The sequence below is a fragment of the Caretta caretta genome, chromosome 15, assembly GCF_965140235.1.
Source record: "Caretta caretta isolate rCarCar2 chromosome 15, rCarCar1.hap1, whole genome shotgun sequence".
Taxonomy (NCBI): domain Eukaryota; kingdom Metazoa; phylum Chordata; order Testudines; family Cheloniidae; genus Caretta; species Caretta caretta.
The window spans coordinates 29,776,225-29,913,553 of NC_134220.1; the positions used below are offsets into that span (position 1 = coordinate 29,776,225).

The 137,329-nt window shown below is 45.6% G+C and overlaps 5 protein-coding genes across 9 annotated transcripts; 3 read left to right on the forward strand and 2 right to left on the reverse strand.

The window, feature by feature from the left end:
* Window positions 1-590: 590 nt before the first annotated feature.
* Window positions 591-43,578, forward strand: MYO1H (myosin IH). The gene is made up of 31 exons (XM_048821503.2): window positions 591-746; window positions 2,408-2,523; window positions 3,813-4,011; window positions 5,082-5,162; window positions 5,684-5,863; window positions 8,463-8,561; window positions 10,766-10,879; window positions 12,430-12,501; window positions 13,601-13,720; window positions 14,961-15,028; window positions 16,022-16,127; window positions 17,313-17,393; window positions 21,775-21,866; window positions 23,506-23,600; window positions 25,991-26,037; window positions 26,273-26,353; window positions 26,835-26,940; window positions 29,785-29,902; window positions 30,399-30,512; window positions 30,622-30,698; window positions 32,104-32,172; window positions 32,962-33,046; window positions 33,752-33,911; window positions 35,010-35,093; window positions 35,667-35,760; window positions 36,436-36,491; window positions 37,347-37,482; window positions 38,755-38,822; window positions 39,164-39,261; window positions 40,586-40,685; window positions 42,363-43,578. Exons 1-31 carry the CDS (start codon window positions 621-623, stop codon window positions 42,384-42,386), a joined length of 3,066 nt encoding a protein of 1,021 aa, XP_048677460.2. The 5' UTR covers window positions 591-620; the 3' UTR covers window positions 42,387-43,578.
* Window positions 43,579-44,447: 869 nt separating this feature from the next.
* KCTD10 (potassium channel tetramerization domain containing 10) lies at window positions 44,448-61,734 on the reverse strand. Of its 2 annotated transcripts, none has more exons than XM_048821509.2 (7): window positions 61,627-61,734; window positions 58,523-58,736; window positions 52,518-52,687; window positions 51,215-51,301; window positions 50,323-50,375; window positions 49,353-49,548; window positions 44,448-48,730 (listed from the first exon to the last, which is right to left on the reverse strand). In XM_048821509.2, the coding sequence occupies exons 1-7, from the start codon at window positions 61,627-61,629 to the stop codon at window positions 48,512-48,514; spliced, it is 942 nt and encodes a 313-aa protein (XP_048677466.1). In that variant the 5' UTR covers window positions 61,630-61,734; the 3' UTR covers window positions 44,448-48,511. The 2 variants fall into 2 exon arrangements, with proteins under 2 accessions (XP_048677466.1, XP_048677465.1); XM_048821508.2 differs by having other exon boundaries at window positions 51,215-51,304.
* A 251-nt stretch (window positions 61,735-61,985) lies between these two features.
* UBE3B (ubiquitin protein ligase E3B) lies at window positions 61,986-96,914 on the forward strand. Of its 4 annotated transcripts, none has more exons than XM_048821497.2 (29): window positions 61,986-62,077; window positions 63,888-64,001; window positions 64,087-64,180; window positions 65,228-65,397; window positions 65,509-65,629; window positions 66,815-66,874; window positions 67,237-67,341; window positions 67,443-67,539; window positions 68,137-68,222; window positions 70,008-70,090; window positions 71,170-71,275; window positions 72,939-73,059; window positions 75,711-75,888; window positions 76,139-76,308; window positions 77,125-77,292; window positions 78,920-79,091; window positions 79,817-79,935; window positions 80,776-80,890; window positions 81,296-81,395; window positions 82,045-82,164; window positions 84,457-84,633; window positions 84,753-84,863; window positions 86,638-86,775; window positions 87,579-87,644; window positions 90,106-90,164; window positions 91,972-92,154; window positions 92,613-92,724; window positions 93,389-93,481; window positions 94,040-96,914. In XM_048821497.2, exons 4-29 carry the CDS (start codon window positions 65,237-65,239, stop codon window positions 94,229-94,231), a joined length of 3,213 nt encoding a protein of 1,070 aa, XP_048677454.1. In that variant the 5' UTR covers window positions 61,986-62,077; window positions 63,888-64,001; window positions 64,087-64,180; window positions 65,228-65,236; the 3' UTR covers window positions 94,232-96,914. The 4 variants fall into 4 exon arrangements, with proteins under 4 accessions (XP_048677454.1, XP_048677456.1, XP_048677455.1 ...); XM_048821499.2 differs by having other exon boundaries at window positions 61,995-62,012; XM_048821498.2 differs by lacking the exon at window positions 61,986-62,077 and adding an exon at window positions 62,083-62,098.
* A 7,917-nt stretch (window positions 96,915-104,831) lies between these two features.
* Window positions 104,832-112,493, reverse strand: MMAB (metabolism of cobalamin associated B). Its single transcript, XM_048821511.2, is given in 11 exon segments — window positions 104,832-105,419; window positions 105,773-105,832; window positions 106,633-106,697; window positions 107,086-107,183; window positions 107,436-107,508; window positions 108,122-108,179; window positions 108,918-109,011; window positions 109,784-109,845; window positions 112,153-112,304; window positions 112,307-112,379; window positions 112,381-112,493. Coding segments are annotated over 11 exon segments (921 nt in total). The 5' UTR covers window positions 112,479-112,493; the 3' UTR covers window positions 104,832-105,331.
* MVK (mevalonate kinase) lies at window positions 112,489-133,303 on the forward strand. Its single transcript, XM_048821507.2, has 11 exons — window positions 112,489-112,571; window positions 112,861-112,952; window positions 113,087-113,234; window positions 114,106-114,253; window positions 115,271-115,426; window positions 119,381-119,484; window positions 120,982-121,027; window positions 122,516-122,606; window positions 123,692-123,808; window positions 129,347-129,500; window positions 130,691-133,303. Exons 2-11 carry the CDS (start codon window positions 112,875-112,877, stop codon window positions 130,840-130,842), a joined length of 1,194 nt encoding a protein of 397 aa, XP_048677464.2. The 5' UTR covers window positions 112,489-112,571; window positions 112,861-112,874; the 3' UTR covers window positions 130,843-133,303.
* Window positions 133,304-137,329: the final 4,026 nt, after the last annotated feature.

Sequence of the window (137,329 nt, forward strand, 5' to 3'; positions counted from 1 at the left end):
ACGTTTTAAAGGATTGTCACCATTCTTTTCTTGCTAATTACCAAAGCTGTGTTTGAGCTGAAATTTAAGGTTGCTTCCTTGTGCTTCACTGTAGGATCGGTTAATGGTGAATTGGCAGCATTAATGCTATCTGTATTTAGCTTGGGTACTTACAGCTCCCATTACACTAGCCCACCTGGGCACCTCAGTCTTTAGTGAATTTCTCCTCACAATAATGCTGAGGCAGGGCAGTGCTGTTGTCTCCATTGTGCAGATTGAGAACTGAGGCACACCTAGTGGGAGATTTGCCCAATGTCACATTGGGAGATTTGAACTCGGGTCTCTTGCATCCCAGGTTAATGCCTTAGCCACTGGGCCATGACCACAAAGTGGAATGTTAAAACACAGGATTCTGATGGCACCAAACAAGCTATTAGGCTGGGAAGGAGGGAACCCTTTATTAAGCCATTAATTGCTGAAATAACGAAAAGGTCCAGAGCTTTTAATAGAAATGGATTTTTTTAGTTTACTCCAGTGTGAAAGCTCCCCCTTCAGAAAACAAAGGATCAAACACACATAACTGAGCTACTTTCTTTGCATTGTAGAAAGAAGAGGTGAGTGATAACCACAACCAGCTGAACATGGAAGGGGCTCTGATCGCCCGGGACAGAGTTGGGGTACAGGACTTCGTTCTTTTGGATTCCCACACCAGTGAGGCTGCTTTCTTGGACAACCTTCGCAAACGATACAGAGAGAACCTAATCTACGTAAATCTGCATGCTTTTATGACTTCCTCTTTCATGGCAATACTGGTACTTGTGTCTAGAAGATACTGTGAACTAACATGTAATTGTGGGAGGATGACATGCCTCAGACTACAACCTGCTTACAAGTCAGATCAAAGAGTAAGGCCAAATGGTGCTTCTCTGTGGAACCATTGTATTGGGATGATCAGAGTTCCTGGTGGACTTGATTTCTCTTGTCGCTGCAGTGTTGGCTTGTCAGTACAGAGTGAATATCTCCCCAAGATTATGGCTTTCTAATGCTTTGCTGTTATGTCTGCTGTATGGGGAAGGGTTGAAGGATGTTTACAGAATCTCTCAGGCTGACTGCCCTGTTTGCCCTTTAGATACACTTTTTATATCTATATCTTCTGTGGATGGTATGGTTTATGTCCAGGTGTCCGAGTGGTGTGCAAGAAATAACAAAAGAACACGAAAAGCCAAGCCAGCACAGAGAATGCACTGAACCGCAGGATGAAAATTTGCTAGTTCTTAATGGCCCTATTTTTTTCAAAGGTTCTGAGCACCCACAGTGCAACGTTTGTTGCTGTGCAGATCTTAAATGGCAGAGAATCTTACCAAACCTCTCTTCTGTTAGGTGAATCTCAATATTTTGATGAGGCAAGTGGGAACAAAGGAAAGGGCTTGGTGGAATATGGCGTGTCAGTTGTTACTAGGTTCTAAAGTGTTGTGTAAGGTTGGCTCACTGAAATAGTCTGAAATTAAGGCAATTAGACTTACACCTTGAAACCTGAGATTTGTTCATCTGCAGGGCTCAGGAAGGAATTATTTCTTTCCATATATAGTCTTAAGAAAGAGTTGGACCAACTTCTGCTGGGGAAAGGTACAAGCTTTTGAGCTACACAGAGCTCTTCAAGTCTGGGTAAGGAAGCAGAGCAGAAAGAAGAGCTCTGTGTAGCCTGAAAGTTTGTACCTTCCACCAACAGAAGTTTGGTCCAACAAAAGAGATTACCTCACTCATCTTGTCTCCTTCCTATCCTGGGACCAACACAGCTACTACACTGCAGACATGCACAGGTTTAAGTAACCACCAAATGGCTTATGACTTTAGCTTTCCTATGACGCATCAGCATCACATCTGGAGAATAGCAGACTTTCAATGAATTAACAGAACAGTAAAAAGAAAAGGAGTACTTGTGGCACCTTAGAGACTAACCAATTTATTTGAGCATGAGCTTTCGTGAGCTACAGCTCACTTCATCATGCTCAAATAAATTGGTTAGTCTCTAAGGTGCCACAAGTACTCCTTTTCATTTTGCGAATACAGACTAACACGGCTGTTCCTCTGAAACCTAACAGAACAGTGTTCGTTATGGGCAAATACGTTCCTATGTTAACTGGGATATGAATCAAATCCCAGAAGCATCAAGGGACAGAGGTATCAAGTCTCTATTAGGGCAATTAAAGGACTAAACCAGTGTAATTACTTTGCCAGCCAACCTTTTAAATAAGGGTTTAAGTGTATGGGGAGTTAGAAATGGAGCACAGAAATACTGAAGTCTTTAAAACTTTTGTTACAGAAAAGTTCCACATGTTCTATTTTTGTCAGGTTTTCACATGGTATGCTTGAGGTTGCCCTTCAGGAGAAGTCATTCTGTTTGTCTACGCTCTGTTCTTCCTTGTAGACATATATTGGTACCCTTCTAGTATCTGTGAATCCCTACAAAGAGTTGGATTTCTACTCCGTTAAACAGATGGAGATCTATCAAGGGGTCAACTTTTTTGAACTGCCACCACATATGTAAGTAGCACTAAATTCCCCTGCTTTCAGTTCACATAAACACTTTGACTTTCACACGGTCAGGTCTAGCACTGTTGTGTTTTTTATATTACAAACACTTTCAGAAGTAATTGGTGGGAGTGGGGGAACTTTTCTTAATAGCAATCTTAACAGGAACTTGCTACTCTTTGCTGGGTTATTTATCAAATAACTTCAATTAGACCATATAATAGAATCATAGGACTGGATGGGACCTTGAGAGGTCATCTAGTCCAGTCCCCTGCCTCAAGGCAGGACTAAATATTATCTAGTCTAGTATATGTCTGCAAGGTTGGCATTTGGATGTCAGAACTTGGAAGGAGGGTAATGTCAACTTAATATTAACACAGCTTTGAAAATTCAAATGTTTTGTGAATGTTAATTACTCTTCACAACTTTCCTGTGAGGGCATGTAAGTATTTATCTCCATTTTACAGAGGGTGAAATTGAGAGGCCAATTTGTCAAAAGCCACAGGGAAGAATCTGTGTCAGTCAGGGCTAGAATTAAGGAATTTTTCTAGCAAGTCAGAGCTCAGTGGATACCTTCCTCACTTACCTGATGATGGGATGTCAGACCATCAGGGCTCCGCCATGATGTGCCCTGGCATAATTCCAGTACTGAGTATATCTCTCGTTAGTTTGTCTGAAACATTCCCTTTCACAGTCTCTGCCCTTCCTCCTGGCTCCGTGGGCTCCATCTATTCTCAGTGCTCATAACTCTGCCTCCAGCTGGTTCTGGGAGCAGGAGTGGGTTGAGGTAAAATTTCAAAGCTGGATGTAGATTTTTGCATTTTCTTCCCAAATAACGGGGGTGGGGGGGGCGGTAAGAGTGGTTGCACTAACTGTTACCTTTTAAAATATCTTCATGGGCAGAAGTTGGCACTGACCAGCTGGCTGCGTTGAAAATGAAAATTTGAGGTTGGTTGGTCTCTGCCTTTGGGTCACAGGCCTGCAGCATGCTAACCTAGGTCCACAGCAGTGTGCATAGCCCAAATGGGTTCTGTTGATAAAGCTCTTTTCCTTCGTCATGTGCCTACCTCTCAATTTGAATTAATGTTTCTACTTTGAAGTTGTGAATCAGCAAATTTTCTGCTGGGAACATTGCTTGCCTGTCCAGTTCAAGGTCTGTAAATTTTAGCTGTCTCCAGTGTTAAGGATCCTATGGAACATTTACTCCTGTCAGAGCTTTCTGCCATCATTTTGTATCGATGTTTCATATCGAGTAATTCTTAAAGCTGATTTGATTTTGGGGGGGCGACTCTCTTATTCAGATATGCCATAGCTGACAATGCCTACCGGATAATGTGTGCTGAATACAATAACCATTTCATCCTCATCTCTGGGGAGAGTGGAGCTGGGAAAACAGAAGCCTCCAAGAAGATCTTGCAGTACTTTGCAGTGACCTGCCCAACTACGGAACAGCTGCAAATAGTCCGTGATCGCCTGCTGCTCTCCAATCCAGTTCTGGAGGTAAAACCAAAATAAAATAAAAAACCCTAAAGGTGTACCATGCAGAGACTGGCTGGAGTCTGCAAGATTTCTCTGTATATAGAACTGAAATGTTTTGAATGTGTGGAAGGAAAAAGAGATCTAATCAGCAGAATGGCCTCTAGTTTGCAGGGATACTTGATCTCCGGTTGCATTATAAGAAAAGTAATTTCAGCCCCTTTGCAAGAATGCCCTGTCTGACTTGGAAAATGTGAAGGAATTGATGTAGGCCAATTTGCTGTTCAGGGATTTAAATTTTTTTCCATTTGTAACTTTCAGTTTACAATATTTCTTCATCTATAATCAAAACACCTAGTCTCTCTCCCTCAGTATAAATTCTGTGCAAAGAGGGGATTTTTCTCAGTAGTGCTCCATAAGGAAAGGAGAAAATATTTTTGAGACCACTTAATAAATGCTGAACCATATCAATGAATGAACAAGCATCTGTCACCTATCCCTCTAGTTGCCTAAGGTGCAGGAAGGTAACTGGATACTGCTATTCTGGACAGGTTTTAGAGCTCTCCCCAAAATAAGATGCGCTGAGAGCTGGATATAGACTCCTGGTGGGCACACACATTCAGTGAATTTTGGATGACAAGTACTCGTATTGTCAGAAATTTTAGGAACGCTTGTCTAAATATTCATGACCAAACAATGGCTCACATTTAGTTACTGCCGTTGATACTTAACCCTACATGAAGAACGAACTGAAGAGAATCAGAGAACTGAAAGTACTGAACATATGTTGAGTGTAAACTAATGGTGTGTCTGGGCAGATGGATTCTACTCTTATGGAATGCAGTGTGTCAGCAGAGGGTGGGGAAGGAGGGAAGCAAGTATGTCAAGTCTCCGGTAAGCACAAACCTAATTTTTCAGAGTTTCATGGGATTTAGCTGCCTATTGACTTACCAAGCATGAAAAGCGGAAAAGTGCATAGGATATCTAAAGCTGTACATGCTGATGTTTCTCCCTCAGTTCCTCATGACCCCAGTTCTAGATGCAGAGCTCTCAGCAGCAAGAGGAGTGACTTGGTTTTACTTGTTTCTCTGCAGGCTTTTGGAAATGCAAAAACTCTGCGTAATGACAACTCAAGTAGGTTTGGAAAATACATGGATATCCAATTTGATTTTAAGGTAAAAACAAATGTGTTGGACCATTCTCAAGACAAGCATAGCTATGTAGCTGCATGGCACCAGCATGGAATACTTAGTCAGTAAACCTTCTACTGCCCTGCAAAATTATTTACCTTGCAGACTACCTTCTGACCTAATTTTTACTGCTCTTGTGTTTTTTGACTGAGGTGTCTGAAGTCTTGTATCTTGGAAGTTTTCAGCTTTATTGGCAACACAGCCAACTGCTCAGTGGAGAAGGTAATATTTCACTACAGAGCAGGAGTTAGTTGAAAAGACTGTCACTCCTCAGACAGTATGTGTCAACTTGTAAGTGATATTTTAATAGAGAAACTAATGAAGCGGAAGAAGAGCAGATGAGTAGCAATGACGCCAGAAGCCTGTCACAGTATGTGTGTTAATAAGAATACACAGTAACAACACTTCTGCTGACTTCCTGTCACTTGGACTGTTGGGTGTTGAAGGCTTAGCAGTCTAAGCTCACCTGGCTGTTTTTTTTTGTTTGTTTTGTTTTTCCCCTCTAGGGAGCGCCAGTAGGAGGGCACATCCTCAGTTACCTGATTGAGAAATCCCGAGTTGTTCATCAAAACAATGGGGAACGGAATTTCCATATCTTCTACCAGTTGCTGGAGGGTGGGGAAGATGACCTGCTTCGCTGGCTAGGACTAGAACGCAATCCACAGAAGTACATGTATCTTATACAGGTTGGGATAATTAGGCCCCCAGCATGGAACCACCTGTGATGAATTTGGCAGCATAGATCTGCAGTACCTTGTTATTTATTATGCTCACCTATGACTTGATGGATTTTCTTTACTGTTCAAGTACTCCAGTATGGTAGAAGTCATGACTATAGCTGGTTTCAGAGTAGCAGCCGTGTTAGTCTGTATTCGCAAAAAGAAAAGGAGTACTTGTGGCACCTTAGAGACTAACCAATTTATTTGAGCATGATGAAGTGAGCTACAGCTCACTTCATCGGATGCATACTGTGGAAACTGCAGAAGACGTTATATACACAGAGACCATGAAACAATACCTCCTCCCACCCCACTCTCCTGCTGGTTATAGCTTATCTAAAGTGACCACTCTCCTTACAATGTGTATGATGATCAAGGTGGGCCATTTCCAGCATAAATCCAAGTTTAACCAGAACGTCTTGGGGGGAGTAGGAAAAAACAAGGGAAAATAGACTACCTTGCATAATGACTTAGCCACTCCCAGTCTCTATTTAAGCCTAAATTAATAGTATCCAATTTGCAAATGAATTCCAATTCAGCAGTTTCTCACTGGAGTCTGGATTTGAAGTTTTTTGTTTTAAGATAGCGACCTTCATGTCTAATTGTGTGACCAGAGAGATTGAAGTGTTCTCCAACTGGTTTATGAATGTTATAATTCTTGACATCTGGTTTGTGTCCATTTATTCTTTTACGTAGAGACTGTCCAGTTTGACCAATGTACTTGGCAGAGGGACATTGCTGGCACATGATGGCATATATCACATAGGTGGATGTGCAGGTGAACGAGCCTCTGATAGTGTGGCTGATGTTATTAGGCCCTGTGATGGTGTCCCCTGAATAGATATGTGGGCACAGTTGGCAACGGGCTTTGTTCCAAGGATAGGTTCCTGGGTTAGTGGTTCTGTTGTGTGGTGTGTGGTTGTTGGTGAGTATTTGCTTCAGGTTGCGGGGCTGTCTGTAGGCAAGGACTGGCCTGTCTCCCAAGATTTGTGAGAGTGTTGGGTCATCCTTCAGGATAGGTTGTAGATCCTTAATAATGCGTTGGAGGGGTTTTAGTTGGGGGCTGAAGGTGACTGCTAGTGGCATTCTGTTATTTTCTTTGTTAGGTCTGTCCTGCAGTAGGTGACTTCTGGGAACTCTTCTGGCTCTATCAATCTGTTTCTTCACTTCCACGGATTTGTGCTGGAAATGGCCCAACTTAATTATCATACACATTGTAAGGAGAGTGATCACTTTAGATAAGCTATTACCAGCAGGAGAGTGGGGTGGGAGAAGGTATTGTTTCATGGTCTCTGTGTATATAATGTCTTCTGCAGTTTCCACAGTATGCATCCGATGAAGTGAGCTGTAGCTCACGAAAGCTTATGCTCAAATAAATTGGTTAGTCTCTAAGGTGCCACAAGTACTCCTTTTTCTTTTTATGACTCTAGCTAATGACTTTCTAAGTGATTATAATACTGTAGAACAGCTGTCAGTAGTATGATTTTTCTACCCTTGTTTCACCTTTTGATATTGATTCGCCCTGGGTCCAGAGCTGCAGCAATATTAGAAGTAAAGGAAGTTGAGGCACTTACTTCTGCAGTATTACTGGATAAAGCACGTTAGAATGAGACAACACTATGGCTTGCCCAAATTCTGCTCTGAGGCTGTGAAATAAGTAAAAGCTGCATGAGAGACTAAAACTTGGCCCTGAATTAGTTTCTACTCTCTAGTTATGAATTCTACCTGTCCTTGCCTCTCCATTAATTTAGAAAGGGATTTCACAATGAAGCAAACTGAAATGAGATCTTATTCAATAAGGAATTTAACAATACAATCACTTTGTATTCTTCAGTCCTCTTAGTGAGGCTATTTGTGCGTGGGTAACCACTTACTCCACCTTAGCTTTTGCCTAGTCCACAGCTGTGAAGTTCTTAATCTGTCTGATAGACTGTGATAAACATTAAATTGTTGCCTGGCAAATGAGTACTATATCCTAGAAGCATTGTGACTGTATGGCAGATGTTACTAAGCAGAACAGCTGGCTGGTGTTTAAAAACACCCCTTTGATTCAGTGAAAAGCATGGCCTAAACTATTAACTAGTAAAATGACTACCTGCAAGTTACACTCGGTGTAAAGGTCTCTCTTTAAGTCTTTCTTTATTAATTTGGTGTAAAATAAGTAAGCTTGACTTAAGCAGCTGTTACATATGAGATGAAGAAAAGCATTCCTACACTTGTTCATAAAATGCAGAATCATCTGCGCAAACTGCTGTTTTATGACTCCTATTTCCTTTAGTTTTTGATGGAGTATAATATGCAGATAATTTGCCCTTCAATTTTACCCAAAATCAAAACACACCATGCTCTTAAGTAACGGTTACAGAAAGGACTGACAAGTAGAGCCATGGGCTGTATGGGCAGGGGTGGAATAACCTGTGTGTATACCTGTAAACAAGGTGGTAAAGAACTGGGAATCAAAAATGCCAAGCCAAGGTGAGATTGGCTAGTGGTACACAGATCACCTGATCAATAGAACTATAGTGATGGATGCAAAGTTTTCATGCCTCTTTCTTCTCCTCAATAGGGTCGATGTGCCAAAGTGTCTTCCATTAATGACAAGAGTGACTGGAAAACAGTCCACAAAGCCTTCTCTGTCATTGACTTCACTGAAACAGATATTGAGGTATGAAGGGATGTGCATTTATGAAAGGGGGTAACTGCTGATTCCATCCTGGTTCAGGGTGGATATCTGGGGAATTTCCAAATAAGGGCTCTACAACTCTCTTTAAGGAAGTGGTGGAACACCTAAGACTGGATGCAGTGCTGAAGTATGTGTTGTGGGGAACAATCTTGCACTAAGACATGGACAAGATCACCTAGAGCAGGAATTGTCTGAATACCTTATGGGCTTCTGATATTCCATAATGGATAGGAAAATGGGATGTAATAACCAATGCCTGTACCCACCAGGGGAAAGTGCTTTACAAACAGTATTACTGGGCCAGTAGCAAACTTTCTGATCCCCTCCCCACCCTGTGGTTTCTGGTGTCCGCAGTGTGTTGCTAAAGGAAGTCTATAGTGCTACCTCTGGTGAAAAATGTCACGTGTATAAAGGTAGAGATTGGCACCAGAACTTCATGTCCCCTATAAAAACCAGGAACTGTTACTCTTCATATCATTAAACATTTTCTTGATAGATTTTCTTTTTTTAAGACCAGAAGGATTAATTTGATGTCCTGCATAACATGGGACATAGAATTAGGAGTTTGGGGGATATGGTTGTGGCTTTATTGAACGACCAATTCTCTTTCAAATGCATGGTACAAATTAAAACATGCTCCCTTCTCTCCCTCTCTGCAGTTCCTAACTAACTGATTTTTGATACCACTTTAAGTTGGGTCCAGAGTTCATTGGGGTATCCTCTATGCCTCTCTGAAATGGCTCTCTATCTCCATTTTGCAAGTGCAAGGATTGCTTTTGGCTTAACCGCATCATGTAGCGAAGTGCCCTTTTTTTGCTGCCTGTGTTGTGAACTTCTCAGGAGTAAGGGAAGAAGGGTCTATAAAAGTGATGGTCCCAGCACCAAGATGGCCTGAGATGCAGGCCCTATTATATGCATGCATGCCTGGTGACCTTGTCTTTGCCTCTCCCATGGACTTCGGTGATTCCCACCATCCATCTATTTCTTAGGTTGAGCAGCTGGCTTAATTTTGAAGTGTCAGATGTTTATATCCCAGGGAGTCAGACTGGAAGGAGGCGGCCAGGTTGGAGTGTCCTTCTGTACCATGTCTAGAGAAGTAGCTGCTGATCTCTCACTGTCTCCCTCAGCAGTAGTTGATTTTCAGATCAGCAGATTGCACTACCGCTGAGCCAAACTAGAGCAATACTCTCATTAAGAATAACGACCATGTAACCAGTGGTGAGCTGGAGCCAGTTTGCACGAACCGGTGGTTAAATTTTGAAGCAGTTTTAACCCACTTCCCTGCGGGGGGCGCTCAGGCTTTGATGGGCTCTGGCCGGGAAGTGATGTAATTCCTCCTCCGGCCGTCGGGGGCGCTGCGCTGCAGGAGCCATGTGGGCTGCCGCCTGGCCCTGGGCACCAGCCTTGTTGCTGCGGCTGCTCCCCTGGCCCTGGGGCTCCCGCTGCTGCCTGGTGGGTCCCCGGCTGCTCTGCTGGGCTTAGGCTGCGTCCTGCTGCTTGGCTTGCTCCCTATGAGCACCCACCCCCTGCCTCCAGCTACCCCCTGCCCACAGCCAGCCCCTGCCCTGTATTTAGCCAGCCCCTGCTGCGCGCACCCCCAGCCAGCCCTGCACCACGCCCCTGTCTGCAGCTGGCCCCACGTCCACTGGTGCCCTGCAGTTCCCAGGGCAGTAACCCTGCACACCTGCTTCAATGAGGGGGGCAGGGAGCAGCTGGGACCCACACATGTGCACACCCTAGGGTGACCAGACAGCAAGTGTGAAAAATCAGGACAGGGGGTGGAGGGTCATAGGACCCTATATAAGAAAGACCCCAAAATCGGGACTGTCCCTATAAAATTGGGACATCTGGTCACCCTAGCGCACACCCAGGGCGTGGCAGGGCCCCACACCTGTGAAACGGAGCTCATTTCTAGTTCAGGCCCATCTTTTTGAAAAAACTTTAGGCAAGGTTAACATACACCCGTATTTTCCCGGACAGGTCAGGCCTTTTGGTTCTTAAATCGCCATCTGGGAAAATACGGACGTATGGTTACCCTGTTGGTACAAAAAATACATACTGGGGCACATCCCTTACCTCAGAACTTTTTATAGGGAACTTTTTATAGGGAAGATTTTGGCAGCTCATCACTGCGTGTAACCATATAAACTTGGCTTTTAACAGTCTTTTTGTCACTTTGGCCTCAGCATCTCTTTGGGGTCATTGCCAGTGTCCTGCACCTGGGGAATATTCAATATGAAGAAGATTGTAACGGTCATGCCATCATCACTAACAGCAGCCAGATCAAATGGATCTCAAAGGTATCATCTCTGGGGAGACAGGAATCTTCCATACAGATTTGGAAGCGGGGGCCCAAGGCACTAGGTCTGAGGGGTTGCTTCTCTTCCGTGCTATGTTTTTTAATTTGTGGATGGTAGCACGTACTGTCCTAGGAAGCTTCCAAATTCTCTAGACGGATGGTCTCCGCTCTGATGGTCTCTGCTCACATTGGCTAGGTGCGTCAGGTCCAGCTTGAACAGTCCCTGTGCTAATCAGGGTATCCTAGAAATGTAGGAGTGGAAGGGACCTTGAGAAGTCAAATAGTCAAGCCCCCTGCACTGAGGCAGGACCAAAGAATCTAGCCCATCCCTTCCAGAAGTTTGTCCAAACTGTTTTCAAAAACTTCCAGTGATGGGGACTCCACAACCTACCTCAGGAGCCTATTCCAGAGCTTAACTACCCTTAAAGTTAGAAAGCTTTTCCTAATATCGAACATAAATTTCCCTTGCTGCAGATTAAGCCCATTAGTTCTTGTCCTGCCTTCAGTGGACTTGATCAATTATTCTCCACTGTCCTCTTTATAGCACCCCTATGAGCTTAGGATTCTGCATTTGGCAGCTCAGTGCAAAAGTTTAAATGTTTTAAACAGCTCTTGCTGTCGGCATAAAGATGGAAAAGTAGAAATCTGTATTGTATAATATGCAACCAGGCCCCTTAGCATTTTAATTCAACTTTTAGCCATTGCTGGTATTTATATTATATTACACTTCTTGTGTAACTGATCCATGCTTTTCATTGTGGGTGTGGTGTATTAAGTCATTACTAGAATATCCTCTGTCTCATTGTTTTTAATAGTGTTTTTGTCCCCAATTGGCATAAAGACACACTGTCACTTCCCAGACCTGCATAAGTGACTTTGCATGCTTGCAGGGTGGCTGCTGACAGATGTGCACAGTTGTTGCTGCGGTGGCACAGTGTTTTGGTTTGTGGCTCCTTTTATCCAATGCACAAAAGGGTCAAATTTCTTGTTCAGACTGGAGTGGCAGCAGCATCCATTTGGAATTTCCTGTTGTCAGTAGAAATCAACTGCTTAACATTGTTTTAAATACAACAAAAGAGATCAGAGTGACTTAATCTGCCAATACTGCCACCCTCTAACAACCAGAAATGGGTTGTGTGGGCTACACCCTAACAGAGAAGCAGCAGTTCAGTACTCCACAAGGGAGCAAACCCCTACGAAGTGCCTGGGCAGTCTGCCAATACACTATGGGAGAGCATTCTTGACCGACCTCTAATCATGACAATCATGTTAAACCAGTGCAAGTAACTACAGCATTTTCCTTAAAATCCCAGTGTGACCAGAGATACCATTGCTGTCTCAGTTGTCCAGTTCCTTTTCCTTTAAACCTTAATATGACGGATTTCACTCCTTATCTGTGGGTGCAGAGAAATACAGATGTTTGTCCTGTTATGTTTTGGGTTTTCAAGAGTAATGAACAGTAAAAGGAAGCAGCCTGGACATTTCATTCCAAATTGACTGTGTGCATGAAATTACCCTTTGTACTCTAACTGTGGCTCTTTTCTTTGGCAGTTATTGGGCGTCCACTTATCCATTCTACAGGAAGCTCTTACTCACAGAAAGATAGAAGCCAGATCAGAGGAGGTATAAATTAAGCCAGTGTCAGATTCCTCATAGTCTATTAGAAGTCAACAGTCTAGTGGTAAAACCCTGGGATAAGGAGCCAGGGTACCCTATGTTTTGTTCTTGACACACTCAGATTCTTTCAGCAAACTTGGTGATGTTTCCTTAATTTCTGACTTTTCCCATCTGTAAAATTGTGATAAGAATAGTTACCTTCCTTTGTAAATTTCTGAGATATTAAGTTGAGACATGGTGTGAGGCTGCCTTCCTGCTGAGTGACATAACAAGTGATGAAAAAAGCCAGAAGCGAGGAAGGTTTACACACAGCCACATGTCTGAACCACATTACCTTCCTTTGTGTAGTCTGCAAAGTGCTTCTTGATAAATTCTGCTTCAATGCAGATGCAAGCATTTGTATAAAATGTCCACTTATAACATTTAATGTTGATTGCCAAATTTCAAGGGGAAAAGCCATCAGCAATTCTGATGGCTTTCAGAGTCCCAAAATGCAGCCTCCTAATCCTGATAGTGTGTGCCCATTTTCCCCTTATATCTGGTATACAACATTTACCTTGTATATAGATGGATGTTTGCCCCCAAATTAGGGGGTAAAATGGGGCTCAATCCTTACTTTTATTCATCTACTTCACTGTCAGTGACTCCTCTCCTGTAGCCTGTATGTTAATGCTAGGAGATTTGTAGCTACTGTCTTGTACCTTCTGACCAAAAAGATGATATATGGAATATCTCACTCTAGTTCAAAACCATGATCCAAAACCTCTTTGACTTCAGATCCATCTCATCATTGTGAGACTGGACCAGTCTGAACTCTGTTACAAGTTAGGATGTGTGCAGCTGAATGGAAGATGTGTAGAAGTAGGATCCAGTGTGCGGTCTCCTAGCTGGCCGGAGAGCAGTAGTCACACCAGCCTGAGGTGCTAGCTGTCGCTGGTGTCAGTTTTGATCCGAAGGCTTGCTCATGCTTCAGTGTGAAATGGAGGCTGTCGCATGGTAGCTTGCTCTCTAATCCAGAAGCATGAAATGAGTTAAAAATTATTGACTTTGAGTTATCTTAGTTACTGTATTTGAGTATTTTTATCTGCTTTTTTTTTTCCCCCAGGTCCTAAGTCCCCTGAACATAGACTTGGCATTCTGTGCTCGGGATGCAGCAGCTAAGGCGATTTATGGGCGGACTTTTACTTGGCTAGTCAACAAAATTAATGGATCTTTAGCCAACAAGGTTGGTTCCTATTCTAGCTAATACTGTGTTCTACAGACAAGTACTGTCTCATTCAGTGAGTGGACAGTGCTTCCAGAATGAGACAGTAATGTGGTGGTTTCCACCAGACTTCTCAAGTCTGCTAGTTGAGTTCAGGGATCCAAACCACTGTGAGATGGAGATTCATGTTCTGCTTGTTTGTGTGGTTTTATTTTAATTGAATACTAAAGATACATTGTCAGGTAGTTTGGCCAATGCATGACCTGCTTTAAAATTGCCCATCCTGATAGTAAGTAAACACAGATCTATACATGATCACTTTATAGCTGATAAGAAAAAAGAAACACTGCCTCTGTAGGACCCACCCAAACTATGGTATGTGCTTCTCCTGTTGGACATGTGGCAGCAAACTAACATGCTATTTGCTGGTCTGTAATGCTGGTGCAAAATGAGGGGAGTTTAGCATATAACTGAGCTCTATAGAAGACCAGAAAAATTGTTTTCCAAATGGTGACGAAACTTGTATGGAAAGTAGCTTAGGAGAGAGAAGTGACCTTCCAGACTAGTTGAAGGAGGTCTTTGCTTTTGGTTTGGTAAGCCACCAGACAGCCATGCATAGAGCAGTTTTCATTATCCTGGATATGTAGTTTTGTAGAAAATGGGGGTTGGCTAGATTCCCCCATTAATGATTTAATCGTTGGATTCCTCTCTGCATCTACAGTAGCTGTGCACTAGAATGTGTTGTACTGTCAGCTAAGAAACCCAGGTCTGAGAGTTAACATTAGGCTTTGAGCTGGGGAGACTACAAATGCTCACACAGAGTTAGGAACAGCCAGGAGTCCCCAGCATGGGATCCTGTGTCCTACCCACATATAGAAGACAGTGGTTGCCTGGAACGAATATGTGATGGCCATCCTCCCAGTGCCTACAGGAGGGTGAAGCCATTAGAAGATAAAGGGGATTTATTCCACATTCTCTCCTACCCCTATGCCCAACCTCCACAAAGAATATTTAGACCTGTATTGGCTTGCTCACCAAAATATCTGGTCAGTTCAGCAGCAGAATTGCCTGCTAGAGGGACCAGGCTGTAATGACACTGTCCCTATATTGAGTCTCCCTGAACTCCCTGGTCAGTGGCAGAGTGGGAACAAATGAGAGATTAAAATCTAGGTGAAGGGAACCACATGAATGATACAGAGCAATTGGACCAGTTACAGAAATCCTCTTTTCCTCATGGAGCATTTAATGGTATGTTTGGCAGGACCTCACCAGGAAAACAGTGATTGGGCTGCTTGACATCTATGGGTTTGAAGTGTTTGATACAAACAGGTAAGTGCCACTGAAGCTGGGTCAAACTGTGCGCACACTAATGTGGGTCTGCTTCCAAAGCAATGCATGGCCATTAGGGCTCAGGCTTTGGCTTACCCCAGAAAGGCAAGGAAGTTGAGTCCCAGCTCCCTTCATCAGCTCTGAGTTGTACCTAATCTCTGACATGTGTTGCAGTATGTAGGCGTAACTGGCTAAGTGAAGTACAGTGAAAGCCTCGACTCACTACTTTGCTCTATCTGGCTGATTGTGTTAAAAGCACACGTTCTTCCATAGGATTCTGGACATGTAGTATTGCAGTGGGCCGCCATCTTGTGTGGGGCAGCTTTCAAAGCCTCTAGAGAGAAGGATGTGACAACTACCTTCTTCTAGCCAAACAAAACTCCTTGCCCTAGAACACTTATTCTGCCTTCATAGGTTCAATTATACGGCTGTTGGGAAGGATGGATGACAATGTGGCAGTTTAGTTCAGAAACACTCAGCAGTTAGTCTGCTTTGAGCTTGCTGTGTCAGCAAAAGTGGGCTGGGAGTCTCTCAAAAACAGCCCTTCTGGGAAGAACGTTGGTACTTCCTTCTGGAATTGCAGCCCAGATGACAGTGTGCATCTGTGTTTGGGGAGGGTAGAGGGTGGAGTTCACTTACTTTATCAAAGCTCTCTAATTTGGTTTGAGTTCCAAGCAGAAGTTTTAGGGGAGGTGGGTGGGGAGGGAGGAGTGGAGTATTTTATCCAGACTGGTTCTCCAGTTCTTATTAAACATCTAACCTGGTAGGTAGCCACTCATGAAATGGTATATGGGCTGTTTCTATTAAAATATCATCCTACTGGGAAAACAAAACTTCAGCTGCCTCAGCTATTTCATGGGCTCGTCTCCTGTCATGGGAGAAGGGTTAAAATAGGAATTCTCTGTACACTTGTTTCCCTACAAACCAAGACAACACAGAGAAAGCTTTCCTTTAATACATATTGCTATTCTTGCTTATTTTATTTTTCAAAAGTTTTGAACAGTTCTGCATCAATTACTGCAACGAAAAGCTCCAGCAGCTATTAATCGAAATGACTCTGAAAGCAGAGCAGGAGGAATATGAGATGGAAGGCATAGAGGTAACTCTCATTGCTTTTTCCCTATCTTGTTCTCTTGGGAACATCACTGCACTGCAAACTTACTCTTATTCACAAAGGCATTAATAGTGTTTTTCAAAACTTCCCGTTATAGTTGAAATACCATCATTGATGATTGAGATGGAACAGGCATAGTGGTTCCACCTGTCCAGTTCCCTTCAGTTAATACAGGATTATCATCTACAGTATATTTTCATGTTGTCACACTTTTAAAGAATGCTTCCCTTTGGTGACGGTCCTCTCTGTAGCTCTCAACCTCTTCTGTCCTGGGGGCCCTCTCTCATCTAGTCAGGCCCTCCTCCCATTTGGCAACATGGGATGTGTGGGATAGTCATGACTCTCGAATCCCTGTTTAACCCCCAGCTTCCAGTTGAGAACCCCTGTGCTATGTAATAGAACTCACAGGAAGCTCTTGCTATACTTGGCCTAGCTTCCCCCTTCCCTTCTTTGATCCCATTACTCCTAGTTGTACCCTGTCTATCGCGTTCAGTCATTCTGGTTGAGTTAATTTGTATGCTTTGAAGGAGAATGTGGCAGAACTAAGACTCTTGGCCAGAAACAGACTCTGCAATGAAATGCCTTTGTAGAAATAAAGAAGATCCTTGTAATACAAGAATGGCCATGCAGGGTCAGACCATTGGTCCATCTTGTCCGATGTACTGTCTTCCAACTGTGTCGGGCACCAGATGCTTCAAAGGGAATGAACAGAACAATTATCAAGTGATCCGTTCCCTGTCATCCAGTCCCCGCTTCTGGCAGTCAGGTTTAGGGACACGTAGGTCATGGGTTGCATCCCTGACCAAGTTGGCTAACAGCCATTGAAGGACCTATCCTCTCAACGTTTTTTGGAGCCCAGTTGTACTTTTGGCCTTCACGACATCCCCTGGCAACAAGTTCCACAGGTTAACTGTGCATTGGATAAAGACATACTAATAACAAAAGAAGCAGCTGTGTATGTTACAACAGAAGAGACTGAAGGATTGCAGTATAGTAATGTAATGAGTAAGATAACTCTGCTCATGCTGCTTAAAGGGGGAATATATTGAGGAGTGGCTTGGTCAAGAACCTCTCCAATAAAACCTTAAATCCTAACATGGAATTACTTCAGGTTGGAGTAGGTAAAGTTCTCTGAATTCTTGAAAATCACTTTTCCCTTTCTAATACCAGTGGGAGCCAATTCCATATTTCAACAACAAGATCATCTGTGACTTGGTTGAAGAGAAACACAAAGGAATAATCTCCATACTGGTAAGAACAAAATTTGTGCCTTATTGTGCAGTGATTCCATACCATTACTCTCTCAATATGGTAAGAACTCTACAATACCCAGGATGTAAATATATGGATGCTCAAGTTCTGTTGTCAGGCCTTTGCTATTAAAAGGGTTGGGTAGAATACTAAGTTATAGAGTCTGAAGACCCCACAGAACACCAAAGTAAAGTTGGAGGAACTTGTACCTCTTCTGAGCTGTGCTGAGATTTTCTCCTTGTTCCTCTCCCGTTTACTTATCTCTATCCTCAAAAGCCCCAAATTGCAGCGGTCACCGTCCTGCATTGGAAGATGCAGGGGCTGCTCAAATGAAGCTCTTTCTAGCCTGTCAACATCACTAAGGGCACTGGCTGCAAGAGGACTCCTAGAGTGCAGAGCAGCCTTCCCCTCCTCTCTGGAGAAAAATGGGGTGGGGACCCTAAAAGAAAATCAAATTGCTTTGAACTTGGTATTACAATTACTGTATGGCAATCTGTTCTTAAATGCAAAAAACAAGAGAGGCAAGATTTATAGAGCATCTTTCTGTAAAGATGCATGTAATTCAACAGTGATGCATTGTGCTTTGACACCCCCATGACTTGCTGACTTGTAGACAGAGGAGTGGAGAGTTTATCACATGGATACAGAAGCCGAGTGTTTAATGCACTGTAACCCAGGGCAGGAGTATCATGATTATTGAAGCTTAATGCTAGTATTCCTATCCTAATTAAGTTCATGTGCAAGCAGAACTCTTCTATAAATATAATAATAGTGTGGGGGGTGGGGGGGAGGAGTTCTCAGGTAGAAAAGATGACAATCCAGTAGGTTTGGAGGCTTTTGGACTCTTAGAAGCTGTTATCAATGTTGACCAAGAATCTCTAGCCTTTATCTATGTATTCCTGGGTCTCAGTGCCTAGTGATATCCACTTCTTCCACCCTGCCACCTTCATGTGAAACAGACAAGGAGAGAGGCATACACTTGCAGAGAATGTAAAATTTTCTGTATAACTCTAGTCTTGTAAAACTGACTTATGAATTTTACAAGAAAGTATATAGGTGTTCTGTATGAAACTGAATAGTTTTTTTAAACTGAAAACCTTAATTATAGTTTCTCATGGTAATGTTGTAGTTGATAAGTTACAAGTAATTACCATGACATGTTATCTTGTAACCAGACTGTACTAAGTTAAACAGTCATGAGATGTGTTTGTGTTTTGAAAAAAGTTACTTGGCATTTATTTAACAGTAGCACTCTTCTTTGAACAAGAGTGTGTCCACTGCCCAGATTTTAGTGGCATTCAAAGTTAATTGTACACTAATGTGGTACATTTAATTTAAATCATGATAGAGAAATACATTTTAATACATCCCACCTCCCTAGATTTACCTTGCTGAAACAAGTTTCAGAGTAACAGCCGTGTTAGTCTGTATTCGCAAAATGAAAAGGAGTACTTGTGGCACCTTAGAGACTAACCAATTTATTTGAGCATGAGCTTTCGTGAGCTACAGCTCACTTCATCGGATGCATACCGTGGAAACTGCAGCAGACTTTATATATACACACAGAGAATATGAAACAATACCTCCTCCCACCCCACTGTCCTGCTGGTAATAGCTTATCTAAAGTGATCATCAGGTTGGGCCATTTCCAGCACAAATCCAGGTTTTCTCACCCTCCACTCCCCCACACAAATTCACTCTCCTGCTGGTGATAGCCCATCCAAAGTGACAACTCTTTACACAATGTGCATGATAATCAAGTTGGGCTATTTCCTGCACAAATCCAGGTTCTCTCACATCCCCCCCACCCCCATACACACAAACTCACTCTCCTGCTGGTAATAGCTCATCCAAACTGACCACTCTCCAAGTTTAAATCCAAGTTAAACCAGAACATCTGGGGGGCAGGGGGGTAGGAAAAAACAAGAGGAAATAGGCTACCTTGCATAATGACTTAGCCACTCCCAGGCTCTATTTAAGCCTAAATTAATAGTATCCAATTTGCAAATGAATTCCAATTCAGCAGTTTCTCGCTGGAGTCTGGATTTGAAGTTTTTTTGTTTTAAGATAGCGACCTTCATGTCTGTGATTGCGTGACCAGAGAGATTGAAGTGTTCTCCGACTGGTTTATGAATGTTATAATTCTTGACATCTGATTTGTGTCCATTTATTCTTTTACGTAGAGACTGTCCAGTTTGACCAATGTACATGGCAGAGGGGCATTGCTGGCACATGATGGCATATATCACATTGGTGGATGTGCAGGTGAACAAGCCTCTGATAGTGTGGCTGAGGTTATTAGGCCCTGTGATGGTGTCCCCTGAATAGATATGTGAGGAATTCCACCATGATTTCAACAATTTCCATCCCACCACCAACCTCAGCCTGGTCCAGTACACACAAGAGATCCACTTCCTGGACACTACAGTGCTAATAAACAATGGCCACATAAACACCACCCTATACCGGAAACCTACTGACCGCTATTCCTACCTGCATGCCTCCAGCTTTCACCCTGACCACACCACACGATCCATCGTCTACAGCCAAGCTCTGCGATACAACCGCATTTGCTCCAACCCCTCAGACAGAGACAAACACCTACAAGATCTCTGTCAAGCTTTCTTACAACTACAATACCCACCTGCAGAAGTAAAGAAACAGATTGATAGAGCCAGAAGAGTTCCCAGAAGTTACCTACTACAGGACAGGCCTAACAAAGAAAATAACAGAACGCCACTAGCCGTCACCTTCAGCCCCCAACTAAAACCCCTCCAACGCATTATTAAGGATCTACAACCTATCCTAAAGGATGACCCAGCACTCTCACAAATCGTGGCAGACAGGCCAGTCCTTGCCTACAGACAGCCCCGCAACCTGAAGCAAATACTCACCAACAACCACATACCACACAACAGAACCACTAACCCAGGAACTTATCCTTGCAACAAAGCCCGTTGCCAATTGTGCCCACATATCTATTCAGGGGACACCATCACAGGGCCTAATAACCTCAGCCACACTATCAGAGGCTCGTTCACCTGCACATCCACCAATGTGATATATGCCATCATGTGCCAGCAATGCCCCTCTGCCATGTACATTGGTCAAACTGGACAGTCTCTACGTAAAAGAATAAATGGACACAAATCAGATGTCAAGAATTATAACATTCATAAACCAGTCGGAGAACACTTCAATCTCTCTGGTCACGCAATCACAGACATGAAGGTCGCTATCTTAAAACAAAAAAACTTCAAATCCAGACTCCAGCGAGAAACTGCTGAATTGGAATTCATTTGCAAATTGGATACTATTAATTTAGGCTTAAATAGAGCCTGGGAGTGGCTAAGTCATTATGCAAGGTAGCCTATTTCCTCTTGTTTTTTCCTACCCCCCTGCCCCCCAGATGTTCTGGTTTAACTTGGATTTAAACTTGGAGAGTGGTCAGTTTGGATGAGCTATTACCAGCAGGAGAGTGAGTTTGTGTGTATGGGGGTGGGGGGGATGTGAGAACCTGGATTTGTGCAGGAAATAGCCCAACTTGATTATCATGCACATTGTGTAAAGAGTTGTCACTTTGGATGGGCTATCACCAGCAGGAGAGTGAATTTGTGTGGGGGAGTGGAGGGTGAGAAAACCTGGATTTGTGCTGGAAATGGCCCAACCTGATGATCACTTTAGATAAGCTATTACCAGCAGGACAGTGGGGTGGGAGGAGGTATTGTTTCATATTCTCTGTGTGTATATATAAAGTCTGCTGCAGTTTCCACGGTATGCATCCGATGAAGTGAGCTGTAGCTCACGAAAGCTCATGCTCAAATAAATTGGTTAGTCTCTAAGGTACCACAAGTACTCCTTTTCTTCTTGCTGAAACAAGGCATCTTGTTGCAAATGTTTCTCTGTACTTTGATATTAAAGATGACTTTGTGTTAAAGCACAGGACTGGGAATCACTACTGAGTGCAGAACCCAGATGTCATGTCATGTTTTGGACATGCTGTGACTTTGGGCAAGTTGCTTGTGGCCTGATGCTATGAGGGGCTGAGAATATGCCGCTTTCATTGAAAGTAATGGGACTGGGTTCATAAACCTTCTGAAAACTAGGCCAGTTTCTCAATGCATCAGCACTTAGCATCCATCACTGTAGTTACCCATTAGAAAACCCTAAAATCAGTAGGTAAGCACAAATCCCAGATGTACAAATGACCACTCTCTAAATAGTGTTGGGGTTTCTGAGGGAATTTATACACTTAATACAGATTACAGAAAATGATTTTGGCAAATCTTAGGTCAGTAAATCATGCTTAATCTGCCATCAACAGGGACTGAGGTCGGATTAAGATGCTGAAATGGTTTTTTTTTTTTTTTTTTTTTTAAAGGATGAAGAATGTTTACGGCCTGGTGAAGCAACTGATTTAAGTTTCCTGGAAAAGTTGGAAGAGAAAGTAGGAGATCATGCCCACTTCCTGACGTATGCACTTCGGCTCTCTAACCTACAGTAGAGGAAACTTTCCCTAGGGTTTCCAGTGTTCTGTTCTGAGGATGAATGGTCCTGTTTTATACCAAAGAAAAATTCCCAGTCTAGCAGGCTGCCTGCAATCTACTGCTATGACAAACAACATTGTTAGACTATAATCTGTGGTGTGTATATGTGGGGGGGGGGGGGGGAATTCCTGTCTTCCCTGTATCAGTAGCTTGCCAATACTTGAGCCCAGTTTATCCATCCTTCTGTGTATTTTATATCCAAATCTGGGACCAATCCTGTGAGGTGACAAATAGCTTCAACTTGTGTTGAAGTCAGTGAGAGTTGAAGGTTCTTGGCAGAACTGAGCCCTGGAGATGAGCCCAGCCTGCAAAGCTTGGATTTGGAGTCGGATACAAACGTCTCCAAAGAGCCCATCTGGATTCTTCCTGAGAAGTATCCCTTTAGTAAATATTTCTATTGCAGCAGTGCCTAGTGCCAGGGCTCTGCTGTGGTAGGTGCTGTAAAAATGCAGGTGAAGACCGGGTCCCTACCTGGGTGTCCATAAGAGAAGGCTAACTAAAAACCAATGACCGGTTTCAGAGTAGCAGCTGTATTAGTCTGTATCCGCAAAAAGAAAAAGGAGTACCTGTCGCACCTTAGAGACTAACCAATTTATTTGAGCATAAGCTTTCGTGAGCTATAGCGATGAAGTGAGCTATAGCTCACGAAAGCTTATGCTCAAATAAATTGGTTAGTCTCTAAGGTGCGACAGGTACTCCTTTGGTTTTTTAAAAAAGAAAATGAGTAGCCAGCAGTTCACAGAATCAAGCTTCTGAAATGTTACTTCTAGCTGTGTGACACTCAGGACAATTCCTTGTGGAGAGTCGGTAACTGATCTGCCCGCTACCTATCTGTTCCTTAATATCCTACTCTGACAAAGATCTGCAAAGATAATTGCTAGAACTACTCCATGTTTTAAAGGCAATGCATGTTGGAGGGCAACATCAGTGTGAACGCAATTCTGTCACAAATGGAATCTTGCCATTATTAAATATTTATTACAGTAGCTCCCAGAAATACTAAACATTCACTGAAACTTCGAAACAGTGGTGTCCTCTTTGCATTAGGTATTTGCTATTAATGAAACACCATTGACTGTGTTTTTTGCCTGTTTAGCGTAAAATTCTGGGGTGTCTTTTTTTCAAACTGAAATAAGGCAGAAGCCAGCTGCCATCCTTATCCCAGCCACATAGACAAAGCTAATAAAAATGCCTAAACATTTAAATGCCTTCTGCAAGGTGTAAAGTGTATCCTGAATAAATGGCCTTTTCTAACTAGCATATTGCAGGCCACATAAGATTATAGGAACTACCGTGACAGTAGATGAACCATTTCTGTTGAAACAGGCTATTCGTTATTAGATGGTTTCTGACCAATTTGCAAAATCTTTCAGAAAGAACTTCTCTAAGAAATGTCTATATGGGCCCCAACCTTGCAATCAGATTCATGCTAATAAGAGCCTAACTTGATGTCAGTTTCTGTTTTTGCAGTGAACTGTTCTTAGTATGGTTGATTCCACCATTCCCATGAACTGAAGAAACTATTTGGCTTCTTGCTTTACTCTCTGGTTTCTTTCTTTCTGTAGCCGCAAGCTTGCAGATCAAAAGACACGAAAATCAATTGACTGGGTGGATTTCCGTCTCCTTCACTATGCAGGGGAGGTCACTTACTGCATAGTAGGTGAGCGTGGACTAGACAAGCCTGCATTCTTGAAGGACATTCTCATGGTTCTCACTGTGACATGTGCTTTAACTTAGGCGGGTGGTGGCAAATCCTCCCCCTCCCCCACCTGATTTGAAAACTATTCTGAAATATACTTGCCCTTAAAGGGCACTCTGCATTTCATTTTTCATCTTATTTTGACTATCTCAAATCCCCAAGTCTAAATTTTTGATAGAAAAATTCAGTTTGAAGATTTAATTCATGCAACTCGCTTCCTAAAAATATGGGAAAATGTATATAGATGAGGTTGAAACTGATATGCAGGGCCGTCCCTACAGAGGTGTGGGGCCTGGGACAAATCCGCCTGTATGGGCCCCCTTTAACACTTTTTTTTATACAGGTGAAATCTGGTTACAGTGAACTTCAAGGGCAGCTGCAGGCTAAATATTGATAGCACCCAGCTGTATAATTATAATGTAGTTATATTGTAGTATATATAATTAATTTAAAAAAAATTCACCGTGAGGCAGCCCTGCCCCAGAACTGAGCGGTGCTGGGGGCCAGGCTCTAAGCCACTCTGCACCCCACACAGGGAGCTCATGGGCCAGGGCCCGGAAAGCCAGACCAGCCCCCTTCCCTAGACAGAAATAACCAGCCGCAAAGGGGCCTCTCAGAGGCTCCTGGAGCTGGGGCCTTCCCACGACCCTGCTGCCAACGGGCTGGGCCAGGGACCCCAGGAGGGCAGCGCTGACCCCTGCTAGATGGGGCTGGGAGGTCCTGGCCTGTGGAACACCCCACAGGGGGCCTGAGCAGCGCTGCCTCCAGCACTCCAGGTCAAACCCGAGAACCACCGCCGGGATCCCTCCATGGATTGCCCCTGGGACCCCCGAACCCCCTGGGCAACACACATGCACACTGTGAGGGTGCATGCAGAGAATTGCATCTGCCACCATGGTGTTGAAGCATGGGGCTCCCCAAAGCACAGGGCCCAGAACTGTCACCCCGATTCGCCCTACCCAAGGGACCGCTCTGCTGACCTGGAAGTGTATCCAGGGGGAAGCTAAACTGAACACTTGAGGTCAGGCTGTGTGAGTAATTTCACTTTCACACATGAGTAACTTCACTCACACATGATAAGCCAATAGGACTACTCAAGCAAACAAAGCTGTCTGCATAGGTATTTGTAAGATCAGGGCCTTGATTGCTAGTTGCTGACAGGAAACTGTTGGGTGAATACTCTGGGCCAGATTCTTAGCTGATGTAAATGACACAGCTCTTGAAATCAATGGAGCTACACCAATCATAACAGCTCAGAATCTGTCCTATCTTCTGGCTCAACTGCAAGGTAGGAGTATAGCCAAACTAGAGTTCTAAACCTTTAGTCGCTAAGCTGCTTCAGAGAATTGCATCTTCTAAACACACATGATACAAGTAGCTTTCACTGGCCTCTGTATGCACTCTGGGTTTCTTTAACTTGACCCCACTGCTTGTTTCTCCTGTAGAATCTTGCATCACCAACAGTTGCAGTGGCATTCCATATGTTGGTTCCTGTGTGCAGTGAGTGTTAGGATCTATGGTCTGTTTAAAGACCAATTCTTAAGGGTGGTGGTCTTTTTCTGCTCCTGGTTACAATGGGCAGTGAGCCTTTCACATAGAAGGGTCAGATCAAAGAATACTTACTTTTTATTTCAGATTTACACATGGCACACAGCTGCATAACCGTTGCAGGCAAAGATTATATCTGGTCAAATAGCCACTTAGCTTGGCTGGTCTGCATTGATAATGCCGAATAGAAGGAGATTTCCCTGCTCGTGGCTGATTTGGGTAGTGACCATTTGGATTTAGTGTGTCTAGATGATGACAATTCTGTGTTGTGGCAACTTTAGAAGATTTAACATTTTTCATTCTGCACGAACTCACAACCCTTTGAACCAACGTGTGCCAAAATGTCCACTTTGGATCCGTACCCAAGCTTAGAGGTGTGGTTGGGAGGAGAGACTTGCACTCTACAACCTGCTAGCTAGGGCAGTGGTCTAGGTTCAAGGCCTTCGTCTGGTTGATTCAGAGCAGAGTTTTTCATTCCAGATCACTCTGGATCAGGCAGAGCAGGGACTTGAATTTTGGGTCTTGTGCATCACAGACAGGTACCCCAACCAGCAGGCTATACACATGCATCCATCTTTGGCTTTGAAATGAAATTTTGCTTAAAATGTTCTGACCAGCTCTCTTGGGATGTAATGTGTGAGGGGCTGACAAACTCTAGCAAAAGCATTCCAATATAGTTGGGTAACAGGGTTCTTGTTATGAAAGCCAGATGATGGCCTCTTAGCAAAAGCAGCAAATTCATCAAGAACCTACTAATATTTCTTTCGTTATCTTCAAAACCAATGTTAAAACTTTCTTTTCAGGATTCCTAGAGAAGAATAACGATCTCCTGTACAGAAACTTAAAAGAGGTAAGACGCTATTGAATCACGAGAATTGGCTTTTCAGAATTTTTTTTTTTGTAGCTGATCTTTAGTTTGGTTAGGCATCTGAGTAGCTTTTACAGTTTCAAGCATTTCAATGGCCATTACAGACCATGTGGTGGTCTGGAAAACTCTTGTCTATGCAGCCTCATTCGTTCACTTCAGCAGCACCCTGTGGGAGTAATGTGCCCATTTACTCTACCCTTGCATTCCTCTGTTTCAGGTACTGTGCAAGTCTAAAAATGGCATAATTAAAGAAAGTTTTCTTCCATCTGAGCTAGACAACAGGAGACGGCCTGAGACTGTGAGTTTCATCCCTTACATACAAACCTATAAGGAGGAGCAAACTAACTTCCAAAATAGCTTGGCTTCCGGTGGAATTCCTCAACAGAGTAACACTGAGGCTGGCAGTCTTGAAGGGGAGGGAAAAATATCCAAGACTCTTGCTTAGATCTCAGTAAGGAGCATGATGCATCTCTGTAATGGTACTGATTATTTATTCAGCACCCAAAACTGTTTTGGATGCTTTCCACAGTAAATAAAGATTGTTCAATTCCTAAGCCTGACATTTCTATCTGCTTGGCAGATCCCAAGGGTGGTTGGTTTAAGTAAAACCCTCCAGAATTCTCATATTCAAATGCTTTCCCGCTTCGCTGAAGGGTTTTGAAACGCATGTGTTTTAATTCAACCTACAGCTCAAGGACTGGAGTAGGGCTTTTCTGCAGACTTCAGTAACTGCACAGTCTTAGCTGTGTCATTAACGGAGATTTTCATTGTCTGTTCAGGTTGCAACCCAGTTCAAAAACAGCCTGGCTAGCCTAATCGAAATCCTGATGTCCAAGGAGCCTTCTTATATCCGGTGTATTAAACCCAACGAGGGCAAAGAGCCTGGTAAGGGACATCTTTGTTATCGTGGTGTTAGTGGGGTGAAGAGGCAGACCCACAGCTATGGTGTAACTCCTTAAAAAAACCACAAAGTCCAACACTTGGGTGCTGGCAGATGCAGTAAGGGAGCCAGTTCAAGAAGCAGCCCGGGAAAACTTCACAATAAAAGGCCAAACTTCAATGGAAGTGAGTCCCCCTGGTTCTGGCGACTGAACTTTAGCGCTGCTTATACACTACCCAGACTACGTGTACTTCCTATATCACATACAGCTGCTACTTAGTCTGTGCTTTTTCTTCTGCTAGGCATCTCTTAGAATTCATCAAGGCATACCATGCGGGCTGCCGGTCAGTCACCCCTACGCAGCTAGCACTTTGTAGGCTAATCTTCAAACATGGTTTAAGTACCCCAACATACTGCAAGAATCCTCTTTCCTGGTGATGGGATGCAGGAGAACATTTTAAGCCTCTTACTGGCAGAAAGCCCCATTACCCAAGTACTGCACGTCTCAGAATAGACCCATTCTCCTCACCATTTTCAGGCCATACCTGCTTCCTGGTCTGCTTAATGCCTTGATATGGTACATTTATCAATCTGCCTAATTCCTAACCAGAAGCAAGCAGGAAGGGGGCACCACTGGTTAGAGCGGGAGACCTGGAGTCAGGCCCTAGCTTTGGGAGGAGGGGTGGTGCGATGGTCAGGCAATGGGAGTCATGATTTCTGCTTCTGTTTTGTCCCATCCTCCATGACATAGCTTTGAGCTAAGTCACTTTGTGCCTGCCTCCTGATCTACAAAATGGACACGCTTATCTCTCACTAGTATAGTGAGGCTTCATTAACATATAGGTGCTTTGGAAAAGCACTATCAAAGTGCAAAGAGCTACAGTGTGAAACTCTTACACAGCAAGAGAAAGCAAATATTCTTGAAGTTGGGGAAGACCATTTGTTATCCACTTAGTGTTTCAAAAAACCAGCAGTCCCTGCCGAAGCACCTTCACTTGGCTATGGCCCAGACTTTTGAAGTAATAGACTGTAGCACAGTTTGGTGCTTCCCAAACTCTTCGGGCAGCTGTACCAGTTTACCAGACTAAGACCTTGACTGTATAAGCCAGGGCCCATCCACCACCTCCATGTTGAGCTGTGTGTCGTTGTTCCAGTCTAATGACGAGTTGACACAGAGGCCCATTGGTGCCAGCTGCCAAAGGGTTGACTTCTCTGTAACAGCAGCTCCTGACAAACTCCTTATACCTAGCACACCGCTTTCATGGTTTTTATCCATAAAGAATATCATGTGAGGGCTTAAATGAAAGCCAGGGTCATGCTGGTTATTAATATAATTGAAATGTAGGTACAGACAATATTTCAGGAGTTGCGTATATGTACCAAAAACATGTTTTTAAAGTCCGTTCCAACCACAGAAGGAAAAACTGGTTTCTTCCAGGCAGGAGGTAAGATGGGTATCTTTTGACATCTAAATTAAGCATTGTAAGGCAACATAATGGAAACCCCATTTACATCCCGAGTCAGACAGAAAGGAGCACACTGGAGAATGAGCTACAATGAGTTGCTCTGTCTCTGGGGGCAGACAGTGAACTTCGGGGAATTTAAGGGGCAGGGGAAAAAGACCCCTTTATTCTGCACCTGAGGAAGCAATCGGGCAGTGTGGTTGCCATTCATGAAAACAGGATCCCTACCTACCATGGTTGGGGGGTTTGTAAGGGATGCTTGAGTTAGACAGGATTCCTCAGACAGGTGGTTGGCCTCTTAAGTTGATGCTCTAGAAAGCATGTTACGATTTTTTTTACATCACCTTGCTGTTTCTGTTCTCCTTACTCGCTGTCTCTTAAATCTTAGTTTTGTGTTGACAAACTTACAACTGTTTTCACTATTCATATAACTCAGTGCTGTAGTATTCTACCAGGAGCTGATCCTGAGTTTGATCCTACAGGCTGGTGTATGCACTATCCCCTTAGGGATTGCAAACCTGGTATTTCTGTGAGTGGCCAGTGGACAAGGAGCTGAGTACTGCTGGGGAATGCTTCAAAGGGGCTCAAGGAGTAGGGTGCACTTATTAACCTGCAGAGTTAAAGGGGGGGCCTGAGGAGATAGTTTGGGTGGCTAATGGGCTGGTGGTGTCAGGGAGCTGACACCCAGGTGAGCCCAAGCAAATCTCCCTATTGCTGGAGGTGGGGTGGGGGATAACAAGGTAATCTCCAGTCCTGGGTACCCTGAGAAGCATGTCACTAGCCTACCACAGAGCATGGGCTACCAAGTGCATTCAGCTGAATGAAAGGTGGGTAGCAATGGTACTGGGGCCCAGCACAAAGGCTCGCTGCTGAGGAGGGAGCACAGAGGGCCAGGCTGGTGCCAGAATGCAAGGATTAAAGAGAGGATTGTTCAGTGGTTAGGGTGGAGCCAAGGGCAGGGTTCACTTCCTTTATCCTCCACAGACTTCCTGTGTGATCTTGGACAGCTCACTTAAGTGCATTTAAAAATTTTACTCCAAGTCACCTTTAAAAGTGTGACGTAAGCACCTATGAAAGCTTTATCCTTGTCCTCTCTCTGCTTCAGTTCGCAAACTGAGGGAGTCACAACCTGTCACACGGGTTGTGAGCAGAAATACAGTCAAGGTCATGAGCTGCTCAGAGTAAACCATAATGTGGGCTGTAAAATAGACAGACTTGTTCGGCAGTGACTCAGTGGAGCTTACTATGCTGTGATCATACTTCACCTGCCACCATGGTATGCCCGGCTGAGGAGCTGCCTATCCTGATGTATGGAATAGTGAGGGAGTGGCGCCATTTGAGACCTTACGAGTGATTCCTGTTCACTGTGTAATCCATTCACCACAGGAAAGTTTGATGACGTCCTGATAAGACACCAGGTGAAGTACTTGGGGTTGATGGAGCACTTGCGGGTGAGGCGAGCTGGCTTTGCATACCGGCGAAAGTATGAACTCTTCTTGCAAAGGTAAACAGAGTTCCCTCAAAAGGTTGCTACTCCCTAACCATGTAAAGGCTCAGGTCAGATTTCTTAAGATACGAAAGGATCTCTCTGCCTTGGAGTCCAAAGTGTCACATCAAAGCTCAGGTCTCCAGTGTGCAGGGATGCCCAGGTGTCAGCAGATTACTGGTCATTGGGTTTGGCTGGTCATTTTCTGTGTGTAAGGGCTTTCAGGTGCTGCTGTGCTCAGCACCTCAGAATTAGGCTGCTACTCTTGGGACCCTCAGTATGGATTTAGGTGACCAGGCCTGAAAACTTTCTGGCTCAATGTCTTGGATTTACAGAATTTAAGGCAGTATCTGTGCAAGAAAGAAGCTGTCTCAGCCACTGCTGTTGTGCTGAACACATCTAATCTCCATCTGCTGTAATCATCTGCATCCACTTTAATCTACATGTTGGCCTCTTTGCTCTCTTTCAAACGAAGTCTAGTCTTGTTGATGTGCTCTGTCACTAATCTTGCTAGGTACAAGTCCCTGTGCCCGGCTACTTGGCCTCATTGGCATGGACCAGCAGCTGATGGTGTGGAGAGGCTCATAAAGCACATTGGGTACAAGCCTGAAGAATACAAACTAGGAAGGTAAAGGCTCTTTTTCTCTTGCCATAGTGTGTTACACCAGATAATCAGGTCAGGCTACTGCTCCTGTTGCAATAGTGGATCTTGATTAATAGGCTGTGTTCTCTCTTAGAACGAAAATATTCATTCGTTTCCCAAGGACTCTGTTTGCTACAGAAGATGCATTTGAATACAGCAAACACCTGCTAGGTACAGTTCCAATTGCCTTTTTATCATGCAGAGCCTAATAACCCTTTCAGCTGAATAATGAAAAGAAAAATGCCTGTCCTTTATGAGCATTCTTCCGTCATTTGAGAAAATAACAGATGCCAGAAACACATCACTAGAGGCAATTACCAGGCTTTCAGGAGATGCAAGTTACAGGAACTGGGTAAGGATTTCAGGTCTGACTGATTCTAGGGAGGCTTGAGGTCTTTGGTATTTGTGTGTGCAGGTACCATGACTGCACGTGCAATACCAAGTTTGCACACACACATAGCTAGTTGGGCACCTCTTTAACTTCTGTGGATGTAGCTACCACAACTGTGTGAATAGCAGCTGGGTTAACTGTCTGTGTAAATGTAGATGCTAAAATGCATGTGCCAGGAAACCTGTTGCTTAAACATGGCTTACTGCTTCCAACTTCTGGAGAGTGCCACAAAATGAAGATTTGTCATGATTAGTGTAGCGTTCTAACACACTTATAGAAAGGACCCAGTCTAATGTCATTTACATGGAATGTTCATCGGGGAAGATCTTAAATGCATAATGGGAATTGCTTTGTCAGCCCTGAAATGCAACAGTGCACAAGCACCCAGTAACACTACCGAATAGTGCCACCGAAAGAACCAGTCATTTAAAGGAAGCTTACCATGCACTGCAATGGCGTAGAAATGCAGTGGCTTATAACAAAGCATTTGGAGATGGACCGAACAAAGAGCAGACTAAGCCTGCATAGTTAGAATAGCCAGTTATTGGTGCATCTGTTACCTGAAGCTATAGTCCAAGATGTGAGGGGAGATTCATAGTTAGCAATCTCTTCAACCCCCACAGGGCCCTGCAGAAGAGGAATAGAAATAAGCAGACTATGCAGGGTCAAAACAAAATTCACATAACATGTGTTCTGTTGCATCAGCCCTGTGGAATTCACTCAGAGCACCTATGGATGCTTTACCCCCTCTCCTGGAGGAGTTGCACCCCATGGGGATGCTGGGGAGACATCCTTCTGTGTCCAGCACTATCTGCCTGAGGGCAAGAAACAACTTCCCTTCTAGGCAGGTAATTTCTTAATTGGCAGTTATAGGGTTTCTTGCACCTGCCTGTGAGACATCTGGTACTAGCTGCTGTTGGAGACAGGTTAATGGAGTAGGTAGAACCTGCTTCTTCTGATGTGCCTATTCTTGTGTTCCTCTTTTTGCCAATGGCATGCCCCATGCCAGGACCTGCATGCTTTAATTATTCTCAAACTCTCCACCCATTCCTCCTTAGAGCTGACCCTATCACAAGTTATTTTAAGGCTGATTGATTGAATTGGATGCCTTTTCCTTGTGAAATTGGTAAGGGCATCTCTCAAACTGCTGTGACTCCATAGTACCGAGAAATGTTTTATTTTCAGTTACGAGAATACAGGCCAGATACAAAGGCTGCTTAGGGAAGAGAGTATACAAGAAACAGAAGGAAGCAGGTAAGCTTGATCATTCCTTAGTGTTGAGTTTTCCAAGTTTGAGTTTGTAAGTCTGGAGGTCGAGGATACCACTTCCCTGCAAGCAACTGCACCTGCACTATACTCACCCATATGGGGGGGGGGGGTGTGATGTGAATTTAGCTGCCAAATAACTGTGGGTGACAGCAGCATTAGAGAGAGCCAGCCAGTTAGTTTCTTCATTACTCCACTAGCTTGTGTGACCCTGTTTCCGTGTGTGTCCCAGTACTGTAGATGCGATCAATGCTGTGTAAGCATAGTACCCGCTGCTCTATAGCTGGAATGTAACTGGAAGCTATAGCACTAGGAAATGTCTGAATGCTCCAGGAGATGAGCTTTTGCTTGCTTTGCTGGTCAAACCAGGCAGCTCTGTTCTAACTAGCTCGCTGGCTTGTCCTGTTTCTATCCAAGTATGTTAAAAGGACAGCTGTACTCTCCAAAGGACGCTAACAATAAGAGCAGGTCTAAACATTTGTTTGGCTGCATACATCAAGCACCATACTGGCCTTATTGTCATTGAGGACATTGGGCCTGGCATTGCTCTGAAGTTTAGGACCCCAATATCCCCACATCCCCTTCAACAGAGCCACTGTAACACACAGTGCTGGATCCAGGGAGATGTATGGTACTCTAGGAGAGGCCTGAAGCATTTGTGCCCTTTACTAAGGAAACTCTTCCTGACTTCCAAATCAGCAGGGGATTAGCAGGATTCGACCGCAAAGGGACTAAATATTTCTAAGTGTAACCTATCAGCTTGGCTGACTCTTGCAGCTATTAAGCTCGAGGCCTGCTGGAGAGGGGTGCTGGCACGCAAAGAGGCCAAGAGGAGAATGTGGGCTATTGAGACCATCAAAAGGTACATTCCACTGTGGGAAGGTAAAAGGTTGGGGTGGGGGGAGAATGGGTGCTGGGGTACAGGTGGGGTGATCCCAGAGTGGTACCTAGCAAGTATAAGTCTACTCTTGTTCAGCCTGTAGGTGCCTATGGCAGAATACCTCATTATTCATGCTCGTTACCCCTTTGCAAATGTTGCTCTTACTTCAACCATCTTCAAATGGTTATTTCTGGCTTGACTAGAAATCTCAAGCCCCTTCTCATGAACTTTGTGGTCCACTTTCACAGGCCAGGTAGGTTCTTGTGTTTTGAATGAGTGTCCAGACTTCATGGGTGATCCTCAAACCAAATCTTTAGAAGTTGCCCACTCTCCATGTCTTTAAACCTGACTCTTGCCTGACTTTTTAAAATCGTGCTTTGGAATCTAAGAACAGAAGGTAATAGAATAGATTTTTTTTCTTAAACTTGCAAGCACAATTTATTGGTGCATTAAAAATTAATGGCTTCCATAAAATGGAATTTGGGTGAGTGGAATAGTCTTTTAGTGTTTAGCATATTGTAAATCTGAAGTTCTCTGCTAAGGAGATTGGCTGGCTGCAGTGCTTTCTCTGACTTAGTGTACTAAGCAGTTGTTGGCATGAATTTTCTGACCTGACTTACCTTCCACTCCCATTACTTTCTGAATGCCATTTGTAAGCAAGAGTTCTCATTAGGATCTTTCCTGTAGGTTTATAAAAGGCTTCATCAATCGAAAAAATCCCCTTTGCCCAGAAAACGATGAGTTTATAAGCTTTGTGCAGTACACCTATCTCAAGAAGCTCAGAGACCACGTTCCCAAAAATGTCTTGGACAAGAACTGGCTCAAGCCTCCTGCTATCTTGGAAGAGGTGAGGACAGGGTTTGCGATATAGTGATACCATTTCAAGGCACTGCTCATTTGTGTAACTTTCCCTTATAACACAGTGAAATGACTCCCTCCAGCTCTGCGCTCAACCTGCAGCGAACCGTGCTCAAGCGTCCCAAGAGAAGCTGCTCACTTTGCTTCCAATGTTACTACCATCCCCACTAATTTTACTGTTGAAAATTGTTAACCTCAGAAATGCACACTCATTACACTGAGGTCAGTTACTTAGGATTGTCAACAATGTGTTACAAAAATAAGGGACTTTTTTCTTAGGACCCCCATCCGTCCCCTCCTGATAGTATAAATATTAAGCACTACTCACCTACGTTCACCGGGGTATTTCTTTTTTGCAGCACTCGGCAACTCCGATCTTGTAGAGGGATGGAAAAAATAAGGGACACCCCCCCCACCCCACCCCCTTGTAATAAGGGACTGTTGGCGACCCTCTGTTGCAGTAGAAGGAACAAACCCCACAGCATTTTAAACTTGCACAAATAATTTGTGTCCCTTCTTGGATCTCTGTCACACATTATATCCCGCAGCTGGGGCTTGGCAGGCTGAGAGGCATGGTCTCGCTTGGTGTAAGAACTGGATGAACAGTTCAGATCATCCCCAAGAGAATACTAAATTTAAAACAGTTGTTTACATTTTTATTGGCCTTCTAATCCTTGGTGCAGGGTTGTCAGAATATTAGATTCTTGAACCATCTGTCTGAGATTCTGAACTGTCACTTTTATAGAAACAGCTTCTGTTCTTATATGAAACTCCCATTTCCTCGATAAACATCTTAGATCACTTCAGTTTCAGAAATATTACTCTGCATTCACCTAATGTACTGCATCTTCAAAGCACTACACAAACATGAACCATCTCTCCCTAGAGTAAACCCATTTTACAGGGGGAAGGGGGAGGGAACCTGAGGGATGGGTTGACTTGTACCAAAGTCAGACATGGAATTGGTGTCACAGCTGAGACTAAACTTCATAAATTCAGTCCATGCTGCCTCTTCAGCTCCACACCAGTTACATTTGGACACCCAGTACATGTTTATGTTGGAATTACATTCTAGTCTTTTCTGCAGACCTCCGAGACGCTGAAGAAAATCTGCATGAGGAACCTAGTGCGAAAATATTGTCAAGGGATTACAGCTGAGAAGAACGCCCAGGTAATGAATGGAGTATGTGTGTTCATGAAGGGACATGATAGGGGACATTCCCTCAGATAAGAGTCCTTTTCTTTAGTGAGCGGTACAAAGCAAAAGCTGTAACCAGTAATTAACTTTACATTTCATGCTAGCCCAACCAATGAGTCCTTTACCCCTTTACAATAGGAAAATATTCATGCTTTTCTTTGAGGGTGACGGCCCTGACCTTCTGTTGTGGGGTATTTTAAATACACAGTACAGTTCTTCCCGGTAGCCTGAGCTGAGACCTGTGTAATGTGAAGAGAACTATTTCCCATCGCTTTTCAGATGGACAGTGTGTGGGGTTTTTTGAAGAAAAAAAAAAAAAATCGGTCATGCTGGCTGCCTGCTAAATCCTTGCAATTGGCAGGACAGGAATAAACTCAACACAGTGGGAGAAATGCAGCTTTACAGCTAATGCACAAACCGCAGGAACCCTGCTCCAAGTGACGCCCTTCACTCAGTCTCTCATCTGGCTCGTGGGACACTCTACTGGGAATATAAGAAAGTGGTGGTGGTGTGGGGTGTTTTGTTGTGTTTTTTTTTTTTAAATAGTTGCAGCAAAAAGTAGCAGCGAGTGCCATTTTCAGAGGGAAGAAGGATGGCTACCTGCAGAGCGTAAGCCAGCTCTTTGCAGACACCAGGCTACGTGAGTATACAACAACAAACTGCACTCCTGGGCTCCTGACTCAGTATAGTCCCATTTAATATGCTGGGCAACAGGTCCTGAGGTCTGTGGAAGCTTTGCCTGAGTGAGGACTATCCAGTTAAGTTCTGTAGGAAGTGGTGGTGGTGGTCTGCTGACTCGGCTCTGGAATTCCAGTGTCCTGTGGCTTATAATGGACTGATGCCTAAAGACCATCTGTTTGAGGAAACCTTTCAAATACACACAGATTTAGTGTTTCACTCGTGTTGGGAGCTGAAGGTTTTGGTTAATAATGGGATGCTTTCGGAGAAGGAGCCTCGCCTAGCTCTCTCTAGAGAAAGGAGAGATGGACTGAAGGAGTATTAATGGGAGCTAGTCCTATCCAAGCTGAGCATGTACCCCTAGGAGATCAATGGGGCAAGAGACGGATCGATTTAGTATAAAATGTCCTTACTCAGTAAATGAATCTTAACATTGTGGGACAAATATTTCACAGGAACAGTTTCAGGAGTCCCTCTAAGGGAGGCCATAAAATCATGGAAAGTTCAGAGTTAAAATGTGAATGAAGCTTAATGAGATTAAAAAGGCAAATGCAGAGGCTGGATCAATTCTGATGGACATGGTGGCACCGCATACACTTTCATACTGCGTGGTACGTGTTTCTGGTTTGCTCCTTAGGTGAGGGAGACATAAACCCCAAAGTACTGCAACTAATTCATGGGGAGAAGGTCAAGGTAAGAAGATGTTCAATGGCAGATTTCTCCTCATCAGCAACATCTCACTGTCATCCTCCCTCTTAACCAGGTCACTGCCAAGACTTTTAAATGTGCCAAGGTTAACCTTGTGATGTTCAAAACAGTGTCTCTGCCAGTTCTAAAGGATGGTACATGCAATCAAATAACCAATGTAGCCAAATATTTCCACACTGGCCTGACCTATCTCTGGGTTATGTGAGTTTAACTTAGACCATCTTTGTGCTGCTTTTGAGTAAGTACGTACCTAGGAAGCGGATGAAACACGAGAAATTTATAGTGTAAAGGCTCCTTTTAAGCCTTCGGGGGGGGGGGGGGGGAATTCGTTGATCTGATCTCGTGTGTGGGGAGTTCTTATGAGGCTTATTGACCTAACACATTAACAGCATCTTTGGTCTCTGATTCTGTTTTGAGAATCCTGTAGAGCAAGTGTGTGGTTGCTAGGGAATTCAGTGCCGCTTTCCTTTTCTAGGACAGCGGAACGATGGAAACCCAGCAACTTAATGCCCCATTCTTGTGCCTCTGCCAGCATATAATTGACAGTTAAACTGCAGATGCATATAGTGCCCATTATGTTATCCCATAAAGCTGGAGGGCTGTACAGAATAAACTGTTTCCAAAATCTCATGATCTGCCCCCAGTCACAGCTAAACCTCCCACCCCCAATTTCAGCGTTTAAAGAAACAAGCTCAGTGTATTCTAAGCAGAAGGCAATAACACCCTAAATCTTGTCTCATGCTATAGTCCCCAGAATTTCAGGCCAATGATGCCTGCTTCCTGAGTTATCTCTAGTCAAACCTAACCTCAGTGAATGCTAACATTCACGTGTTGTTTCAGTATGTGACGCCAGTGGTAAAATACGACAGGAACGGGTTTAAAGCAAGAGAACGGCAACTTGTTCTGACCCAGTCAGCAGCTTATGTGGTGGAAATGGCCAAGATCAAACAGAAAATAGACTATGCAACTCTGAAAGGTAACAGTGTAAGTCAGTGCTAGTTCTTCTTCCCTTGCAGAGGTCATCAAGGCCTTGGCAAAGGGGCAGAATGTGAAGAGGAGGGCTTTCCCCCCTTGCTAATTCCTCCTTCCCTCCAGGTTTCCAACCCCCCTCACCTGCTATTTAGCTTAGTGATTAAATCCTTTTACACTTCGTGGTGGTTTGTAAAAAGTTGTTTGCAAGCACAGAGGGTTATCACTTCACTTGCCTCCTGCTGACTTGCTGAAGGATGATCACAATTTATCAGCTAAAGCAGTGTGACCTCCTGTGACCATGTGGCTGATTAAAAAAGTGTCTAGTTTTGCATAAACAACCCTACTCTACAGGTATTTTTCCTTTTAAAGTCTTACTATAGTCTAAAGGGTTAATTCAGTTCTGGGCTGAATTACTTGGTGGGGGCGGGGGTGTGAATTAGTAACTATATATCGCTACTCTTGTTTGAGAGAACACCCTTGATTCTCCATTACTGTAACTAACAAGCATCTCTTGGAGAGGAATTTTATTAAATGACCTTAGAAACCAGACCTCATCTGGGGAACAAATGTCAGGTCACTCTACTGATTGGACAGATCCTTTCTAGTTATAAAACAACTAATCTCTGTAGTAGAGTAGCAATCTGTACTCTGTATATATGCTGCATGTAAGTTTTTATTCAAGGTTGGGGAACTATATCTGTTAATTACAGCAAACTGTACACGAGGCAAAAGGGATTAGAGTACTAGATTCTTTAGTGATGTTTGGAAATTCTTATTTCCTCTGAAGTGCAGTTTATGCATGTGTCCATGAAACTGGCATAGTTTGGAAAGGGATAGCTGCACATTCAAAAGGTGTGCTCCATTTATTTTAAAAATACCCCATTCTGGCAAGATAGAGGAATTTGTTGGTGGGGATGGGGTTACACACCAAAACATCCTTGATTATAGCTAGGTAACACAGAATATTTTCAAAAGTAGCTGTTTCAATATGTTAGGAACTAAAATGAAGCAATTTAAGAATAATGCCAAGGAATTGGCACTGATGCTTCTTATTTCTCAGCTGTTGTTGGAGCAAAGGTTTCTGGGAGCTGGTAAGCAGGAGAGCAGGTTTTCCTCATACTTGAAAAAGGTACTGTCCTTTTTCTTCACACAAGCCACAGCTTGAGGGCCCTGATATTGTAAACAAAACCAACTTTCACCCAAGATGAGGATTGTGTTATGGTTATCTCCGAAAGTGGCTGTTTCTCTTCCTCTAATTTTTGGGTTCTTTTTTAAGGTATTTCTACCAGCAATCTGAGTGATGGGCTCTTCGTCATCCACGTTCCTGAGGACAACAAACAGAAGGTAAACCACCAGAAAGCTCCTAGTGAGCCAGGCGAATGTGGAACATCTTCACATGAAACAACCAAGTTACTATAAATACCAAATGCACTAAGGGTAGCATTTTACAAACCTCCTTATACAGGATCACTGGCCTGATGGGGGGCGGGGGGAAATACATTTTCTAATGATAAGTAACAACTGAAGGTATGTTGGACATTTCTCTGATGCCAGTGCTAGACATCATGAAAGTATTTCCCTACAGTTACAAATGTTGTCTAGCTTAACTGCTGGTCTGAGACGAAAAGCTCTTTGCCCTTGTGCCTAAGAATGTTGAATTATTTTGTCCCCATTTCTGCTTTTAGGGAGATGTGATCCTTCAGTGTGAGCACATCTTTGAGACCGTCACAAAGCTCTGCATGCTGGCCAATAAGCAGAATGCTGTCCAAGTTGTTCAGGGAAGGTAAGCACCTATGTTGCCATTCATGCTACATCTTATAAAGGGATTCTGTGGCACTGAGCTCTCCCATTTAGTCAGCTAAAACTCTTTTGACCCAGCAGTCCACACCTACCTAATAATGCAATGTGCTTACACTGTCAAAGGGCAAGATTTGGCCTTTAAGATCATAAGAGTAATCTGGAGCTTGAAGTTAGTTTTTCAAGTAGTTGTTTCACAGAACATTTTCCCCAGCAGTAGCTTTTGTAGTGACTTCTCTGCAGGCTTAGTTAATGTCGGTGAAGCAGGTTGAACAGATGGAGCACTATACAAGTGCTCACTTCTGATGAAGTGAGCTGTAGCTCACGAAAGCTCATGCTCAAATAAATTGGTTAGTCTCTAAGGTGCCACAAGTACTCCTTTTCTTTTCACTATACAAGTGGACTATGTAATGTATTAGTGGTAGTATGAATGATAGAGCTGTGTAGTAAAGACGGGTTCCAGCATGTCTGTGTAGCTGGATAATCAGCGGAGTCAGTTTTACTTATAAAACAGCTTTCAATTTCATGACTCTTTAAATACAGTATTTTTCAAACAACTGCTTCCTGCCATGGGAACAAGTCTGAGGAGTTTGACTGTCGTGTAATCATCTGGGTGATACCCTGTTCATTTTAACTGAACATACTGCAGAGACAAGATCATGGAACCTTAAACTGCCAGCAGCTTAATGGATGGGTTTTCTTTAACCTGAGCTGTGCTGACCCAAAGGATAGACAGTATGCCAGCCAGATCACTCCAGAAAAGTGCTGCTCTCAACTAGACAGGAGCAGGTTCAGGAGACACTAAACGCTGAGAAGAGGCAGTTTCTTCCAGATAACATCTGACTAACACTACCAGCTCAGTCTGTGTTTAGGCCTCCTGGGCTTTCAGGAGACAGGGAGGCAATGTGTATTGATCCTAGACCGAAACCAATGGAATGCAAAAGCTGCAATGGATACGTGTTCCTGCTCTGTCTTCCTTCTGCTGGCCACTACATTTCAGTTGTAATACAGCATTTACGCTTGTTCAGTCTGGCCAGACCAGGCATGCTGCCTAATTTAGCATGCTTATGTTTCTTTCCTTTTATTAGTTAGTGTGTTCTAGTAATCAAACGGCTGTTCAAGGACTCCTTGTTTTTGTTCTGGCTTGGTTGCACATGTGCAACTGTTCAGAGAATTTATCTAAATCTGTGAGGGGTTTTGAACTTTAACTTAATGAGATCTGCCTGGGGAACAGAACCAAAGAGGAGCTTAGAGTAAAGCCTATTGTAAGGAAAGCACGTAACAAGCAATATACACTTGTGTACTTGCAGCCTCCAGTTTCACATCAGTTCTGGGAAAAAAGGGATGATAGCTTTCACAACTGGGCAGGAGCCTCAGATCTATAAAGCCAAAAATGGACACCTAACAGTGGTAAGAACTAGAATTCTAAGTTGCATCTAATGCTCATCACGTGGGTGACAAAGTGAGCAGAGACTGCTCTGGTCATTTGGAAGACGGGACCAATCAATTCCTCTTGTCTGTGCATATAGTGTTGGGGTCAGATAAATGACTGCTTCATATTACTCAATAGATCTGCACTCTGTGTATCTCGAGTCCTGCCTACTCACCTTAGTTACACATTCTTACTGCTGCTTCCTCCTGTTAGCCCTGCAGAGCCAACCTGGCAATGGAGGGGAAGCTAGATTCTCTTCTGGCTTCTGCAGCAACTGAATTGTTCACCAGACTCCACTGCAGAATCTTCCTCTAGAGTGGGAATATGTGAGCCTGCAAACACACCTGAACTTTCAGGTGCCGGGTAGAGGTTTTTGTGACTTCGGTTATTTCTTCCTAACCACCAAACTTTACATCTTTTCCCTGAGAAAGCAAGAACCTCACGGTTCCATTGGCAGTTACTTTCCAGAGCACAACCATATCTTTAAGGCAATATCAAGTCTCTAGAGGCTGGTGGATAAATCCTGCCTCACACTGTGTCTGGTAATAGGGACTCACTTCCTCACTCTTGCTAGCATTTGGGTAGAGAAGAGCAGGACGACTGACTAACAAGCCAGTGTGAAGAGAACTCTTCCTCTACCAGTCCAAATGTCTCATGGGCACCAAGTCTCCTCATCTCAAAGATATACTGGCATTAGAAAAGGTTCAGAGAAGGGCAACTAAAATGATTAGGGGTTTGGAACAGGTCCTGTATGAGGAGAGATTAAAGAGGCTAGGACTTTTCAGCTTGGAAAAGAGGAGACTAAGGGGGGATATGATAGAGGTTTATAAAATCATGAGAGGGGTGGAGAAAGTGAATAAGGAAAAGCTATTTACTTGTTCCCATAATATAAGAACTAGGGGCCACCAAATGAAATTAATGGGTAGCAGGCTTAAAACCAATAAAAGGAAGCTCTTCACACAGTGCACAGTCAACCTGTGGAACTCCTTGCCTGAGAAGGTTGTGAAGGCTAGGACTATAACCGGGTTTAAAAGAGAACTAGATAAATTCCTGGAGGTTAAGTCCATTAATGGCTATAAGCCAGGATAGGTAAAGAATGGTGTCCCTAGCCTCTGTCAGAGGGTGGAGATGGATGGCAGGAGAGAGATCACTTGATTGTTACCTGTTAGGTTCACTCCCTCTGGGGCACCTGGCATTGGCCAATGTTGCTAGACAGGATACTGGGCTGGATGGATTTTTGGTCTGACCCAGTATGGCCATTATCATATTCTTATGTAGCAAATTTAACCCTACATAGTGAAAGGTAGGAGTCTCTCAAGCTGTTTCAAAGGCAATGATGCCTGCATATTAAGCAACATTTTAACTTAATTTAAAGCTGAAATATGGCAGTAGGTATGTCCATGTCTTTTCTCCATGAGCACTAACTGTCTCTGGGTGCCCATGGGTTCAGCCATAACTAAAGCACCTGGGTGCTTCACTTCCCTTTCCTTGCTGATCCCCAGAGGTGCATGTAGCATAATGTGCTTCCTGGCACTGAAGTGCCACATCCATTTGGCTCATCTGAAGTGGCTGCACAGGAGTAGTTCTTCCACACAGATCTCACCAAGGCTGGGATGTCTGCACTGGAATAAAATAATGCCTTTCTTTTATCACAGGTGTCAACCAGAACAAAGTCCTGAGGGTGAACAGGAATTCCTGCTTTGCTTATCACCATCTTTGCTCATAACAGAAAGGAACCCACTGGATGAGATCAGCACTGACATCTTCCAGCTGAAAGCTTTCTGCTGCCATAAGACTGAGATTTGAGTTCACCTGCATCTTTTCAGCTTTTGGGTTTTTAACTAAAGTTAATCAACTGTAGCTGTAACATTCAAATGATGTAGATTTGAGTTACTAGTACTAAATTTCATAAATCTGTTTAACGCAAATGAAGTTCTCTAACATTGAAAATAACTTTACTTACCCAGTAAGCAAAGATCTTAACCATCCAAGAAAGACCGAGCAAAAACAAAAGGGGTTCCCCGGCTCCTGAGCAGGGCTCAATGAGCAATTCTTTGTACAAACCAGGAGTAATGCACAAACTGCAGACCGGCAAATGTGGCAGTAGGGCCTGGAACCCACCTCTGCCCACGTGAAGGCTGTGAGCCTTCAAAGCCAGCATAGTTAGACTTCACCAGGGACAAAGTGGGCAGAATGAGTGTGTGCTCTGAACACAGCAAGAATAAGGCTGGCAACACATTCTCATTACTTGACTCAACATAGTACTAGATGAGGTTGCTTAGCTGGAAACCTCATTCGCTCTGCTTTCTTTCTGGTCAGTTAGTGTCTATAGTGGACTCAAGACTTTTCTCCATGTTGTGTATAGTAATGGCTATACACAGTGCACTGTATGAGTACAAGGCACTGGAAATAGGAATGAAATGAAAATAAGATGGGCGGGGGGAGTATTCTTTGACTTTTAAATTCTATTGAGCTGAAACAATAGAACATAACAGCCACATGGGTCAGAACAAAGGTCCATCTAGCCCATTATACTGTCTTCCCACAGTGGCCAATGCCAGGTGCTGCAGAGGGAATGAACAGAACAGGTACTCATTAAGTAATCCATCCCCTGTTGCCTATTCCCAGCTTCTGGCAAGCAGAGGCTAGGGACACCATCCTGGCTAATAGGTCCATCAATGGCTATTTTCCATGAATGTATCTAGTTCTTTTTTTGAACCCTGTTATTGTCTTGGCCTTCACAACATCCTCTGGCAAGGAGTTCCACAGGTTGACTGTGTGGGGGAAAAAATACTGCCTTTTTGTGTTAAACCTGCTGCCTCTTAACAAGAACTGGGGTCACCAAATAAAGTTGAGAGAGTAAACACTTCATTTACTTTTTCTGCAAGTCATGATTTTATAGACCTCTATCATATCTCCCCTTAGTCATCTCTTTTTCCAAGCTGAAACATCCCCAGTCTTATTAATTTCTTCACACAAGCCATTCCATACCCCCAATCAGTTGTTGCCCTTTTCTGAACCTTTTCCATTTCCAATTCCAATCTGTTTCCGAACAAAGCACAATCACTTGATTTGCAGAATCTTCCACTGTCTCTTCTTGCTGAGACAAAACTACCTTCTCTAGGTGTTTGGGAAGTAAATCTGGTAGAGCAGTGGTTTTCAGCCTGTTGTCCACAGACCCCTGGGGGGTCAGCAGACTAAGATTTCCAAAGAGGCCTGTACCTCACTCTGAAAAATGTTTAGGGGTCCACAAATGGAAACAAGTTGAAGACTGTTTGAGAGGGAACAAATACAGCTGATGGCAGCAGTGGTGCTGGCCCTGCACAGTCAGGGCCACTCTTCTAGCTCAGGTATGTGGGTGGTGGCAGCTATGGGGAGGGAGTATTTCTCCTCCTTTCCCTCTTCCCCAGGCTCTGCAGATGTATTAAAGATGGTTCTTGCTACCTTAGTGTTCCCTGTGCTGCAAAGTACTCCTCCTCTTGTTCCATCAAAGCAGAGAATGCCAGACTGCATATCCTTGCCTTGCTGCCTCTCCACCCTCCTGCTGTACTCTGATGAAGGGGGAAGAGTCTGGCTTAACCAGCAATTCAACTACAATCAGCATTGGAAGGTAAAACAATCAACCTATGGGGAGACTAGAATGTGATTTAGCTTCCCCTAAAAAGGCACTTGTTATGGGAGCGAGCCAGCCAGATAAGATGAGGGACAGTTTTAAAGAGCAACAATGATCAATAGGGATGTAAATATGAAATGTTTCTAATTTATTTTGCATATAATCAAACCAAAGTATAGTACATACTGCATACACAACCATACATAATTCCAGCTTAAGCTTTTTGTGCATAGCTATACAAAGTCAGTGATTGTACAAAGCAGACAAGTTTACTAGGGCCATGCGTTCAGTGTAACCCAGGGAATGGAGAACACAGTGAACCAGCCTTAAGATTAAAAACAAGGTGCAGCTCTGACCTTCACTGCTCTACCTTTAAAGGACAAGACATTTCCATGAATAACTTGATCAGCTGCACTCTGTACTGTCAGTATTCCTGCTTGTATTGCATGCTGGAAACAATGACATGTGGGCATGAGCCTGAAACAGTTATGTACTTTGACTTGCTCTCTTGCAGCTGCTGGTTGATAAGATATTGCTTGTTACCAAATAGGGGTGACTTTAGTTACATAAAAACTGCATCTCTCCATCTCATGAAAGTTGTAGAGGCAAAGGCTTTCTATATGAGCCCTTGACCTTGAGGAGGCTGCTCAAAGAACAGCTCACTATTGAAAAGTGTAAAACTTAGGATGGTATTGAAAGCCTGTAAGTTAGTGAAACTATCTCAAGCCAGCTGTTTTGTCAGGGAGATCTATTTTAAAGTACAGTGAAGCTTGCACTAAGGCTGACTTGTCAGTGTCCATAAAGTATGTAGAAGATGAAAGCTGTGTGCTAACAGCTAGGGGGTTCTATTCAAGGCTTCCAGTACAGTCTAAAGGCCACCTTTCTACTAGTCTTCAGGCCCTGGCAGGTGGTTTTAATATTCGGCAGCATAATTAAGGCTTTGTTGAAACTTCTACCCTGTTTAATAAGCTTTGTACTATAGAGGATGCTTTGTTGCATGTTGCTCCATGAGGGAGCCCCTCTGAGGTCATGGCCTTCATACAGGCAATGAGTTGTGGTCCCATCTATAACTAGTCAGATCAGATCTCACACTGCACATTATCTTCTGTCAGACACAAGACAATGGTATGCTTGTATTGCATAACTAAGGCAATTAGAGGGCTAAACCAAGAATGTACTGAACTGCTGTCACTGTAACTCAATCCTTCCTTCTAACAGGGCTTTTAAAAAAACCTCTCAAAAACCTCTTAAGCTGTGTTAATTAACAGCTCTTTAGGAGGGGAAGTGCCACCTACTAGACAGATTAAAAAAGGCTGGGGAAAGAGGGTGTTTCTGGAAAGCTTTTTTTTTGGTTAAATTGTACCACCAAGGGCTAGCAATCTAAGCCACTGTATTTATACTAAGCTAAAAGTGTAACATACAGTCTTGTGTATTTCCTTCTTCTCTGGGCTTATCACAATAGAAATGGAAATGTTGTTAGCACTACACATTCCTGAATGAGAAGGAAGCTACCTGTACCATGGAAACATAGCTGGCCTGGTGCAATAGCAAAGACAAAGGGAGAGATTGGACCACTTGACAGAAAATGTAGATTTCATGTCACTCACTCTACACAACTGACTAGTCAGCCCTGTAACAGTGGTAAGTTGCGTTTTAGTAAACAAGGCATTGCTTAAATTCTTAAATATGTAAAATCTCAAAGTACAGAGTATTGGAAATATAGAAGTATGCAGTCCACTAGAGTGGAGGCTTTCCTTCCCCCCCACCCCACCTAAAACAACCTATGCAATAGATAACTAGTCCCCCCCACCCCACTGAAGGCTGCAGGGAACAAAACAACTTTTCACTGTGACAAGTTTTTTAAGAAATCAAAAGTCACATGTACCTGTGACTGACACCATTTTCTGTGTCAGTACAGACTTGAGATTAAAATGAATAGCCTAGCTTAAACACTGGACTCTAGAAGGGCTTCTCTAATATTAGGCAAGTAGGGAGTTTACAGTATCTATGTACAAAACACTGATATGATTGCACTTTAAGCCCACATCTGTCAGTTACACACAGTGATAGTTCAAGCTGCTAAACTGTTTGGTTTGAAACTAGCTTTACCACACTGACCTCTTTACATAAAGATTATCTTTCTAGTAGTAAAGTTTTGAAGATCTAGAAGACAGGCACTATAAACAGAGCTGTACCCTGAAAATCATCTTTGGCTGATATTGCCTCTGAAAAGCAGTCTCCACACTCACTTTCCTAGGCTTGAAGTATTTAAGCTACACAAGAGTGATGTACCATTGAATAAAGTTGTCAAAATATGGAGATTGTACAGTAATCCCTACAAGCAGGTGTTCATATGGCTTATACCATTCCTACAAAACATTACTTTAGAGCAACATATAGCGATGCTAACCAAGATAGTAATGCCTTTAATGCTTAAAACTAATTCCTCTGACAAATGCTAAGTGACATCTGGGGCTAGAGTAGACCTCCTATACTAATTTTACAGTATAACATTACTTTTCAGATTTCCTGCTAGCCCCATTACTACACAAGACAGGTGGTCCAGCTAGTCCACCACCCAAACTCCAAAAGAGGCCAATACCAGCTGCATCAGCAGAAGCTGCAAGAAACTCTACAACAGATGAGGGACAATCTGCCCCATGTGAAGGTCTCATTCAAATCCCTGAAGCATGAGGCTTTATATTCCATCCAAAGCTTGTTAGAATTAACAAACTCTGGCTATTTTTAATATCCACTCCCTCTGAATGATATGAACCTCCACCATCACTTCTACTTAACACTCTACTACGCAACAAGAGACTAGGAGGTAGATAAAACACATTATTTGCAATAGAAGAGCAATCTTAGAGAGTGAAAAGGTCTATATAGTATTCTGTAGATGATTATAGCCATTTTCTTCCAGGTGGCCTAGAATATGCTGTGAAAGAGACAGTGAAGAATAGCTGGAGATACTGACACGTAAAGGGATGTCCACCCATTTCTCACCAGTGTAGCAGCACTAGAGGTAAAGCTCCTGGTATCACTTATAGAACTCAAGCTATGAGCAAATGTCTAATTAGCTCCATATTTAGACTGGGATTACATGGTGTTAGTAGTAGCCCATGCTGGAGTTATCTAGGGCAGCTGTAAAGAAAAACCATTCCTGTTTCAGGAGAAAGTAGGGAAAAAAAACAATCTAGCAGGAACCTTCAAATTACATTCTGGGTTTAAGTGGAAATGCTAAACAGACTGACTACAGTAGATATCCCAAACACCTTAGGCAAAATGTTATGAAAGTGTAGCTTTTTCCTAACCCTCAAAGTGTAAATATCTCCCACCCTTGAACCCTGCCATAAAGCAGCTGAGGGTTCTCCACTATTCCCTAGCATACTAGTTTCACTGAACCATTACTACTAAGCTCCGGGGGGATGCCATAACCAGCTCACTTTAACATACTTTCTGAATTTTGAACTTGAGCCTGAGTAGCTGCCAGCACTAAATAACAAAACCAGAGTCGCTGCCAACCAGCAAGACCTAGCACCAGAGCAGGTCTGACTCCGAAACAGTAGTTGTTAGGCTCTCAGGTGCCACAAGTACTCCTTTTCTTTTTGTGAGTACCACTAGTCTATTTCAAACCATGCAAAGCAACTCTATTCTGGAGGGAAGCCAGCATCCATAGAACCTTGTCTTCTGAAAGCTAGGCTGAAGCATTTCTATTTTCCCCCTTAAAGGTCCAGAGGGGAGGCAAGGGGAGAAAGTGCTGAAGTTTCTTTAGCATCACTGTGGCACAGAATAGCATTTCTCATGTACAGTAGGTTCAGGTGCGATGGAGTAAATGTGGGGCTGTAGGGAAGGTAGACAACTCTTTGAAAATTCTAGTGAAAGTGCAGAATAAATACTAAAAGGCAGAAGGACGAGAACACTCCTCCTCTAACCACAAAACTGCAGAAAGAGTGCTGAAAATTCAAAGACATTACCCCAAATGCATTGATCTGACCCTTGATACCTTCTTTATTCCTCTAACAGCGCTGCTTCCTGTTAAATACCCCCAAATAATCTAGCCTGGTACAAAATGTAATTTTATAGACTTCACTGAACATAAATAAGTTGCCTGGTCATCAGCTGTAAAGAATGGAGAGGGCCAGGCCACAGCTTTCCCAAGAGGGCTGTGCAGTCTGCAGCTCTCACTCCTCACTGATGAAGATGCGCCCTGTCATCTGGACGCTTAATATGAATCCTTCGCACACGTTCAATGCGCTCCCGCTCCTCGTCCTCCTCCAGGTGATGAGAGCGGCCTGCTGCCCCTCCCGTAGCCTCCAGAAGCGCGTTGTCAGGTCCTCGTCCATCCTGAGCCTCGTAAAGCAAAATGTTCAGTGTCTCTTCATAAATTCGGGCTTCTGGGAACTCCACCTGGGTACCCAAAACAGCTAGGTTAGGAGAAGCAAAATCAATCTTACCCATTCCAGGCCCCCCTCCAGTTTTTATGTACCCTCTGGTATTTAAGAAATCCTCTCCATTATTCTTGGGTGGTGGTACTCTGCAGGAAGTGTGAAAACTTGCAAAAAAGTTACAAGGTATTAAGAGGAACCCTTGAAGATCTATGTTTCTGTGCTCCACCTGCTGGCTTTCAGCCTCCGATGTCCAGCATCCAGTGCTCTCAGACCTGAGCCATTACCCCAAAAAGGCAGATGCAAAGACAGATTATTTCTGGGCAAGGTAAGATTGTACGTGAACAGAATACTACTGGTTTTCTTTATACAGTTAAATAAGTGAACCTGGGTGAGTGCATGAGTGGGTTTAAAGACCAGAACTTGCATTTATTTGTATTGTGATAGCATCTGGAAGTTAATACCCTATTGTCCCTGCCCCACAGAACTTACAATTTGTTTGACTGCTCTCGGCCCGCTCCTCTGTAGAAGGTAGAGTGGATGCTCTCAGGAGGGGAGGGCAATTAAAGGAAGGCTTCAAAACAGAAGTCAGGACATTACTCTTACAGCAGCTACTACGCAGCATGAATGAGTTTTATCCCTACCTTTGTCTGTTTCTTCTCAGTAGCGTAGACAATGGAGGTGCAGCAGACCTCAGCAATCTTACGCCCCTGTCCATAGAAAGACCAGCAGCAAATCTCATCTCCTATCACATCCTTAATAAAGAGGACTCTCCCGTTAAACCGCAGTGACAGCTTATCAAACAGCTCGATGTTCTTCAGCATGTTGTCATCAGAATTACTGCAAGAGAACAGGGCATCAGTCAAACAGAGTTAATGCCATGCAGAGGAAATGTCAACAACTAAGGAGATTCAGGCAGCTGGAGGTCTAGATGTCCTGCCTCCCTTTATTTACTGTACCAGCCATCAAGGTTGTGTTTAGACTTGAGCGCTAGGGCTGCTTCATCCCACTAAGAATCACTCACTGCATTAGAAGAGCGAGCCTGCAGCTGAAGGGTGACTGGCCTTCAGTGGAGAAGGTGCAGAGTGTAATACAGCATCAGTGCTGGGAGTAACCACATCAGGATTCATCCCTCAACTAACCTATTCCATCTACTAAAGTTTAGCATCAGCTGGATTGGGCCAGTGCTGTCATGAGTTAGACATAGTCACATATGAGGACAAGAGCCCAGCCACCACGCCTACCCAACTGAGAGCCGCATAGGCACAGCCCTCTGACTCCTGGCCAACTGCCGACTCTGCAGGTAAAAACTCTGCAGTCCCCGCAGACGACAGGGCATCATCTTGTCATGGAGTCCCTGCAGGTCGCATCCGGGCATTAAAGAGGAAGCTCTTTATTGCTGCAAGTGTGCACTTAGCTTTCCACTGGAGAAGTTTCCATTTCTAACCCCCATTAGCAGTGACTCCACAAACAAAGCAGGAACAGGGCTTACTGCGCATGTCAACCACAAACACTCAGTAAAGGGAAAAGCCCATTCTCCTTGAATCTGGTTTCAGACCATTAATTTCCAGTTGAAACTGTACATTTAATAACTGATAGTGGAAGTTGTTTTACCTGGTGTAGGAATATTTGTTATTACTTCTGTTATACAGCAACTTTACTGCTGGCTGGAAAAAAACATGCAGGAAGCACAATTAGAGCACAATTTACTGGCTAGAGCACAGCTGCAGCCTTAGTTCCAGACACGCAGAGAAGGGGAAATATGAAGCGATAGTACTGTGCGTACACCCACTGTTTGTGGAAGTGATGCTGAGGCTGCTGCCTAGTGCTAGCATGTCAGCCCTGTAGGCAGGTCTTTGTCCCCAGGACAGGTACAGCACAAGCTTTCCCCACAGCGTGCCTTAACCCTGACTTCCCTGAGCTGTGGTGACCAGCTCATAGTTGACTCTCCATGGCCATTCCAGTCCTTTATGCCTCTGCTGAGATCCCCAATTAATGCCTGCTGTGGTGGCATTTTTTTTTGGGGGGGGGGAGGGATAGCAGGCACGAGAGTGCATACCTGTCTGCTAGGAACTGGAGCCACTAACATTTCAGGTCAGTCAAATATCAGTCACTATTGGGCTGGAAAGACAGGTGAAAGGTTCTATAGCCCCCTATTGATGCCCTAAGTCAACCTGTCCTCCCTACTGACTATTTGAATATGTAAGGCAGAGAAGGCCCCCACTGTAAGATGCATTGTTTTTTAAATGTAGACCCATTTAAAGACCTGGGTGAAAAGCTGTTTAACTTCTAATTCAGATAGAATAATGAGGTTGCAGAGAGATCAAGTATAATTTTCAGACTCACAAGTTAACAGATGGGTTCCTGAGCATGCACACTTCAAAAAACTAGTGTACCACATTCCAAAGAGTCAGCTGTCACTCTGGCTGGTGAGCTGCTGCCTTGCTGTAATGAGGGGTATGTGCAAACTTCCCCCAGGGATCAAGCACAGCCTGCTCCCTCTTACCTTATTGGATGTTGCTATAAGTTTTTGCTCTTCCTTAGAAGAAGTGATGACTGGTACTTTGCAGAATGGCTCGTATGCATCTTTGTTCTGCTGAAACAAGACAGTCCGTCAAATGCAGCAGGTGAATGGAAATCCACATTCGGGCCTTTGAACAAAATGCAGGAGGCCATCAAGGCTTCTCTCCTATTTAAGCCTGGGGTTAGTTACAGCGATGCAGACGGGAATGGTGGCTCACCCTTGTCTGAACCAAGAGGACTTGATAGAGCAGTGAGCTGACCTCATGAGACAGCTATGTTCCTTTGTGTAGGCATGCTGGGGTACAGGGACATTACATGCTTCCCCATCTTACCGCCCAGTGAGGGGAAGAGGTACAAGAACAGCTGCTGGGGTGCTTTGGGGAGCCTAGGCTCCAGCCCCAGGACTGCCTTAATGCACCATAGGCCTGTACCTAAGCTGTGCCTTCTGGGGTCATGTGACTCTAGATGCCCAACTTTTTCATTTTAAAAGGTTCCTAACTCATTTATGGAAAAATGTGATCTGAGCATAACTGATATAATGATGCCTGCTCGAGTCTGCAGAGAGCCTGAAACAAACAACAGCTCAGAGGAGTTAACTGTCCCATGCATCTCAAGAGGTTGTTCACTTCAAGACCCACTGCTCTGACAGGCCTACTCCACCCCTGCTGAAGGCTTTGGACAGGAAGGGATGAGTGCAGAAGATGCTAAGCAACCATGCACTGGCTGCTGGGGTCCCCCCCAGCTGCTGCTCCTGAGGGAGAAAAGCACCGTATGCCTTTGACTACACCTCTCTACCACCAGCACTCCACAAGGGTGTTAGGGTCAAAGGGCAGGCCAGTACAAAGAGCAGGCCAGCAGAATCTTATACTGGTGATGTGCAAACAGGAAAGAGCCCAACTTGACACTGGGATCCCAAGGGTGTTTGCGGTGCCTGCAGTTTTAACTATCTTTATTTGTAAGCTAAGCAGGTCTGATCTCCGACACGTACACACAGCTAGAATCCCAGGGCGCCATGCTTTAAGTTAATTACACACTGAGAAAAGAACTACTTGTCCAGAAGAATACTTGACCTCTCCTAACCCCTTACAGCCTTAACTATCCACATGCAAGCAAAGGGACAGGGACTGATTTCTCACTGTTTCCTGAGGACAGGGCAGGAAGTGGGATTAATCAGAGGGAATACTGAGGGCATAAGGAAAGGCTGACTGATAGAACGAGCTCAAGCCACTTGTACTGGCTGGGGACCAGGCTTCTCACTAGCTCCATGCTAAAGACTGCACACCTACCTGTAGAGCTGCCTGGCACTCATCCACAAGACCCTGAACCAGGTAATACTTTGCCTCGGCCAGCAGCTCTTCAATCTCTCTCCGGCTCTCGGGAAGAGGCACAGCCCCATCACGCAGGTAATTTAATATTGTCCCGAAGTGTTTGCCACAGCGGTCGATCAAAATCCAGCCTGGGAGGGATAAAGCAGGATACAGCTGAACAGGGGGAAGGGAAAGACTTAGGCAAAGAGTCCACACCCTCACTCTTCCCAACTCCAGCTGGCCAGAACATGGTGTAACACACTGCAGCTCTGCACAGAGGAGCCTATCCGCAGAACATTGCCTCACGCTGGTGCACAGCACATCCTACTGAAAGGCTCCAAAATCCTCCAGCTTGCTGCTTGAGGTGGCAGCTGGAACAACAGCAGGCTGTACTTCTACAGGGAATTCTCTGTGTATATCTCCCCCCCCCCACCCCAATCCTTCAAGGGCGCATGGTGGGAGGCAAAGGGAGGAAGCTCATATCTTTCAACTCCCAAGCCACTGACCATCAGTTAGCTGAAGTGATAGCAAAACAAACAATTCCCACCATCAAATTAAACTCAGTTTTTCTGGTCTCTCCCCCCGCCCCATGGCTTTTCCTGGAATCCTGTCTACTGTTTTTGGACCTGCTAGCATACGTTAACCCTTGACTGCCCCCCAAACACACACACACACACACACACAACCACTGGGACAGATTTTCTATAACTGCAGCTAAGAGACAGCTAAATAGAGCAGAACAGAGGATTCCCAGGTACCTAACTGGAGTCTAACGGTATGTCTACACTGCACTAAGCCACCAGCGGCTGGCCCAGGTCAGCGGACTTGGGCTGGTGGGGCTCAGATTGTGAGGCTATAACATTGCAGTGGAGATGTTTGGATTTCAGGTGGGGCCCAGGCTCTGAGATCCTGCAGGGAAGGTCCCTTAGCTCAAACATCTACACAAGCAGTTTTACAGTCCCAGCCTAAGTCAGCTGATCCAGGCCAGCCCTGGGCATTTTACTGCAATGTAGACGAACCCTGAGGGACCTACAACCAGTCAAGGGCAGAGCCAGGGACAGAACCCAGGAGTCCTACCTGCTACAGCTGGCTCTCACATGCCTTAGAGCCCTTACTGTGCACAAACAAGAGAATGGTTAACCTAAGCAAAATTCCCATCAAGCTGGTATTTAGTGTTTGTTCTGGGACAGACCACTCCCCCCAGCATGCAGGAAAGATTATTGTTGTTTTAAAGAACACTTATTTTCTCCCATCCCCTGCAGGGCCCTGATGAAATGCTTTCCACTCTGCATCCCGCACACTGGTACGGAAGGGGGGCTTGGGAGTGCCTGCTGATTCAGAGGTTTTATTTTTTAAAAAAACAATGGCACATTTGTGTGGAAAATAACCCTGCTGTCCCCAAGCAGCAATTACGCAAGAAAGGTGAAAAGGAAGCAAAGAGGTGAGAAGACATGGATACTATGAAGGTCAGCAGAATCCTTGCAAGTCCCATTTCATCTTCCGTACTCCCAACTGGCATTGAACAGGAATAGCAAATTGATTAGGATATGAATGTTTTTAAAGTGCTTTGAAGATGTAATGTGAGTACGTGAGCAGTACAAGTGACGTGTGAGATAGTCCTAGATGCTGTAGCATTTCCTTTACGAAACCACCTGCTAAAAGGCACATTACTCACCAGTCCTGGGTAGAGATACCGGAGAGAAAGCGAAACAAAGCTTCAGCAGAGCTTATAATAGAATACATGGCACCCTTAATCTGAACAAGAAGTTCATATTTCATCTCCACGCAACAGTAGTCCATCTCCCGAAGCAGACCAAAGGGCTCAGAAAGGTATTATGCAACGTCCAGCTCAAGTTTCCATAAACAGGCGGCCATTTTTATGGGCTTCGACTCAAGAATGTACTCAGGAAATGCTTGTGGGGAAGGACTCATATTTTAGACAAATAAGGGAAAAGTAAGGTAAAGCATGCACCACATGGCTTGAATTAATGTAATTATTACTAAAACTCTGATTACTTGGTTAATTCTCCAGCCCCTAAGTTGAATATAGGTCTTTCCTACTGATGGCCTACTTAGCAAGTGAGGTTCACTAGCATTCTACTCTGCACTTTTCTGTGTTTTCCCATTGCACTTGTGCTTTATATAGAGGTGCTGTTTGGTTAGGACTGCAGCTTCAGAGGGAGTGGAGGAATGTACTAGGAAGCTAGGGTGATTACACAGACCTGATTTACAGATGCTTGTTGCAAATTGACACAGGAATCAAACTACAGATTGTCCCAAATTACTGGGCATAATACAACATATATAGGGGCCACTGCAGAAGTTCCCAAGACCATGCCCTTTCACTGTAAGGGGGAGAGGGCACAGAACACACCATCCTCCCAAAACCCAAGAGCTATCACAGACCAAATGGAGCCAGTGACTTAATTTACTGGAGTTGCGTAGGGGGGATGGTATAGGGAGAATAGATGCATTCTGGGCACAGGACTGGGAGTCAATAACTCCTCAGTTCTCAACGCAGCTGTGACTCCCTCTCTGGACTTGGAAAAGTTAACTTCTGCTTTGGTTTCCCTATCCATAAACCTGTAGAAATGCTAACTTCCTAATGTCCCAGACAGCTGCAGCAAGGATGCAAAGATGTTTTAAAGTGCAAAATGGTGCTGGGTTGCTAAACACCACATTTAGCAATTCCATCCACCACCACATTTAGCAATTCCATCAGCCTTCACAGGTGCTCTTGTTCTTACTAGTCAGCCAAAATGTACTGCAAAAAGGAGATACTTAACAGGAAAGTGAGCCCCTCAGCCTGGCTGCTGCAGAGTTAAGAAAGCAGGTTTCATCTGTAGTTTGCAGTCTTATAAAGCTGTATTTTAATAATCATTGTTTTACAAAATGTTTTGGGATCCACTACTCAGGCAGGAATAAATATCCCCAGGAGCCATAAATAGACACAATGGGAAACATGGGAGTTTAACTTTTGTTACACGAAGAGTTGAAGTGATGGCTCCCAAACACTGATACTAAAGCAGGCTAGAAGGAGCTGCTAAGTCTTAAATAATAAAATATCTTGGCATTAGATTACTTGGGGGTCTTCAAGAGGCTCTTGTTTAAAGCAGACTAATTAAATCTGGTCTCTCTTTAGAATCTAAAAATGCATATTTTAGAACAGCTGGGGAGACTAGGAATTCATGTTGCACAGAGTTCTCTGTGCAAAGACACAAGTCTCCCACAAAGGTCCCCTACTTCTATCCCGCTACTCCAGTAAGATGTAGATTTTGAAATATGCAGGTTTCTTTATTTTGCAGATTAAATCCGTAAACTGAAAAGAATCTACATGCATAGATAACTGTAGCCATTTCTATTGTAAATTGCAGGGGGGGGAGGAGAGAAGAAGTCATACTATGGTGAAAAACACTTCCTATTTTGTGCTAGATTTTGGGTGTGACTGAAGAACACAGTATTTGAAGGCTTTCAGATAAGGGTAGTTTCCTTTAAACACTATGATACTATTGTCCTGGTTTCCATTAACACTTTCAAGTAATACCAGGCAGTGGAAGATAAAACATTAGCTACTGCAGCAAGAGTATCTCATTTCTATGTGCAAGAAGTGTTAAAATCCCCCTGAAACACCAGCACAAACTGGCAAATGAGGCATTCCTACATCACGAACTGTGAAAGTCAGAGCAAAGCAAACATGGTGTTCTAAAAGAGTCAGATCCAGATGGCCTTATACCCTTAGCAGTAGTACCTTCAACTTTCCCCTCCCTGCAGAAGAGAGAATCTGTCCACACGTAGAAAAGTGGATTTCATATTTGAGAGACACATTGTAATAGCACTTGTACTGTATCCATCCAGAGCACTCTGGGTGAAGCTCTGAGACCGTACATTAGGCAGCATTTGTTGAGGAGTGAGTGGACAGTGCCAGGGCATAGTTTTAATCACAGTTCTAACTCACTTGCTGTGTGGCCCTGGATAAATAATTCACCTACGCTACAGATGAGGAAACACAGAGAAGTTATGGGGCTCTCCCTACTCATAGGGATAGTGGGAGGATTAATGTTTGTCTAACACTATACGAATTCTTTTGATTCGGTGCCGCTGCCGAAATTCTGAAAACGCTGCAAAAGAACTAGGGTGATGAATTACATTCAGTAGGTTGCATTCTAGTGCTGTCATTAAACTGGAAGCAAATGATGATTGAGTAGCTGGCACACTTCCCTCTGGATCAGCACTGAACCAATGTTCCACTGGCATTATGGGCTGTGCCGCTGGATGTACAGCGTGGTAGATGAAATGTAATAGAACAGCCCTATGGTTAGTAATGATCCCATGAGACATTTTTCAAAAGTAATCATGACCAACTTGGATAATTATATTCTTGCTTACCTACCTATAATTTCTCCTGTATTTTCCATGCAAGAGGGACCCTCTCTGCTTCTTACCCTAACCTCTTAGGTAGCGTAGTTGTGCACTGTTAAACAGCTGCAATGTCCGACTGCAGAGATCCCTGAATTTTTGTGGTGAGGAAACTGATCTCTTAGAATTCTGTATAGTACTTGGATACTTGAAAAAGCCACTACAAAAACTGAAACAAACTCAAATATTTCCCTAGTTGTTTAGAGATGGACTCTAGCTAAAATGGTAATACTTTAATATTAAATGGCGTTGTATTTCTCACAGGTTGGCTGCGAATCCACTTCCTGTTCTCACAAGAAAGCTGTCAGGAGGGCCTTATTTAAACCATAGCTTATTTCTCCCCAGCGCTAAACACATACTAGACGTACTACGGCACTGAAAACTAAGACATAATCCATCCTCAAGACAAGTTCAAACAGTCAATACAATAACAAGCTAACCAACAGAAAAGAGTTTTCAATCTCTAAGATCAGTCTACTAATGAACTATTGTCAAAGACAATGAGTGTATAAATCTGCAAACATGGGAGCTGTCGGATAATGGGCAAAATGCCAAAACACAAATAGAAAGCTGTGCCTGGAATTAAAGTCAGTGGGACTCCCACACTCTGGGAATGTTGATATTAAACTGGGCTAAACGTTTTGAACAGCCCTCAGATGATGAAACTTCTTGATCCTTGATCTAAAAGGATCAAGTTTTCTCCCATGACTTTTAAAAAGATAATCAGTCCATGTCCTTGTGGCAGGGAAGGAAGATAGTTTTGACCATTGCCTTTTAAAAAGAGCCTAATTCAGAACATTCTGAATGATCCCTTTGCAGATGGACTTGACTAAAGAGATCCATTTGCTAGCAGCTTTTACAGATGATTTATAGTTTTTTGCTCGTCTCATATATGCCCTAGTAAATTACTAACATCACAATTATTCAGATGCAAGAAATTCATAATTAGGTATCAGTAACCTCAGTACAGGTGGCTTCTTTACATTTCATAACTGGTTTGTTTTCTAGAATTCAACAATATGTAACCTCACATGAAAAATGAAGTTACAGCCCCTTTCATCCAAGGATCCCCAAAGCCCTTAATACACTAAGACTCACAACCCTCACAAGGGAAGTTTTAGCACTGTATTACAGACAGAGAAATCAAAGTCATCAATTAACCTTTCAGCCTCAAGGTCAAAAAGCAGGTCTTGACTCCTAAGCCCTTGTGCTAACCACTTCACGCAGTCCCTCTAACAGAGTACTTTTAATCTCAGTGTTTCAGAAGGAAGCAAAAGTTTATTCAACTGGGTCTGATCAGGGCCTTTGACTTTATCATAATCTAAATAAGAGGAGGGTTGTGGCTTCAGATAAATAAGATTAAAATCTTTCCTGTTTCACGGCTTTTCTCAGCTGTATAGTTTGCTAGCCATAGTAACAAAACAACAACAAATGCCTTAGAGAACCTGGGGCTAGGATAAGCTTCTTCACTACAATTGTCCGTTTTCTAATGTGTTAATCAATCTTAACTGAAAGGTTATTTTTTCCCTGCCATGAGTCTCTAAATGACGTGAACAGTGTCTCTTTACCTTCGCTGTCGGTGAGAACCTCCATGCGGCCACTGAACATGGCCTTAAGCATGGTGTCCTGCTTGGTCAGGGTCTGCATTGTGGTGTAGTAGAGAGCGCCACCAATGTTCAGCTTGACATACTTGGAGCTCGGGCTGGTCCCTTTGAAGGAGGTGGTGCGAGTCGCAGCTGCCGGCACTGCTGAGCTCACCACGCTTTCTCCTGACATCTCTTCCTGAAAACCAGAGAGGTTGCCAATTAGGCCTGCTTTTGCACTGTGTACCACACAATTTACTGCTCCCTTGTAACATTTTATGTAGGTAATATTAATACACTGCTGTTCTATATCCCCAGCTGGGAAACTCACAGTACCTCACGATATCCTGTCAGGTAGCTAAAGCTTATCTCCATTTTGCAGCTGGAGGAACCAAGGTTAAATGTTTTGCCCAAGCTCTCAACATGAGAGGGGCAGAGCTGGAAATAAAGCCAGGAGTTCTGGCTCCCACTCCCCTGCCCTACACCCTCCCATTGCATGAAAACTGCTTCTCCTATGCCTATCTCTGTAACAAAGTATGGAAAACTCTAGGGAATGGTTTCAGGACTTTTTACTAGAGACCTGCCGTGTAGTAGTTTAAAGCCATGCTGACCAATTTCCTGCAGCTATGGCAAACAGAGCAAAGTTAAGCTAAACTGAAATCCAGAGCACTGCCTATTAGCATTCACTCTTTGACTGTCCAATGCCTAACTTTTTTTTTTTTTTTTTTTAAACGCAGCAGGTTACTTCCCCTTTCTGAACTAACTTCAAGTTTACAATGGCTTTGAACCCAATGGAGGCATTTAAAGCCAACATTTTTTCCACACTAAACAGCTACTCTCTATTCACAGCACTGCAGACAAAATCTTGTGCATGGAAGATTCTGGACTTTCATGCTATTTCACTATAAACTGTTTCAGCTGATCTGAATTCACTATAAATGGGTTCCACTGTTTAACTTTCCATATTGGGTGTTATTTCAGTCTCAGCTCCTCTTTGCTACCTTTAAATATTTTACTTAAAGTCACAAAGAAACCCTGCATACAATCTCCTGAGGATTAGACAAGCCAACCAAAGAATGTAAATAAACTAAACCAGTGCAGAGTTTTGTGAACTCTGGGCAGCATTTTACAACCATAAGTTATCTACCTGGCTAAACTGAGTAGAAGAATGAAAAAGTGCATTCATCTCTCCAACTCAAAACTCACAAGATTTAAATTCTTCTGGGAAGTGGCTTAGTTCAGCCAGCATCTGGCATTTGAGTACATTCACACCTGTACAGGGAGTCAGACTGGATGATCTATGAAACTCTTACAAATCTCACTGGCTGTGATTCAGAGTGCAGATTTCAGTGAGAAAAAAGATATTTAGTGAGTGAATTTAGTGCTCCTGAAACTGAGGGTGAGTGCACATTTGTGAATGTAGACTTCTCATCTCCATACATTCACAGTGCTTTCAATGCATTTAGGATGGTGTATAATCTCCTACTATTGTTGCCTTAAGATTTTCCACACGCTGTTCCACTGAATTACTTCCCTTCTAACCTGTAGCATCCATACTGTATCATGAACCCTCCTGAGCAGAGGCAATATTGAGAGATAATTTTAAAATGTGGACATGTGAGAACTAAGATAAAAAGCTTCCCCACCAATTCATTTCCCACTGGTCATCTAATAAGAATATCCGACTGTGAGCTCTAGAGCAGAAAGGCTCACACACTAATCAACAGTTGCTCCAGGCAACTGAACACATTTGCATTTTTGTGCATCAAAAGACTGAAAGGGAGATAAGTTAGCCGCATAATTAATATATATGTTGCTCTCTGACTCACTCATGACCAGGCCTCTGCCAAATCACTACTTTATGGTTAGCCTCAGGCTCCTACAATGCACCAGAATGGGATGACTAAAGCACAGCCACCTCAGACAGATCGAGGTCCTACAGTCTTTGGGTCAAACAGTCTTCCGCACACATGGCTAGAAGCCACCTCTTAAATCATCCATGTTCTGCTGCTGTTCAGAGACCTTTAATGCAGCTGGCAATGCAGGTACATGAGCTGGCTGCGTTTGGTAGGCAGAGCCTGGACAGAGGCTATCAGGCAGCTCAGAAAGGTAGGGCACTAGGGGACCACTATTCATAGCAAGGTGTCTCCTTGCTACTGTTAGTAGAGCACAGAGCGAGGCAGGGCCAGCAGGACCCCCCAGCTAGAGTGATAGTAACAATAGACCCAGGCCCTAGACTGCACTGCACAGCCCCCCTACCCCGCCCTGCTGGGGGGCAGGAACAGCACCCCACCCTGCTGGGGCACGGAGACAGCAACTGGCCATAGACCACCCAGCAGCACCAGCCCTCGCCCAGTCCTTGTCCCCACTCAGCCGGGGCCCCAGCCCAGCCCCCCGCACACAGCCAAGCCCCCCACGGTCCTGGGACCCCCAGCCAAGGCCCCAGCCCAGCCGCCTGGGTCCCCCTCCAGCCAAGCTCCCCCCCCCGGGTCCTGGGAAACCCAACCCAGCCCTCAAGGGCCTCCCCACAGCCAAGCCCCCCCCCCAGGCCCCAGCTCAGCCAAGCCCCCCACGGTCCTGGGACCCCCAGCCAAGGCCCCAGCCCAGCCGCCTGGGTCCCCCTCCAGCCAAGCTCCCCCCCCCGGGTCCTGGGAAACCCAACCCAGCCCTCAAGGGCCTCCCCGCAGCCAGCCCCGCCCCAGCTCAGCCAAGCCCCCCAGACCCCCGCACACAGCCAAGCCCCCCACGGTCCTAGGACCCCCAGCCAAGGCCCCAGCCCAGCCGCCTGGGCCCCCCTCCAGCCAAGCTCCCCCCCCGGTCCTGGGAAACCCAACCCAGCCCTCAAGGGCCTCCCCGCAGCCAAGCCCCAGCTCAGCCAAGCCCCCCAGACCCCCCCCCGGTTCCGGGACCCCCAGCCCAGCCCAGCCCCCCGGGCCTCCCCCCAGCCCAGCCCAGCCCAGCGCCCCCGCCCCCCCGGCCTCGCGCCCAGCCCCCCCGGCCTCGCGCCCAGCCCAGCGCAAGGCGCAGCCCGCCGGGGAGCCCCTCCCGCCCCAGGGGCTGGGCTGACCGGCCCCGGCGCCGGCGCTCACCATGAAAAGCCCAAGCGAGTCCCCGAGGCAGCTCCGCGGAGAAACCGGAAGCACCCGGGGCGGGACAGGCGAACTTCCGCCCCTCGCTCACGGCCTATTTTCGGACCCGGGGTCACCTCACTTCCGCCCCGCAGAGCGCTCCGCCCAAACCCGTCCGATGTCCCCCCCGGCCCTCGCAAAGCGCGGGGCCCGCGGGCCCGCCCGCGCCCCTCGGCCCGCCCGCTGGGGCACGGGAGGCGGCGAGCCCGGGGGGCCAGGGCTGGCGGGGCCCCCGCGCCCCCGGGAGCGGTTCGCGGGGCCCCTGGCTGAGCCGGGCCTGCGTTCCCGGGCGGGTCGCTAAGCGCGGCGCACAGGCGGCGGCCCCGGCCTGGCGCTCCGAGGGGGAGGTGCTGCCCCCCCCCCCCCCCGGGCGTTCGCGGAGGCGGCCCCGGCCGCGCTGAGGGGCGGGCATGTGAGGCGGCTGCTCAGCGGGGTCTGGGCCAGGGTGTCGGGCAGTGCGGGGCAGCGGCTGGGGGGGCGGGTGTGCTGGGGGATCCTGGAGGGTGTGTGTGGGGGGGGAAGGCGGTTTGCTGGGGGATCCTGGAGGGTGTGTGTGGGGGGGGAGGGCGGTGTGCTGGGGGATCCTGGAGGGTGGGGGGCGGGGAGGCGGTGTGCTGGGGGGTTCGGGGGGGGGAGGCGGTGTGCTGGGGGATCCTGGAGGGTGTGTGTGGGGGGGAAGGCGGTGTGCTGGGGGATCCTGGAGGGTGTGTGTGTGTGGGGGGGAAGGCGGTATGCTGGGGGATCCTGGAGGGTGTGTTGGGGGGGGGGAGGCGGTGTGCTGGGGGATCCTGGAGGGTGTGTGTGGGGGGGGAGGGCGGTGTGCTGGGGGATCCTGGAGGGTGTGTGAGGGGGGGGCGGTGTGCTGGGGGATCCTGGAGGGTGGGGGGCGGGGAGGCAGTGTGCTGGGGGGTTCGGGGGGGGGAGGCGGTGTGCTGGGGGATCCTGGAGGGTGTGTGTGGGGGGGGGAAGGCGGTGTGCTGGGGGATCCTGGAGGGTGTGTGGGGGGGGGGAAGGCGGTGTGCTGGGGGATCCTGGAGGGTGTGTGTGTGTGGGGGGGAAGGCGGTATGCTGGGGGATCCTGGAGGGTGTGTTGGGGGGGGGGAGGCGGTGTGCTGGGGGATCCTGGAGGGTGTGTGTGTGTGGGGGGGAAGGCGGTGTGCTGGGGGATCCTGGAGGGTGTGTGTGGGGGGGGAAGGCGGTGTGATGGGGGATCCTGGAGGGTGTGTCGGGGGGGGGAAGGCGGTGTGCTGGGGGATCCTGGAGGGGGTGTCGGGGGGGGAAGGCGGTGTGCTGGGGGATCCTGGAGGGGGTGTCGGGGGGGGAAGGCGGTGTGCTGGGGGATCCTGGAGGGTGTGTGTGTGTGGGGGTAGGCGGTGTGCTGGGGGATCCTGGAGGGTGTGTGGGGGGGGGCGGTGTGCTGGGGGATCCTGGAGGGTGTGTCGGGGGGGGGAAGGCGGTGTGCTGGGGGATCCTGGAGGGTGTGTCGGGGGGGGAAGGCGGTGTGCTGGGGGATCCTGGTGTGGGGGAGGGAAAAGCGGTGTGCTGGGGGATCCTGGAGGGCATTTGTGTGTGTGGGAAAAGCATTGTGCTGGGGGATCCTGGGAGCGGGGAGGCGGTGGGTGACCTGGTGCTGGGATGGGAGGGCTGTGTGCTGCCGGGTCCTGGGAGTGAAGGGAGTGTGCTGGGGGATGGGGATGGGAGTTGACCTGGTCTGGGGAGTCCTGGTGGGTGACCTGGTACTGCGGGGTCCTGGGGGCAGGGCGATCTGGTGCTGGGAGAAGGAGGTGATCTGGGGATAGAGTTGCAACATTTTCGTGGAAGTGGTGTATGGGGGCAGGGAAGTACCTTGTGTGTTGGAGCGTATGTGAGTAGAGCATCTGGGGGCACTTGGTGCTAAGGGGTGAGCAGAACATGAGGGATCAAAAGCTGGTATGTTTGGGAGGAGGGGTGCTTGATTCTGTGTGACACATTCTTTTAGCTGGGAACTCTGTTAAAAGGCTTGTGAAACTCTGAGGTTGCCTGGTAGCCAAATATGGTGACAGGTGGATTAGATGTATACAGGGAGATTTAGTGAAAGAAATTAGTTAATATTCATAATAACCTTAATCCTGGTGTTTTGTTCTTGTTATCCTATTTGTCAGGCTTTGCTATGAAATTATTGACATGGAAATTCTGATAGAAGAGTTTTACATGAGATAGAAACTTTTTCTTTACTTCCCCAGAGCAGCTTTGAGACCTATCACTTGCAGCAGGTGGACCAAAACCATGATGCACCTTTCTGTGTTTTGAGGTTTGTCCAATATTTCTCCATGAGTGGCTGCTGGGTGATTGGGTAGGTGAGTACAGCCAAAGACATCTAGAACAACAAATGAAATTAATAGTCCCCCACAGTATCTAGAATTGATTGGTTTGTCTCTACAGAGACGAAGGGAGACTATATTTGAAGTCAGAGCAGATGTGGATCATGTTTGTATATGGATGAGTATCAGTTTCTTCTTCAGAAGCAAATCCTCAGGTGAGTTTTGTGTAAAGTTTTTATAAAAATTCTTTGCCTTTAATATTCACACAGTAGAAATGTACGCATCAAATGCATCTTAGCTTTGAAGGCTCCATAAATATTGAAACTGTCTCTAAATATTTACCAAGCAATTCGCCTGTTACAGATGCAACAGAGTGGGCCAGTCTAGATGGTTTAGGGGCAGAGCAACATTCTATCACGTTGAGGTAGCTGAGTTCAGGACCTGTTTCAGCCTCTTTCTTCCTTGGCTGGGAGCATGGTGGAAGCAGCACATTTAGGGTCATGAGTGACCTTATCCCTACCAAAAGTGGCTTTCTGGAAGGACTATCCTCCAGCCTTTCCTCACTAGAAGGACAGGTCAACCAACTACAGGGCCATGAATTGGGGAGGTAATGGGGAAGTTTCCTACAAAGAAAGATGCTATATAGTCCCCATTTACCAAAAGGGACACTGGGAGGTTCCCAACATGCTTGACAGCTGTTTCATGGTCTAAACTGGGGTAATTCCACTTGGACAAACTGGGTCCTTCCATCACCTCCTTTATTTTTATTTTAGACAGTTCTGTTGTTATCCACCCTTGTTTCCCTGCCCTTCAGAATTCTCTATAGACTCTAATTAAAGCTGATGTGGGAACATGACAAGCCGGTGGGGGTGAGGCGGAGATTTGGAAGTAGGAGAGGCAAATGTGCTGGCTGATGGAGTTCTGGTACCAGTCCTGTTCTTGTTTTCCCCTTAACTCTGCTGCTGACATGTCGCGCTTTTGGTACCCCATGTGTGTTGTACTTTGGGGCCCCATTTTTCTCTATCTCATGCTCTGTGTTCTGTGGACACGTCATTTCCTCTGTCTAAAGGCGGACATAGCCTGTCCAAACCAACCAAAGCCGGTCTCTTGGAGCGATGTAGGGAATTGCCCCTTCATGCACACCTGCCCTGGGGCTATATGTTGTGTCCATATCACTCCCAACTCCCTAAACACACTTGCTGCATGTATTCTAACATCCAGGTAACACCTTCTTTCCCTCCCCGATCTCATCTTTGTGGAAGGTTGCAAAAATGTTCGGTACAGCACAGTCGTCCAAAGCCCAGTTCCTCGATAAAGCGCGTCAGGCCCGTGAGGAGCGGAGAGAGCTGAAAGAGAGAGAGCGAGCCGCCATTCAGATCCAAGCCCTGATTAGGAGGTTTCTTTGTCGATGCAGGCTGCAGAGGGAGATCAGGTGTGTGAAATTCCACCCCGCGGGCTTTGTTGCTTGTTGCGAACTGAGCTCTTTCTGTAGATGACAGTGGCTTTTTAAAACGCTCAACATTTGATTCCTCCTCCTTCCCAGGAGAGAAGTGGAGGATTTCTTTGAAATAAATGAATCTGCTCCCAGTAAAAGAAGTGCACTTTCCATCTTCAAAATTTCCAGGAAACTGCTGTTTATTTTCAGAATTAAAGAGGACAAAGAGGTAAAGCTGCTGCTGTGACACATTTCCCCCCCCTCAGATTAAAAATGTACAATGTATTCTATATGTTTAATATATATGAACTGTTACTTGGCTTGTCAAATGGGTTGTTACAACATGGAGGGTTCAGAGCGTGACCTGCAGCTCCTTTTGTCTTGTAATGCCATGGTGAGGACAGCGGGGAGACAGCAGGACTGAGAGTCGAGAACTCCCGAGTGTTTGGTCCTGGCTCTGACACTCCGTTAATTTGAGCAAGTCATTTACTAACGCACCCGATGGGCCAGCTAGCTCTGGTGTAAAGCACCATCACACTCAAGCAAGAGGGTTGTGTGTGTTCCTTGGACTCTGGTTAGGGGCAACACTCAAATAAGAGCCTGAGTTAACTTTGCAGTGAAGACAAAGCCCTAATAGCCCAGCTTCAGTCTTTCCATCTGCAAAATTGAGATAATATTAATACGTGCCTCCCAGGGGAGTTGTGAAAGCCAGTCAGGGTAAAAGGCACTGTGAGAGTGAGTGGCCATGTTAACTTGTATTAAATCTGTTCAGCTGTATGTTGTTCCCAGTTGCCTCTTTCCCGAGCAATTTCTGTTCTGTCAAGAGAAATATAAGTACATCAAATGTTGTTGTAGTACTTATATCTGATTGTAAATGTATACTTAGTGTGACATACAGTTCCCAGAGCTCCAGGCATGTTTGCTCTCCTCCCCCACCAGTCCTTGGTGCCACAATGTTGTTTGGCCCCTGTGTTACGGTAACTAATTACATCATTGAAGTGTCACCCTAAGAGTAAACGGATCCCTTCTGAGGCCAAGGAGTACTCTGGATTCTTTTCCATTCTGCTTCCTGAGAATCCTGAAATCCCGGTCCCGAGTGGGAGTGATGTCATAGAGCTTAGAGTGGTTGGGAGTCTCACTGGGTAACTTGCAAGCAAGGCAAATGTAATCAAACTCAATCTGTAATCTAAAAGGGAGCAATTATATATATCAATGGGTTTTTCCTTCCTCTTAGCCCACCGGTATTGGCCACCACTGCCAAAGACAAGCTGCTGGTCTCAGCGGAGCTTCAGTTGCTTCTAGGGTGGAAGGCCTTTATTTCCCGTAATATGCGTTTTTTAACAGTTTTTCCCAAGTAACTGACTGTACTTGTGGGGCATGGGAAGTACACTAACATGTCTCGCTTTCTTTACAGAGGCTTGAAAAGTTGTGTCGCTGTATCCTGAATAGTATGGATGTTGAGAATGAGCCCAAGGTCAGCAGGTCAACTTTGTAAGGGGATTTAGGATTTAGGTTTATTTTTTTTAAAAGTTCACTGATCTGAAATATCAAGAGTGAGAGACACTCACGTGTCACTTATATTCCATGGTGGATTGTTTTTATATGTTGATAAACCCCATAGAAGAACCCAGGATAGCTACATGGATCCACAAGGGTCAAAAGAGCATTTCCCGCATGGTACAATTTACAGCTGACCTAGTCATTACCGGGGGCGGGGTAATTCTGGTCCAGTGCTGGGATCTGCGTGGCTTGTGGAAGTAGTTTTATTACACTGCTTCTGGAAAAGCAACAGAACAGAAAAAGTTACCACAAATTTCTCCTGTTCTTTGCCTGTAGGTGTGGTATGTGTCACTAGCACTTTCTAAGGATCTTACACTCTTGTGGATCAAACAGATCAAGGACATCTTGTGGTTTTGCTGTGAGTTTCTCAAACAGCTTAAGGTAAAAATCTCTCATTGGTTTTAGTTCTGTGTTTCTTGTGGTTTCACACTTTTTAGTATTGTAGACTTGATTTATTAATGTTGATGTTCTTGTTATTCTAGCCTGACATCCTACAAGACTCGAAACTGGTCACTTTGCACCTCACGATGCTTGTTACGTTCACAGACACTTCCACGTGGAAAATACTTCGGGGAAAAGGTCTGTGTGGCTCTTTCCAAAACCCTGTTGTAGCCACCAATCCAGACCTTTCTTCTTTCTCTTTGTTTTAAAGTCTTCTGGCTTGGGCTGCAGAAAGGGAATATTTTTCTTCTCTCGTATGCACTGCCAAGCTATATGATTCGTTCTGTGCAGACTGAGCAACAGAGATCCATACTGTGGATCAGAGAGGAGACTTCCCCCTAAGATCATAATAGTTCAATCACTAGTGCTGCTCTCTCATAATGCTCCATTGTCATGTGGATCAAAAGCTTCCTTGATGTAAGGGTATGATGACTTCCAGCTCTCTTGAATTCCATCAAAAATATCTTCTTTAATTGTACTCATGAAAAGATTGACCCTGAAGAAGTCTTATGGAAGTCAACTGAAAAAACTCGAAACATGCTATTTAAATTCAATTTCAGTGTCTAAAATATCCCCAAAAGCTACTAAACTCAGTGTTTTGTGTAGGGTTGCGATGTGTCTGGGAATGAAGGTGTTAATAGAAGTTTGTCATAATTCACAATGTAGGACTACAGTTCATATAGATTATATGACACAAAAATAATTCTCAGAAATGTCATTATTTTGTCCTCGCAGGAGAAACCCTGCGACCTGCCATGAACCACATCTGTGCAAATATCATGGGACATCTCAATCAGAAGGGATTTTATTCTGTGCTGCAGGTTTGTTTGTGATTATAATAGTTGATATGCTTTTCAAACCCTGCAGTGCTTTCTGCCTTAACTAAATTCTAAGATTCTCCAGACGTGTTGTTTCATGCTTGGGTTGGGCATGTATTGGCAGTGACTCCCTCTGAGAATACTTTGCTTATGGTCAGTGTGACGTTTCCCTCTGGTGTTATCCAAACCGGTGATCTGCTTGGTCACTCCAATCCTTGACTCTGGGAGCCAGCCTTACTATGCTCTGCTGTGAGAACCCCCCTCCTGGGCTGTCCACGCACAGCCTCTGGCATGTAAGCTGCTCCCAGCTACTTGCAACCAAATGACACTAGCCAATATCTCCGGTCCCAGACGTAACCTAGGAACCTCTGTCTTGCAGTGTCCAGTTATGCCTGCTGGACGCTGCAAGTTTGTATGAGTTTGTCAGTTTAACAAAGAAATAGATATGTACCAGGCCTGTTATCCCAAGGGGAGCTTCTGTCATGCTTCAAACCAAACGCACTGCTTCAGGTAAAATAAACAAACAGATTAAAATAAACAAAATAGATTTTAAGTGATTATAAGCCAAAACATAACAAGTCAGATTTGGTCAAATGAAATAAAAGCAAAACGCATTCTAAGCTGATCTTAACACTTTCAATGTCCTTACAAACTTAGATGCTTCTCACCACAGACTGGCTGGTTGCTCTTTAGCCAGGCCCTCTCCTTTGATCAGCGCTTCAGTTGCTTGGTGGTGGTGGTGTCTGTAGATGTAGGTGGAAGAGAGAGAGAGCATGGCAAATGTCTCTCCCTTTTATCATGTCCTTTCTTCCCTCTTGGCTTTTCCGCCCCCTGCAGAGTCAGGTGAGCATTACCTCATCGCAGTTCCAAACTGACCAAAGGAAGGGGGGTGAGTCCCTCGAGAGACTAACAGATTCTTTTGTTGCTGCCTAGGCCAGCGTCCTTTGTTCCTGTGAGGCTGGGCTGGGTTTGTCCCATACTTGTCCTGATTAGGTGTGAACTGCCTCTCTGCTCTTGGAGAGTTTTTGCCTGGGCTTACTTTATGCCAGGAGGACACATTTTCAGCCTAATAACTCATACATGAAATGATAACCTGTAACATTATTGTAACAACAATGCTCAGTGCATCATGAGCCTTCTGAAGATGGCTGGCATGACAAACTTTGCATTGGATGCCACACAATCATTTTACAAGGATGAACATGGGGGTGCTGGGTGTTCCGCCAAGGTCCAGAGCGTCACAGTCAGTAAACCAAAAAACTCCCCCTCCCTTCCTTTCCATGAGCAATATTTAATCTAAATTCCATTTCATCATCTCATTAGGAGATGGAAGGCAGCAGTGCAGTGCAGTGCAGCTGGTTAAAATACAGCTAGGAGTCAGGAGTCTTGAATTCTGTTCCCAGCCCTGCCATTGAATTTGTGTGTGATTTTAGGCAGTTTTCTTTGCTGTTCTGTGCCTCACTTTTTTCCATCTGTAAAATGGGGGGGGGGGCTGTCTTTCAGAGGGTTGTTGCAAGGCTTGCTTATGGATTATAAAGGGCTTTGAGACCCTCTGAAGAAAGGCCCTATTAAATTGGCAAGTGTGATCATAGCAAACCTCTTTGAATGCAGTTTCTCTGTGCTGCCAGTACCTGGAACAGAAACGCTCTGATCCAGGCCAGTGACTTGTAACAACCACATTAAAGCAGCACTCTCTCTAATTTCTTTTTATATCTCTTGAAAGTGACAGTGCCCTTCAAGAACACAGTTGGATTCCTTCTCTAACCAAAATTGCAATTTTCTTTTCAGATTTTGCTAACAAATGGCTTGGCAAGATCCAGACCATCCCTGTCCAAAGGCACTTTAACTGCAGTCTTTTCTCTTGCATTGCGGTAAGGCAGCAAAAGCAGCTTGGGGTGATATGTAGTCAAAGCTGCTTTTAGTGTCTGTCTGAAGACCTCTTGCCCTGCCAGTTTCTCATTGTGTTTCTCTCTTTGTATCTGTCTGTGAGTTTGTCGTATTAGTGCATGATGCTAATTTAGGTGGAGGGCTTGATTTTTTTCCTACTCTGTACCCCTAAAATTAAGTGTTTATAAATCCGTTGTAAACATCAGTTGTGGGGTTAGACTTGGAATGCTGTATTTCTGTGTTGGGTAAATAATCTGAAGGAACGGGCCTTCTTTCTGCAAGTGTGATTTGCATCTCACAATGAACTGCCAGTGCACCTCTAACTACATACTTATGGATGCCTGTCAGGTAGAGGTGCAGATGATCAGATCTGTGCTCACACTTCAATTTGCATGTGTAAATTGTGTCCCCCAAAGAGGGACTAGCTAGAAACACCCCCCTGCATTTCAGAATAAAGTCCAGGCACAATCCAAACTCAGATCTGCAAAGCCCAGATCTCTTCACGGGAAGTTGACTTGGTGTCAGACCACAGTGCCCAAGGAGCATTCCTAAAGACTTCCATGAGCTAACTTTCTGAACTGGTTTCCTTCCATAAGTATCATTTCTGGGATCATGGGACAGGCTCACATCTGATTTTCTGATGATCATTCCAGCAAGAGTAGAGTGATTTCTGACCCTGCCCCAGACTCAAACTGGTCTTGAATCGGTCACTTAAGCTTTGCCTGAGTAAATGGGAACTACTTATTTATCTACTTCATGGGAGTGTGGTGAGGTTTAATCTAGTTAGCGTTTATGGAGCTCTTTAGAGACATGGGAGGTGCTGTGTATTATGGAATAAGACTCCACATTGCCTCCTGCCCCTGGCTTTCTTTGATTCCCTGGGGTCATGATGGATGTTGCTAAATCGCCATGATAGCAGAAGCCATAGGGGGCTGATTCTTTTCAAACTGACCTCTTTAATGAGAACAGAAGCATCAGCCAGTTCTGAAACTCTCTGATAGAAAGGCTGCATGTCTTAGGAAACACAAAGCTTGAGGTTTGAAGTATTTTTTTCTCTCTTCAGCCCTGTGGTTGCTGCTCAGTTTTCTGACAATCTCTTGCGATCATTCCTGATCCATATCATGTCAGTGCCTGCTATCGTGACTCACCTTGCTACGCTAACACCTGAGGTACGTGGGCTACTCCATCACAGAATTCTGAGCCCTTTGGCACATCAAATATGCTGTAATTAGTCATCAGCAACTCTACAGTTACAAATAATGGCGAGTAAAGAGTTAGATCAGCCTCTTAAAAGTTGACAGTAAAATGTAATCCTTTTCTAATGGAAACACGTTCCTCCCCATCCTTCATAGCCTGGGTTTCTAATGCTGTGGAAGCTGGTATAGCTGTTTTAGTATTCTGTCTGCAACAGGATCCTCAGTGAGCTCAGTAGAATTGTGCACAGCTTGAACTGCAGTGGCATGGAGAGCCCTAGAACAGACAGGAAGGATGCTCTTGTAGTTAATGCTTTGGATTAGGACCCTGGAGATCTAGCCTCTTTTTCTGGCTCAGACACTGGCTCCCTGCATGACTTAATTGTTCCATACCTCAGTTTCCCCATTTGTAAAATGTCGTCTTGTGTGTATACCATGTACTCTTTGGGACAGAGACTCTTACAGAGTGCCTAGCACACCCAAGCCCCGATTTTCTATTGGAGCCTCTTGTCAATCTTCCCACCATGCCAATGGCTCATTGGGCTGATGCTCTCAAGGCACATCAGTTTCATAGCCTGTGGTACATAAGGGTGTGACATGGCCAGCATCACATCCAACCACCTTGACAACCCTAACTGGATGGATCAGGTACCCATTCTGCAGCTGCGTGAACTGGAGGCAGCCTTTTGGTGTGAGATCAAGCAAGACTTGAACCCGTGATCTTCCCGTTTGTAGTTATGCACCTTAACCACATCTCATGGTACCACTAGGTGCTCCCATAATACAAATATTAAATAACAATAAGCCAGAATGTTGTTTTTGCTGGTTTTTCAGAACTGGTTTAAGTCTTTGTTTTCGCAGCCGTTGGAGTGGTTTGCTTTGTGTTGGTATTTAGAGTGCTGTGCACATTTCCTACCAGATAAGATACTGTGGCAACAACTGATAAATGCAGAGCGTCCTCCAGCTCAGCTGGGCATGCAGATGAATAGGACATTGTTATGGAGATTTATCCGCTCAACTCTGGACATCGCTATGGTTTAGAGAAACTGCAAGTGGCACAGTTTTAGATGTAAATTATTACTTAATGTGTTCAGCTGTGTGTGTGACCTGAGGCTCCTTGGCTTCTCTTTGTTTTTAGTCTGGACATTTTATTTTTTGTGTCCTTGTCCTTCCATCCCCATGGTGATTTCTGACTGGGGAGCGAGTGAACAAAGAGCTGCAAAATCATCTATCACATAGAGAGGGATCTTCACTGAGCAGTGATATACTGCCCACTAATACCGTGTGGTTTGTCTGCTCCCTTTCACAGCATGCCGGTGAATTCCAGGGGATGCAGGCATTTAACTGCCATAGACTCAGGACAGGTGAAGGTTATCCTTACGACTGGTTCGAATATGCCCAGTTCACCTGCAGATCTCCCCTGTGGCAGGCCCCACATGCCTGTGATCTTGTGAGATCTCTTCTTTAAAGTGATTCTTTGGCATGAAGCCTGTGCAGCCCCTGAACGCAGTGATTGCTCACTGGAATGTACAGACACCCCGAATTGCTGATGATGTGTCAGGTCTAGCTGCTTTTGTGTGACGCTCTGTTCGTTTAACTTGCAACTTCACAATCATTTAAAAACAATTCTGTTTTTCAGCGTCTGGCAGTGATAGAATCCCATGACCTTTTCCGCAAATTCATCTTATTTTTAAGTCGTGAGGCTCAGTGCCGAGATGTCTGCGTGTGTTTAGAAGGAAGCCATACTCTTTGTTTATTGGGTAAGTATGTTATACAAAGCACCCAAGAGTTTTTTATAGCGGAGAAGGCAAAACGCCGCATTTATTGAGAATACAGCAGTTAGCATATGCTTTTTAGTTACACACACATACCATGCACATAGTTCCGCCAGTCGATGTTTATAGTTACCAGTCCAGAGTTTTTGGATTAATTTAGTGGCCAGCCAGATTGGTCGCAGAAGGGAGCCAGGCTTTGTTGGTCGCGTTCCGATGCTTTTGGAGTAGTGGCAAGACGAACCCAAAGTCCCATGGCAAAGCACCCTGTTTTTATAGTGTTTTTTTGTTTGTTGAAGTTTATGGATTTTGCTGTGTTAGTTTGTGACCGGCTACTTTTTAATTGGTGTTATTTTTTTATGTTAAGATTGATGGTACATTTTAAAGCACCTTTGAGAGAGCCATTTTGTCCTTTTGATTTAATTAATTGTTTTGTTTTTAGGGGTGCCAGCCTCCACCTTAGGGTCATCAATCTACTTTCCCTTAGTTATGGATGCGCATTGATGATTTTTTGGCTTTCATAAGTTTGTTAAATTTTTTTATTTTTTTTCCCCTGATTATTTGGTTTCGACAATGGCCTTTACACCTTTTTTTTTTTTTTTTGGATGCATGCATTTTTTATTTACACAAACTGTTTTTTATAAAGACCTTTGAGAATACAAACAGCAGTATTTTATATTGAGCAAAACGACTTTGTAAATTAAACCTTGCTAAATTTTATAACCAAAACAGTTCACATTGAGGCCCAGGCCTTCAACATTTTTTTAATTTACTTAATATAGACACAATACAGGATTCTGTCTTTTACTAACGAAACCTTAAAACAAAGAACTAAAAGGGCCCGATTTGTAATGGGTATGGGAAACAGAATCCCATAGTCCCAGAGGGTCATTCCTTTTTGCTATTTAAAAAGGGTGACTGGCAGGAGAAATCAAATTATACATTAATTTTTATAGTACAATTACAAAATTCTGCTCCTACAAGCATGTGTCCGGAATCTGAGCATATTCCACATCAGAAGAGAAATTTAAGAGTCTTTCTTTGCTTTGAGTGAAATCTGAATTCCTCTCTTGGGGTCAAGGACTCTGGATTTTAAAGTCCAACATTTCCTGATTTGACTCATTTGGGTGGTTTCTAAAACCGCTTGTGCCATGTGTGTTTGGAAAGACACTTAACTTCAGGTTTAATGTAAGGTGTAGAAATGTAGGGCTGGGAGGGACGTCAAGAGGTCAACCAGTCCAGCCCCCTGTGCTGAGGCAGGACTAAGTGAACCTAGAGGGTCATGCTAAGAGACCCAGGAAACAGAGAAAGGTGGTTCAGAAAGAGACCCCTTCCTACAGATGTGTCGTTTTGATCTAACAGGAAATCATAATTTCAGTTTGCACTGATACAGCAGACATGAAATTACCCTGCCTATATGGAAATGCTACTGAAACTTGCTGAGCTCACATCAGCTCTGTGGAAATAGTTAGAGGAGCTGTTGTAATTCATGAATATGAATGGCCTCTAAATTCTCTATCCTGGCTACTGTTAGGAGCGCTCTCTCTCATATAATGCTGCGTATGAAGTGTTGGTGGGAAACAAATGAGATGGCTATGGGAGGATCTCCTGTGCTATCACAGAGTATCACCTTGGTGTGTGACGTGTGTGCTGGAAACTGGGCTGAAACCAGTGACTGCTATGAAAAGAGTCAATGAACGACCGTCAGAGAGCAAGAGACAAATTTTGGTCACTGGACAACTGAATTGGATCTGAATCTGTTTAAGGAATGGTTCTTGAGACTTAATCCAAACCCAGTGTGAGCGAGGGCAGTGTCTGTGAAAACACTGTATTCACTGAGCATCATTGACTTTGTAGATTTTTATGGATTCCAAGGCCAGAGGGGTCCATTGTGGTTGTCTAGATGGATCTCTTATGTAAGCCATAGAGCTTCCCCAAAAGAATTCCTAGAGCAGATCTTTTAGAAAACCATCCAGTCTTGATCTACAAATGGTCAGTTATGGAGAATCCATCACAACCTTTGGAAAGGTTTCAGAGTAGCAGCCATGTTAGTCTGTATCCACAAAAAGAAAAGGAGGACTTGTGCCACACGTACTTATGCTCAAATAAATTTGTTAGTCTCTAAGGTGCTACCAGTAGTTAAGCTCAAATAAATTTGTTAACCTTTGGAAAGTTGTTCCAATTGTTAATTACTCTCATTGTTACTTGCACCTGCTTATGCCAGACCTGAATTTGGCCTGGTTTCTGTAACCCGTTCAGTCCCCCAATTCGTTTTAAGACACTGGAGAATCACAGAGGTCCTAAGTTAACATGAAAGTCAATGGGGAATTTTGCCACTGAATTTAGTGGGAGCAGGGTGCAGCCCATAGTGATGATTTTTACAATTACCCTTTCCTGCTGTCACTACTGAAGGCACTGAGTCAGCGTTGCATTAACACGCAGACAAGGAGGGGGTTATGAACAGACTGGCTGGAGCACTGGGGAGCAGATGGGTAGAGTACAGCCCTGCACTGGTGAGAAGTGGAGAGGTGGTGGAGAGAGACTGATCTCTACCCCCTTCTATCTCCAGTAAAGGTGTCTTACTAATTCTCTTGCAAATGGCGCTCCTCTTCAAAGGGCTGTTGCTGGTTCTTTTTCAGGTAACCTCATTTATCTGGGCTCCTTGAATGACAAAGTGCTCGAGGACGAGACTGCTCACTTTGTGAGCGTGCTTATTCACATGCTCTCTTACTGCCAGAAGTATGTGTCGCAAAAGAAATCCAACCTCACGCACTGGCACCCTGTCCTTGGCTGGTTCTCCCAGACTGTGGATTATGGGTAAGTAAGCAGGATCTCTGAGACAAGTAACTCTGAGATTTAATTTATAACTTGACCAGGTTACACATGCAGTACCTTCTGTCACTGTTAGGACGGACAGAGTGGTCACCGTAACTCCGTGCATGTCCTGAGTTGTATTTTAATTGTACAACCTTAACACCACATGCATATGCAGCTTGTTAGAGGCGATAAAGCCATTGTTACAACCTGTCTGTCTCTTTCTCTCCCTTGCCCCTGACTTTTCTTCTAGGTTAAATGAGTCCATGCCTCTGCTCACAAAGCAGTTGCAGCATCTCTGGGGAGTCCACCTAATTCGCATCCTCTTCAGTGATGTTCTCAACAAGAAGCTGGTGGAGACTCAGGATCCGACTTATCCGCTGGGGCAAACTGCTTCCCCACAGAACAGCCTTCCCATGAAAAGTCAGTTCAGTACGGGTCAGGGCATGGGCTCTGTCTTCTCTCTCTTGCTGGCAGAAGATTGACTTTGTTCACTTTAGTCAAAGGCTTTGAGTAGTTTTTTGCAGCACCTGCTATTACCTAGCTAGAGGCAAGTTCTTCCTGGGGTCGGATCCCTGTTCTGATTACTCTGTGATGTTGGCAAGTCACTTATCTTCTTGGGGACACTTGCCTATTTCCAAGCAGGGTTTGAATTGTTTCTCATGTGGTTTGAAGATGAAAAGCACAATGTAATCCTGACCACACAGCCTGTTACTTGGGGTCTCCGTACCTTACAGTGGTTGGATAGTATCCCAGCTTCACAGGTGGAAACTGTGGTACAGCAAGGTTAAGTGACTTTCCCGTGGTTTCACAAGGAATCATTGGCAGAGTCTGGATTACAGCTCTGGAATTTCTGGGCCACAGTCTCTCAATCTAACCCCCTATAACTGTGCTGACTCAGTCTACTGTAGTTATGTGCTAGATATTATAGCACAACTAGTGATTCCTATTACATTTGGATAACATTTGAAACTAGAGAACGATTTGTGAATGATCTCCATGTCACCACAGAACGTCTTGGTGTTTATGGAATGGAGAATGTTCCTGTAAAGCCTTCTGCCATGGGGAATTCACTGAAATCTGCAGTTCTGTGGCGTGACCCACTTAACTGGTTACTGTCCTTACTAAACCCCCCGTAGTTATGGGGCTGCACAGTGACCCAGAATAAGACTTTACCTGGTGATGAATGTCTCAGTCTCCAAGACCTGTGTGCATGTGTCTCCCTTTATCTCCCACCAGATCTTTTCAAGCGAGCCTTCCAGAAGTCCGCCTCTGTTCGCAACATCCTCAAGCCCGTTGGAGGCAAGCGGGTGGATTCAGCAGAGGTGCAGAAGGTGTGCAGCATCTGTGTGCTGTACCAAACCACGCTGACGACTCTAACGCAGATCCGGCTGCAGATACTCACAGGTCAGTAGCGTGCGGGTATGTGGGTTTTTTTTTTTTCTTCAAAGCGTCTTAGAAGATTTTTTTCCCCCCCGATTTTAAAAAGATCTAAACTTGTGCCTCTCACTGATTCCTGTGACTCTGCTGGTAGTTTTACTACACAGGACTGTTTGTTGACCAGCTGGATGGAAAGCTTATTCTATCCTGGATCATACGTCTGATCAGTAGCATTCATTGCTGCTTTATCAAATGTTAGCTCTCTAGAATACAAATGAAAGCAAGTTCTGCTCCCGTGAAACCTGGTCACTTCTTATCGACTGTGAATCTGGCTCAATGTCTTTGAATAGTGCCCAGTAATACCAGTCTTTATGTGGTGATCCTGTTGAATGCTTCAGTTATATTCAGTGTTCCCTCTAATTTTTTCCATCCATGTGTGGAATGAATTTTGTTATGTGCATCATATCTAGGTAATGTGCGGATGTGCGCCACCAGTAGAAACCAAAAACCTACATATAATGTATATTTTTAAAAAGTTACCATAGGGATAATTACTCCAGCCAGGACAGGTTAAGCGTTTTAGAACTCACTACTCAAAGAATTAAATTTAAGTGTAAGAGAGAAATAAAAATTATGAAATGCATAGACCAGTCAAAAAACTAAAATAACACACTTTGAAAGAAGTATCAAGAAGTAACAACAATACAAGTATGTGTTGGGAGGTGAGTGTGAAAGACTGTGTGTGTGTGTGTCACAGAGACACACACCGTGTGTGTGTGTGACAGAGACAGACACATGTTGTCCCTTTCAGTACCCTGACCCCACTTTAAGTACGCTGCCCTTTTAAGTAGATCAGAAGTTCAGACGCAGACGCAGCTGCTAGTAAGCTCTCTCTGTCCTAAGCCCTGTCATGTCCCCTGCTCTGTGGAGATGGGGTGCAGGGGTGGAGGGAGGGGGACACCTTGACATCAGCATCCCTCTTCTCCCACTCCCACTCTGCACAGCAAGCAGGAGGCTCCTGGGAGCAGCACTAAGGCAGAGTGCAGGAGCAGCACACAGCAATGGGAGGAGGGACACCTGAACTGCGTGGCACTTGATAGCCTACTGGGCGGCCACCCAGCCATGCAGCTTACAGGGATCTTAGGTTATATTAAGAACAAATTATTTCTCTTACTAGAAAGGAGGGAGGAGGTGGTAAGCAATCACTGGTCTAATGGCTAGAATAGGAAACTGGGAGTCCAGACTCCTGGGTTCTGTTCCTGGCTCTGCCGCTGACTCTATGCGACCTTGAACAACTTGCATGACCTTGCCCTTTGTGCCTTGCTTCCCGATTTGTACAACAGGGATCATAACGACTGCCTTGCAAGAGGCTTAGTTAACTGATGCTTGTTCAGTGCTGTGAAATCTTTAACTGAAAGGTGCCGTGGGTGTGCAAAGTATTATTAGCAAGTTAAGAGGCTTCCTTCTGGTCTCACTGTGATTGTAGAATACATGTTCACGTGAATTGCACCCATGAACACTGTGACTTTCCTCTTCAGCAGTAGATAGTTTTACAAAATAAACTGCTATCTGCAACGGGTCATATTCATCTTCCCCTGCGTGCAGGGAAAAGAGCCGTATTAAGGCTTTCTTTCTTTTGTTTTCCCTCCTGTAGGCCTCACGTATCTTGATGACCTGTTGCCCAAATTGTGGGCATTTATCTGTGAGCTGGGACCCCAGGGTGGATTAAAACTCTTCTTGGAATGCTTGAACAATGACACAGAGGAATCCAAGAGACTGCTGGCTATGCTGATGCTGTTTTGTGACTGTTCTCGACACCTTATCACGTAGGTTACTAGCAGATGGCTCTTTCCATGGAATTTGAATATACAGATCAAATGTTCTTTGAGTGCCAGGGTGGAGAGCCAAAATGCTGCTGTAATTACATATAGATAACTAAAATGCAAGAGCAAAAATGCATGCTTTGAAAGAGTGTGTTATGTTAGGGAGGACATGTGGCAGGAGAGGTAACTAGGTACTACAGCACTAGGTGCTTTAGGAATACTTTTTCTCAATGCTTGTGTGCAAGAGCTGCATCTAAACACAGGGAAAATTCTTCAAAGGCACACATCATGCTATAAGAAGGGGCATTATCTGGCTGGCAGGACACTCCACTGGGAGCCTTTACACTTAGGTCTATTCCCGGCTCCACCACCCACTCGCTGTGTGACCTTGTGCCACCTCCTTGCCTATGTAGAAAGTCTTCCCATCTGTAAAATGGAGATAATTCTACTTACCCACCTTGTTAAAGTGCTTTGTGATCTACAGGTAAAAAGCTCTCCGAAGGTGATACTGTATTGGGTGTAGTTTATTTCTCAGACTTTTTGTGCTATCTTATGTTAAACTCGGATATTGATCAAAATCTGTAAATACATACTGTTGGTTTAGGGGTTTAGCTCCTGTTTTAGTCATCACCAGAAAAGAGAACGCCCCCTAAACGTGCCAGGCAAAATGCACTCTCTGAAAGCCCTCTCCAAAGGGAAATAAATCAACATTTGTTTTCCTCCTCCAGAATTCTCGATGAAATTGAAGTCTATGAAGAACAGATCTCGTTCAAAGTGGAAGAGCTTGTTACCATCTCCTCTTTCCTGAATTCCTTTGTGTTTAAGATGATCTGGGATGGAATTGTGGGTAAGTGCTTCAGCAGCTTGATTGAGGGGACCATGATAATTATTTTAAAAAGTAGTAATGAATGGTTTAATCCAGAGGCTTTAGCCAGTTTGCTAGTATGACTTGAATGCTGTTAACAGAACGTGTTATAAAATCTTAGGATGTTTGAAATGAAACTATCCCCCATTCAGGTGTTCAGATACCTGTGCCATGTTGGGGTACTGTATAAAAACCAGCCAGTCAGTGTTTTATTAAAGTGAGAATTTATGGGACATCATTTTCAGAACCTGCATCTCTTCAAAAGCAAAAACTTTAATGTACTTCCTTCTGTAATTACGTGCACAAATCCAGTGAATGCATGGTTTGTGTGTGCAGTTGCATGTGATTGTACAGCCTAGACAATCTGGTGCTAGAAACAGAGAGATATGTTCTCTTGCTGATTGTGTAAAACAGGAATTACATCACACATCAAAGGCCGGGGAGGACTAAGACCACTAAGTGCACATTGCTTCTGATATTCCGTGGGTTCTAGTCAAGCACTACTGTACCTGCTACTTCAGCTCTGTGAGGTTTCAGAGAGGAATATACTCCAACTTTGGGGTAAATCTGCTGAATCAGAAGAAGAGTGTTGGATACCTGTGTATGGATCGTGTAGATCTAAGTGTGTTTACCTTTTGCTGGTGCTGGTTGCAGTAGCCTTCGATTCCCCTAAAGCCAGTGGAAGTGGAGGACACATAGCTCTCTTTGTTTGTACTGGGGAAAGGAGTGGCTCTCTGCTTCATGTCATGCTTCTCTGCTCCATGTCGGTCACTGGTATGTAGGAGACACTGAACGCTACTTCCGTGTTTGTCTCTTTGGTAGAGAATGCCAAAGGAGAGACGCTGGAGTTGTTCCATTCTGTTCATGGCTGGCTAATGATCTTGTATGAAAGAGACTGTCGCCGGCGCTTTGCTCCTGAGGACCACTGGTTGCGGAAGTGAGTCCTGGATCCCTGTACTGGGTCGTGTACAATTGTATGGCTTTCTCATCACAGCAGATCTTGTCATGACCATTTTGGACTCTGTTGCTTTGTTAGACATGGAACTTCCTTATTGTTCCTCCCTGCCGGCCCCAGGCCAGGGTTGTTCCCTACGCTGCATTTGCCTTGTTTAATTTAAAGTCCCTGGTGAAGAAGCTTCTCTCTCTTCGTAGAGCGATTATTCTCAGTATCACTTGTACAGGGTACAAATTTCAAAAGCACCCAAATCCCATTTTCAGAAGCGATTTAAGCTCCTAAATCTCTTAGGTGCTTTTAAGAATGTTATCCCCACTGATTTTGCCAAGCCCTGTTTTCTCTGTGTGTTTCTCAGGGAGCTCTGAATACGTGTCTTGCTTTTTTAAGGGACCTCAAACCCAGTGTGCTCTTCCAAGAGCTGGACAAAGACAGGAAGCGAGCTCAGCTGCTCTTGCAGTATGTCCCGCATGTCATCCCCCACAAGAACGTGAGTGAGACCTGGCCAGGAGGGCTCTGAGTGCTGTATGCCAGGAGAATGGCTGCCCTGCTACTGCCCATCCTATGGGTGAATGAAAGGGACTTGAGTCTCCAGGGTTTTCCAGTGCTGAATTCACACCCCAAAAGCCCATTTAAAAATACAGGGGATACAGTTTATTAGCAATTCCTCATTTCCCAGCAAAAAGTTGCTAATAACCAAAAGTTGGCCATAGGCAAAAGGCCCATGCCCGAGACAGCAGTGTAAGGCAGCCCATGGCCAGGGACTGGCTGCCCAACAGGAGGTAATGTAGGAGTCCCAGTGCTGCAGAGTGGGAGGGGAGGGCAGGGCTGCAGCCTGGATGTCGGGGCTCTCCATGGGGAGTGAAGGTGCCGGGGGGGCCCACAGGGCTGTACTGTATTTCTCCCTGCACTCTCTGTGCTGCTCCCTGCCCTGGCTCTGGGATCCCAGGCTTGGCACATCCCAGTGCTTCCTTCCCTGGCTGTATGCACACAAGCCTGCCCGTGGACGGGGTTCTTCACAGGAGTGGGGGTTCTGGGATGTGCCAGGGTGAGCAGCATGTATAACTTTCACGAGGTGCAGTGCAGAGATTTATGACCCTGGCGCTGTTGGTCTCTCTTGGATTTTTTTTTTTTTTTAGAGGGTTCTTCTTTTCCGAAACATGGTGACAAAGGAGAAGGAGAAGCTTGGGCTGGTTGAAACCAGCTCTGCATCCCCTCACGTCACACACATAACTATCCGCCGCTCACGCATGCTGGAGGTGAGTGGCTCAGCCCTCAGAAGCAAATCTACCAGCCAGGAACCTGGTTTTGTTGGTGACTGTACTGTGAGTGTGTGGTTCAGTGCTTGCCCGGATCTTGATCTAGGTACCTCTGTGGGGCCCTTGCCATAGTATCTGTGCATGTTTAACAACAGAAATAGCAACAGTGTCTTTCTTTTTGCTCTTTGCCAGCCTGCAGGAGCATTTTGAGTGTGTGTTTGTTTTGTGTCGGCCTGTGTTTGAAGGGAAAGCTAAGGCCAAGGAATGAGTTGGTATCCAGTTCTGAATGCAGTCAGGTTCCTGATCGTTCTTGTGGCTGTGAGTTCCACTGCCTAGGCCCCTCTCCTGGGAAGTTCTGTTTCGTGCACTCATGAGCCTCCTACTGTAACGGTTGGGGAAGGGCGTGAGCGTGGAGATCATTCTAGATGTGAAGAGCTGCAGTAACTGAGTGTGGAGATTCCTGAATGCGTGGCTCACCTTGCCCAGGTCTGGGCCTGATAGAGCACCACTTTCTGGCCAGTTGCCGATGGGAGTGGACATATTTTGCCACCTTGGGTGTTCGGGCATCCAGTAGTAGTGGGGAGTCCCAATGCCACGGGCTGACATAGCAATCCAAGGACAGATGCTGGGGTGAGGAGGCAAGTTCTTCAAAGTGCTTCCTTTGTCCTCTCAGCAGCACCTCAAACTTTCCTGGGTTCGCTTAGCCAGCGGCTCTTCATCTGATGAGGCTAGGCTCTGGGCTGGCTGGGAAATGGTGCTGTATGTGTTTGATAGGATGGAATCTGGCGCTGAGCGACCTGTTCCTTACCGGGCTGAAGGTTAACTAATAAGTACCTCAGAATATCCAACCATGGGTGAAATGGTGAGCTCAGGCCCAGGCTGTGCTGAGTCCCCGGACACATGCTTTGTACAACTTGCAGAAGCCGACAGGATTGAAAGGTGGAATCAGCATTGTTTATGCTCATTTCCATTTAAAACAGATTAGGGCTCATTCTCTTTGCTGTCATGTATGCATCTTATTTAGAAAGCTCCTTCAGGCACCTAAAACTCTTCCTTCCCTAGTGGAGAGTCTGGCGGTGCTGCCTGTTTTTCCATTAAACTGTAACAAACTGTGAAAGTTTCCCTTTTATGCCTTGATCAGACCCTGGGACTTGACAGCCACCTGTGTTCTATGCACACAGTGCTCCTTTGCTGAGTGATCCAGTCTACGGTGACACGTTTGCAGCTAGCTGTCCAGCTCTGATTGCTATTAGAGAGAAAACATGCCTGCCTAGTCATGCAGCTGCCTATACCCCCTTCGGAGCAGGGGGGTCAGCAGAAACGTGCTAGATTCCGGCGGGGGGGAGAGGCATCTCTTGCTTTCACCGGCAGTAACAGGCTGAGCACTCTGCTCAGGATCTCCTCATCCAACAGATTTTTTTTTTTTTTTTTAATTACCAATTTCAATTGTGATTTTCTCACATAATTATTACTGACCTAGTTGTGTCCCCACATTTCTCTCACCTGTGTCAGGGTCCATGTTTTCATGTACTGGAACAGAGGCCTGGAGGGAGGGGCCCAGGGAGGGGCCCAGGGCATGCATACCAGACCAGTCGGTCCCACTCAGTTGCTTTGGTTCTTTACTTCATGCTCCGTTGAATTCACGTTTGTGCTAGAATCTCACTAAATATAGGGTTTGCTATTTTCTCGAAGGCACAAGTCTCTTATTTGTCTATTAGTGAGCGCATGAACAATAAAATAACGTGTAATTGATGCTGTGCTACACTAAAAAACCCCTCTGCATTTGTCTAGCAAGAGTTTTAGCATAGCTGCTGAATAATCATTTCAATTCTCTTGTCTCCGGCCTTTATTCCTTTGCCCCTTTACCCTCTTGCTGCCTCTATAGGTAACTAGTGTGTGGTGTGTAAAGCTCTAATTGTATATATACACCATAATATACTAGTTGTGATGGTTTCCCTTTCCACACAACAGCACAATGAGTTTTCCCATCTCTGAAATGCTGCTTCAAAGAGAAGGCAGATTTCTTCCCAGGAATCCTGGATGTGGTGCCTTCCAGTATTTGTATGAAACAATATGTTCAGGAAACTTGGCGTGTTGCTTGGCATGTTCTGACCCCCAAATCCGTGGCATTAACACAAGAGTTTGCCACTGTCTTTGTGGATGTGAACTCCCACTTAAAAAGCCGGTATACCATTTATATCCCAGTGCACACACCTGTCAGTGTTGCATGTTCGTGAAGACATTTGTGTGTCCTTCTGCATGGCTAATGTGTGGCAATTCTCACCTGGGCAGGATGGATACGAACAACTAAGGCCGCTGTCCCAGAACCTCATGAAGGGAGTTATCCGAGTGAAGTTTGTGAATGACCTGGGTGTCGATGAGGCTGGTATTGATCAAGATGGTGTTTTCAAAGAGTTCTTGGAGGAGATCATAAAGAAGGTGTTTGACCCTGCACTCAACCTCTTTAAGGTACTGATGCTGAGCTGTAGAAATAGGCTCTGTCTGCCCCCCAGTCTGAAATGACCAGTGAAAACTGGCTCTGGTTGTTCACAATACTGATGTCTTGTCTCATCATTGTGTTTGTGTAGACGACCAGTGGCGACGAGAGGCTGTATCCATCCCCGACATCCTACATCCACGAGAACTATCTCCAGCTCTTTGAGTTTGTGGGCAAAATGCTTGGGAAGGCTGTGTATGAGGTAAGCCAGAGGAGGCCGGCACATGGATGTCTCCCGCTTTGGTGTAGCATTGCTCGCGCACACCTCATCACAGCCCTGGGGATGTGCAGACAAACTGCAGGTGTTGCATTCTGTAGGTGTGCTCCGGCAGGGTGAGGGGGGCAGAATGTCCTAGAGGAATGATGTATAAGAGTAATGCCGTCTTGCAATAGTCCTGTTGGGCTGGGACTCTCAAAGGGAATTAGGTGCCCAAATCCTGTGGACATTCAGCTCTCTTGGCCTCCTCTGAAAATGCCAGCTTTGATGGCCTTGCTTCGTGCAGTTTAGAGCCAGAGGAGACCAGGAGATCTGACCTCCCATTTATCTCAGGCCATTGGATTCCACCCAGGTACCTGTAGATTGAGCCCAGTGACATGAGTTAAACCAAGGCATTTTAGTCTTCAAGGGACTCTGAACCGTTGTGTGCCGCAGGCAGAGATCAGGGGAGACAGGTGCCACCAGTGCCCGAGGCCCCTGCAATGGCAAGGGAGTGAGTAGGTGAAATATGCCTAAATATCCAACTGAAAAATTAACTCTGTAGCTATAAAACATAAAAGAAATTGCCAGAGTCAGAGTACGTGGGCTCCCTCTGCTTACCACTGTTGCTGCTGCTGGGGGATCCACTGCTGAGTAGTAGTAACATGGCATTGCTTTCCATAGGCAGCCCAGACCATGGGGTTTGCCAGCTGGCAAAGGATGGAGCCACGAGGGAAACAAATTTTTGCTTTCTAGCTGCCAAAAGCGAGTGTGTTTCATAGTTAAAGTGAAAGCCAAGAGGTGGGATTAAAGGGACAACTTGAGCTAAATACGAGGAGAATGAATCATCTCCCAAAAGAAGTGGTGGAAGCACCTAAATGGCATGGGACTAGATGGGAGGTAATCGCTGGGTGCTGAGGGAAGGGTTAGATGACTGGTGTAAGCCACTTCTAATGTCTGCAGTTCTCGAAGAACACTTAGCCACGTCCCTGTCTCGCCCCATGGCACTCTTCATTTCTGGGCATGGTGAGGTGGCAACGGCTCAAGCCGCTGCATTAACGCCAACGCATTAATTGTAGTCATCCGTTATCTCCATACCCACAGTGCCATCTCTTTGAACAGGATGGATTCGCGTTCTCAAGGAGCTCGTGGGTGTGGGGAGGAATAGGGTCCCAGGTTCGTCCCATGGGGCTAGTAGTCTGTATCTGCTCTGCTCACAGAGAAGTCCCCATAACCCGCTTGAGAAGCGGCTTTGGTGTGAGTAGAGCCTCTCTGAATCTGTATCCATGCTTGGAGTAGTATATTCAGGCCAGTGTCCAGAGCAAGGCAATGGGACTCAGGATTCCTGGGTTCTCTTCCCTTCTACATCAGTGACCCACTGGGTCACCATCAGCATGTTACTTCTCCGCTCACTTCCTGATCTTTAAAGTAGGTCTTTAAAGTATTTGCTGCTTATCACAAGGGGCTGTTGTTGAGGGTTCATTAATATTTGTAAAGTGCTTTGAGAACTTCCCATGCCAGGAGCTTATAGAAAGGCAGAACATGACCTTCCCCCCCCATGAGATGATGCTTCCAAATTCCAGAGATATCCCTTAGAGAAGGGGCTGCAAAGTGGTGTGCCTCTTAAGAGGATGTGATCTGTTTGGGTGGCCAAGCTGTCCTTTGTGCCTCTGTACAAGCCAGAAGCTTGCAGTTTGTCCTGTAGGACTGGCGGCTAGAGACATTGCACGTAGCTAGTGCAAGTGGGGTGTTCACACGTTCTCTCTCGTGTTGATTGCAGGGGATAGTGGTGGATGTTCCCTTTGCTTCCTTCTTCTTGAGTCAGCTGCTTGGGCACCATCACAGTAGCTTCTACAGCTCTGTGGACGAACTTCCCTCTCTGGACTCGGAGTTCTACAAAAACCTCACCTCGATTAAGGTTTGAGCAATTTGTTCCCTGCGTCCCCACTTCACTGTAACGTGCTGCTCAGAGGTCTAAATGATGATGCCAGCAGGGGTGGATGTAAACTTTTTGCCTGTCAGGTTAATTCCAAAAGCCCTTTTAAATGAGGTAGTGTGTCCCAATGACTAGAGCCTTGGACTGGGACTTGGGAGGGCTGCATTCTGTTCCCGGTTCTGCCACAGCCTGTTGGGTGACCTTGGGCAAGTCACAGCCTTGCTCTGTGCCTCAGTTTCCCCATCTGTAAACTGGGGATAATGAGTGACTTCCTTTGTAAAGCCTATTGAGATCTGTGAATGAGCAGCACTGTATAGGAGCTGGGTGCTAATAATGTCCACAGACACTAAAACACTTTGTTCCTCCTGTGTTGAGGAGAGGTATTCTCTGTCTGACTGCTTGTAGAAATATTAGGGTTCCTGCGTCTAGTAAATTCCCCCTTCCTGTGAGCCAGTGCTCATGTTAGCTATGAAAATACGTGCACTTGTAGGGGTGAACGTGGAGCCTCAAAGTAGGTGGCAGTGGAGGGTGTGGGATTTCTTGCCCCATGTAAAGCAGGGAAGGGAAGGTGCTCTAGTGATATAAACACAGGATTGGGAGCCAGGAATTCCTGCCTTCTAGTCCCAGCTCATACGCTGACGCCCTCTGTTACCTTGAGACAGTCACATATCCTCGCTGTCTCAGTGTAGAGCATCCCTTACAGGGTGAGTAGTCTGTAAGTGCTAAGCTGCTGTTCTCAGTGGTTGTGCACTGATCCCCGTTCATCCCCTCTGTCATTCCATTAGCGCTACGACGGAGATATCAGCGACTTGGGCTTAACGCTCTCCTATGACGAAGATGCGATGGGGCAGGTAGGCCGTGCACGTCTTTGTGCTAGTTTTCCCCTTCATATTTAGCCTCCTTTCTGCTCCTCTCTCTTTCTTTCTATTACTTTCCTCAGACCTGCTCAGAGTTACAAGCAGGCTTCTGTGCCCAGGCAGCCTGTTTCCTTGGTGACTGGGATAGGAGATTTCAAGCCTTTTGTTGTAAATTTCTAGCAGTTCTCCTGAGTGAGTGACTCCAGCTCACCTGGTGTGTTCTGCCTGCCTGTCTGATGTTTCCAGGAAGAGGTTTCGATTGGAACCAGTTCTGGTGATCCATACACATCACTGTCCATTACTGTGGAAAAGCCTCTCGTTCCCCAAATAGAGAATTATAAATTCAAGCATTCCTCAGTGTGGGTCAGACGGGCTCCTGAGGAATTATGTTCTTATTTTCCTGATAGTGTCTTGTGCAAGACAGAGGAAAGAAACCCATGTGCAAGCTGACCTGCTTGCAGAGTACACTCTACATGGAATATTCTCAGTGTTTTCCCAAGAGGTGTTTGTGATTGTCTAGAATCAACCACTTTTTCCAAGTTTTGTTTGCATAGCTGCTTGATAACGTGAGGTGCACTTTGTTCTGTTATACTTCTCCTTTGGATTCTTACAGGCTGTTTCAGATCTGTAATGCAGATACTCCAAAGGGGTCATTTTCAGTTGCTTCTAAATTTGTTAGCCTTGTACTTCTGTGGCTGAAATATGGCAGGCTTGTTCCCGGTCTGAAAGTGAATTTTGGAAAGTGTGATCCAGAAGGATTCCCCCAGTTTGAAGAAACAATCGAGTAGAAAAAGAGAGACTTTTTCCTTTGTATACTTTTTTATTTAGCAAGTTTTGGGTGTAAAGTTGAAATTTGGCAGGGAGATGGTGGTCACTAGGTTGCACCCATGCCTTTTTGGTGGTTTGTTGAAAACTGGTTATAATATCAGTTGTTAAAAGTTTTTGGGTTTTTTTAAATCACTTTGAACCTGTGCACTGGATTTTGTAGTGCGGCTTCTTACTGGACTGCCGGTGGTGCAGTGATGCTGCCCGCCGTGTTTAGTTTAGTAACATTCATTGACAATACTTTGTCTTTCCCTAAGATTAGTGAAGGGGAATGGAGAGGAAACAGGACTGCAAAGCAGTCTTGCTCCTTTAGTGTGAGAGAAGGTAGATGGGTGCATGCGGAAGGAGGTGGGCGCTGTTCCTTCCACCTGCTATGGAAAGGTGTGCATGGTAGGAGGCCTTTTGTGCCTGTTGCATAGTACAGAGTGCTCTGCTGCTGCCTAGCAAATATTTGAACACGATTGAATTTTTTAATTTGTTTTTTCTTATTTTAAAAAATAGTAAATGCCATACAAAATCCCTACATTAAATGAACCTAAGGTTACAAAGTAAAGTATTTGGAAGTCAGAAACAACAAAGTTAAGGTTGCGTGCATAACCTTAACTCTGCCCCCTTGTCTGAGTGCATTATAGTAAAGTCTTATTACATGATCTTTAGCCATTTTTATTTTTCCACCAGACCCAGGCCTCATTCATTTTACACGTTGGACAGAGAATGAGGCAGGGTGTTTCATGAATCCATCTGGGGTCCTGAGAATCTTTGCCTCATTCTCTGCCATTGTGTGACGTGTTGTGAATGAGACTGGGTGTCTGCTGGAAGAGGGGTGATGTTCTTGAAGTTAAAGCCCTGTACTGGGAGCCAGGAGGATCTGGTTCTTTCCTTTTGCCACACTCCCTGTGCGACATTGAGCAAGTCCCTTATTCACTCTCTGCCTCCATTCCCCATCTTTAATATGGAGATAATACTTCCCTACCTCCTCGGGGTGTGACCAGGATAAATTCTTTAGAGTATGTGAAGCTCCCAGATGCTGTGGGGATGAGCCTAAAGAGAGAGGAATGTCCTCTTTTGTCCTCTGCCTGGTGTGGGGTAGACCAGCCATCGGACCAGGCAGTGACTATGGAGGGTAAAAAATGCTGACCAGCAGCCTTCTTCTTCAAATCCTTTCCATCCTGTGCCTTGCAGGCCCAATCCAAAGCCCACAGAACTCAATGGGAGTCTTTTTATTAACTTCCCTGGGCTTTGGAGCAGGGCCTGAATGAGAGGAGGGACCTGCAGAAAAATGTGTGATCCTGGAATTAAGGTGGCTCGTTTCCTGGCTTTTGATGGCTTCGCTTTTCACCTTAAGGTTCTCTTGACTGTGTTTTGTGTGGGTTGCTCATGGTGGGTGGTAATGGAGGAAAGGTGACAAGCTAGCTCCATTGGCAAATTCCCTACAGTTCAGTTTCTGTGTTTGTACTGAACTGAAACGCTGAGTGGGAGTAGAAACGGGATGATTGATTAACATTTACATCCTAATGTTTTATTGTAAAAGTAGGTAATTATTTTATGGTAAGTCCCAGCTTCTGAAAGGCTTCTCTGTCCAGTGAAGTTTTCAGGCAGTAATTAGCAATATCATCATTTCTTCCCTCAGCTTGTTTGCCATGAACTTATTCCTGGAGGGAAGACCATTCCTGTTACCAATGAAAATAAGTAAGTATGGCAATTAGATTTGTAAGGTCACCACTGTAAAATACTTCATTCTGGTTCCTTGGGCTTGCATCTGGAATAGATTGAGATGGATTGGAGTAGAAAGAGCCCATAAATATCTTAATAGAATTTACTGGTTACACTTCATTGGCAGAAATTGTATTCAATTCGATTTGCAAAATAAGAATTGACAATTTACTTTTTGAAACAGCACTTCTGAGGTCAAAGGCACACGGTCCGTGATATTCGTAGGGATTTAATGATGGTTATAGATACAGACAGATGGATTCAAAGCAATTCAGGCACACGGTCTTGAGCACAGAGGGCACAGATGCTCAAAGACACCTTGGAGCAGACAGATTCTCTCAGAATGATAGCATGTGGCAGTTGTATAAAACGCTGTTCTTCAGAAGATGCAGCGATGAATTCAAATGCAGTAGACAGTGGTGCTTAGACACAGGAAATCAGAAGAGACACTGAGCCCTGGAGCTATTTTCACAGATAACTATCTAAAGCTGGCTATCAGATATGTCAGCTGTGAAAGCCTGAAAACCAAGCTCCCCACCTCTTTTGTTCCCCATTCCCCATCTCCCTTCACCAGTTAAATCTCTGTTATGCAGATGTGTGTCTAAACTCTTAATCTGCAGCGTGCTCTCTTTAACAGCAAGTCAGGGCTGTGTCCAACCTGAAGACTCATCTGCCTCGGCTGCACTTTACAATTGCGTGTCCCCAATCTTTGTCTTCCTCTGAGATCAGATCAGTGAGTTCCCATTTGAAAGGAATATCTTTTTGCTTGTCAGAAGGCTGGTCAGGAAGCAAGTCAAAAGTCCTGTGTGTCACTCTGCTCACTACACGCGTAATTTTGAACAAACACACAGAGGCGGCTAGGGAAAGAAAACTGGGGGGAAAAAATGCAATAATGGAGGCAATCCAGAATTGTTCTTGTCGTAGTCTTTGAGTTCGCTTGGGTTAGAAACGTAGCCAAGTTAAGAGGGTTGGTGTCTAATGTGGGCGGGGGAGGGAATGTAAGTAAAATGGCTGGCTGGCTGGATATCTGCAGAGATTGTGTTTCTGGTGGGTTCTGACAGTGCTTCAAACAGACCCCCCTCTTCCCCCCCTTCACTAACTAATGCACCTCGGAAAACTCCTGTTTCAAGGTATTGCTAAATATGGATCCCTTGGGCTCCAAATGAGGGCTCTCCAAAGCAGGCTATATTTGTCCTATGAGTCTCTTGTGGAATCTACAGTGCTTGTAGGAAAATTGTTTTTATGAAAAATAAATAAACCCAGTAGTTCTAAGGAGCTGTTTAACAGCAACTAGATGATGTATGATGAGTGCTTTGACCATGTGCATATTATAAGTGCTCAGGATTATTGGAAGCCCAGTGTCAGTGCTGAGAAGGGCTGTCAGACCCGACAGGATGGGGAAAAGCAGCTGCTGTAAGACTGTACAAATACCCTGCTTCTGCAGGGTATGCACGGACACCCAGATGAAACGATTTTGGGTGTCAGTCATTTGGCTGAAAGAATTGTGGAGAGTTCTGCACAGAAGCTGCTGAGTTGGAAGAAGTCGCCATCTTTTTGTGCCTGCTCACCCATAGGAGTGAAATGTGCTCTGGGAACCTGGTGTACCACCCATTGAAGTCAGTGGTCATGAGTCTTTCCATCGACTTCAGTGAGCCCTGGATCAGGCCCCGCATTCCTTTTAGGCAGTGCATTGTAAACTAGAAAAGTGCCAGGCCAGTGCTACTGTGGTGAGTGTTCTCAACTGCTTGGTGCCTCTGATTTCCCCTCTCCTTACCTTGGACAGAATCAGCTACATCCACCTCATGGCTCATTTTCGGATGCACACGCAGATAAAAAGTCAGACGGCTGCGCTCATTAGTGGCTTCAGGTCGATAATTAAGCCTGAATGGATTCGGATGTTTTCTGCACCTGAGTTACAGCGGCTCATATCTGGTGACAATGCTGAAATTGACCTCGAGGACTTAAAGTAAGTGAGCAATTCAGTCACCTGGTTCTACTATCCAACAGGCCAGTTATGCAGTTAGATAGCAATGTTATTCTGAGGTTTGGTGCATGGAAATTAACTCCATTCCAGCCTTTTATTAACTTCTTCAAATTAAAAGGTAAGGGACAAACTGGATGTCATTTCAGACGAGACTGGAGGAAGTACTAGCAAATAGAGCAAGGGAAGAGTCTTTCCCGGGAGCCAGTACAGGACCGTAGGATTAGAGGGACTTTCATTCTACCCTCTCCGATGCTTTTGAAGAAGTTTGCAATAAAGGGTGGATGTAGGTTTCAGGGAACATGAGCAATTCAAGCCCCTTTTGTGATTAAGCTGTGGATTTAAGCTCTGTCTACAGTGCGATGCAGCCATTCAATAAGCAGGAAGCTGTGAGCTGTCTGGTGTAGTGATGTGTAAGCATGTTGCACTCTGTCCTTCCTCAGGAAACACACTGTATACTATGGTGGCTTCCATGGGAGTCACAGGGTCATTATCTGGCTCTGGGACATCCTAGCCAATGACTTCAGCCCCGAGGAGAGAGCGATGTTTCTAAAGGTAAATGTCTCCTAGCTCCGCTCCTGATAGAGTGCACCCGACCTGTCGCCTTGCGGGGCGGGTGCTGGTCATCTTTCCATTATCATCTGGACAAGCAAAACTGCTCTTTGCACTCATAAACCCCTTCCCCTGAAGCCTTGTCTACACTACCTCGGTAAGTCAACTTAAGTTATGCCACTCCAGTTATGTGAATAGAGACGCTCTCCTGTCGATTTCCCGTACTCTTCATTAGACCCCCTATATCGACACCCACTGCATCGATTGCAGGCCATCTACCGGTAAGTGTAGACATGGCCTGAGTGGCAGAAAGAACAATGAAAGACCTGAGCCCTGGAGTTCTGACACCCTCCTGTTCCCCACACTCCAGTGGAAGGAGGGTTCCTTTAAATGATTTTGTATTGAGGAGAGTATCCTGCTTGGTTATCGCCACTTGTCTCAGGGGAGGAACGACTGATGAGGAGCCGCTGTAACCTGCGGTGGGGAATGAATGCTGCAGACATCAACTCCCAGAGTAGCTTAAATGCAATTTATCATTAGAAAAGCCAGCTGAATGGTGCAGGGCAATGAGCGAACAGTTCCTTTAGAAGACACGTCTGGTTTTAGTTTCCAAGCCATGCTACTCTAATGATCAACGATTGCCAGTCTTTAATCAGGTCTCTTTTAGTTTGTTACCAGCTGCTCCCGGCCTCCGCTTCTGGGCTTTGCCTACCTCAAGCCTCCTTTCTCCATTCGCTGCGTGGAAGTCTCAGATGATCAGGTACGCGGCCAGAATGGATCTGAATAGCACTTCTCCAAGCTTTATGCATTGGAGATCCCCTCCTGAGGCCTTTTACAGAGCTCCTCCCGTCCCTGCCCTGCTTCCACCCCTTCCCTGCAGCAACTAGAAAGCTCCAGTGCATAGAAAGTGTCCTTCAGACAGCGTTCAGGAGACGAGATGAAAACATCCTCACTTTAGTGTGGTGCACTCGGCTCCCCCCATGCCCCTGTTGCCTGCCTGCAGGTTAGTACCTCCCCTTGACTTTGGTGCTCTCCTCCTGCGTCTTTGCTACTGTTGGGTTTTGTGTCCTCTGCAGGGTTAATCCCGGTTGAATTTTCACCAAGGAGAAGTTACCCCTTAGTGCTAGACGGGGCCCTGAGAGACAGGATTACTGGGTTCTGATTCCCCCTGCTTCCGCCACAGGCTTACTGTGTATTACCCTGTGTACCCTGCCTCAGTGTCTCCACTTCTACACCAGGGTAATGCCTCCCTCCTTCATGCTGTGACTCGCTGCACAGTGCTCTGCCAGAGGTAACCTGCCTCTCCCTCTGTTCTCAGGACACAGGTGACACGCTGGGCAGCGTGCTAAGGGGCTTCTTCACCATACGCAAGAAAGAGCCAGGCGGCCGGCTCCCCACCTCTTCTACTTGTTTTAACCTGCTCAAGCTTCCCAACTACAGCAAGAAGAGCATCTTGCGAGAGAAGCTGCGCTATGCCATCAGCATGAACACAGGCTTTGAGCTCTCGTAGCTGCTTTGGCACCTGGGATCGGCTCCAAGAGCTGCTAGCTGACGCCGGACACACGGCCCTTCGTGCAAAGCGGGTGGGTCGGCTCCAAGACAAATATATGCAAATGGTATTAGAGGCTCACAAGGAGAGCTCCCGGGCTAGGCAGCTGTGGGATCTGCCTAGGCTCTCCTGCAGCACTAGGGAAGTGCTGGGTCTCATCCAATACACTTGTAGTCATGTAAACTATTATTTAAAATCAAACCCAGGGAGAGCATTAAAGTAGCATTGAAAACCCCAGTCTGGATCCGGCAGACAGCGTGCTTGGGCTGTGAAGTGGAGTCCAAGCTAGCTGCTGTCGTGCGGGAGGTTTTTTTTCCCCTTTCCTAGGAGATGGCCGAACTCTTTCATTGGGTGGAGGCCATCCTAAGTAAGGCGCTGATGGAAATGTTACTGAAGTACTAGTAGGTTAGCTGGCAGTCTGCTGCATTGACTCTGACAGTTTCCTTAGCTCCTTCTCTCCGGTAAAGCTTTGCAGTGATGACGTCCTGAGGTCCTGTGCACGAGGCAAGGCCGGCGTGCTCATCTCCCGTGAAAACAAACTGCTTGCCCGAGTTTAGAAGCAACAGCCAACACTGGCAGAAAAATGAACCCTCCGCTCTCAAAGACCGTTTCAAAGTGCTGTAGAATAGGAGCTCAAAGAACAGACACAGAGGCTGGAATACAGAGTCCAGTTGCACCTCTGCTGGCTCCTTGCCAATTCTGCGTGTTGGAGGAGAGGGAAGGACCGCTTTCTGCTTTTAAGCAAATTAGAACAAGGTTTAACTTTATTTTACTTTCATCTTACAAGTGACTAGGAAGCACAGTGGCACTTGTATAGTGTTCAACTCTGTCAGTGTCATTAAATGCATCTTCCATGTTCATCTTTAATGCTTGGAATGCATCAAGCTGCCAACAGCCCGTTTTAAAAGGCTTCCGCTGGGAAGTTCGCCTCTTGCTCAGAGATGTAAATTTCATATTTAAGTTTACCATCTCTCTCCCTTATGGAGGTCTCTTCTTTAGCCCATTTGCAACCCAGACTTGGCCTCTCCAAAGCCCACTGAAGTTTGTTTGCCAAACTATTTATTTTTAATATTTTTGGCCTTATTTTATTAGCTTGTGCTCACCTGCTGCATTCAGCTTTTTAGCTGGTGGTTATGAAGAGTCTTTTTCCGGAGGGAGAGAGGGAGTGTGTGTGTGTGTGAGAGAGAGAGAGATTCCCACATGCTGGCCATTTCCACTTTTCTAATGACGAAATACAGACACTGTCCTGTCACACCTCGTTTAGGCCTGCTGCTTTGCACCTGTGCCATTTTACAGCCAGTGTGGATCCTGCCTCAGCCCAGCAGTTCTCCATGTTCCATCGAGAAAGGACGCTGCTTTCTCTCAGGTGTTCCCTGTGCTGCGTGGATTTCTGGAAAGCACAGTCTGCTCTAATGTTCAGGAACATAATTATTTTTATTTAACTTCTTCACTCTGCCTATTGCGACCCTCGTGCCGAGGCTGCCGGCTTCCCCCCTCACCTTCCTTTCCTCCTCTTAGCGTTTGAGGGGTGTGTGTGTTTGTGATTTTAACAAATCCTACTCTGCAATACCTAGGCGGATCCAACGAAAGCATCGCTGTGCGCATCACCCAGCAGCAGATGCTACAATGCAAAGCTACCTCATCTTCAGGATCTTTTCAATAGGTATGAATGGCAGGGAATCCAAACCCAGGCGTGTTTTGCCTAGCACAAATCTCAGCACCAGAATGGTCTCCAGGGTGTTGGGCAGGTCCTCTTAGTCCTTGGTGGGAGACAGAAAGTAGAAAGACCAGAAAATGCTCCCAGCCAGAACCCCTCAAACATGAGCATCCGAATGCCCGACATGTTTTCTGATCTCTCATTTTAATCGAGGTGAATTTCAAGGAAATAAGCCTTCTCTACTTGAGAACTATTGCTGGAAAATGCATCTCAAATCCTCCTGTGTTAGGGACTTTTTTCTGTGTGAACTCTATTCTGTAGGAATGGACTGATCTATTAAAGAAGGAAAAAATGTCTGCTAAGTTGAGTGAATACGGAGAACTTAGAGCAGTAAACACCATTTTTGATTTTGTGTGTAAGTGATCGCTTAACACTTGTTAACCATCATATAGACTGAAAGGCCATGATACTGACCTGTAACAGTTTATTGTAGCTTAAGATATGACGCAATGTCTTTTTTCTTAGATAAACACAGTGTCCAGATAGATCACAAGCCTGAAATTGTTTATTAAACAACAAATCTCTGCTCCCCTTTAAGTTTCCTTTAAAGTTTGGAAATATTGCACTATACAAGACTCTAAATCTATAATTTTGTAGGTAGTGTATCAATTGTGATTGTGTAATAAACTACACACAGCCTGATGGCTATATGGACGATAGCATTTCTCATAAGTAACTGATTTCTGAATGACTTGGAGAGGCTCTATTACATTTGTATTGAGTAGAAGGCTATGAACATGTGACGAGTCCTGCCCTGGATGTCTGTACTTTGCATGTATGTTCTGTGCGGGGAGGGAAAAGGGTTTTGCTATAGGAGATTGAGTTTATTTTTTCTATAGATAAGACTTGATGGTCCTGAGATCCTGGCACGTCCCATGTGTCAAAAATGCAGAAAGATATTAAATAAACCTGACGTGTTGAATAATACCACTGGGGACTTTTCTTTCTTTGGGGGCAGACCTCTCTTGTGTCAGAGCAATGCTCCAGCAAATATTCTTCTCTGCTTGAGGCAAAGACAGATGTTTTATAGACATGGGCACACTTGCAGTGAGATCTGATGCTGGTGGAGGTTGTGGGGGCAAGAGAGAGAAAGCACAGAGTCAAGGCATTGACTCCATTTTTAAGACTGGGTCAAAGGCAGAAGAATGCCCACGGTCACACAGGGAGTCTGTGGTTGCTGGGGCAGGTGACCCATTCAGATCATGTTCTGGTAGACATGAATGGAACCGGAGTGTTTTCAGAGGGCTTCAAGGTATGTAATTGTTCCCCCAACAGACTAGTGATCATGGGGAGTTGCCTGCAGCCTTCATGGGGCTTCAGGGTGCAGCGAACAACAGGGAATACTTGAAAGGTACCAATTGCTTTTACACTGCCTAATTCCTCTTGCCTGGCTCTGAACAGCCTCGTTCTGAGAGAGAGAACAGCTGTGCCTCCTTTTGTACCATACGTTTAACTATACTAGGTTTCAGAGTAGCAGCCGTGTTAGTCTGTATCCGCAAAAAGAAAAGGGGGACTTGTGGCACCTCAGAGACTAACACATTTATTTGAGCTTTCGTGAGCTACAGCTCATGAAAGCTTCTGCTCAAATAAATGTGTTAGTCTCTAAGGTGCCACAAGTCCTCCTTTTCTTTTAACTGTACAAGTAGTTTGATGTATAATTTTTGGCCCACTAGGTGGCAGTGTATGAAAGCTACATAGCTTTTCATTTACGGACCTTACCAAGAGTCAGCAAGAGCTTTTTCTAAGGCTCCTTTTCCCTTGCTCTTCACTGCCATGGTATGATACAGCACAAACCCCTTGGCTATTGCTAACTGCACTGCAGTCAGTCCTGAGCACTAAGCTAACCTGGCACACGGGAACACTTGTTCCATTTCGGGGGTGAGGCAGGGCAGAAATTGGAAAGAGGGCTGAGTCTGTGTGCAGATGGTATTGTTTTGACGTTATGGCATATGGCACAGTAAGAAGTTGCAAAAAGGACACCCACAGCAGATGCTCCAATAGTGTCAAAGGCAGAGAGCTGGCAAGAAACAGCCATGCCTTGAGCAAAACTATCGCTTGCCTGTCATTGCTGCGCAGGCCAGAGATCTGCAGGCCTGCGAGCACCAGCACCAACCCATGCTGCGTTTCATGCCTCATCGGCCACAATAACATGTGTTGATTGTGTGCCTTATTTGACTAACTTACCTTTGACTCTGCTCTGGCCCTCGTCACTCCAATAGCTGGGCACTTCACAAACTATTGATCCCCATGTAACAGGGAAACTGAGGCGCAGAGTTGAAGTGACTTGCCTAAGGTTACACAGTGAGTCTCTGGCAGTGCCAGGAACTGAACTGATCCCAGTGCCCCTGACTCCAACTCCGCAGCTGCTGTGTACAACCATCCTTCCTCTCTTTAAAAAATCCCCAACTGCTTTATAAACTCATGACCCTCCGCTGAAACAGCAGCTGGCTAAGTGGCCCAGCAGCACTTCAGCACAGGTTAGTACAGGCAGTGAGGAATACTGTAAGTAATTGAAACATCCAGAGGGACAGTGGTCAATGGAATGGATATCCACCGTGGCTACTGGCCAAGACAGTGGGGTTAATGCCTGGACTGTTACAAATCAGACCATTGGATTTTTAATGACCACAAGCGGTAAAGAACAGCCTCCACTGCGCCTGGCTGTTCAGACAAATTCGGACGGGAAACCAGGCTGGCTAACCATGGGCACAGCTTCTCGAGGGCTGTGGTGGAGTTTCCATCACTGGATATTTGTAAATGAAGATTGGATGTTTTTCCTAGATGGTCCGCTCTAGTTCAACCCCAGCTGCTGGACTTCAAGCAGGAATCCACGCAGGGAGGCCATAGGACTTCCCTGAATTACGCAGGAAGTTGGACTCGATCACAGTGGTCCCTTCTGGCCTTAAAAATCTATGGACAGACCTTTTTGTAAAATGTTCCCTGTCACTCAAAAGGGTGGAAGCCACATATCCCTGTTCTAGCACCCAAACACATCCAAGATGAAATGGGCACCTCCTCCATTGCTGTACAAGTGTGTGTGTGTTGGGGGGGGGGAGGGGCGCGGTGACTAAAAGACCCTGGGATGTGGCCTCCATGGATCTACTCCTGTGAGTCCCACCCTTTTTTGGGGGGGGGGGGGCGGGGAGCAGGGGGGCTTGGACTTTGGGCAGTGTCCAGGGGGCCCCCATGTGCTGTGACTACCTTTTCCTCTCTCTCGTTTTTCTTCTCCATTCTTCCCCTCCCCCCCCCCCCATTTTTGCTTCCTGTTCCCTTCCTGTTGCTCCCCCCACTCCCTGGTAGGCTACATGCTGCTTGGCATTGGGGCATCAACTGTTGGCTCAGGGATGTGCTCTCAGAGCTGAGCTTTGCTGGGGAAGCGGATGCACGAGACGTGGCCCAGCAACCTACTCCCTGCGCTGGTAGCCCTGGGTGCGAGAGTTGCTGCCATGACTGATTTCCAGCTAGCATGGGTCAAAAAGCACAATTTCCATGCTGTGAAATTCCAACACTTTGTAACATTATCTCGTCCCACACTGGGACACAAAATCCGAACTTTGAAATTTCCCACAAAACTAAATTTCAGCAGAAGTTGAGTTTTGGAAATATCGAAAGGACTTTGTTGGAGTGCTGCATTTTAATGTTTTGACTTTTATCTGTATATTATCTGCCTTATAAAATCAAAACACCACAGTGCTTGGACCGAGTCTAAGGGAAATGTTTCAATGGTATTTTGTCGACAAAAGGGACAAGCTGTACATTTGCCATGAAATATTTCCATTTTATGGAATCAGCATATTGTTCAGTTGGAAAATTTTCAGCCAGCTGTAGTGCCAGTTGCCCCATTAGGGCGTTCCTGCCATGGGGGCAGGGAGGGAAGGCAAGCTGCAAAGAGCTATCCAGATTAACATCTGTGCAGTGGGGAGTGAAGGTGGATCCAGGGTGATGTAGCTTTCCCCTCCCCATACACTGCTAGTCTCTTCTGTCCTGAGCCTCCCATGGACTAGTCTGATGCTCCCGCTTAGCCCATAGATCAGAAATCCCCATGCCATTTTCCTTAGCCTAATTTTTCAGGATTCTGGTGGGTCTCATGGGACAGACTTACTCTGCTGTGTTTGTATTTTCCTTGCTGCGTATAGTGCTCAGCCTGTTGTACTGAATGACAGCCAAACGTGCACTCAGGATATGAAGTTGGTTAGGAGGTATTTAAAGTTAAGGTGGCTCTGTAGTATCCAGCCTACAGCTTGGTTATTCTGCCCTATGTGGCCCCATCCTGTGTCTCTCATTAGCTTCCTCATTGCTCTTCGTGGCCAGCTCCTTGCTGCATTGAAGCCTAGCCATGTAATCCCCTGCAACTTAATTTTAGGTTTGCTCACTTTGTCCAGGAATGTAATTATGACTTTTGAATTATATTAGCAGCTTGCATGGAGTAATTAATTAGTCAGATTTATAAGGCGCTTGGTTCATAATGATATATGGCCCTGCTTGGGTAAGTGGCACCTCAAATTGGCTGTAAAAATCTTATTTCTAAGGTCAAGTTTTTACTGCAGGGGATTTATAAAGCTATGAGCCTTTGCTCTTATGAGCTATTTGTACTTAGGTTAGCTCAGCTACCATTGAATGTCTGCGCACATTCAGCTATTGCCTACAGCAGCTGCCAGATGCCCGTTACGGACGGACACAAGGTGTGTTGGCTTTGAGCTAATTTTGCATGAATGATTTGGTCTGGGTCATCACCTCAAATCAATGAGGTCCAGGAAGAGAGGTCGGAACACTTTGGTTTCCTTCCTGGTTGACTGGGCTAGTGCAGGAGAAGCCAAGCAGCAAAGGATGTCAGCTCTTCCTTCTGTTCATCACTACAATTATTCCCTCCAGCAGAGAACCTTTACAACAGCTGCCTAAGCTAAAATCCCCAACTGCTCCTGCTCTGTTCTAGGCATTTCATGGCTTCCTGCTCCCAAGGTAGAGGAACAAAATCTCCAAACAGGGTGGTGTGTCCTTTGTCTGAACAATAAAACACTGCATAGGTGGGTGGCCTGAGCCCTTGCTCACTGGCCCCAGTGCTAATCCTGCAACTCTAGCTGCTGCTCCGGGAGCTATGCTAAGCCAGGCCATGCGAGGTGCTATGCACGTAGGTGGATCTTCCCACCAGGTTGCTGCCAACCTGCGGGTGCTGCTGGTAGTGCGTGTTCCTTTGCTGGAAGCAGGTTGGGGTGAAGGTGCATTTGTTTTACTTTCATTTGGCTGAGTGGGGTGTTGCCCCCTATGGCAAGACTACCCAGGCTTTGGAGCACCGTTGGTGCGAGGCACCCCAAGACTCATGTGCCGGGAGCAGGGACGTACACGGGATCCCAGCAGCAAAGAATGATTCCAGGTAAGTAACTCACTCCGCTTGTCCAGAACACACCCTGTTAAGGTGAGACTTGAGAGGCTTGTTTTGGATGCAAGTGTGGCTCAGATCTCTGGTAGCACACTTCTCTTTCTGCTCTGCACCTCTCAGAGGGAAGTGACTTGGATAAACTTACGTATGACTTGGCAAAATGAATGTTTTGTGTTGTTTCTGCAAGAGCAGCAGTCGGCTTTGCTGCTTACACCTTGTGGAGGTAATAGGAGCAGTTGAGTTATAGTTAAACTTATTTAATTTTACAGCTCCTACAGTGTTAACAGATGTACAAGCGTCTGATCCAATCATGCAGCAAGAGATTTTGGGGGCAAGCCTTCCAGTTTTGTCAGTTTGGCAACGCAAAGAAGCCATAAATTTTACAAACAAGAATAAACGATCCTTAGCAACATATGTCTATGCTGACAGTTCCAAGGTAATCATAAATAAAGAAACCCTGCTAGGCAACAGTGTATTTGGGCTCTGCAGACAGTCAGTGTGGGCCAAGCATCTGCTATCCTCCCCCTTAATCCTATCACATTAATGAGGTGTAGGAATGAGCCTGCCTCCCATCTGTGTATGGGCTGGGTGGGGACAGAGGGCTTTGAAAACAATCTTGACCTAAATCAGGGTGCAGTGGCTTTAAAACCCTTCCATTTCCTTTTTAATGAGCTAAATCCATTCCCCACAGAACTGGCCCTTGGTAAGCCTCCATTCTTTTAGTGTAAGCTCCTCCCTGACTTCTTAGCAGATGCCAATTCACCCAAGCTGGAGGTTGTCCCTGCCTGAGATAAGTGCAAAGACCCTCCTAGCAGCTCACACTTCTGGGAGAACAGGAGTACTTGTGGCACCTTAGAGACTAACAAATTTATTTGAGCATAAGCTTTCGTGAGCTACAGCTCACTTCATCGGATGCCATATCTGCAAAAAGAAAAGGAGTACTTGTGGCACCTTAGAGACTAACCAATTTATTTGAGCATAAGCTTGAGCTGTAGCTCACGAAAGCTCATGCTCAAATAAATTGGTTAGTCTCTAAGGTGCCACAAGTCCTCCTTTTCTTTTTGCGAATACAGACTAACATGGCTCCTACTCTGACTTCTGGGAGAGTTAATGCTCTCAGCTCACCCCTACTGATAACATGCATGGCAGAGTGGGTTCAGCCCTGTAGAGGGGGTAGGGCAGGGGGAGCACTTTGCCTGGCTAAATCCATTCAGAGGGCTTGATCAAAAGCCCATCAATCCTTCCATTGCTTTCAGTGGGTACTGGATCAGGTCCTTGGGCTGTTGGATCTTTTAGATAAATAGTAGTGGCTTCCAGCAAAATATTTTTTTGTAATAATCTACTTCAGCCATGGGGCACTGACCAGAGCCCTTAATCAGCCAAATGCCTTTGGGGTGAGGGTGGGGATAATACACCTTGCCAGGTGTGCTACAAGGGACTAACTGTGGCCTTCACCCAGCTGCTGTCCCCTAAACAAAGATTTGGAAGCTAGTGTGGCTCTCAGCTGCTCCTTCCCCAAGGAGTCGGACTTGTGCATTCAGCACTAAATTCAGGTCTAGGCTAATCAGGGGCACTTATATTTAAATAACAGAGCTTGGCCCAGACAGCAAGCTCCCTCTGCTCCACCTATATAAAAACAACTTAGGCAGAATATGTTAAGAGGGGAAAACAAGTAGAAGTTATTTGACTTGGCGCTAATACACGTCATCTGCACCTCTTGTTAAACTGTAAAAGCTATATTCATTTCTCTCTGCAATCAAAATGCGAGCTTTGGTCCAGAGATGCCGGAGAAAGACTCTTCCCCTAGCTGGGGGGCGGGGGGAGGAATGCCATAAATCCATCCTGGAGCTGATTTATGTAGCATTCATGAAGAATTTATTATTCAAAGAATTTTATTCAATTAAACTTGAAAAGCCTCTGGATTCTTAAAGGTTCAACAGTGATAACTGAGACAGAGCTCTCATAAAACTCAATGGCCTGCCCAAAGCCGGCATTGAGAAAATGCCTGATGTGACATTGCAGCTGAACGCACGGGCTCGGGCAGGAGCGTTTGTCATCAGGATGTGTTGCAGGCTAAGGTTTAGAAAATTACGCTGTGAAAAATGTGCATTAACAATAGCTATGAAATAGCAGTTAAAGAAAAAGTTGAATGACGCAGCACTACATTAGTTGATGGGTATTCTTCATCTTAACCCTGCTCTGATTAAAAAGTTAGCACAAACGCAAGACAGGGTTTTTTATAGATCGTTTAAGATTGTTTCCAATTAAATACTGAACTGTAAAAGTGGCCTGACATAAGGACAAATCCCCTCCCACAGAGCTGGAGCAATTATAACTCTTCAATTCCTTGAGCTATTCGTATAGCACAATCCTCCTACAGAGATTAGGTGTTTTCTTTACAGATCTAGATTTTTGAATTCTTTTGTTTGTTAACTTGGTATCAACCTTGGATGTTTGCGCCTTTCAAGAAATGCTCTTCCAAATCATATCCATGCAGTAGAAGGATTGTAATTGCATGTATAAACCTTAATGGACAGTTTCATAAAACATGTTTATCAAGGGGTTTACCCATTAATTAGCTGTACTGTGCTGTTCTCCTAGTCTTCAAGGCGTCAGCCCAGCTGGAAAAGCTTTCTGACAGCTATTCTGAGAACCTTGCATTTCAGTTAGCCGACTTCTTTAGTTCACCTGAAGATGCTTCAGGCTTTTCTATCAGGGGCTTAGGTGATTCCTTTTCTCATTTCATTTTTAAACATTTCACCAAACTCAGGTAAAGGGGAAATTATGCTACAGTTTTTGAGTGTTTCCAGGTAAAGGAATGGTCAGTTAAAAATGCCACAGCAGACTAGGATATGTCTTTCAGATGAGAGGTAAAATAAATGTATATTTAAATACCCTGAGCAGGCTCCTTGTCCAAGGAACGACTGCCTTCATGTGTAAGCACTGTGCATTCTTTAGTTCACCCTGCCAAAGCTTTTAGGCCTCTGTCCTGAAAATACTTAGTATGTGCTTAACTTTACTAGTGTGAACAGCCCCACTGGAATCAGTGGGGCTGCTCATGGTTGTAAGTTAAATATGTGCACATATGTTTGTGGGAATGGGGCCTTAGTTGGGAATAAGCTGTCTGTTTTTGGATGTCATCCTGCCATCTTCAGTAAGTTAAGACTCAGACTGACTACAAAGCTAGTCTTGCCTACATTTGAACTGCAGGACTTGGCCCTTAGTTCTGTTTAATCCCTTTTCCTTGCCCAAAGCCATTCATGGCTGTGGAGGTACTGGAGTTGTCAGAAGCAAGGGATTCATCACAGATGCATGAGGGCAGGCAAAGAGTGCCAGACAGTTCTTAGCACTTTCCTGTAAATCTACAAAGTGCTTCCTCCAGCTCCAGCCAGAACTGATGGATTGAAGGCAACTTAAAAGGGAAAAGTAGGCAGGGGTTGGTAGTAAAGTGAGACAGTTTAAAGCCCTTTGGTGTAAGTAAATCACATTTATTTTTCAGAGCTTCTGGACTGGGCTCCTGAATCTGTGCACGCTTCCTGTTTCTGTTAAGTACTCTAAACCTTTACAAGCAGATAAATGCTTTTTCTCTCTTCCTTTTATCAGAGAGCTTTCAATCACACCTGCCACTGCTCTGAGCATTACACTGTGTTTGTAAAGATGGTATAGTTTTTCTGAAGCTTTTGAAGCCTATGAGCTCACACCCCAGCCTGAGTCAAACACAATGTGAAGCAGTTTCGAAAACAGTTCAGAATCTGACGCCTTGATCTGGAAGCTAGCTCAAAGATGGTGAGTTTTACAGAATGGCTGCATGTTTTCTACAGTGTTATAAACAAGTTCTTGAATGATTTTATTGGGGGGAATTGGTGGCAATTCACATTTTGAATTCTCCTCTCCGTCTTGCCTGCAGAATGAAAACTTGGCTGGATTTAGCTTTTCATGATCTAGAAAGTATAGTCTCATCTCCAATTTATGTTTCACTTTTTGTATATATTTTCTCTTTCTTCCCTTCCTTCATTGCAGCATAACGTGCCAAAATGAAGAGAAAATCACTAAGTCTGGAAAGCAAGGAGAGAAAGTAGTTAAGAAATGTGCGTTTATCATCAGATATGCTTGTATCTAGTGCTACATACATCTATTAAAAAAAAAGAGCGTACTGAATTACAGCACTGGGAGCTGCAGGTAAAACAAAGCAACAGGAGACCGAGAAAACAGAAATGATCCCCAAAATGGCATTCAAATGATTGTTCCCACAGGAGCCCAGTTAAAACGTAGACAAGTTAAAATCTTAACCTGAAGTGAGAGCTTCTCTGGGGTACCCCTGCTGTTCTCCCCTTGAATATTAAAGGAAACCACAATGTACAGTCTCTGAAGCCTTTATGGCAATTAAGAATGACAGAATCTGTTTTACCTGTTCAAGTATTTGGCCACATTTGCATCTGCCTCTCCTGCTTGTACTAAAGGAACAATGCTAAAAAGGAGAGTGAATAACAATTTCATGTTATGTTTAATCTATTATTCTGAATACACAGCTTAATAATAGATGGGTCTTTGAGGTTTGGAGATGCTCAAAACCTTGAGTGGTCAGTACAGCCTCAGTATTAATTTCCAGTTTAATCCCTTCTGTACTGGACTTATAGTCTAAAAATTAACTCTGACCATAAAATCCAGGGATTGCTACATGCTTTAACCAATCAATGAAAAACAGTGCTTCAGCTCAGATTTTGCTTCTGTATAGAATGTAGAAGAGAGAGAGAACCTGTTATGTGAACAAGCATCAGTATCGATGGTAGCAGTTTGTAAGAATAATTATTATCCGTGACTATACACCGCTAAACTCATTATTCCCCTACAGTACTGGACTCACTCTTTTGGCTTTCTACAGCTCTTATGTTGATATGCATGTTTTACACTAATTGCTTTTTAACAAGAGGCCATAAGATTTTTTTTTTTTTTTTTTTGCAGCCGAGATCATGTTGTTCAGTTATAAAAGTCTGTATATGCTATCTTACAGAATAAATTGCCTGTTGCTCCCACAGGATCCAGTACAGCTGACTCCAAAGGCTGAAGCCAGCTTTTTTGCTGTGATAGCATCAAAAAGCTACAGGAGAGCTCTTTAATTAAACAAATCTTTATCTCAAGTTTTGCTGCAATTCTAACAGCATTTGCCTTAAGATCAATCGCATCAGATACAGTTTTAAATGGCTCAGAAGCTGCAGCAACTACCAGGGCTCAGAAGGCCTTTTCCCTCAGCCTTATTCTTATACTTACCACCTCTCTGCTCTTCGGCAGACCGCTCTGGAGAAATGAAGAGCAGAACTACTTTTACCTCCAGACTGAAACAACATTAAAAACGCATAAGTGCCTTGTATCAGAAGCCACATACAGCCACCCAGCTGCACAGAACTTAAACATACGACATTGTACACAAAATAAAGCCCTACTGGACACTTACAGAAGCTATAATATACATCTGAATGGGACATTTCTGCTGGACATTTAAATTCAGTTGCAGATGGAGACAGAGGAGGGTTAGCTCAATCTCTTCCAGCCCTACAGCCTTCCTGTATTTGTACAAACACTAGAAGAGAACAGCATGTGGTGGACCGACCTCAAGAACTACCCAATGTTTAATATCAATTAACAGTGGGTTTCTGATTAAGTCTTCAATCAAATACCTAGCAAAGAGTTTCAGTTCAGTAAAAAGTATGAGCCAATACCTACAGGCAAAATGAAAGCAGTGAGAGGTGGAAGTTGGTCTGAGTATTTATCAATCCACTGCTCCAGCTCCAGCACTGGCTTTTCACTAAATGATGTTTGTTCTACAGGGGGAAAGAGGAAACAAATAAATCCATCCACAAAATGGATCTTGCATTTTACATTTGTCATACTAAGTACTCATTAGAGACGTGTAAAAAATTTACACTTGTCTCCCACAGATTCCCTCTTCTACAGCAAACGCTCACAGAAGTGCACAAGTAGTATCACTAAATAAACAACTTGACCTACAACAAGGGCATTTTTTTAAAGATACAGAGCTATTATCTCTGTAGGGAAAATGATTTGAGGATTACTTAAGTGAGCCTCCCTGGCCGAGGAGAGAGGAGTTGCAATGTTGGAACCAACGTCCTGCAGCATACACTGGACCTAAGGACGGTAATAGGTAGAGAAAAATGAAAGTATGCATTACAATCAAAGCATAGACAATGAAATTACACTCGCAGAGATGACATTTGACACTCCAATAAGACATTCTAGAGGCAGTGTGGTACGGATCCTCAGAGCCTTTAATCAGGTGACATTGACCACTTCTGCAGTGTGATGCTAATTAGTAAATGCCAAATGTACCCTCCGCATGAGCTGTTTTCCACTGTGATACACAGTTCTTTTGATCTCAGGCAGCTTGGCTTAGTATTTATGTTCTCTTGGTTTCAATTTGAGAATGCATAACAACAAGGCTTAATCTGTGCCCAAGATGGTGCATAATAATGAAGATGAACCATCTCAATCTCACACACACGTTCAACTGATTTCCTTTTCAGTACAGATAGAAAGAAGCATCTTGTTTCTTCACATAACCAAGAGATTTTCAAGTCTGCCTAAAGGATTTATGCAAAATTCCCACTGAATGCAATGGGACCTACAAGCCTAAATCTCCTGGGTGGCTTTAAAATTTTAAACCAAGAGTTTAAGAACTCAGCATTCTAATAATACAGATTTAATGGTCATGTTAGACATAGAGCATGTAGTTACTACTCACTTTGTGAAGTTGTTCGACAAATGTGTGGCCACTTTCCTGGCTTAATTCACTAGCAACCCTAGATTAAGATGAAGCAGAGAGTTAGCTCTAGAACAGAGGAGACTTGTTTGGCACATATAGCATATATTTATGGCTCATTGTACACTCAATATTACATGCACAGGTTCACAAGGAGCATTGCTTTGCAACATGGAACAAAGTAGGACTCACAACACCTAAAAAGAAAACACCAATTCAGAAGCATATCTGCATGACCATCTGCTGCTTTCTGAATTTTGTCCATATAAATCAGAGGTACAAATGAAGTATGTTTCTTCCTATACTCAGGAACTGCAGAGTGTGGACACAGCTGATCCACTAGCAAGTTTTTATTGATCAAGAAGCAAATTCTCTTAAACAAAGAGAGAGATGAGACTGAATGAATATTATGGTTGGGCACACTTTTTTTTGCCAATGTAGCTCTCCAGTGAATTTGACTCAGGATGTATTTACAATTTCTCCCACAGGCTGACAATATATCCACCTTCTCCCTTTAAAAAGAAAACAACCCCAAGAACACCAAGAATAAAGAGTGTACATTCTCCCATCAGAACAGACTTCTCAAGCTTTGCTGCATCTTTACATCACTGGATGGGCTTGTAGGCCTTGTTCTATGTCTGCAGTGTTCATGACTGTCAGGTATCAGCTTATCAAGGTAAGTAAAGACAACAAACTTTTTGGCACTGTCTCTTCAGATAAGAGCTTTAGCAATACCCCAGTAAACAAAAGTCAAAGATAGAATTCGCAGTTTTGTTACCCAATAGCAGAACTCAATTCATCTGTTGTTCCCAAAGCTTCAAAGACCTGATCATCTTTAGATCGCCTCTCCCCAGTGTATGTGCTGGAAAACCCTTTAAAAACAATCAATAGCAACAAGAGGAAAAGGGATTGGAACAGACAAAGCTGCAAATTTTACAATATGAAAACTCACTGCAGTCTGTGCTAGGTTGACACCCAGGTAGCAGCAGCCTTCGATTTATAAGACCCTAAATCTCCAGGGCCTCTACCACTGAACAGGTGTCAGCTGATTGCTTCTGTGACACAACCAGTGATGGACCCCCACCGAATATCAGTTTCTTTCTGTCTGGTGACGGTGTCACAGACCAACAAAGCAACGTGCCAAAGACTTTTTCCAACTAACCCATGGGCCTGTGTCTTACTTTAATTAAGACACCATAACCTCCCCTGGCTCCCCTTGCAAATGTAGGAACAGCCCAGCACGCACAGGACAGTCAAAGGTTCACTGAAGGTGTAGAGTCAAGATTTTTTTTTAAACACAAATTGTGCTGGGCACGAAGAGGGCACATGGAAGAGGAAAACAACCATTTAATTTCTGTAGGGACTACAGACAGTTCAAGAAGCTCTCCCTGTGGTGATTGCTAGAAAGTCATCTGACAATTCTAAATAAATAGCATGTCAGAGCACCCGGGGGCTTATCTGCTGTATTAGACAAGCATTCATTACAACCTGACATGAATTAAATTGGCTAGTACATTAAAATTAATTCAGAACTATGTTTTGGGAATATAAAATGCTATGTAATGGCCTTTGTTGTTTGTTATATTTTTACCCCGCTATGATGATATTGTGGCTTCTAGGTTTTAAGTGCAGCCCAGACCCTACCTTTGTCTCCTGTTTTTGTGTAAATCTTTGGAACGCGGGTTGTCTTGGGTTTGATTTCCAGGCTAGACACAAAATGGAACCGTTACGAGTTTAGCAGAAATGACTTTTTAACATGCAGTTGTTGGCAAGCTGACGACTCTATTTATAGAGAGGGAGCCGCACCGCTGTATCTGCTGGTAAGGCCAGGCTCTCCAAGCACTGCCCCGGTTACTGCCCCCATCTCCCCCTTTCCTCGTAGCAGAGAGCACGGGAAGACAACTGGGGCCCAAGGGCGAGTTCTGCTTTGGACCGCTAGCGGGGACACCCCGGTTCACGCTGCCGTGGGCCGGTTCAGGGCAGGGGGATCCTAAGAAGTGTGGTGTTTTTCTTTCATATGAACTATTGTGTCAGACACAGGAGCGACCCAGAGCTGGGGCGTTGGGGAGGGGGAAGCAGCCTGGGCACGGTGGGGGTGGGAGAAGCTCAGCGCAGCCCCAGGGGGCGGCCCAGGCCCTGCGGGGAGGGGGGGGGTGAAAGCTCGGCGCTGCCCCAGGGGCGGCCCAGGGCTGAGGGGCGGGAGGAATGGGGGGGGTGAGAAACTCGGCGCAGCCCCAGGGGCGGCCCAGGGCTGAGGGGCGGGAGGAATGGGGGGGGGGGAGAAGCTCGGCGCTGCCCCAGGGGCGGCCCAGGGCTGAGGGGCGGGGGAGAAACTCGGCGCTGCCCCAGGGGCAGCCCAGGGCTGAGGGGCGGGAGGAATGGGGGGGGGGGGGAGAGAAGCTCGGCGCTGCCCCAGGGGCGGCCCAGGGCTGAGGGGCGGGAGGAATGGGGGGGGGGGGGGGAGAGAAGCTTGGCGCAGCCCCAGGGGGCGGCCCAGGGCTGAGGGGCGGGAGGAATGGGGGGGGGGGGAGAAGCTCGGCACTGCCCCAGGGGCGGCCCAGGGCTGAGGGGCGGGAGGAATGGGGGGGGGGGAGAAGCTCGGCGCTGCCCCAGGGGCGGCCCAGGGCTGAGGGGCGGGAGGAATGGGGGGGGGGGGGAAGAGAAGCTCGGCGCTGCCCCAGGGGCGGCCCAGGGCTGAGGGGCGGGAGGAATGGGGGGGGGGGAGAAGCTCGGCGCTGCCCCAGGGGCGGCCCAGGGCTGAGGGGCGGGAGGAATGGGGGGGGGGGGAGAGAAGCTTGGCGCAGCCCCAGGGGGCGGCCCAGGGCTGAGGGGCGGGAGGAATGGGGGGGGGGGAGAAGCTCGGCGCTGCCCCAGGGGCGGCCCAGGGCTGAGGGGCGGGAGGAATGGGGGGGGGGGGAGAGAAGCTCGGCGCTGCCCCAGAGGCGGCCCAGGGCTGAGGGGCGGGAGGAATGGGGGGGGGGGGGAGAAGCTCGGCGCTGCCCCAGGGGCGGCCTAGGGCTGAGGGGCGGGGGGGGGGGAGAAACTCGGCGCTGCCCCAGGGGCAGCCCAGGGCTGAGGGGCGGGAGGAATGGGGGGGGGGGGGAGAGAAGCTCGGCGCTGCCCCAGGGGCGGCCCAGGGCTGAGGGGCGGGAGGAATGGGGGGGGGGGGAGAGAAGCTTGGCGCAGCCCCAGGGGGCGGCCCAGGGCTGAGGGGCGGGAGGAATGGGGGGGGGGGAGAAGCTCGGCGCTGCCCCAGGGGCGGCCCAGGGCTGAGGGGCGGGAGGAATGGGGGGGGGGGGAGAGAAGCTCGGCGCTGCCCCAGAGGCGGCCCAGGGCTGAGGGGCGGGAGGAATGGGGGGGGGGGGGGGAGAAGCTCGGCGCTGCCCCAGGGGCGGCCTAGGGCTGAGGGGCGGGGGGGGGGGAGAAACTCGGCGCTGCCCCAGGGGCAGCCCAGGGCTGAGGGGCGGGAGGAATGGGGGGGGGGGGAGAGAAGCTCGGCGCTGCCCCAGGGGCGGCCCAGGGCTGAGGGGCGGGGAGGGGGGGGGGAGAAACTCGGCGCAGCCCCAGAGGCGGCCCAGGGCTGAGGAGCGGGAGGAATGGGGGGGGGGGGGGAGAAGCTCGGCGCTGCCCCAGGGGCGGCCCAGGGCTGAGGGGCGGGGGGGGGGGGGAGAAACTCGGCGCTGCCCCAGGGGGCGGCCCAGGGCTGAGGGGCGGGAGGAATGGGGGGGGGGGAGAAGCTCGGCGCTGCCCCAGGGGCGGCCCAGGGCTGAGGGGCGGGAGGAATGGGGGGGGGGGAGAAGCTCGGCGCTGCCCCAGGGGCGGCCCAGGGCTGAGGGGCGGGAGGAATGGGGGGGGGGGGGAGAGAAGCTCGGCGCAGCCCCAGGGGCGGCCCAGGGCTGAGGGGCGGGAGGAATGGGGGGGGGGGGGGAGAAGCTCGGCGCTGCCCCACCCGGAGCGGGGAGGGTGCGAGCCGGGGCCTCTCTCCGGCTCCCGCAGCGCCCCGCCCCGCTCACCTGGCCGGCTCGCCCTGCTGACGGTGGCCCCGGGCCCGCGGCCAGGCCCGGAGCGGCCTGCACAGCGCCAGCCAGCGGCAGCCCCGGCCCAGCGCCGCCGCCATGGGGCTGCCGCGACCCCTCCTCGGCCTCCGTGCCCTGAGCTCTGACCCGGCCTAGCCGATCCCCGCTCCCGCTGACCCCTCTCGGCCGCCGTGGCCGCGGCAGGCGCTGTCACCCGACCCGACCCGGCCCGCTCCCCATTGGTCCGACAGGAATCTCGCCTCCCCGGGGCGGCCCAGTGGTTGGTTCGGCCGTGTCACGTGGGACAGGCGCCGGGTCCCCATTGGGCGCTGAGGGGCCTATCGGGGAGCTCCCGGGGCAGCAATCGAGCCTGTGAGGCGGTGAGCCGGGCTGCTGACAGACGAGCCCCGGCGCAGGTGCGGGGCGGGGCCGGGGTGCGGGGCCTCCGCTACCGCGGCCGGGGCCTCAGGCCCTGGTGGGCGTCGGGCTGGAGGCCCAGGCGTCTCCCCGGCCGGAGGCCCCGCCCCCGCGGTGCCGCTGTGGGGGGCGCCGCTGGGGGCGTGGGGGGGGGCGGGGCGCCGGAGGCCTGTGGCGTGGGGGGCTGGGCCCGGGCCCTGGTGCCGAGGGCGATCGGGAGACTTGGGCCGTTGAGGGATCGGCCCAGCACGAGCCCTTCAGAGGCCTCTTGCCTTTTTCCCTTCGCAGGCGAAGCAGCGGACATGCTGGCCAAGCCGCTGACGCTCTCTGCCCCGGGGAAAGCTATTCTCCACGGGGAGCATGCTGTCGTGCATGGCAAGGTAAAGCGCGGGGCTGCCGCTGGCAGCCGGACGGTGAAAGGCCCTTAGTTGAGGGGCAGCCGTGAACCTTTTGCTGGCTGTTCTGCACAGTGTCTCTGCCCCCTCACTCACGTCTCGCTTTTTTTTGTGTGCAGGCAGCTTTGGCAGTGGCCTTGAACCTGAGAACGTTCCTTCAAATTAGACCCAGTAATAATGGAAAGGTCTTGATATGCTTGCCTAATATTGGAACCAGTTTAAACTGGGAAGCCGTCCGGCTCCGGACACTGCTAACGGCATTTTCAGGCAAGTGCTGTTAGAACAATGGCAGTGCATGTCCATATATTTTAAAATCATGAAACCCCTGGCTTCATCCTCTTTTCTGATGTGTGTCGGATCGTACCCCAACCGACTATTGCACTTTGCATGTGCTGGGCAACCATCTCGTGTGTTAATGAGTGTTGTTGGTCAGCAGGTGGCTAGAAGCTACAGTGGGTTTAACTGATTAGGCTTCCCTCTCCCACCAAATCAGGTAGCTGGATTTACTAAGTGTATTCACACTCCCAGAGCCAGTGTTTTAACTGGTCCTCATAGTCCGCAGGCAGCAGATGCGCTGGGTGAGACACAAGCGATCTGCATCAGCAGGAGCTTGTTCCATCTTAACTACTATGATTCTAGCATGCCCCATTTAAAAGGGGACAGAATAAAGTCTCTCTAGGTTAGCATGTAGGTGCTTTATCAGCAAACCCCAAGGGTCCCTGTAGTTCAGTGTCTTGTCTTGCAAAGTGTCCTGTACCAGTCACTTGTTGTAGAAATCTGTAATCACCTGCCTCCACACCCACCTATACTGTAAGACTTGTATGTCTTGTACCACACCTAGCACAAATTAATGTGGTTGGCTCTGTATGAGTCAGAGATAGAGCCCTTTCCTGGTGTTTCATTTATGATGTTGCTGTGGGTGACATGAAAGAAGGAGTTCTTCAGTGTAGCTGGTGGTTTCTTCTCTCCCCCCTGCCCCCAGTAATCAGTTTGTGCGCTGAAGCATAGCGGCAGCTGTCTTTATTCTATTTAGTGTTACTGGACATGCCATTCTTGTAAATATCTCATTCTAATTTGAAACAATGTTTTTTAAGCTTTCTTTGTAAATGAATAATTCCACCACTGATTGCTTTCCTAGATGGCTTGGATGAATCTAAATGCCCCAGCCCAGAACAAATGGATGCACTGAAAGAGTTCGCAGGAATCACTACTGGACTTTCAGCCACTGAGAGCCTTGGTACCCTTGCATTTCTCTATCTGTACCTGTCTATTTCAGCTAAATATGGGTAAGAACATAGTCCTCCTCAGAAATGAATGCAGTATCCTAGGTGTGCATGGTTCCTGTTAAATTTCTATTCTAATTTCTTGTGAAATTACAGATCTCTAAAGCTAAAATAAGAAACTAAAGGAGGGAAATTTTCCTTTGTGTTCTTAGGCTCTTATCTTGTTAGTAACTCTGAGGTGAAATGGCTAAATTGTGCTGAGTGGGTTGGAAATCAGCAAGGATATGCCCAAAACATGATTAGTCATAACTGAGAAATAGTGCTAATCTTCTAACTGTGGTTAACACAACAGTTGACAATGCTACAAACTATTAAGAGGGCTCTAGAAATGTGATCGGCTGTACGTACTAATGATCTCAGCTGTAGCAAGAGAAACACAATCCTGAGCTCAGTTTTGGCAGTGAAATAATCAAATATTGAAGCATTATACAGGTCTCTAGCTACATAGGGCTTCATATCACAGCTGCTCTGAACATCTTGGCGATAGTAGGAGTTGAGCTGTGATCAGCCTATTCTAAAACCACATGTCCTTCCCGCTTTAGATAATGGAAATTCTCCTTCGCTTTTAGCAGTAGGGAGCCTATTACACACACATATGCAGTTCCAGTTCTATCAAAGAGAGGACAACAGTACAGATACTAGCCAGCTTATTACAATAGTAAAATGTAAACCTACTGTTACTGATGTGGGATCTTAAAATGTTTTAAAAATATATTTCCAAAAATCTGAAGGGTATATTTATGGTGTTCTATTAATAAATCACCCCTAGCACTGGGATAAAAACCAATGGAAATGAGAAATCCAATTTAGCTAGGCTTTCTTCTAGCACAATGGATTTGCAAAGCTGCTCAGCTGTGCTAGCTGAAAGTTCAGGAGGCCCATGTCTGTCATATACTTGTGTGTATGCTGACGCCACCAGTTGGCTGGTGGTGTGATCACAGCAATTTTAGTTTGCATCTGTTGCCTTTGATCTCCAGAATGTTATTGGCATTTTATGCAACGCATTTTAATGTGTTTCAGACAGATACCAAGCGTGGAGATAGTGGTGTGGTCTGAGCTGCCCACGGGAGCTGGGCTAGGCTCAAGTGCTGCCTATTCCGTTTGTTTGGCAGCTGCCCTGTTGACTGCATGTGGAGCCATTGGCTGCCCATTAGAGGAGGAGAAGTCCATTGTCAGGTAAAGCATCTGAAAAGCCTGTGTATCTTGGGTGTGTAGAATTGGGGTAGCATAATGTTCCCTAAATCTCCAGTGAGAAGCAAATGAATGTTGCTTGTTTCTTAACTTCATATTCCTGTCTCTCTGAGCTGATGGCTTGAAGTTAGTGACCTAGTGTCAGGATACAAAATGTGATTCCAAGACATTACCTGTTAAAAATGTTCTGCTTTAGTGCCTGTAGCAATGACTTACAAGATTATGCAGGTACACAGAGCTGAGCAATGAGACCTCTGTCCCCTAATATATTTTTCAGCAAACTTCTATCTGATCATACAACATACTGTACTAGCAAAAATGCATCTTCCAAATTATACTGGAAGTGGTGTAAACATCTGCATCTCTTAATTGTAATTTGTAGTTTGGATGCAGTGTAATTTTCAGTTACAGTTTGAATGCAAAAGGGTAAGTGAAGCTTCAAGAGGTCATCTTTCATAGGGGCTTCACTTAACATTGAAGAAAAAAATATAACAAGATAGGTGAACTCGTGTAAACTTAACATACATTCCTATATCTATGGAAGCCCCTTTATGGCCCTGTTCACCATCTTCTACCCTCTCATCAAAACGCACTTGTGCTGTGAGGTCTGTAAACTTGGATCTTCCCCTGAACCTGATTGAGCAGGTAAAGAATAAGACCATGTAACCGTTAACCTCAACAACTGCATAAGATTGGCCATACTGGTCTGGCATGATCTCCCTTCCGTAGTCCTTGCCTTCCCAACCCTTCAGCCCTCCTGCAGGGTCCCACCATCTGTCCTTGTGTTTAATTAGGACAGCAATTGCCAGTTCACAAGCCTCCACTGAAGACACTACATGGGCACAGGGGTGTGCCTATGCCCATCCCCTGAGTTGCAGACAGAGGGATAAGGTGGTTATTTCTCCATAGAGTTCAGTGTATATATGGTGCTGGAGGAGCAATAATGAACCTTTCTGATTTCTTCGGGAAGTTGTATCCATTTGTCCTTTACAAGCTGTATGAGTAACAAGAGGCATTTGCCAGCAGGGCCTGGCGTTGTATTGCCCAGTAAATTATGCGTCAATGCCAGTAGTCCTACACCTTGGTGACACCTTTTCTTCTTCCGTCTTCATCAGAGGGGGAGAATCCAGTTTAGCATTAGACAGAAGAGCCATCAATGGTTAAGAAAATAATCCTGCTTGAAGAATAGTCACAACCCCAAGCAGTTAAGGGACACCAGCCAAAAGTGTTTTGAGACCAGATGTTTGGCAGCATCCTTGTCAACTACAGTGACAAATGAAAAGTATCCTTGAAGTGCAATATCCTAGAGAAGGAGAGGAAAGCATCACTCCCAAAGAATGCCCTGTGATGGGGCAGTGAGTAGTGATGAGTCAGGACTGGGATAATTTGTGCTTTAGCCACAGGTTACACATGTTGGCTTAACCTTCCACAGAAATATAATTTCTACTCTTCTTTCTCTCTTTCCCCTTGTAAAGGTCTGTGATTCTAATCCCCACTGCCAAACAGTGCAGTCTGTTCACTTGCAACTTTTAATATTCGCCCTTGCATTATGCAGCTGTGAAGTAAGGAGCTGTGTGTGAAATGCAAGCTGTTCAGGCTCAGACACCTCCCAGTGAGATGAAGATCTCTGCATGAAGGGCAGACACGTGTTCTTTTGGAGAGCTGCATCCATTAACGTTACGGTGCAACACTTGATGCCGCTCTAGTTGGAATTGATTTTAATATTTCCATTATCGACCTTGATTTTTAGGCCTTAATATCTAACATTTCAAACTGCATTGGTCTCTCATATTTGGAGCACAATGGGAGCCAATACAGGGTGTTTTTATTAATGACACACAATATGCCCGTAACATGGCTCTTTATAAAGTGGTGACTGAGCAGAAGAAGGCTTAAATTGCATGTGCCTTGAGAATTGTGTCTTTAAATAAGAGGTATGAAGAGAATTTGGTGCTGGGCCAGAGAGTACTGGGATCAAGGGTCTCAGTTTAGCCACAAAGCAGTAGGCACTACTGCAATAAATAGTAGAGAATGGCCATTCATGAAACCCCCCTCCCCCTTACTCCATTACTGTGACTCTACATTAATGCTATGGGAGAGAAGGTAGATCGGTCCCCACACCCGTCTGAATTCTTGGCCTCTTTTCTAGTAACTGTCAGCAATGCTGACAACTCTGACCATTGCTTGTGTGATGTAGGCCGCAGGATCCACCAACTCATTTTGTATACACTACTGATCTGGATCAGTACCAGCAACCTACAGTTGAAGGTTCTATGTCTCCTTATGAGCCCTCCAGCCCTCATCACCCCACTCCACTCTATAAATACTTAGAACTCATATACGCACATCCAGTCCATTCACAGTGCCGTATGTTCTGCATGCTCAGCAAATTCCACAAACCCACGTTGTGCACTCAAAACAACTGCTCCAACAGTTGCACATTGACACTGATATTAATATCCGATGTCTCAGCATCAATTATAGTCTGTACAGTTCAAAGTTAGCTTTTGGTGCAGTGAGAATATGAATTTGACAGGTTTTTAGAGTACAAGGCCCAAAATAGGAATTACTTGATAGGGCAGAAGAACATCGGTTTTGTGTAGGCATCATACAGTCTTTAGTGTAACAATGAGAATAGTTGGTGAACCATACTGAAGCAAGGGACCAATACTGGGATCCCACCTGCTTCCTGGCAGTGTTTTCCTATATCTCCCCACCCCTTGAGATCTCGTCGGCTGAGATCTCATCGGCAAACATCTCTTTATCCCTCTTATGCCTAAAGTCTCTCGATTTTTCTCACTGCTGTTTAATCCTGTGAAGCATTTTGGGATATGGATCATACAAACAACACTGTTTAAAAGTAGTTGTAATTAGCTGTAATACTGACCTGCTTTTAATACTCCCTTGCTGAAGGGCTGGCCTTTTTCGCTGCACGTTCTAGTTAACGTTAATCTTCACCAGTGCATGACTGCCATTTTCCTCTCTTCTCCATCCTGTGTTTCACATCATGTACAAATAGTAATAATATATGGATTACAATACTGCTTTTAGGCCAGAGCCCCACTGTTCCTGGCACTATACAAACAGATAACTATGAGATGGTCTCTGCCAAGCAGAGTTTATAACTTAAATTTAAGATGAGACAACGGGTGGATGCAGCAGGCAGACGGGGAAGCATGAGGAATAGTGCTTAGTACTTCTCGTTTCCCTAGCTGCTAGGGTGCTGTGATTGTTCCTCACGTAGAATGATTTTCTTAACCATTGATGGCTCTTCTCTCTCAGCTGGATTCTCCCCCTCCGAGGAAGGGGGAAGAAGAAAAGTGGCACTGCGTGTATGCCTACTGGCAAAGAAGCATATTAAACATCTAATTACAGTATCAGTGAGGAAAGGAAGTATTATCCCCATTCTTACTGATAGAGACCCAGAAGCCAAGAGTCCAATGTTACGTTCAAGACCACAGAAGGAGTCTGTCAGATCCAGGTGTTCCAGGGATCCAGCCCTTTGCTTGCACTGCTACACTGCCTTTTTTGGGTGGACATTTAGTCAGACTCAGCAGTGACGCACACAGCTCTGCTTGGAACCTTCCAGAACATTTCCTCACGTGATGCTTTCAAGGTGGCAATGCTCTGTAGCGGTTGCTGCGTTCATACTGATTCCATCCTGTGATTGTTAGAAGCAGATGCGCTTAAGTGTGTGGCTTAGATACGAAGGTGATAGTATCTTGGATGGCAGTGCTGCTTTTACTGGGCCGAGCACTACTTCATCCTGTTAATTTGTGTGGGGGTTCATTTCCCCTCCCCCGCGAGGTGTCCCCCTTGACATGCTGCGCTTCAGTCTGCTCATGTGATTCCTGCTGCTCTTTATGGCTAGTGGACTCCTTGGTTCCTGTGGCATGTTGCCCGCTTGTAGTAGTTTTAAACTGTTTTCTTGCCTTTTAGGTGGCCTGAGGAGGAGTTGGATTTAATTAACAGATGGGCCTTTCGGGGAGAGCAGGTCATCCATGGCAAGCCTTCTGGTGTGGATAACTCTGTAGCAACTTGGGGTATGTATTTTTCAGTCTCAATCCATTCCTCTTTGGCTCTGAATACAGGTGCTGTCACTGTCAGAGTAGAAGAGGCCACTACTTGGGCATTGGGAATGATGGCTTTTCCAGTCCCCTTCGCACACTGCTGCATAGCTGGTGCAGGGAGATCGGATGGGATTTGCCCTGGGTACAATTCCTAAGTAGCACTTCACCAAAGAATCCAAAGGGCCTTGCAGACTGCAGTGAATCTAAGTGGGCTTTCAGTATGCCTCTCAAATCGCTCACAGCCCTTTATGCAGGGAGTTTTGACTATATAAAAATGTGTCCAAAATCCATCCTGCAGACTGACTGTTCGACCCCAGTCTCTGTCCTCTCGGCAGACACTGGATTAGAAAGGGAAGAGCACAAGTAAAGCCTCTTCCCTACACCATTTTAGTACCAAATCCTCTTCTGTAGTTTTCCTCTGTGTTGTTGCCAGCCTGCTCTAGTAGAAACTCGCTGCTTATTGATGGCATAGAATGAAGGTAACGTTACCCCAGAATAAACCTCTCGTACATTAGCAATGTTAGTAATACTTTTCGCCTCCTCAGGAGGGAGAGAGAATGGTCTGTTGAACTGGATGGAGTGGGGGGAAGGAACCAGAAACTCCCAAGTTCTGATTCTAGCTTTGACCTTGAAGTCATGCTTTCTTTCTGTGCCTCTGTTTCCCTATTTGTTTCCCTATTCCCTATTTGTAAAATAGGAGTAATGCCTCACAGGGGTGTTGGGAGGCTTAATTCACTAATCTCTGACTCACTATATGAATCTCCCTCGTTCACATTAATGCCTTGGAAGAGGAGCCCTCATGGAAATAACTGGAATTTACAAATTATGGAGCAAATAAATATAAATTAAAAAAAAAAATCTTGCTGCAGTATAATGCTTTGGAAAACGTTCATACTTGGTCGCCTGTACCTTAGTCTTTATTATGTGCAAGTGTGCTGTGATGCTTTTTGCGAGAGTGTTTATTAATAATCAGACTTCATCACAGCTACTCTGTCAAAACATTGGGAAGTGGATAATGAAGTAGCAAGCTTGCTGACTGGTGGGGTTCTGTTGGGTTACTAACAGTTATTCTTCACAAATATTCACACTCTGTGCTGAATCTGGTGTTTAATGTGTTTAAATCTACTCCAGAAGTCTTCATTTGATTCTTACTTTGTTATTTTAGACCAATGAAGACTTGATTCTAACCTAACTCTCTCCATTTGAAATATCTCTTTATTTTCTATGGCCCTCAGTACAGGAAAGCAAAGGGTGAAGGCACCAAGTTACTCATTTTTGGGCCAGATCTCCCTCTGAAGTTAATGGAGCTCTGCCTGTTCACACCACCTGAGGATCTAGCCCATTGTTTTGCCTGTGCTTCTTGCAATTAACTTCTCATGCTGTAGGTTAGTTTCTGCAGATGAAAGTCCCTATATACTTATTATTTTCAGATGTGTTGCATACTATGACTATGTATGTATTTTACTTTAGGTGGAGTACTCAGATTTCAGTCAGGAAAAATCACATCACTGAAGAGGTAATATTAAAATTATATACACACACAGAACATATCTGTGTAGAGTTTATGGTCTAAAGGTATGAGAGTAACAAAATAATGCTGAACAGTGTGAGTAGGAATCTTGCAGCCAGAACCCTGTATTGGACCTATCGGGTAGCTTTAATATCTTGAAAACCAGTTTTGTTGTCTTGGGTTGGAGAAGAATGAGGCCAATGAAATGTCTGGTTATTGTCTGAAGTTAGATTATAAGGCAAAAGTTCAATATTAATTTCATGGCCTTATAGGCAGCAGGATCAAGTCAGCTCCTAGCAGCAAATGACCTTTTAAAAGAACAAAACAAAACCACAATTTCTTGCATATTGAATTTTAGAACTGTACAAAAACCAAGCTGTAAAGCGAGAACAAATCCTGGTTCAGAATGCTCTCTATACCTCCAACCAATGAACTATAATCCAATGCCATTAAAATCTTTCACGGTGCATGAAATTGCTCTGTTAGCAGTTAATGTCTCCGGCTGGCTGGTCTCACGAATGGTGTTTCAAAGGAAAGATATTTTAGCTGAAAAACATGGATCTCAGTAAGCACGTTTGTCATATTTGTAGAACCAGAACAGTTGTATCAATGTACATGTAACTGAGAGCACAGAGTCCCAACCCAGCAAAGCACTTGAGCACCTGCTTACTGACATTAACAGGACTTCTCGTGCTTAAGTATGTTGTTAGATTATGGTCTTAAATAGCCAGCCTGTTCTAGAGGGGTGATAGTCCAACAACCAGACTGTCTACTTTGACCGAGATCATCTTGATGCAGCAGAGAAGGGAAGCTCTCATGTTTTGGCTCCTTGTTTCTCTGCTCGTCTTCATTCCAGACTAGGTTAGAGCAGTCTGTAGGTGAGATGGACCTAAACAAGAGGAGTCTAGAGTGCTGTGGTAAAAACCTGGCACCACCTTCAGATACGTTTTTTTAAAATGGAGGGTTTTATTGATTATACATTTTTAAATATTTAAATCCAGTTAAGTACAGTAGTCTTTGTATTTTTTGGGCGCAAAGGGACAAATGGTGAGAAGCAAATTAACTTTGTTTCTGCTAAAATGATCAGCAGTGAAACAATTAACCATGTTGATAATAAAACGGACACCATTAGACTTCAGAGCAGACAAATCAAAATGGCAGTTCACAGCTCTCAAAGCTCTCAAAACACAGGAAGATGTCACTGCATCAGTTTACATTAGCCTCACATTTTCAAGTTTATTTTCATGATCCCAAGAGGTAGGCACTTTTTAAAAAGGTGGAGATTCTAGAGCCTAATTATGTAGCAGAGTTTGTGGCTCTGGAATAGTGGAATACATTGGGTCCTGCCTGTACGTGTAGATATTACATGCATTAAGGTTGTTTGACCATGGCATGAACGGGGGAGTAAATTTGTTGATGGATGTGGAATAAACCTTGGACATTGCCCAGTTATCAAGAGGAAAATGAATTTCAGAATGTTTGTTCTGTTTTCAGAGTGCCAACTCTAATGATCTTATTGACCAACACAAAAGTCTCTCGGAGCACCAAGATCCTTGTGGCAGGTGTCAAAGACAAGATCCTTAAGGTGCAGCATCTTTTTGGTTGATGACCGTGACATGGAAGCGCATCTATTAATTGAGCCAACCCAATGGTAGCACGGCAGTACATTGATTGTTAGGGGGTGGGGAGAGTTGACCTGCACTTATGAGTAATCCCAGGATCCCTTCCATGGGGGGTAGCAGGGTGTGCATTTGCATGGATTTCTTGGAAGCTGTTGTTAAGTGGTATTGCTATGTTGCTCCTGGCATTACTGCGGCATGAACAGGGAGAAGAGAAAGGGCTTCCCCCTCCCACCCCCAAAAAGGAGTAGGTCAAAATATACTCACTAAGGTGATGCGTTGGATATGACACTGACTGTAGAGTTTCTATGTCACTCCAGCCAAGTCAGCTTAACAGGACTCCTCCAGAAGTTGTCCCTATTATCTGGCTTTCTATGATCAGTGGCGTGGAGTCTCGGCTACTATGCAATTCTGATATAAAGGATTTATTTCTCATCATTCCCCATGATGAGCAGCTATTAATCCAAACTCTGTGCCAGGACTTCCCTTTTTTTAACTAAAATGAGGACCTGGCCATGACCCTTCCTGTTGTTGCAGTGACAAGCAGCTTGGTGAACCCCAAGCATTTAAAAAATCATGTCTGGCTCCAAAGAATCAAGAGTCTCATTAAAACTCATGAGATTTTTAAAAGGCTATTTTTTTCTTTTATAATTTGCCTTCTGAATTTTAGAACCTTTCAAGTTTTGTTTCCAGGCTTGTCTCTGCAACCAGAGGGCTAGAAGCTTTTGTGGTGAAAATATCTGTTTTTCATTTAAAAAAAAAAAAAAAAAAAAAATCCCTAACTCTAGGAGCTTGGGGCTTTAAGAAAAATGCCAAACATCATTAGTCTCTCAACAAAATCACAAGAGTTTGCAACCCTGAAATACCCGACTTAACCGTGTTTCTCTCTTCTTTTGCTCTGATGCCCCAAATGTGACCAGCTTCTGCGATCCCTTATTGCACATGAATTGTCCAGCCTCAGAGGGCTTGGCCCACCTCCAGCACAATAGCAATGAAGCCACGGAACACCACAGAGCTGTCTTCATGTCTCTCATTTTTCTTCTTGTCACAGTTTCCTGCTATAATGAACCCAGTGCTTGCCTCAATAGATGCAATTTCTCACGAGTGTGAAAGTGTTCTAGAAGCAATGGCTGTGAGTCCATCACAGGATTATTACCCTGTGCTAGAGGTAAGGGACTCTTTCGCCTGTATTTTTAGACACTGTTATAGTCGCACATCAAAACATCGTTTAAAGATAGTTAAGGTTGGGAGAGATTTCGATAGCAGGAAATGTTCAGTTCAGAGTGAACCACAACGTACGTCCGCTGTCATTAATACGCTCCCTATGTCTGAAGCAGTTAAGGTACTGTTGCTACCTCCTGTGTATAAAACTTGTTTGCTTTTATTATTCTGTCAGAGCCGTACATTTCATTTCCCTTCATTGAAGGGACACCGAGTTAGTTCAGAATCAAAATGTCCCCTTCCTTAGAATAGTTTGTGATTTGATGGCCAGTAGCTCTTTATAAAACTACCATTCTCATTACTGCCAAAGCCAATATGGAAGCACAAAACTCAGCAGCCGCCGTTTCTGATAGACTAGTTAGAAACCAGCCCCCGCTTTGTGCTTGTCCTGTCTCCAGGCTCAGGAGAGCAGATAGCAATTGTTGTGCCCAGAACTGTTTTGACGTTGATGCATGCAGTGAATAAGATCTGTGTTCATTTTGGCTCCATTCAAAGCACAGGGAGGCTGTTGTGGAAACAACTTTCAAATTTAAAGACTTTTTTTTTTTTTTTTTCCCCTCCACGCAAATGTACGGGGTAGTGTGCTCAGTGTTCTGATCATAATGAAGTAATTATTAGTTAGTGTTGGGAAAACTTAATTCATCGACTGCATCTGCTGGGACATGTTTTATTATGGGCAGGTGGATGAACCCACATCTGGTATGGGATCAGGGGAGTCCCATGTGCTAAATGCTGAATGCTTAGGGTGCTCAGAAACAGAGATGTTGATGGGACAGAATTCAAGCAACAAGGGACATAAATTGCAGTGACCTGCTTTATTGCAAGAACAGCTGGCTGCTGCTTCTTCCATTCCTGGAGGTGTTGATAGATAGCGAGGTGTCCTGTTTTTCTCTTCCCACCCACACAAAACCTTTCCTCCTCGATTGCAATAAGGAGTCACCTTTACTGGTGGGAATGCAGATGCTCTACCCAACGTCAGTTCACAATCAGCTTTCACCAGGAGAGGTTTGAAAGCGTAGCTTTTGTTTCCATCGCCCCTCACTTGTGTTTCTTGCTGTATCCGGTTGTGAAGGCTGGAGCCTCCGGTGGAACAATGAGCAATCTGCCTCCCTTTGCAGTAGGGCCTTGCTGCCGTGGATGGAACAGTGGTGAACAGGTGGAGATGAGTGCATGTACCCGTCATGTCTGGGGAAGAGAAAGATATGGGGATATCGCAAGGCCAGACAGAGATGGTGTCAGGAAGTGAGCCTGGCAGATGGCTGAGGAACAACAAAGGCGGTGACAGTTGTGACAGGCTCAAAGTCTGGGTCAGAAAGAGCACTGAGGGCCATGGAGAACGAGTGGAAGCCTTGTGCTAACACACAGGACTGGTTTTCAGGACTCCTGGGTTCTCTGCCGCACAAATCCTGTTTGAATTTGAGCAGGTCACTTAAGTTTTCCATCTCAGTGTCAGTTCTCCTGTCCATAAAATGGGGCTAAGGTTCCCTTTCCCGCAGAGGTGCTTCGAGACTTCCATTATTAGTGGCTGTAAACGCTGTGAGGTCCAAGGAGAGAGATGGCTATCTCGATGCAAAGTTGTGCCACGCTGTTGTCATGCAACACAGTGCTTATTCAGAGCATAACGGTTGGCATTTTCTCCCTCACATTTTCATGCTGAGGCTCTCCTGTGCTATGCTACCAGTCTCCATTCAGAGCCACTTATAGTGCTGTATAGTCTCATAGAGTACATTCCTTAGGAAAGAGAGATCTTCTGAGAGAGCTGTGTGCTGTCAAACCTGCAAATGGCTTTAGTGGGTGTCCTATGTGAGATGAGTTTGATAGGTCTCACTCCAGTTCCCAAGGGCCTGTATCAAAATTAGGATTTTGCTTTTACCACTGCACCAAGATGGTAGAATGATTTCATATGAAAGCTGTGTTCTGTGTAACGTAGTGGAGTGCTACGTAATGGTTAGACCAGGAGACTGAGTCTGAACTCTGGGGTCTGTTCCCGGGTTTGCTACTGACTTGCAGTGTGACCTGAGACAATTCACCTAGGTCTTTCATCCGTCCAGCAGTCAAATGAAAGGAGGGTTGTGAGGTTTAGCTTGAAGACTGCTTTGATATCCCCAGATAAGAGAGGTCCTGTTTAAATTACAAGGAGGAGGAATGCTGCAGTAAGTTGGTTTCTGTTTGTCTTGTGTCTGAAGAGCCCACAGAGGCATGGTTGATGTATGCTGCATACATACATATCTATATTTTTGACTGTTGCTGTAGCTGAAATGTGCAGTTCTGGACATCTTTGTACTTAAGCCATTGAACTAGTCTACTGTGTCATAAGCTGTCATCTGACTCCTAGCAGATTTTGGATTGGAATATGACAGGTGTCTTGGATCATCATAGACAGCATTGTGCCCTGCACTCAGGCATATAGAGGCCCCTGGATGGATGTCTGTCCAATCCAGTGTAGGGAGCTTGCAGCGCATACATGCTAAACAGTGCTGGCTAATCCATCTTCCCTCATTTATCTAAAGTACGTTGCAAATTGGTGTGTGTGGGGCGGGGGAGTATTTTTGCATCATCCAATACCCATGTGGTGTTTACAGGAGACCCATGTGGGGCTGAATAGGGAGCCACGGTGATTGACACCTTCCATGCTGTCCTGTAGCTCCTAGCTCTGTGTAGTCAAAGCATCATCCGAAGGTGAGCCACTAACTGCAGCCTGTGCTTATCAAAAGTCAGGTGGAGGCATGGCAGAAACTCGTCATGGCACTGTGTGAAGAGACTGGCCCTGGGTATGGAAGAGAGCAAATCTCTCAAAGAACATAGTGTACTTGGCCTGCTGGCTTTTCAGCTGGTCCCTAGTTAACATGGCCTGTGGCTGCCAGCTGCTCCTCTCTGCTACATTATGTCACTGAATCATGGCCCCGTTCTGTGTAAAACCTTAAGGCTTCAGGATTTTGTGGCTAGCAAACTCTTACTTCCAACACACCCCGTTCTGATGTATTTGAAAGGAAGGACAATCTTGTGGTTAAGGGAATTCTAGGTTCAGTTCCTGACTCTGCCACAGAGCCACCGTGTGACCATGGGCAGGTCACTTAACCTCTCTGTTCCTTAGTTCCCCATCTGTAACATGGGAATGATGGTCATTCCTCTCTCCCACGCTCATTTGTCTGCCTGTTTAGACTGTAGGTCTTCCGGGCAAGGTCCGTCTCTTCCAGAATGTGTTTGTACAGCATCTAGTACAGTGGGGCCCGATCTTGGTGGGGGCTTCTGCGTACGGTCGTAATACAAATCATTCTTTCTGTGGTGGTCTCAGGTGGCAGGTGGATCCAGTTCAGAGCCAGAATGGCTAGTGTGACTGGCTAGAACTAGCAAGGGGAGGTGATGGGTGGGTTGAGCTTAACTGGGTCTGGGACTGTTGTTCTGGCTCAGGCTGCTCAGTCGCTGCCCACTGACCTGACCTGCTAATTATAACTTGTGCCCATTCATGCACACTTAACATTCTGTGTGTGGGCTTCTCGTGCTGCTTTAAGAAATTTCCTCTCTCATCCACTCTTGTCTCATTAGCCTGTTTTTCAGTGCTCCGCTGGTAATGGTCTGTGCCTTGTCTACGGCAGCATTTCAGCCAGCTGCTCCTTTCCAGTTAACTCCTTTAATTCTTAGCTTCCATTTTCTTAAATAAAAAAAACCCCCTCACTTTATTCTTGTAATTTTTAAATGTCGGTGTGCGCGTGTTTAGTTAGTTCTGTGCTAGCTGCCAGGTCAGCCCTGTGCTGTAACGTTCCGTGCCTGCAAGGCAGGCGCGCTATGAGCAGTGCAGGCTTCCCCCATCAACGTGCTCCAGCCAGTGTGTCCAGCTCATCTCTGGGGGAAATTTTTTGAGTCGTTCAGTCACCATGGCCCATTCAGTCCTTCACCTCTCTGAAGCTGCCATTCATGCTTCGTTTTGTGATATTGGATACCTGTGCTCTGGGAGTGGACTTAGTTTCTCCAACTCATATTAAAGGACGCTGAACAGTTGTTGGATTGTGATAACTTTGGACCCAGATTGCCAGGGGCTGTATTTGAACTGCTCACTAGAGGTGAAAGGCCCTGTATCCTGTTATCAATCTCCTGGGCCATTCATGCGTCCCTGCCACAAGCAACTAACTGTAGTAACAGCAGGATTTGGACATGAATAGTCCTGTAGCTATTGCAATATCCTGGCCCGCTGGAGACCTGCGTGAGAGAGTAGCCTCAGGGTTCTGGCTGCTGGCATTAGCTGGGCTTTTGAACGCTGCAGAAATCCTCTCTGCTTTGGAAAAAGGCTTGCTTTGTACTTCCATAGCCACAGATGATCCCAGAATGGAGGACTTCAGGAAACGTTTAAGAGCGTGACTTGGATTGGCCAACAAATATCTAGAGTACCTGCCTCATGCTGGGGGAAGCCCCTTGGTCTGGGTCCTGGATCTCTGCCCTGCAGTGTGGGGAGAAGTGCTATGATACAAACAAGTGAGATTTTGATGTTGTTTATCACTGCCTTGGCAGTGCCACTTTCTGTCACTGGAGTTGGATGGATTGCAGAATTGGCCAGGAATGGGAGAGATCCCAGCACGATTCCTTTCCCACAGCTAGGGAAGGATTTGTACAGCATCCTGTTCGGTGCATGCGTAGCAGGAGTGAGAGGAAGCAGGCCAAGACTACTGAGGGCTGAAGTTCACCGTGCCTGCAGTGATGGCAGCTCTCTGTGCCCTCTGCTTCCTTTGGCCTCTTTTTTTTTTTTTTTTTTTTTTTTAAGACGTTATAAAATGAACTGATCTGTGCCCGCACAGTAGTCAGTGAGGGAAGAAAGAGGGAGCAGGGCTAGACTAGAAGCCTGAGGCTTCTGGTGGGCTCGGTCTCATTGTTCAGCATTTGCTTGTTCCTGAGCAGCCTTATGCTGTGTTGCAGTAAGATGGGTCAGTCTGTCAGTGACTTCCTAACAGGTCACTGTACACAGTACAGCTCTGCTTGCAGGCGCCTTGGAATAGCGACCTCTCTCGCTGGAAAAGAGACGTGTTCTGGAGGATTGAGATCCAGAGCTGTCCTTAGGGGACAGCAAATCGGAGTGACATGCTTTGGGGGGGCCCTGTGGGCTGGCGCGATTGGCCGGCACCACGTGGGCAGTGTGTGAACTGCTGGCTGGGGGAGGCTAACCCCCAGCCCCGCCCCTTCCGCCCGAGGGGGAGCGCACAGTGACACTGCTGCAGCATCTCCCCCCTCCCCCCCCCCGGAAGGCGGGCTGCGTGGCCCCAGCCCCCTGGAGACCAGCGGTGCTGCCAAAGTGGGGTCCGGGGGGGGGGCGGAGTGTGTGTGTAGGGCCATGCCTGGCTGCCTGGGGGGAGACAGTCTCCCTTACCCACCCACCCACCCCCGGTGTGGCCGATCCTGGAAGTGTCGGATTCGTCACTTCTGCCCTGGGCGCTGCACCCCCGCTAGGGCCGGACCTGCAATCCAGGTGGTTTTGTTGTCTTTGCTTTGTTTTAAGGAGCTCTTCGATATAAACCAGCATCACTTAAATGTGATTGGAGTTGGCCATCCCTCACTGGACAGCGTGTGCCGAGTGACCGCCACGCATGGGCTGCACAGTAAGCTGACTGGCGCTGGAGGAGGTGGCTGCGCAATCACTTTGTTAAGACCAGGTCAGGAATCCTTACTTTACTACTAATCATTTAAATCTCTTCCTTTTATGTTGCCATAGAGACCTAAAGGGGCACTGTCGTAACAAAACAAAACAGCCTCATCAGCACCTACATTTTTTAAACCGATTAAAAAAAAATTAAAACCTAATTTTGTTCTTTGCTATTCATAGAACTGTTTTACATTTCTCCAGCCGAGCTTGTGGAACTGGTTGAGTCATTTTCACTTTACTGAGACTGGTGGGAGCTCTGAGTAGATGGCTGGCAGAGCGGGGCCTTTACTATCACTGAGCAGTGTCCGTGCTGCTGAAGTGCCCTTGGGTGTCATACCCTAAAAACGTGTCACTGCATCTTAACTGTATGGGAAATAGGTTTGTTGGGCTCTTTCAGCTGTGTGTGTTAGGTGAGGGATAGACTAGCGGTGCAATATCCTGGAGACTGTCCATGAACCGTGTGTGTACTTCTGCCCTCTACTGGCTGGAATGAAAACTGCCCAACTGTTACATAGACCCTGTACTTCTAAGATTTTCCTTTAGCTCACTTGGTGGGATTCTTCTTTTGGAGCAGAAAGATCTGAGTGTGATGTATAGTAATAACTGTGTAAAATCTATCATGGTCATGAACGTGGTAGAATAGTGGTTTTCAACCTGTGGTCCGCGGACCCTGGGGGGGTCCACAGACTCTAAGACTTCCAAAGGGGTCCACATCTCCATTCAAAATGTTTTGGGGTCCACAAATGAAAGACGGTTGAAAACCACTGTGGTAGAATATCTAGGTAGGGACACTTGCACTGGTTTACTTACTAATTTTAAATGGGAATGTCCTATTTAAAGGGCAAAAAGGATGTATGTATAGACTGAAAATAACACCTCTCCGCACCTTTAGAATACCTCTCCATCATAGTGGGACCCTGAGACACTTGGCATACTAGCGACTACTGGATTCTAAAGTGCCCATTAATGTCTCCTACCAATGAAAACTTAAGTCAAACCTAATGGTAAACTGGCTGCTCGTTAATGTAAGAAGGAACAGATAAAATGTACCCCTATATGCCCCCACCCCAAACTTAGGACGTTTGATTCCTTTTCGTGGCGATACCATTTAGTCCATATTAAACATGCAGCAAGGCATTTCCATCTCCCAGTGGTGACCAAGCTGAACTTAACTAGCTGGTGTAACCTTCTTCCTGGCAGACACAGACCCATTGATGGTGGAAGCAGCCAGACAAGATCTCAGTGCCTGTGGATTTGAATGCTGGGAGACCAGTATTGGGGCGCCTGGAATATGTCTTCATTCGCTGTCCTCTTTGAAAGCAGAAGTTCTGCACGTCTTTAATGAGGTTTAAGATGACATGGACTTTGACTGTACCCTGCCTTCCTGCCCCTGCAAGTTCAGAGCTTCTTAACTCTTCACCGGAGTGGCCACCCATGGTGCCGAACACACTACAGAGTTTAGCTTATGTTGCCAGTCTGAAATATCTTGTCCCCTTTTCCATGTCTGTGGAAGTGTTGTGAACTGAGACACTGAACCGAGTTCAGACCTGGTGTAACTAACTGGGCAGCTCCACTGAAGACAGTGGAATTATTGCTCTCACCTACCCTAGCTGTGAGTCCGGCCCTGTGTCTCAACCTTGAAGCTGGATCTTGAATTTACTTATAGTATAAACACTACAATGTTAACAGCGGGCACAAGAGGGAAGGGCGTTAACCCTGGTGTCCTGGCCAACTTCCGGCTTGAGCAATTATGTGTTTTACCTCCCTTCCATGCATAGTGGGGTATCCGCTTCGCTTCGCCTGCCTCTTGAGGCCACGGTGAGGCTGGAGTAGTTAGTGTGCACAGAGTATCTATGAGAGTTTCTGGTGAAAGGCACCACAGAATGCAAAGCATGAGACTGCTCTGGTATTTCTACTAATGCTGTTAGAGGCACTGCTGAGATTTAAAAAAATTAAATGTCTCTTACCTGTGTCACTAACTGAATCTCAGATAATTAAAGATGAAGAAAGTGAAATTCTAATACTTTGCCCCATTTTTTAGTTTCCATTAGCACATCCCTTCTCTGTCTAGGCCGTTACATTAGCCTCCATAGCCAATTGTCTGAGCAGGCTTGCTGTTTGTAGTCTCACGGTCTGGTTCTCACATTAATAACACCACAAAATCTGCAGGAAGATGTTTAAAGCCAAAAGCACTTTTCCTTTATTTTAATCTCAAGTCAGTATTTCTATTCATAGTAGATTTGTTCGAATCCCTGGGTTTTTGTTTTTCAAACAGTATAAACGTTGGTCCCAAATGCGGGATGTTAAGGACACGTTCCTTTGGCTGGGAATGTAGAAGGTTATGTCAATGGATATCTGTTACTACAAAAAAGAAAAGGAGTACTTGTGGCACCTTAGAGACTAACCAATTTATTTGAGCATGAGCTTTCGTGAGCTACAGCTCACTTCATCTGTTACTAGTCATCCTTCCTTAATGCCACTTATTGGAGTGGGGTGCCAGAGGAGCTTGACCCATAAAGTAAATCAATTTCCACAATATTTTTGCAGTTTCTTAATTGATGCTAACTCTAGTCAAGTGATCTACTTCTCCAGTGCAGAGTCAGTATCTCTTCCATTACTTGTTTGGTAGCCTCCAGTTTTGGAATGGGCTGTTGTCCTTCACCCCTCAACTTCCATACCAGACACTTCTGTCATGTAGATAGTGTCTTAATCAACAAATTGACACTTGACTGTGTTAAATGTAGATTGCAGCATGCATACAAGAATTAGCACCCTCCTCCCATTGCTTCTATATTGAGCCCTGGCTAGATAAGAGCTGTGTGGATGCCATTCACAATTGTAGTTCAGCACTGGCAATTGGCACTGTTGAAAAAGCTCCTTTCCCTTAATGCCCTGGTTAAGCATTCCCAGCAGCACGTCCCTGTGGGGAGGACAAAAAGTCTAGGTTGCTTTCAACTGTTTTAGCACAATGGGTTAAAGAGCTGCCAATGGCTGGGGGAAGAAGGGGGGGACTTTACAAATTGTTATGCAGTGCAAATGGTGCTGCCTTTAGCATCTCCTACTGTGGGTTTTCTTGCTTTTTCAAGGGTTCCAGATGCTGTTTCACAAGACAGTCTGTTTCTTCAATGCAGCGTGAGCTGGATGGACCCACAAACTTGTTTTAGGGCCTGTCTACACGGGGAAATGTACTAGCAAAATATTCTAGGTACGCCTCCACATGGGGAGCCATAATGGTATAACTACAGTGGCATAATTATACAGATGGAGACTAGTAAAAGTCCTCGTGTAGACAAGCCCTTAGACTTCTGGGATATCTTTTATATGTAACAGCTTTGCTGAATGTCCTAATATGTAATCAAACAATGTGTATCCACCCCAAGAAAATCTCTGTTCTCCTGGAACCAGGGTATGTGACCTGTCCTATTAGGCTTGGCAGAAAATTTTTTTTTCAGTTTTTGATAATTTTGGCACCTGACACTGATGGATGTATGTTTGTTTTTTAAAGCATTTTTTCGACTTCTCTTTTTTAATTATTTTCACAGTTGCAGAAAATTATGCAGGGGGTCAGGTAATTATTTGGTTATGATAGAAGCTGAGATTCAAAAAGTTAAAGCTGTGTATAACTGTTAAAACACAAATCGTCAACATCACGTGTCCAAATATACAAAGTAAATATCCTTAAATTAAACTCTCAAGTAGCACTTTTCTTACTCTGCCATCTGTAAATTTTGATTATCAATGGAAATGTTTTTGTCAATTTGTGTGTATAGAATGAAACTGACATTTATCAATAAAATCTAATCTTTCCAAGTATATCTATCTTGCCTCTTATGTGCTCATGGAGGTATGGATCCATCTTGCATCTAGGCAGAAATGATTTGATCATACAATTTCTTTTTAAGTGTTGTGAAAAAATAACCTTGAATTCAGTTCCTTTCCACCATCACCTTCCTCCCCTTGCGCCGGCGCGCACCCCCCCCCACTCCTTCCATAACTGTCTCTGCATTTAAACTTGTCTCGCTGGCATAGCATGGGCCTTTTGCAGCTAATCCAGGGCTTGAGAGGCAGAGGGCAGTTGTAAGCTTCCTCCTAATTCTCACTCTTCTGTGAGTCTTCCCCCAGCTCCTATGTGTGTGTTCCGATTTTTCCTTTCTTTTATGTGCTTCTAGTGCTGGAGCCTGTGGTCATCTCTCCAGCCACTGAGCAGTCACCATGCCAACGGCCCGTGCTATGCCTGGAGAGGCTTGCCTCTTGGCATGAGCCCATCTTGGCTTTCCATGCCCAATCCCCGAGTGCCAGTTGAGAGGTCTGTCTTTGATGCAGTTATCTTAGCATGACTCCATATTAGCCACCAAAGAGCCATCTGATGGTAACCTTCAATTACTGGTAACCTGAGCTAGATATTCAAAGCAGCAGCCTAGATATGGAAGCCTCTAATTCCTGTTCTTCTTAACCATTCAGTTTCCCTCTCCTTTCCCTCACTAAATACATGAGAGCAGTGAGTGTGACACCTCCATTTCATCCTCTGGCTCTTTGTTACCCTAGCACAACAACTCCGCCGTGGCACTCAGTCCCAGACAAAACAGAGCCCTCCTGCTCGGGAGGAATCCATCTGACCTGTGGCATCTCAGTGAGCAGATTTTCAGCCTGTCTTTAACTGGGCCTGTGTTGCTTCTGATTGTCGGTTGGTGAGATTAAGATGTTCAAGTGACAAAGGACCTGATTGGCTACAGCCGTGAAGTGTAAGTGACTTGAACTGTGCTTGTATGTCAGCAGAGTGCAGGTTTGTGCTATGGTATTAACATTTGCAAGGGCAGATATCTCCCCCAGGAGCCACATCCTCCTCCCCAAGAGCAGCTGCCGCCTCTTTGTGTGAGGTAGCATTGGAAACCATCACCCAAGGTGGCCAAATGGGGAACAGTCTTCTAAATTGATTTTTTTTTTTTTGATCCAGTATCCAGCTCTTTGGTGCCTTCTCTTTTAGGGAAAGGAAAATGGTCCCTGGAATGACGGAAGAATTTCTAGAATTATTTATATTACCACAGCGCCTAGGAGCTGATCGCTTACTACGGAATGATCAATGCTGACGATGGCTACTGTGCTCTCAACCTTCAGGATGGGAGCAGACAGCCTCTCCGTGTGTTAAAAAGCATTGTGCCCTTTACAGCCATCAATTGCTTGAACGCTTTTCTGTTGCTGACCACAAGGGGGCAGTGGAGACCCACTCTTCTGCAATGCCGTGAGCCTGTGCTTCCATCTGGCCTGTGTTCGAAGGTCGGGGCCTTGGACAGTGGCTGGGAGGCACCTTTGGCATAGAAGAGACTGGGGTCTTGCTCTACAGTACAGCTTCTCCGTCAAGCTCTGATAGGTCCCCTTAGAAACTGTTAACAGAGATCAAATTTGCTTATGCCTCTCAGCCTGTTTGATTTGACGGGCAAATCGTGCCTGGAAGCAGGGCAGTGAGTTAGCTGTGCCAACAGCGGGGCCATAATTGCATAAGTCAGCAGCTGGAGCCAGTCCCAATTTATTAGAAGTAAGCATGGATTTAACAACCGGCCGCACGTGCTGTGTTCTATCTATCTATCTTCTCCACCCTCCCCCCCCATGGTTTAATCACCAGAACCCACAACAAATAGCATGATTGACGTTGGAGGCGGTTTTCTGCTTGCTTTTCACAAATGTTCTGTCCAAATAGGGTGGATAAATCTTTTCAATTGCAGTTACATTTACACTGGGTCTCACCCAATTAATTAATTATACACCCCACCAATTACATTGAGGAGTAAACTGAGTCAGAGGGAGGATAAAGTGAGTGGTGCTGACTTGGATTAGCAAGAGGCAGGCATAAAACCCAGAAGTTTTGCTCCACTGCCCTAGCCACAAGCCAGCACTGCCTCCATGGATCTCTTACAGCTGTCTTACACACCTGCTTAAAAGTTCCTGCTGACATTGGCTCACTGTTGTCAAGCGGACAGGTAAGAGGCTCAGAACAAGGCAGCATTTAAACAGCTGCCCCCTGCAGTTTAACACTTAGAGCTTTTGAAGCGCAAATTACATTTTCAAAAAGAAAAGGAGTACTTGTGGCACCTTATTGGTTAGTCTCTAAGGTGCCACAAGTACTCCTTTTCTTTTTGCGAATACAGACTAACACGGCTGTTCCTCTGAAACCTGAAATTACATTTTGCAAGTGTGTTTTTTCCCTCCCATTGCCCCATCCTCTCTGCCTTACCTTGCAGCAGATCTCCCCAGCAAAAGAGTAACCACTTCATATATTTACTTATTTTTTTGCCACGTCTTTCCCTTTTTATAGGCTCATTTTACAGATGTGTAATGGAGCAATGATTTGCGCTGAAGGATTAGCGTGGTAATTTGGCTAATTTTTCTTGAGCTTCATTTTTCACATTAGGAGCTTTGCAAAAAGACTAACGATCCCAGCTTGGCCTCTTAATAGCCAGAGCAGAGAGGAAAGGTTGGAGTCTACACTCCATCCTGTTGCAGAGGAAAAGAACATGTAACAATCTTTCAAATCGCTTCTTGCTTGGGTAGCTTTTGGCTTGGCTGTTTGTTCGGCATCTGTCTGGGGCCGCATGGTGGTCTGGTGACTAGGAGGCTGGGTTGTGAGATTTGGGTTCTAATCCTATCTCTAAGAAAAGGAGGACTTGTGGCACCTTAGGGACTAACCAATTTATTTGAGCATGAGCTTTGAGCATGAGCTCAAATAAATTGGTTAGTCTCTAAGGTGCCACAAGTACTCCTTTTCTTTTTGCGAATACAGACTAACACGGCCGCTACTCTGAAACCAATCCTACCTCTGCTATTGGACTTGCTATGTGACTCTCCACCTCCCTGTTTCTCCTCTTGCTGCTGCTGCTATCTGTCTAGGATCTGCAGGGCAAATAAGATCTTCAGAGCAAGCATTGTCTGTAAAGTGCCTACCACCCTGGGGCCTGGATCTTGGTTGGGAGTTGCAGGCACTAACGTAATGTAAATAAGTTCTTACTAGCAAAATGCTTTAGCAAAAAGGGCTGAGACTCCTAAAGAAACGTTGCATCCAAACTCTGCAGGGATTTCATTAATATAAACTATACCAAGGGTTTTTTCCTCTAAGTGGATCAAATGTGTTGAGATGTAGCTGTATTTCCTGACGGGTGCTGTGCATATTATCTACTTTTTCTGTTTTAGCCAAAAGGATGCTTTTCAATCTAATATCAGCATAAAATAAGACACTTTGTCAAACCTTTCTTTAAAAAAAAACCCCCTTGCTTCAGGAAACTTCTTCGATATTTAATGCTCTGTCTTGCTGATGGGATGGATCCAGAGCTCATGGAGTGATGCCATGCAGCTGTGGGAGGGGAGTGAGTGGGCAAAGACAGCTGAAATGCATCATAAATCCTCAGGAAGGGGGAACTTTTTAAAAAGTGACTGCAGAGACTTTGAATCTCAGACTCTCCCTTTTGTAAATCATTGTTCACTATCGTTCTGCCTGCAGGGAAAATGTTATTAAATGTCTGGTAGATCGAGCTGGCTGGCCAGAAACCTTAAGGGATGACCTTGTAGCTAAAGGCATGCATGGAATAAAATACCTGCCTTCTGTTCTCACTCCTAACAAATCTGCTGTCTACCTCTCTTGACTTTCACTTGGGTAGGAAATCTTTTACAGCTTCAAAAGCAAGTACTGCTGCTGTGAGAGGGGCTTTGATTCAACCCCGGTGGGTATTCCTTAGCGCTTCACGGGGTGCCTTCTGGCACTAGATTTTGACAAACCCAACTACAGTGAGGAAGCTGCATCAGCCCCCGCTTACAGAGATGGGGACACTGAGGCATGGAACTAAAGGCCCT

Bases quoted from the DNA above. Each gene is read 5' to 3' on its own strand.
- MYO1H (XM_048821503.2), top strand. From the start codon at position 621: ATGGAAGGGGCTCTGATCGCCCGGGACAGAGTTGGGGTACAGGACTTC. The intron at 33,047-33,751 runs GTACATTCCACT...TCTTTCCTGTAG, and splicing joins GCTATTGAGACCATCAAAAG to GTTTATAAAAGGCTTCATCA. The intron at 36,492-37,346 runs GTAAGAAGATGT...GTGTTGTTTCAG, and splicing joins TTCATGGGGAGAAGGTCAAG to TATGTGACGCCAGTGGTAAA.
- UBE3B (XM_048821497.2), top strand. From the start codon at position 65,237: ATGTTCGGTACAGCACAGTCGTCCAAAGCCCAGTTCCTCGATAAAGCG. The intron at 90,165-91,971 runs GTAAGTATGGCA...TACCTTGGACAG, and splicing joins CCTGTTACCAATGAAAATAA to AATCAGCTACATCCACCTCA. The intron at 92,155-92,612 runs GTAAGTGAGCAA...GTCCTTCCTCAG, and splicing joins ATTGACCTCGAGGACTTAAA to GAAACACACTGTATACTATG.
- KCTD10 (XM_048821508.2), bottom strand. The intron at 51,305-52,517 runs GTAGGTGTGCAG...GTCTTGTTTCAG, and splicing joins AGTGCCAGGCAGCTCTACAG to CAGAACAAAGATGCATACGA. The intron at 49,549-50,322 runs GTAAAACAACTT...GTTCTCTTGCAG, and splicing joins AACAAATATTCCTACACCAG to TAATTCTGATGACAACATGC.
- MVK (XM_048821507.2), top strand. From the start codon at position 112,875: ATGCTGGCCAAGCCGCTGACGCTCTCTGCCCCGGGGAAAGCTATTCTC. The intron at 119,485-120,981 runs GTATGTATTTTT...ATTTTACTTTAG, and splicing joins TAACTCTGTAGCAACTTGGG to GTGGAGTACTCAGATTTCAG. The intron at 121,028-122,515 runs GTAATATTAAAA...TTCTGTTTTCAG, and splicing joins AAAATCACATCACTGAAGAG to AGTGCCAACTCTAATGATCT.